This window comes from Cryptomeria japonica, chromosome 6 (genome assembly GCF_030272615.1).
Source record: "Cryptomeria japonica chromosome 6, Sugi_1.0, whole genome shotgun sequence".
Lineage (NCBI taxonomy): Eukaryota > Viridiplantae > Streptophyta > Pinopsida > Cupressales > Cupressaceae > Cryptomeria > Cryptomeria japonica.
Window position 1 is genome coordinate 8,303,933 of NC_081410.1, and position 128,686 is coordinate 8,432,618.

Sequence of the window (128,686 nt, forward strand, 5' to 3'; positions counted from 1 at the left end):
AGGGTAAAGTAGGTTTTGAAGGGACCATAAACCCTTTTACAAAATGTTGCTAACTAGATACACACAACCAACCAACAACCAACATACTGCCAAAAAATACCAGCCAAGAGACAAACACCAATAGAAAAGAGATAACAATACCAATGACATACACAACTATTGCAAGTTTTTGAGAGTCTTTGCAACCTCGTCCTCTAGCTAATTGATGTTAACATGGAGATTAGCTAAATTGTGCAAATCAATTTGGCCTCCTCAACTAATTTCTTCATGTTGCCCCACGTATGTGTGCAAGGTCCCTTCTCAACAATCACCTATTTACCCTTAAATTATCCACATCAACAATAGCAACACTAGAACTGTTAATAGTCTGAAGTTTCTGCCACTTCTCAAATATAACTTTGATGCTATCAACATTGTTATGGCTAGTAGTGTCGGTAGTTTTAACCAATTTTACTAGGTTATAGATGTTGGCATGAAGATGTTAATAATGTAATGGAATCTATGTGTGTGTGCATGTATATATGTATGTGCATATGTATGCATGCATGCATGTATATTATTGATAAAGTTATGCAAAATGACATGGGTTTTTAATAGTGTGGTGAAGAAGGCGGTGAATGAATATATCGATAAAGTGTGAGAAAATAAACAATATCCTGTCCACATTATAAATGTATCGTGAAGTAGATCAGATTTGTTAGATGACATCGCTTGAGTTGGAAAGGTTTGCATGCTAGTTTCTCTTGTTATCTCTATATCTTAATTATAATTGAGCTTGGAGCCTCTTGATCCAAGTTGGTGCTTAGTGTCTGTGTTGTAGCTTAGTCTGAGGGGATTAATGTTATCTATAGGTTAATGGATTTAAAATAAATTGTTAAGGGATTGGCATTTCCTTAATGGCTTCTTAGATCAACTGCACAAAACAATCTATACTTTTTTTTGTGAGGTTGGTTTTGTGCAGTAGATCCCAGAAACTATTCTCACTATGGTTTTTCGCTATTGGGTTTCCACATTAATCTGGTGTTCTCTTGTGTGAATGTGTTCATTACTTGCATTATCATTGGTAAAGTTTTTTTATTGTATTTTCAATTCAATAATATAAAGCAAAAAGTATTAAATATTGATTCACCCCCTCTTTGTGTTTATGTTTGACAATTGGTATCAGAGCTAAATTCCTTAGTGAAGAAATTAACAACTTGAGGTAGATCTATAATGTCACACATGGAAGCACAAGAAGGTATTTCTTCAAATAAGGCACCCTTGCTTGATGGATCCAACTATTCTTTTTGGACTGTAAGGATGCAATTTTATATGATGGCATCATGCTTTGATATTTGACAGTTTGTTTAGAACTATAATATGTTTAATAAGGGGAATACATACCCATTATAACACATAAGAGAATTTGAATACTAAATATGAAATCAATAAAGATGCAATTCCTAATAAATGTGTAGGAGATTTTAGTTAGTCATTCTTTTGAGAGGGAAAAGGGGTGTTTCTATTATTAGCCCTCAATAAGAGAGTTCAAAAAATATTTACAAATAGAATCCAAAAAATAGTTTTTTAGACTAAATTTGAAGGAACATGACCTCAAATAAGTAATAGATGAAAGCATCTACAACCTAGAGAGGAATAAAAACAACACTGCCCAAACATGTAACTAGGGCTAAATACAAACATGCAACGCCAAACATGCTAAACATTACTCAACATTTTATAGAATGAAATTATCCATCTCCTCTTTGAAAAAAATACCAACACCATCCAATGAGATCTTCTATATGCCACAAGCAGGATGCAAAATTATTGCAATAAAGGACATACACATAGTAGTTCACACAAATCTCACACTTCTTAAGATCATGAGCCATTATAATTGAATCATCATTCTATGCACATTCTTACAATCAATAGTTGTAAGATTTGTGTAAATTTAGCAATGATTTATTTATGAGAGAAACCTTCCAAGCTTTTCTAATCCTTGCTAAGAGCCAAAGTAGTGAAATTGGTCCTTAATGTAGCTTAAAAAATGCTAAAACTCTTGACTCTTCAAATTTTTGCACAGCTTAAAACACACCAAAAGAACATTACCAATAGAAGTTCTATTATCTTGATATCCATCTAATAGTTTACTTGAATCTTCATGAAGAAAGAACATTATTTATGTACACAAAAGAACAAATAGGTAATTGAGATTCTAAAAACATGAATAATAGAGTTAATGAAAATGAGTGCTCGACATGCTTCCAATGAAATAGAGAAGAAATAAATTAGGCAAAAAAAAAATAGACCTCTCCAAGACGAAATTTTACGTAGATACCTTCTTCAAGTTCAAGCAAAAAACAAGCAAGGTATATACAACTATTGTCACACTAATTGGGGAAGAGGTTGATACCCAAATTTTTGCTTGACAATTTCTATAATGTGGGCTTCTTTGTTTTTTATAAGGAAGACACCAAGACAATAGACATTAGAAAATTCAAAGTTAATTTGTTGTCTTCACACCATCAATGATATTATAAAGGGACAATGAAAATTCAATACTTAAATAGAAAGCAATTTATTTTGTTGGAGCATCTACCTATATAAAAGAAAGAGGTGTATCTTTATTTCTTTAGATTTTAAATAGAAATCTTAGTACACCTATAATCCCTACCTAATTTAAACTTTAATTATATTACATTGACGCATTACTATCTCATAGATTATGAATTCACATTAAAATTTTAAGTTTTAAAATTGACAAGAATTTCTCAAAATTAAAATAATATTTAAAAAACTAAAAATCATCATTTAAGTTTAAATCTTCTAATAAAACTATGAGTTATAGTAGTTTTCCAAATTTTTGCATTATCGTGATATGTACTCAATGGGAGGAGACTAAGTTTTATTGAAGTCAAGAAAAGTATTGAATATAAGATTTTTTCTTGGAAGGAGATGAGACCATTGTCATTACCATTTATCAACATCACTCACTTTTATAAATATATTCATAAAAATCAAATTAGTCATAAATTTGCACATTTGTTAAAATAAAGATTACAATGAAAAATAGATTCAACCAACCTATCTTTTTCTTCCTACATTATAAACTATATTAATATACAAAATTCAAAAGAAATAATTAATTAATATTTACCAAATTAATTAAAAAAGCTTACATTGCATAATCTATGATAACAATAAGATAAATTAGATCTTCCTTTATAATGTACTCCTAAAGTCTAAAATAATAATAATAATAATATGATAACAATAGCATGGATTGAGTATGCCATGGGATTGTACTACTAAAGTCTAAAATAGCAATAATATGATAGCCTAGCATGGATTAGATCATCAATTAAAGTTAAGGTCTAGAATAATCTAAAGGTCCACATCTTAGAAATGGTATTACCTCTATAAATCTCTAAATGATTTTTATTGGATGAATGAGACCCATTATATATTATTAAATATACATATGCTAGTTGAAAGATTAAAAAAAATAAAAAAAATGAAATGGATCAAAATAATTTGATAGAAAAAAAGTATTTTTATTAATATTATATTTAAATTAGTTCTTATTATAGATTGATTTTTTTTATTTAAAACTTTCCTTTTAGTATGAAAATATTTCTAGTTATTAGTTTTGTTTATTTTCAAGTGCCATTCTATCACCTTGTAGGTTACTTTATTATGTGAACAAGTGCTTTTTGTTAATTTATTATTATTTTAATAATATTGATGTGATTTTGTATATCTTTATAGAAAATATAAATAGGAAATAGATATTTAGGTTTAATATATATATAATGTTAATGATTAATTAGAATTGAGATTGATATGTATATAAAAGAAAGGTGAGAAAGTGTTGGTCTTAATGAAAATAAATTAGATAATATTGAAGATTTTTTTATTTAATTAAGAGGAGAAAAAGAGTTAAAAAATTTAATAATTTTAAAAAGATTTACATAAACATGTAATACACTTAACATTGAAAGAGACACATAACGCAATACGTAATTTAAGAACATTATTTTGGGAGAAAATCTAATAACAAAGGATCATCTAATGTATTCATGGAGGCTTCACTTAGTGAATCTGGGTTATATCGCCTACATTCATGGCATACTAAAGAATCCCCCTATTTTCAAAAAATATTGGGCCCTAAACTCCGTTTTTTCCATCCCTCCCAATACACAACCTGAAGTAAAAGCCCCCCTATTTGCACAAAATATTGCATTTTTTCATAGACTGAATTAAATGCCCCCCTATTTTCACCGATGGGCAATATATTGTACCCTCATTTTTGGGATATTAAACCCCCCAATATGAACACACGTAATATGATATTGCCTATTTAGTGAAGCCCCTATAAATGTATTATCATAATTTGAAAAATGATGTATGTTTGGAAATCCATTTCTTTAGTCAACCTTCTACCATATGTGGATAAATTTTGGTAGCACAACTTCTTAGAAAATATAAGTGCATGTTATCTCTATCACAAGCATCTTTTATGTAGACCAAGCCTAGAATTAGAAAACATTAATTGTTTCCCAAACCATGAGCACATACAATGCACAAATTTGGCAACCAAGTCCATGGATTGAATTTCAATGCCCTTGATTATCATGTGTCAACATAATGCAAATAAAATGTAACCCTAACGACATTACTTCATCTACTAAATGGGGCGCTCCATTTTGGACTCACTTATCATTTGAAAAAATGCCCTTACCCATCATTCTTACACCTCATAAAACTAGTCAAAAGTCTTCATGAAATTTCTAGGCCACTTTATGACTTTTCTTACATGCTCTTAAGTATCATGGAATCTCTTATGCATCTACAATGACATAGATGTTCTTGCACATCTTACATGACATAGATGCTTCTTATAACACAATATATTATATTTTATATTTAATAATTAACAAATAGTACTACCTCAAGTGAGACACCCTTTTTCATGTGGAGAAGATAATATAAAGTAAATAATAAATATGCATACTATAAATTGCAAGGTTTAAGTTGCCTAATCCTAACATTCTCCTACTTTTGGTATACCTTGCAAGAGAAAAAGGGAAACCAACACAGGTGAACTACTTGTTAAGGATTAAAATGTCATAGCATTTGAACTTCTGTATGCCTAAGGTTCATTAAAGCATCTATAACATTCACCAAGGTACCCACCTTCTTAAGCTTAAACTCACCATCCTTCACCATGTCATAAACAAAAAGATATGACAATCTAGTATGCATTTTTTCAACATAAAATGTAGGGTTCTTTGCTTAGTAGATGAAATTTTGACTATCATAGTTAATTTGTATTGGTCCTGGACTAAACCAGTATTTGAACACAACCTTTGAAGCCATATTGTCTCCTTATAAACATAAGTAGTTATCATATACAATATCTCTATATTTGAAAGAACAACTAAAACTTGTCACTTACTCATTGAACTAATTGCATTGGACTAAAGAAACAGAACATATAGCCACTAGTAGATCTATAGTTCACATCTATTTCCCAATTAACATCTATAAATTCTTAAAGGCTATTGCTTATGTTACCCCATTGTTACGAGAATGCTACATAAGACATTTACTATTGGTATAAGGGTGAGTGCATGAAATTAGGTGTAAAAAATTAGCTAAATTATAAAAATTAACAATAATTCTACCACATTACACCAAATGCACATGAATTATAGGGGAAGAAGGTTCAAAATCCAAGGAAATCTTATGCCCATAACTGTGGAAATTATATTAGCTATGCAATTAAAGAAGGAAAGGAGAAGAAGGGCTCAAGTATACAAGGTCAAGTATTAGATGAAAAGGAAGAAGAAAATACTCCTGAAAAAATCCCTCCTTCAAAACCATAAGGATGTATTTCTTGAAGAATTACCAGCATTGCCTCCAAAAAGGAAATTTGATTTTTCTATTGAAATAGTACTTAGAGTAGAAGTTGTGTCTAGAGCATCTTATTGAATAAATACAATTTGGATTATTGGAGCTCAAGATGTAATTAGAGGAGCTCCTAGGGAAGGGATTGATAAGACCAAGTGTATCTACTTTGGGAGGGCCGATATTATTTGTTAAAAAGGAGGGTGGAACCCTTTGATTGTGCATCAACTATAGAATGTTGAATAAGGTCACAATAAATAATAGGTACCCCTTGCCATGCATTGAAGACCTCTTTGATCAAATAAAGGGAACAACAATGTTTTCCAAAATAGACCTTCATTCAAGATACAATCAACTTAGAATTAAAAAAGAGGATATCCCCAAAAAAAAAATTCAGAACAAGGTATGGAAAATATGAGTTTATAATTGTACCCTTTGGTATGACTAACACTCTTGCTACATTCATGAACCTCATGAATAGTGTCTTCCATGACTATTTGGACAAGTTTTTTCTCGGTATTTTTGGATGACATTCTAAAAAATTCCAAAAATGAAGAGGAACATTTAGCTATCTCTAGCTAGTGTTGCAAAGGCTAAGGGAACATAAACTATATGGACAATTATTAAAATGTGCCTTCTTTGAAACGAAAATCCATTATCTTGGGCATATTATATTACAGGAAGAAATTTTTGTTTACCTAGATAACATAAAAGAAATAGTATAATGACCAATTCTTAAGAATGTTTCAAAGGTAATGAGCTTTGTGCATCTAGCAAGGTATTATAGAAGATTTCTATAATGACTCTAAAAAATTACAAATCCCATCACTTCATTGCAAAGAAAGGGTAAGAATTTCTTGTGGACTCAAGAATGTAATAAGGCATTTTAGATCCTAAAGGAAAAGGGTTCCTAATCTAGATGGGTGTTTTGTAGTTGTAATAGATGCCTTCGTACAAAGTCTATGGGGGGTACCTATACAAGGTGAAGGTGTGGTAGCTTATGAACATAGGAAATTAAAAAATCATGAAGTGAACCATGTACCAAATGATTTGGAACTAGTAGCCATTGTTCATGCTCTATAAAAGTGGAGACGTTTCTTTTTGGGAAAGCCATTTGAGTTAAAGATGGGCCATCAAGGGCTTAAATATATCTTTACATAACCTCGATTAAATGCTAGGCAAAGAAGATGGTTGGAAATTTTAAGTATGATTTTGAAATGGAATAGATCAAGGAAAAGGAAAATAGAGTGGTAGATGCCTTAAGTAGAAGAAGACACTTGATGGCCACAACAGTTTTCAAAATCACTAAATAAAAGAGGAAGTGTTTGAAAATTAAATAAATGATCCCTAGTATAAACAACTCACATCAATCTTGAAGTTAATCTAGCTTAACCTAAGGTGGAAGGGTACACTCTCGACAATGATAAATTTATTAGGTATTATATAATAAAATAAATGTTCCCAACTCTGGTCATTTGAGGAAGTTGGTTTTGACAGAAGTACACAACACCCCTTATTCAGGACATATGGAGGTAAAGCTATACTCAGACTTCAAAAATTTATATTTTTGACAAGGGATGAAAAAGATAGTGCACTTTGTGGCTAAGTGTATGGTATGTGAAAGGGTAAAAGCATGGCATAATCATCCATCAAGGCTATTGTACCACCATGACATACCACATCACAAGTGGCAAGTCATTAGCATAGAATTTATACAATGGTTACCTATGACACTATATCGGCAATAATGCCACAATGGTGGTAATTGATAAACCTACCGAGGTGCCAAAATTTATACTAGGGATCCTTGCTGATGATGCTCCATATTGGAAAAATGTTTTGTGAAGGGAAATTTTCAGATGACGTGGGATTCCTGAGAAGATCATTTTAGATAGGGATGTTAGGTTTACTTCAAGGTTTTAAACAAGCCTTCAATTAGCTTTGGGAACACAAATTAATTTTAGTACAACTTTCCATCCTAAAACAAATGAGAAAATAGAAAGAACAAATCAAATAGTGGAGGAACTTCTTCATATTTATTGTATGGACCAACAATCAAAATGGGAAAAATATCTTCCATTAGTGGAGTTTGCATATAACAACACGCTTCAGTCTTCCTTGGGCATGACATCGTTTAAGGCATTATATAGTAGAACATGTCAAACACCTTTGAGTTGGGACAATCTTGAAGATAGAATAATAATTGGCCCCAATATGTTAAAGGAAATGGAAAATCAGACCAAGGAAATAAGATAGAGATTGAAGAAGGCTATAGATAGGCAAAAGAGCTATGTAGATAAGAACAAAACACAAAGAGAATTTGCATTAGGAGAAAAGGTCTTCTTGAGAGTTAGACCCTATAAGAATTCAACGAGATTTGGGAATAAGGCATAATTAGCACCACAATATGTAGGGCATTTTGAAATCCTAGAAATGATAAATTCAATTGCTTACAGATTGGCCCTTCCCCCACAACTGAGGCATATACGTGATGTTTTCCATATATATCTCCTCAAGAGATATGCATTTGATGAAAAATATATGTTGAATTGCAATGCACTATAGGCCTGAGAGTAAAAGGGGGTAATCATAAAGTCATACAAAATTCTAGAGAGGCATCAAAATCAATTGCACAATAAGGTGCTTGATGAGGTAAGGTGCAGTGGGATCAATATGATGCAGAGAATGCTACATAAGAAGATATAAATGAATTACAATTATTGGTCCCCTTCTTGATTTGAAACTCTATCAATACATGATAATTACTAATTTATTTGAGAATATTGAATAAAATTGATCAAGACAATGCACAAAATAAAGAGGGAGAGATAAAAATTAATTCATAAATATTTTTCACTAAACTAAACATGATAATGAAGTGTGGGACGCTAAACTGAGCATGTCTCTTTTACAAATTGTGGGGTTTACGTAGACCATATATTATTTGGATACTTGAAACCTCAAACAACTTTAATCTCATTTTAAAATAGTCCCTTATATCTTGTTTAACTCAACTTGGGCAACTGAAACTAGTAAGTTGAATAGATCTATGGGCTAGGAATGTGAGTGCCTGTGAGGCTTATGAGAAATTGAGGATTATCTATCTAAATTTTCATTGAAATTAAGTTCAGGCTACATGAAATTTTGAAATGGGGAGACTATTGAGTATACTTTTGAATCTCTCCACATTCTTCCTTTTCAGCATGTATCTTTTTCTTTCCTATAGCTCAGTTCTCCCTTAGATCTACAAACTAAATCTTCTACTCCCAATGTATGGCCTATGATAATCCCTCACTTCCTTGATACTCTTATATAGATATGGATATCATATATAGATACGAAACACTGTTGTACTGAGAAGGAATTAATCTATATATGTGAATGAGTTTTTGTATCTATATATGAGCTTTTAATAGTAAATCACATCTCTTAACAAATGATGAGTTATACTTCATTGCTCCTTACTACTACTTTTGCTAAGAAATGTATAGTTTTATTTCTATAATTTAATAATATTCTATATTGTTCAATACAAGAAAAAAAAACATATAGTGATGTTTTTTCTTAAATCTAAGGACGTGTTTAGTCATTCCTCTAGTGGATACAAATAGATAGGAAGTTAAAATTATATTTGGAATATTCAATTATTCAATCACTCATTAAAAATTGGTATTGGCATGAGAATAAACTAGCAGATTTAGGTTGTGTCTCATGTTCGTAATTTGACTACCTCTATAATAAGTATGGAAGCACCTACATGAATCTAAAAATTGAAGGACATGATATAGAATATTGTTTAGAGAAAAGACAAAATTTTGACTAGTATTGCTTCTAGAATTAAACAACAGGCCTCTGAATATTTATTAGACAACAAAATATTTACTAAAATACCATAATGTAGAGTAGAAATATGTTTTTATTCTAAATCAAATAATTTCACTCACTATTATAGGATACATGTAAATAAAATATAGTATGTGATAAGACAATCATAGAGATTAATCCCTAATTTTTCAAAAAATATTAAATAACTCTAGGACCTTGTGTGACTTATAGTAATGATGTTCTACGAATGTAATCTTAACATCAAAATCCCAAGTTAAAAATATTGCATGACACAGTCAATGCACACATCTCTTCTTACCTAGTAAATATAGTCAAAGCACTACATGTTAGATTTATATCTTTATGATCATAAATATAGAAATAAAGACATGTTTTAACCATAAAATATTTTACTAATAGAAATAGTCACATTAAAAATTATGATAACTATTCATATTATTGGGTCACAACTTAAGTAATCACAATTTGTCTCATAATCAACATATAAGTGATTCTCTAATCAATTTTAGGAAAAGACTCAAGATGATATCATAATAGCCAAATATGGATGTCAACCATAGCTATCATAGGTGGATATAATTAGGAACATCAAATCAATACAAGGTACCATAAATATTCCACATCTTATCTTCCATCATCTATAACTACATAAGCTCGCCATTTTTCTTTAACAAATAGGGTATTTCTATCAAGGATAGAACCTATAGATAGAGGTTGAATAATATAAATCCAAGATTCATGAAGATAGAAAATTGTATTGAATGTCATCAATCAACATTACAAAAGAAAGACTATACAAGATTATCCTTAAAAAACCTACCCATTATGTTTGTTTTTCATAATTATTGTTATATCTTCTACACTAAGATAAGTAATATTATTTTATTTTCACATTGATGTCACTAGACTATATAAATAAATTTCCTTAAAAAGAAAACAAATTAAGTAATTAGAGACTTTGTTTAAATGATTCATGTTTCTTGTTGTATCAAATAATTGTTATGACTCTTCAATGCTTCTAATTCATTGCAAAGTTACACGTAGGATTATGTTATGTAATGCAATTTAAAGGTTAGTTTTATGTTGACATGATGGGTTAGTAATGGGCTCTTTCTTAGAAACATTAGTCTAAATGATACTTTTAGCAAGATGGTTAAGTAATCAATACATTAGGTGGAACATACACAATCAAGTCTAAGAAATGTTTTAATTATTATGAGTTCATTCATCCTTAAAGCTATTTTTTCCCCTTGAAGAGTAATTTTACTAGTGTATGTCAAGCATTTTGGAAAATTGTTTCATTTGTTCAATTATTTCTTTTTTAATATGTATTTCTTTACTTAAAAAGTAATTTGAATTGTGTATATTATACATTTAGTGATAAAATTAAATAATAGGTGAACAAAATCATCAATGTTTAGTATCAACAGTGTCTTTGGCTCATGTTTACGAGTAAAGTTGTTGTGTTTTGGGCTACTAGATTTATAGCCTAAAATAATTGCAACAATGACATCTATGGCATCATTCCTATAAACCATTGAGGAGTAAAAAGAGACATAATGAGGAAAAAATCTAAGGGGCAAAAAATTTCCCTTGAATCACTAATTTAAGAGATAAATCTAATGAACCAAAATACACTAGCACAAAAATAGAAAACCCCCAATATGATTTTGAGATGCATGTGACTAATTGGACTTATATTTATTTTTTAAGTAAATATTTTACTCACGGATCAAAGGTGACATAGTCCTAGGATTAGGGGTTAGATGATTTTAGGAAGACAAGAAATGATCATGATGATCAGTTGTTCTTTCTTCTTCCCTTTGTGGGTAGCAACCATAGAGGAACTATCTAGGACAAGGACCCTAAAAAGGTTGTGTACCCACTATACAATTTACATCAAACCTAGATAGAAAACATAAATACATATTTTACACCTTGATCCCATTTGGAAGAAGGGTATCTAGGGGGTCTAAGAAATGAAGGAAGTTCTCAGTACTCGAGCATTTAGGGATGGACTTAGGTAAGCCCATAAAAGGGATGTATTTACGTTAAAATACACGATTAAAAATTTAAGATAAAATGAATTCCTTGTATACTTGAAAGGATCCAAAAAATATCACTTGTTTCCCTAGGGGACTTAGGTGAAATTTTGAGGTGGAATTCAAGTTACCATTGTGTTTTATTTTGTACTCCTAAAGACAAACCTTGGTGCACTTCCATAAGGAAGTGCACTTTTTACAGAGTGTGACTTAGGGCAATGGACTATCCCTAAAGTGACTTAGCACTATGGATCATCCCTAAGTCTAAGACTCTGGTTAAAGCACATACACATCTTTGTGATAGATGCCTACCCTATTTGGGTGGATACCTATCCTTTATGGATAGATCCATATCCTTTTTGGTTAGATGCCTATCTCAAATGAATAGATGGATAACTGTCCTTTATGGAAGAATGTTTGTCCTGCATGAATGGATGCCTATCTCGTACAGATACAAATATTCAATTATGAAAGTGAATGAACATTATATAAATTAAAAGAATAATAATACAATTTTTTTAATTTTTATTTTGTATTAATAGGTCTATGTTATTACAAGCAAACAACACTTCTTTGAGATAGAGTTAAGTTGGTAGGGAAGAAAAACATTTTTGATATGGGAGTAACTGTAAGTTTGTGAACTTTGCAATTGCATGACATTTTAAATAAAGAAATCCTAGAAGTCAATGTGTTATAATATTTTGTGTTATCATTTTCTTGTGTGAGTGATGACTATTTTAAAATGTTAATATATTCCTATATAGTATATTTTGTCACGTTCATTTATTTCTTCAATTCATTTTAATATAGTAGATTAGTTTGTGTGCCAATTTATTGTTTTGAAACTAAATACCTACCTGTTTTACATGTGTTATTGTTATTCTGGAAGGTAATTGCCCATGTATTGTTAAAAAATCCATATTTGTCCCGTGTTATTTTATTTCAATATTTTGTTGCATTCCCTTCTTTCTGGTTAAAAGTGTGCCCCTTTTAAAAAATTAAAGTTTGATTATATGAGGGAGTTGTGCCTAAAAAATTCAGAAGAAAGTTATACTAAAATTGAGGTAGCATGTCAAAATGCTGACATGTTTGTCATTTTGAATGGGTATTGCAAAGTTAAAATTTAAAGTATTAGAAGTGACAAATTTGTTTTTGATTAAGAAAGCAACAATTAACAAGGGTGTTGACCCTTAATAGAACAACCCAAAGGCGGTTAGAGATACAACAAAACAAGGGAGCAGGCCCCAAAAGAATCAAGGTTGGACAAGCGAAAAAGGAAAAAAACCTACATGTATTTTTTTAACATCTTGAATACATTGATGTTTTAATTATCAATTTCTTTTGCTATTATCTTCTTTTCTTTTTTGGTCTATATCTTATGTATAGAATTTTTTGTTTTATTTTTTATTAGTTCATTCAAATTTCAAACAAATTATATTTTTACATTCTAGACTCTATTTCATACACATTCAAAAATAACTTTGAGAAATAGTCAAAGATCATATATTTGTTGAAGAATCTAGTAGAAAAATTAGATATGTGATTTTAGCTAGCTTTTCAGCTAAGTGATTTGTGAAATACTTAAAAAAAGTCAACATTTTTTAGAGAGTATATCAGACTTTATATTTTTTTTGTTTTAAATCAAAAGCACTTCATATGCTCCCCCTATATTAACTTATTAATTCTCAACCATTCTTTTTTTCAATTAGTAGGTTAGAAACTAGATTCCTAGTACAAACCATGGCTTGTCACATCTTCAAATTTTGAGCATGGCTATAATCAATTTCTCATCCTTGAAATCAATTTTTACTAATTCTAGAAGAAAAAAGTGGCCACTTTTGACCCTCTTTTGATCCTCCCATTTCCATGCACATACTTATAAGTAATAGATGGTCACAATTTTAAAAAAAATTAATATGATAAAAAAAGGTTAGACAATGAGAATAGTGAAAGGTCATACTATAAGTATTTGTCCTATGATAGAGATAGGAAAACTAGGCCATGCAAAAGAAATTGATGATTGTATGATATAAATTAATATAAAAAAAAGAGTGTCATAAAGTGGATGTGGTTGGCAACAATTTGAAGACTACATACCATATAGTAGTGATTAAATTAGTTGAATGTTATACAAAGTGTTAAATAGAAATTAAAGACGTGGGCTATCAATAGGTCATATGATGTATTCTTTCTAATTATTATTTTTCTCCTTAAGACATCATACTATTAGTCAACACATTTGCTCCTTTAGTATTTGATTAAATTTGTCCTTTTTTAGAATGGTTAAAATAACTTTATTATCATTTTTCTTGTCTTTTTCTATGGGTATGTTCATGGATCACTAAGTAGATTCATTTAATAGTATGTAACTATCGATTGTTTTTCTAAATGTAAGTGTAGAGCCTATCTTACTTGTGCATTTTGAAAGGCATGGTCTTCTCTAATATCTTGATTAAGGTATCACCTTGATGTTAATTATTACATGTTTGATTAAATTCAAAGGTTATTCCTCAACAAGATAAAAGGGACTGATCTATTACATGATTTCTCTCCCCATCATCCTCAACACATTCATAATACATGAATTTAAACATCTTTTAGTTTAGTTTTAGTGTGTTCCAATTGTTATGTCTAAATGTATAATAATATAAAGGGATATCATAAAAATATTCTCAGACACCCATATAACAATTTATATATTTTAGTAAGGTGTTTAACCTTGAGTTCCCCAAACCAACATATGAACATGAAGTGACAACCAAAATAGGGGCGCACTATGCAATGGAAACGGTTTGTGTTGGGGTGAGCATTGTGCTTCTATGATAATATATATATGTGTATATATATATATATATATATATATATATATATATATATATATATATATATATATATATATGTATATATGTATATATATATATATGTATGTATATATATACATATATATATATGTATGTATATATATACATATATATGTATATATATATATATATGTATATATATGTATATGTATATATGTATATATATATATCTATATATATACATATATATACATATATATACATATATACATATACATATATATACATATATATATATATACATATATATGTATATATATACATATACATATATATATATATATATATGTATATGTATATATATACATATATCTATATGTATACATATATATATATATGTATACATATATATATATGTATACATATATATATATGTATACATATATATATATATATATATATATATATATATATATGTATTCTAACACCTTAGGGAAAGCCCCAATGGTCTTGCAAAGCCAAAAGTGAAAGAGATCTTATCCACCTCAATGATTGCTCCCAAGCTACCTAACCTGGACATAGGTTCATAATAATCTTCCCAATTTTGATACCCCTGACACTTAAAAGATTACCAAACCTTAGGGATTTGGGGTCTATAGTTTAGATCATCAACAAGTCCTACATTCATCATTGTTTTCTCTTCTCTTGGAGGTTTCTCTTACCTACTTCCACACTAGCATCCTTTGGACTACACCAAACACTGATTTGCGATACCTTCCAATGATGCAAGTTTCTTCACATTGCTTCCACCATATGCTACTAGGCCCAATTACTCTAGTGTGGGCCAAACTATAATCTACACCCTGTTATCTTCAAGGACTTTTCAAACTCACCACACTGCACCTCTCTAATTGCACCAACCATTAATATGGAGATGTGATCTTATGTTTGGAGCTTTTCAAACTCTCCTTTGCAAAATGAAGCCACACCTCCTTAAAGATCATGTGGAAAGTACCTCTCCTTAGAGTGGCATTAACATTATTTTTGTTTTTCCTAAGTTTGTTGACCCCCTCGGGCAAACACCATCAATCCAATGTTGCACCTCTTAACTCATGTTTGACACATACGTCCACCACTCCAATGAACATGATAACAATCTATCACAAAATGTTCATAGTAGTCGGTTGATATTTTTCCTTGACAGATTCCATCAACACTTTACACTAAAACACAACCATCACAACATACATTTAGTGGAGGCCATCATGGCTTCAATTGGTTATTGCCAAAGTTTCTGAGCACTTGTGCATACAAGATCAATGAACACAATTCACGTTTTCATTATATCGAGGGAATAGTGATCGTGGCCTCAAGGTTTATACACCCAAGAAACTTGATGTTTGTGCCCATATATGAGTGTAAAGATCCCTACTCATCTCTCTGTGAGAACATTTGCCCCAATGTCTACAATTGAAAATCTATCACCAACAAAGACATGGTAGAGTTGAGCAAAATGGCAGCACCCACTCTAAACAAAATATTGTGCCAAATATCATTTGTAAAAGCAAAACTCTTGTACCCAATTTACAACATTGATCGTTAAAAACAATATGCACACCATAACCATTTATCTTAGCTACTAAAATCAACAAGAAAATAAGAAGAGAGATGACATATGATACCTAAGAAAATCCTTTTGGAAAAAACCCCACATAAAAATGAGATCATCCATTTTATTACTCTAATAGCCATTTGTTAAATACAAGGATCTGACGGAAACTTCTAATGTAATAGCAATCACCTCCTCCTTGAAATATGTAGGCAACCCAACAACACTTTTTCAACTTTTGATAGCCAAACCACTCAGCCAAGTCTTCAATTTATAGAATTTGGACTTGAGTAAAACTACCATATGATATTTAAAATATTGAAAAATCCCAAGAGACTAATGCCCCAAAATATGTGTGAAAAAGTTACATACACAAGGGATCCACCTCTCCAAGGATACCATGCACTAAAATATTCTTTATGAAAAATTGTGGCCTTCTTGTTGTGTTGCACACACACACACACACACCCCGTCTCCGACAAGGAGCCCCCTTTGTTTTTGCTTGCTTTGCTGATATTGTAGCAACTTTTGTCTCGTAGGGTGAGAGAAGTAGCAAAGCCTAGAGACACGTGGAATGCAGAGGTGAGGATTCAAAGGTGCAAGTGTAAGAGTTTAAATCTGAGCCAAATCAAGCCTCCAACAGGAGCTTGAAGAAGAAAGTACATAGGGGCATGAGGAGGGACTATGGACGTGTTGACGTGTTTTTTATGACAGAGTCTAACATAGAATAAAGTTGCCCAATGGTCCCTTTACTCTCTCTTGATCAAAGTTCAATTGTATGCTAAGATTGCAATAACTTCAAACAAACTCCAGGGTTCCGATTATGCAATGGATGTGACTCAGTTGGCTTGATGTGATATGTTGGTAATCCAAGGGGACTTACGTTTGGATCATTCTTTCACTTCTTTGTTGTGGCTGGAACTTCATCATTGGATATAGCAATTATGTGATGCTTCTTCTTCAAATGAACTGAAATTAAAGGGGAAAGGGTTAGAAGGATCTAGATCTACTCCTAAGGGCAGTGATATCAATAGATAGTGCTCTAGTGGATGAATTCCAAATAAACCAAGTTTTGCTTTGCCAAGATCAACTACAACTCTACAAGAACCAGTGCAATCTTTTGAGGATGTTGAAGGATTTTCACATTAAGAAAGTGCATTTGAATACCCAACATGATGCAATCCAAACGACTATTCACAACTGAACTTAGTACAAATTTAGTGGCTTAGGCTAACTTTACACTACAACTTATAATCAACAAGATGCAAAAAGTATGAACCATGGAAATTCATCAAAAACCATTACATTCTCCATTGAAATCAAAGCACTACTCTACTTCTACTCTAAGTGAGGAAGGTAAAACCATGCAAGTTTTGAAAAATAACTTAAGTGGACACCATCATAGAACAATGTTTCATTGTTATTATCTCAAAAACTTATCGCAAGAATTTCATACAAATCTTCCTCCTTTACAAATGAAGGGGTCACCCCCTTATATAGGCCTCCAACCTTGATTACATGCAAACCCTAATTAGGGTTTATCCCAAAAGATTCCACACACATGATGCAACAAGATGAGAATAAACATTAATAACCCATCATGCCCATTATCCATTAATTACATTCTACCAAAAATGGCATCCACTATGCATTAAATGCACCACTTCTTTCAAATTTGCCCTATGCGTAATAAATGCATTGTCGCCTCCAAAACTAGTTACATGCAAAAGATGCTCTACCACTGCATTAAGTACGACCGCTGTCATGCAATGAATTAGCCGCCACCTTGGTCAAATATTCCAGCAATGAATGGACCACTATGCCTTCATGTACTCAATAAATTCTTGTCATGCAAATGGACTCTGTCATCATTTATAATTTTCCTGGTTGTGTTTCATTAATACGAATATTCTCTTTGCATGTTGGCAACCCATCCTTTACAAGAATCTTTCCATTTTGGGCCTACAAAAGACATTTTGGAAGATTTTCCAACCTTGGAAGAATTTTAACAAATTTATTCGCTCATGTAGGAATCCTGCACATCTGGAATTGTTGGAGAGAGAATTTTGTTCTTAAGGAAAAAATTTGTGCACACTTCGTCCTGAAGGAAGATTTTCCTAACCACTGACCATTTTCCATGCCTTAGGAATTTTGTCTTGTTCTGAGCTTTGGAGAGAGAAAATCTTCTTACTTAGCCAATTTTCCTTGTGCCTTAAAATTCTTCACCTTGGGCACATTTCTTCCCTAAGGAAGGAATTTCTTCAATCTTCATAATTATGTCCTGAAGGAAGGAAATTTAATGCTTAGTCAATTTTTTTTCTTGGAATTTTGTCTTGAAGGAAGGAATTTCCAACAAGTCAATTTTTCACTTTTCTTGGAATTTTGTCCCAAAGGAAGGAATTTCCAACACTTAGTCAATTTTTCACTTTTCCTACTTAATAGGAATGTTTAAAATTTTGAGTTCCAAGATCAAAGAGAGAGAAAATTCTCTCCCTTGGTCAATTTTGTTATCGCCTTGAAATTTGGACGGATTTTCATGCTTGAAAGAGATTTTTTTGAAATTTCTCCTGAGGGGATATTCCTTTCTCATTCTTATCCTTAACTTCAAATTTCCATGCCTTGGAATTCAACCTTCAATCTTGGGTGCTGGAATAACCCTATGGAGGAATTTTCTTTGGAAGGAAAATTCCTTGACTTCAAATTTCCATGCCTTGGAATTCAACCTTCAATCTTGGGCATTGGAATGACCCTCTAGAGGAATTTTCCTTTGGAAGGAAAAATTCTTCCCTTCCTCACTTTGGCGCCTTGATGCACACTTGGGCGGAATTTCTATGCTATGGAGGATTATTGACTGCGTTGACTTTTCCATGACACCCTGGTTTTGGCACCCAAGCACCTAATTGGGTGGACACCCCATTTTGGCGCCCAACTACCAGCTTAGTTGGAATTTTGACAAGGTGAATGAAAAGTCGCCATGGAGGAAAATTCCTCCATGGCCTCATTTTGGCGCACAACTGCCAACTTAGGCAGAATTTTGGCAGGGTGAAGGAAAATATGGTGTGGAGAAAAATTCCTCCACACCCTCAATTTGTCGCCCACCTCCTTGAAAGCCATTCTGCCTTTGGCAAGGATTTGTCATTGATTGCTCATCAAACTTAGCCAATTTTACTCATTTTCGGATTGGGATGCCATTTAAATTTTTTGGATTGAAGTGATTTTTCTCTGCCTTGGAAAGTTTTTAATGCCTTTCCATTTTTGGAATGATTTCCACACTCAACCATTTTTTGCTTAGAAGCCTGCTATTTTAAACTTTCCAGATTTAGACAAGTATTTAGGAATGTTCAGTCTTCAGTGCCAACACCCTTGTCTGTGAAGAACCTGCCAAAAATAGACTTACCCAAAATAGTAAGTACTTCTGAATGTTAAGATTAGGGCAAAATAGGGCGAGACCACACTTAATAAAAATAGAATTTGCTAAAAATAGTAAGTTTGATTTTTGGGAAAATAAAGGCAATCTAAGAGGCAGTGAAATCCCTAAAAAATAGGAACTTTCTAAAAATAGAAAGTTGCTCAAAATTCACCCAAATTTCACTGGTAGGTTCCTTGGAGGGCTTTGATTCCAATGCAACCTTCAGTTTTTCCAAAACCCTAAAGGTAAGGCCTCAAATCTAGTCTGAAGGGCAAAACCCTAAAATTGACAAAACAAGTTCCAGACTTAGCCAAATTTATTCAAACAACTTGCAGACTTGATCAAATCTTATTCCAATCACTTGCAGACCAGGGAGACCAAAGGGATTGCTGCAAAAAGATCCATAGAAACACAACCAAAAGACAAAGAGGACCTAAAAAGTAAGGGGTCCCCATTTGCAATGGGGTGATGTGTGAAAACGTCATGACATGACGCAAGTTCAAGCCTAGGTCAAAACCCGAACCTCTTGTGGGAAGAATCATGGACCCAACACCATGCCTCCTGGAATTCAAAGATCTTTCAGCAACATTGGAATTTAGCAATAAGGCATGGGGATTGGCATAAATATGTGAGAAAAATATGAAGTGTGGGCTTACCATAATTTAGGAGGAGAGCAATGAAGACAAAAAAATGATTCAAAAAATGAGACGGGCATTCAAAGACCAAAACTTGATTCAAGCAAATGGACAAGGAACAAAGCCATACTTCCCCAATGTAGTGACCAACTTGGATTTGGTAAATAATTTTGGAATAAGGAAATAATGTAAGGATAATCCCAAACTCAGACTTTGCATAGCAAGTGGGGATAGCCTTATTCCCAAAAAAAATCTTACCCCCAAGTTTTCAACCTTACCATAGCCCCTTTGTCCCAAACTTGATAGTAGCACTATAAAAGGGAACAAGTCTTAATCCAAAAACATATCTTGCCCTTGAGTTTAGCAAAACTCATCCATCATCCCAAATTTAGACTTAGGATTAAGAATAAAAAAATTCTAAATGTCTTCCTAAGTCCGGGTTTCTAAGAATACTCTAGGTGCCAAGTTTTGGTTTGAAAAGGTATGTGTGTTTCAAAGTTCAAACTTAAGAAGCAAATTGGGATTAGTTCCAAAACTCTTCCAAATACTAAGTTTGTGTCTAATCCTGAGGGGTTTCCTGATACCGAGTTTGACAGGCAATGATCTTGATTTCATTCCATTGAGTTTTCTGATTGAGGTATCTTAAAATCAGTCTAAACTTTGAGTTTCCAATAGTAAAAATTGTACTTCCTCTCTAGGGTCTGAGTTTGGGAATGAGCTATCAAAATGCTTTTGAGGTCAACGATCCAAAGGATAGTCCATGAGCCAAGTTTAACACAAATCTGAGTCTTAAGTCCACATTTTGCCAATATCATTGTATCATTTGTAGAATCCCAAATCCCATTCTTGAGTCTAAGGTTTCCAATATGATTTTTAGGTCTAAGTTTCTCCTAGGGACTAAATTCTCAAAATGCACACTAAGATACAATCCTATTTCCAAATGCTAAGGTGTGTAAAGACTTTCCTAAGTCCAAATTCCCTCAAAGTGAGACAAGATAGGTTGTACGAGTTGATGAATCCTTCGATGGATGAGAAGAATGAGGGATAAAATTTCATGATGTACAAGATAAATCTGATTGTTGATCAAGTGAAAGATATTTTAAGAATTTGATAACAATACTAGCCCTAAGAAACTTTTGAAGCTCTTAAGTGATAAGAACTAATTGTGAATGGCAGATGAATGACACCAAAAGGAGTTAGAGAGATGAAAAGGTTGAAGATATGATCTCAATGAAGCAATTTCTGAGAGGAACCACAGAGAAAGGAACATTCAGAGGAGCCAATGATTCAAGCATTTCCAAATAATGTTTCCAAATCTATCATAAGATTACCAAGGCAATGGGAAACACAAGATCAAAATACTGAAGATGATATCTTTTTGAAGAAGATTGAGAGTAACATGCTCGTAGAAATGAAGAATTCTATAAAATCTAGAGATGTCAACAAACATAAAGTGTATTGTAGAGTTGGAGATAAAGCATAGAGATTTGATGATTGCCATCATAGCACAAAAATTCAAAATTCTATAAAATAGTGACATCCATCAAGAATGCTACAAGAAATATACAAAAACAAAGAGATGACAGTTGGATAAAACCTTGAACATGATTTATTGTAAAAAGAATTAACTCATTGTAAAAATAACAACCTTTTGGCTAAATTTAATATAATACAATAAAAGCCAAAAGTTAGTTATTTATCCAATTGGCAATTTTGTCCTTTTGTGACAAAAAAATGTTATCTTGTTCCGGGAAACATGTAAATTTCGTCATGTAGTGGAAGCATGTAATGCCCCGTCAGGAACCCTAAAGGAAAACATCATAATCTATGCAACTAAGGGTGAAATAATTTTTTATTTTTTTTAAAATGCATGAATTAAACCTTAGTACATCTAATAACATAGCGGAAGTTTAACACCTGAATTTCCTAAGGGTTGCCAATGAATATTACTTCATAAATTAGATATTTAAGATAAAATTTCCGCAACGAAAGAATCTAAATTTCTTCAAGCAATCATATATTATATACATCAGAAATCAGTAATTGAAGTAGCATATCTTACAATATTTCTTTGCTTTCAATATTCAAAAATACATGTTTTCAAAAAGAAATTACATCATGAGCTAAAATGATACAAAATGAAAGTTACATATAGTTTCTTTTCAAAACCTCTAGTATTTAACTGAATGATGGATAGGAAGAAGAGTCGGTACATGAATCACGATCCACGAATATCAGCGAAGTCCTTCCTCGCCCGAAGATACGTACCAGAACATCCGATGGGAAGTGACACTACCACCCGACCATGTGATTCCGAAAAGGAACCACCCCACCGTGCTGGAGATAGTAGATAACCCTCAAGCAAGCAAAATGAAACAAGGACGAAAGGACTACAAGACTCCACTTACATTTATGTGACCCAACTCACAAAACACTAGTGACTCTAAGGAGAAAGTGTCATCGCATGTCTTACGGTGGATACCATGGTACAGCCTCCATAGGTCCCAGCCCCCATCCTGGGTTATCCTGGTAACCTCTCTCGAACCTCCGATTCCAACTAAGACTCATGCGGACCTTACCAATCCTCTCATGAAGACAAGGTGGTAAGTTTGCCATTCCAGGCCTTCTCGCTACATTATGAGCCCTATACTAGCACTCACCTATGTGCGAGGCACATTATTTTATTTATCTTTTATTCTACCCTTCCCTAGTCATTTATTAAGTTTTCACTTTCTTAACCAACTTCTAACGGGTTATCCTGTCACCACTTCGGCACAGCCCCCGCTTGAAAGCCACTCGCTCTCTTAGGACACTACAGGTTAGCTCTATCTGCAGAACTCTATGGCGACACAGACAGCCATTCCCAATCTTGACCTACCTCAAATGAAAGATACAAAATTACTAATCTAAGGTTGGCCATTACGAACAACTCATAGTGGCTCACTCCCTTAAGGTTATACATCTAAATAACTGGCCAAGACACAACACAAGACAAATTGACAACAATCTTTCTTAAAACAACCAAATGTATAAATAGCTTGCAATTTAAGATTTCCAGAAAATAATAAGAATTTCAACTATATTAAACCAAATAAATCAAAGTCATCATTTGTTGAGAAAAGAAGTAAATAAATAAGGGTACATGGACGTCTAGAGAGATTAGGCGATATAAACTTATAATTTTAATTCATAAGAAATGTCGATACTTTCTTAAAGAAACATATTTGCTATATTACATCTTCCATAACATCTATCATGCTCCCTATCCACTAACCCTATAATATAACTACAAGCTTAAATAACCCTATTCACTACTATAGAAATTAAAGTAGTTAACATTTATTTCACTATGATTTCCATTCAGCTATTTTAAATGACTAATAATTATATTTTTAATTAACAATGATATAAGCATAATCATATAAATCACCATAACCTATGTCCAAAAAAAATACAAATTCCAACCTTCGTTATATATATTAAATAAAATCAAATGAAACCCTGACCTCTTTTCAAGCTTGAATCTGATTTGTGAAACTTCTGACGATCTTCCACCAATTAGCTCTATGCCTTGCTTGTCAATCTCAAACTTGCTATTCTTCAACTCACTATTCTCCAACTTACTATTCTCCTATTTCATTCTCTATTCCTTCGTTGCATCTCCATCCTCTTCTTCTCTTCCAACTCAATGGTCTATATATAAGGTTGCCATCTACCCTCTTTCCTACTTTCAGGCTACCTCTACTAGAGGTGGATTGACTCTAAGTGACACCACTCAAGATTTAATTACATCATTACAGTCCTAATCATATATGAACACCTATGTGTTCACCATGTAAAGTTATGCATTAAGCATTTCATGACACCACACCACTAAAGTGGTTAAGTCCATATTAATAATTTATCCATGAGGCTTTTAACCCAAGACTAAGTCGACTTTACTAAAAATAACTTCCTAAAAATGAGCAAATCAAACAACTATCTAATACACGTTGGTAATGGTGGATATGGGTGCGTTTACGTAGGCTAGTAAACCATGTTATTCTCCAAACTAATACTAACATTAATTAATTCCACCACTACATACCTTAATGGCAAAGTTTGCATATAAATCGGTGCCTCCACTGTTTTTTTTGCAAGTTAACGTGGTGCATGGAACAGCAATACCCATCGTGGTTTATGCTTGCTTGCAACGTGGCTTCCACGTGGAGTATGAAACATTACAAAGGGAGGAAACATTTCATCGCTGACTGCAGTGTTTATGGCGGAAGAGGGAGACGTGGTATGCAAAGGAGGAGGGTAGTCGGTGGTAATACCGACCCCTCCCTATATTAAGGGGGGTGGTCGATATTATCATCGACCACCATTTACCTTATTCTAAACGTAACCCCCGCCACCTTTTATGAGGTCGAAACTACTTTATTTGTTTTCTTTAATATAATTTTTTTTTGTTATTATGTTTTAATATCATTTCTTTGTTATATTTTAATAATGAATTAATAACTTTAATTAATATAATTATTTAAATATTAATCCTTCTTAGCAAATTATATTTGTTAAAGTGCATTTTGGTTTTCCAATATTTATAACGAGTGGTGTTTCATATATATATATTCAAATAATTGAATTATGTATATATTACACGTTCGAAAAGTCTATAAAACATGATATATTTATAATTCTAATTATATACATGCATAATCCAAAATCACAGTAAACCGATGGCGATATAAACTACTGATACTATGATCACCTTATCTCAACTCAAATAACTACTTATCAGTGACTATTGCCTTCTGAGTATATTATGTCCTTACATTTATTCAAACGATCGAATTGCAACCATCGAGCTAACAAGTTGATAAAATTCATATCAACTCATACTAAGATATTAACTCGTCCTTTATAAACAATATTAAGTCACTAGATCACTTGATTCTTTTTCCTCCAATTACTAAAACTACTCTTATGGACGTAATAAACGTAACATTTACCAATGACATACGAAAATTGGGACACTGGATACGCAGACTGAGCAAGCATCAAGCGACTTTTATAACGATCAAACAATAAAATATGAAGACCAAACCAATTGACAGAATGACTTACTGAAGGCACTCACCCGAGTGTAATTGACTAAAATTAGGGTCAACTACTATCTCCTTCACTTCCATCGGAAAATATAAGGCACGCTCAGACCTGTGTAGCCAGGTGGAGACGATGCCCCGTACCTACCCGGTACTTGTACCTGCAACATCCTGCATCACCGACCACACATGCATATATACATATATAGAAATTTCAACATACACACCGATGAAGGAGAATCACGACGTTCCCTGTCTCACCGAGATGAGAAGGAAAATCGTCCCCATGCATCCCATACACTCACAGATACACAACACACAGTGCATAGATGAAGTAAAGCGTCAGTGCATAGCAATGAACCATACAATGCCATAAAACATAAGTACATAAATACTGCAAATAAATCATATGTCTCATAATCAAATAAAACATGGAACAATGTTATACAATTCTAAATAACCAATGATAATGTATCCACTGAGAATAATAAGAACAAAATATCAGTTCAAACGAGTAAGGGTACTACATTCTCCCCCCCAAGACTAGGCTTACTCCTGGAAGCCTAAAACAAATATGAATATAACTCTCTCATCTTCACTACATCTTCCCAAGTTGCCAAGGTCTCATCATTTGGGTCCCATAGGACCCTTACCTGGTCGATGGTGCGACCCCTGAGGATCAAATCCCGATGCTGAAGAATGCGCACGGGTTCCATGGAAAGCTGCCCGTCCTCGACCTGCAAAGAGTTCCAATCAAGAACATGTGTCACATCAGGGTGATAAGGTCGAAGAACTGAAACATGAAAGACATCATGGATGCGGGATAGATTCGGTGGCAAGGCAAGGCGGTAAGCAACAGGACCTATCCTCTCAAGAATCTCGAAAGGGCCTACAAACCGAGGCGCCAACTTAGAACCCTTCCCATAACGGATCGGACTCTTCCGTGGACGCACTCTCAGAAACACACGGTCGCCAACAGAAAATTGACGATCTATCCTATGAGCATCTGCATACTTCTTCTGCCTATCCTGTGCAGCTACCAAATGCTCTCGAATTCGCCCCACTTGTTGCTCCATCTCTCGAAGAATATCCGGACCTATAAGCACCCTATCCTCTAACTGATCCCAACTCAAAGGAGTACGGCAAGGACGACCATATAATGCCTGAAAGGGGGACATACCTATGGAGCTATGATATTCATTGTTATATGCAAACTCTACAAGGTAGATATAATCCTCCCAATGCGACTGCTGGTCCATAACATACATGCGAAGCATGTCCTCCAAAACCTGATTCACTCTCTCTGTCTGACCATCCGTCTCTGGGTGATAGGCTGAACTAAAGTTCAATTGAGTTCCCAAAGCATGCTGAAGTGAGGTCCACAAAGCTGAGGTAAAGACAGGATCTCTATCAGAGATGATCCGCCTCGGGACCCCATGCAGTCTCACTACTTCTTCCAAGAAGACTCGTGCCACCACTGCTGCTGTATAGGAAGCTCGAATAGGAACAAAATGAGCAATCTTAGTCAACCTATCAACTATGACCATAATGGCATCATGCCGACGCGAAGAGACAGGCAACCCAACAATGAAATCCATGGAAATGATATCCCATTTCCAATCTGGTATCAAATTAGGTTGAAGAAGCCCTGCCGGGTGCTGATGCTCTACCTTCACCCGCTGACATTCTAAACACTTTGACACGAAATCAGCAATGTCACGTTTCATACCTTCCCAATGATAAATTTGTCTGAGATCTGCGTGCATCTTCTTGACACCTGGATGTGCCGAATAAGGTGCACGATGGGCCTCAGTCATGATCAAGACGCGAAGACCCTCTAAAGAAGGTACATAGATCTGCCCATGGTGACGAAGAAGTCCATCTGCCTCAAGATTATATCCAGAATATCTTCCCTCTAAAGACCTTCCGGACTGTATCATGGTTCTAACATCTTGATACCAAGTATCCTGAGGGAGAACTCTGAGAATCCTCTCTCTCAAGTCAACTCCAAGGGACAATACCGAAACTTCATGCTGCCTACGACTCAAAGCATCTGCCACCACGTTCTCTTTTCCCTGAATGTATCGAACATCAAAATCATATTCGCAGAGAAATTCCATCCATCTCCGTTGTCGAGCATTCAAATTTGGTTGTGTAAAAATATACTGTAGACTACGGTGATCACTATGCAGTTCAAAACGACGCCCTAACAGAAAATGTCGCCATCTAACCAAGGCATGAACTACAGCTGCCAACTCCAAATCGTGAACTGGGTAGTTCAACTCGTGGTTCTTGAGTTTGCGAGACTCATAAGCAACCACTCGTCCATCTTGCATAAGCACTGCACCTATACCTTCCAAAGAGGCATCTGTGCATACTACAAAATCTCTAGATGGATCTGGAACTGCCAAAATCGGAGCACTGACAAGGAGTTCCTTCAAGGTACGAAAAGCTGACTCACATTGTTCTGACCAAACAAACTTCTTCCCTTTTCGCTGTAGAGAAGTAATCGGGTGACCTATCCGGGAAAAGCCTTGAACAAATCGACGATAGTATCCGGCCAAACCCATAAAACTTCGAACTTCAGAAACGTTGGTTGGCACTGGCCAATCAACAATGGCTTAGATTTTTGAAGGATCCACGGATACACCTTCCCCTGAAACTATATGACCAAGATAGTTTACCTCTGATTGAAAAAAATCACACTTTGCCAAATTAGCATAAAGTTGGTTTTCCCTCAAGCACTGCATTACCTGTCGTAAGTGACCTTCATGTTCTTCCATAGTTCTAGAATAAATTAATATGTCATCTAAGAACACAAGGACAAAATGATCAAGGTAGGTGCGAAAAACCCCATTCATGAGGCTCATGAAAACTGAAGGCGCATTCGTCAACCCAAATGGTACTACTGTGAACTCATAGTGACCATAACAAGTGCGAAACGCTGTCTTATGAATATCTGCATCCTGGATACGCAACTGGTGATATCTAGATTTCAGGTCAATCTTAGAGAATATCTTGGCTCCCTTTACTTGATCAAAAAGATCATCAATACGAGGCAAAGGATATCGATTCCGGATGGTTACCTTATTCAGCTGTCGGTAATCAATGCATAACCGAAGAGAACCATCCTTTTTCTTAACAAAGATAACAGGCGCACCCCAAGGAGAAACACTAGGACGAATAAATCCTTTGGCTAACAACTCTTCCAGTTGTAACTTCAATTCACTTAACTCCTGAGTGGTCATCCGATATGGAGCTCTCGAAATAGGTTCTGCACCAGGAACCAAATCAATGTGAAAATCTATGTCTCTTTTTGGAGGCATACCAGGAATATCTAATGGAAATACATCAGCATACTCTTGAAGAATAGGGTGACTATCAAGAGCGATTTCTCGACTCTTTAACTCATCCATGTCCTCAAGGGTAACTGCAAAAAGCTGACACCCTCTACGCATGCACCGCTTAAGTTGCATAGCAGAGATCATACGTAAGGATATTGGTCTCTGAACTCCAACAATTTTCACTTCCTTGCCAAGGTCATCTAAACAATCCACTGTCTTCTTGCGACAATCTACGTGAGCATTATGAGAAGATAGCCAATCCATTCCCAACACAACTCCATAAGAACCCAAAGGAATGACTCGTAGGTCAACTGAAGTAACTATGGTTCCTAAATTCAACTCACAACTGGGGATAAAGGCATCTACAAAAACACGGACACCCGTTGCCAACTCTACTTGCCACCTATTCATCTCTTTAGCAGACGTGAGTCCACACCGCTCCACAATAGACGAAGAAATGAAAGAATCTGAAGCTCCGGAATCAAAAAGTACAGAGATAGGGATTCCACGCAACATACCTGCTGCTTCTATAACTGTACCTTGATGATCAGCTTGGCGGTTATCCACCGCTACGAACACTCTGTGAGATCTGCCCGCATCTCCCACTGTAGGCTCTGACGCTGCCAGCCGTTGACTCCCTGTGTTGTGGAAACGCTGAGGACACTGCGCAACTCTGTGACCATACTGCCCACAAGAGAAGCAAGCTCCTCTATTACTTGTCGGACCATTGGATTGCTGATAATTTCCCTGGCTAGGAGCATGAGATGCACTTTGCGAGGATTCCCCTGTAGGGCCCTGTCTGCCCCTCTGCCAATTTCTATTTTTCCTAAATTGAGCATTGCCACCCTTCTAGCTCTAGAACTGTTTCGATTTTGATGGTTGCTGCTGCTGTGGTCCACCCTTAGCAGGTGCCTGCGGAGCCTTAAATGGTGCAGCTGACTGAAACTGATTACCACGAGCTCTATTCCCACTGGAAGGAGCACTCCCTATCTGCACACCTGTTTGCCCACCAAGAGCACGGCTAAGGTTTAGCTCTACCAATCGGGCCTTTGCCACAGCTGTCTCCACTGAAGTTGGCTCGAACACCCTAACACCTCCACTAATGCGATCATTCAAGCCCCTCAAGAAATGTTGTACGAGCATAGCCTCATTATTACCAATTCTAGCATATTGCTTGAGCTCATAGAATCTGTGCTCATACTGGTCTACCGTCATACCATACTATCGCAGTGCATGGAACTCATCTGCCCGAGTCTGTTTCCACTGGGGCGAGAGAAACCGTGCCCTAAATCTTTCTAGAAACAGCTCCCATGTCACAGTGTTAATGCACACACCGATCATTTCCTCCTCCAGTCTCCACCAGATTGATGCGAAGTTTTCGAGATGCATAATAGCACATCTTGCCTTGGTGTTGCTACTATATGGAAACATAGCAAAACACCTATCCAGACCGATAAGCCAAGTCTCCGCCTCTAGACCAGTGCCCATACCATTAAAGAAAGGAGGATTGGACCTCATCAAGTCCTTTATGTGACCCAAAGAAACTGGATCTTCATTGTTTGCAATCCCTATCCTTCTAGGTGATCTTTCCCTCTCTCTCTCTTCTGGCATTGGCTGAACAACCTCAGGCCTAGGGCCTAACCTAGCAAGAACCTCCTGAAACATTTGTCTCAGCTCTTCCCTTTCGGGAACCTGTTCTTCTGCATGAGGTAAGTCCTGATGAACAGACTGTTCTAGCTCTGCACTAACATGAGTAGGTGGTGGTGAAGGACTATGATGATCAGAACCACGGCCTCGTCCTCCACCTCTTCCTCTACCTCTGCCTCTATTGCGACCACCCATACGGCCACCTCCCCTAGCTCTCCTAGCCATGACCGAGTACTACAAAAGAGAAAAAATGCAGATTTATGACAAGGATAAACAAGGAAAACACAAATGTTAGGACCTAAATAAAAAATCAAGTTGAATAGGCACACTACAAACCCAGAGTACCCAATGTTGAAACTTGGCTCTGATACCAAATGTAATGCCCCGTCAGGAACCCTAAAGGAAAACATCATAATCTATGCAACTAAGGGTGAAATAATTTATTTTTTTTTTAAAATGCATGAATTAAACCTTAGTACATCTAATAACATAGCGGAAGTTTAACACCTGAATTTCCTAAGGGTTGCCAACGAATATTACTTCATAAATTAGATATTTAAGATAAAATTTCCGCAATGAAAGAATCTAAATTTCTTCAAGCAATCATATATTATATACATCAGAAATCAGTAATTGAAGTAGCATATCTTACAATATTTCTTTGCTTTCAATATTCAAAAATACATGTTTTCAAAAAGAAATTACATCATGAGCTAAAATGATACAAAATGAAAGTTACATATAGTTTCTTTTCAAAACCTCTAGTATTTAACTGAATGATGGATAGGAAGAAGAGTCGGTACATGAATCACGATCCACGAATATCAGTGAAGTCCTTCCTCGCCCGAAGATACGTACCAGAACATCCGATGGGAAGTGACACTACCACCCGACCATGTGATTCCGAAAAGGAACCACCCCACCGTGATGGAGATAGTAGATAACCCTCAAGCAAGCAAAATGAAACAAGGACGAAAGGACTACAAGACTCCACTTACATTTATGTGACCCAACTCACAAAACACTAGTGACTCTAAGGAGAAAGTGTCATCGCATGTCTTACGGTGGATACCATGGTACAGCCTCCATAGGTCCCGGCCCCCATCCTGGGTTATCCTAGTAACCTCTCCCGAACCTCCGATTCCAACTAAGACTCATGCGGACCTTACCAATCCTCTCATGAAGACAAGGTGGTAAGTTTGCCATTCTAGGCCTTCTCGCTACATTATGAGCCCTATACTAGCACTCACCTATGTGCGAGGCACATTATTTTATTTATCTTTTATTCTACCCTTCCCTAGTCATTTATTAGGTTTTCACTTTCTTAACCAACTTCTAACGGGTTATCCTGTCACCACTTCGGCACAGCCCCCGCTTGAAAGCCACTCTCTCTCTTAGGACACTACAGGTTAGTTCTATCTGCAGAACTCTATGGCGACACAGACAGCCATTCCCAATCTTGACCTACCTCAAATGAAAGATACAAAATTACTAATCTAAGGTTGGCCATTATGAACAACTCATAGTGGCTCACTCCCTTAAGGTTATACATCTAAATAACTGGCCAAGACACAACACAAGACAAATTGACAACAATCTTTCTTAAAACAACCAAATGTATAAATAGCTTGCAATTTAAGATTTCCAGAAAATAATAAGAATTTCGACTATATTAAACCAAATAAATCAAAGTCATCATTTGTTGAGAAAAGAAGTAAATAAATAAGGGTACATGGACATCTAGAGAGATTAGGCGATATAAACTTATAATTTTAATTCATAAGAAATGTCGATACTTTCTTAAAGAAACATATTTGCTATATTACATCTTCCATAACATCTATCATGCTCCCTATCCACTAACCCTATAATATAACTACAAGCTTAAATAACCCTATTCACTACTATAGAAATTAAAGTAGTTAACATTTATTTCACTATGATTTCCATTCAGCTATTTTAAATGACTAATAATTATATTTTTAATTAACAATGATATAAGCATAATCATATAAATCACCATAACCTATGTCCAAAAAAAATACAAATTCCAACCTTCGTTATATATATTAAATAAAATCAAATGAAACCCTGACCTCTTTGCAAGCTTGAATTTGATTTGTGAAACTTCTGACGATCTTCCACCAATTAGCTCTATGCCTTGCTTGTCAATCTCAAACTTGCTATTCTTCAACTCACTATTCTCCAACTTACTATTCTCCTATTTCATTCTCTATTCCTTCGTTGCATCTCCATCCTCTTCTTCTCTTCCAACTCAATGGTCTATATATAAGGTTGTCATCTACCCTCTTTCCTACTTTCAGGCTACCTCTACTAGAGGTGGATTGACTCTAAGTGACACCACTCAAGATTTAATTACATCATTACAGTCCTAATCATATATGAACACCTATGTGTTCACCATGTAAAGTTATGCATTAAGCATTTCATGACACCACACCACTAAAGTGGTTAAGTCCATATTAATAATTTATCCATGAGGCTTTTAACCCAAGACTAAGTCGACTTTACTAAAAATAACTTCCTAAAAATGAGCAAATCAAACAACTATCTAATACACGTTGGTAATGGTGGATATGGGTGGGTTTACGTAGGCTAGTAAACCACGTTATTCTCCAAACTAATACTAACATTAATTAATTCCACCACTACATACCTTAATGGCAAAGTTTGCATATAAATCGGTGCCTCCACTGTTTTTTTGGCAAGTTAACGTGGTGCATGGAACAACAATACCCATCGTGGTTTATGCTTGCTTGTAACGTGGCTTCCACGTGGAGTATGAAACATTACAAAGGGAGGAAACATTTCATCGCTGACTGCAGTGTTTATGGCGGAAGAGGGAGACGTGGTATGCGAAGGAGGAGGGTAGTCGGTGGTAATACCGACCCCTCCCTATATTAAGGGGGGTGGTCGATATTATCATCGACCACCATTTACCTTATTCTAAACGTAACCCCCGCCACCTTTTATGAGGTCGAAACTACTTTGTTTGTTTTCTTTAATATAATTTTTTTTTGTTATTATGTTTTAATATCGTTTCTTTGTTATATTTTAATAATGAATTAATAACTTTAATTAATATAATTATTTAAATATTAATCCTTCTTAGCAAATTATATTTGTTAAAGTGCATTTTGGTTTTCCAATATTTATAACGAGTGGTGTTTCATATATATATATTCAAATAATTGAATTATGTATATATTACACGTTCGAAAAGTCTATAAAACATGATATATTTATAATTCTAATTATATACATGCATAATCCAAAATCACAGTAAACCGATGGCGATATAAACTACTGATACTATGATCACCTTATCTCAACTCAAATAACTACTTATCAGTGACTATTGCCTTCTGAGTATATTATGTCCTTACATTTATTCAAACGATCGAATTGCAACCATCGAGCTAACAAGTTGATAAAATTCATATCAACTCATACTAAGATATTAACTCGTCCTTTATAAACAATATTAAGTCACTAGATCACTTGATTCTTTTTCCTCCAATTACTAAAACTACTCTTATGGACGTAATAAACGTAACATTTACCAATGACATACAAAAATTGGGACACTGGATACGCAGACTGAGCAAGCATCAAGCGACTTTTATAACGATCAAACAATAAAATATGAAGACCAAACCAATTGACAGAATGACTTACTGAAGGCACTCACCCGAGTGTAACTGACTAAAATTAGGGTCAACTACTATCTCCTTCACTTCCATCGGAAAATATAAGGCACACTCAGACCTGTGTAGCCAGGTGGAGACGATACCCCGTACCTACCCGGCACTTGTACCTGCAACATCCTGCATCACCGACCACACATGCATATATACATATATAGAAATTTCAACATACACACCGATGAAGGAGAATCGCGACGTTCCCTGTCTCACCGAGATGAGTGAAGGAAAATCGTCCCCATGCATCCCATACACTCACAGATACACAACACACAGTGCATAGATGAAGTAAAGCGTCAGTGCATAGCAATGAACCATACAATGCCATAAAACATAAGTACATAAATACTGCAAATAAATCATATGTCTCATAATCAAATAAAACATGGAACAATGTTATACAATTCTAAATAACCAATGATAATGTATCCACTGAGAATAATAAGAACAAAATATCAGTTCAAACGAGTAAGGGTACTACAAAGCAGTTAGAAAGTTGTTGGAATCATTAAATAAAGTTGTTAGGATTTCTAGAGGGTAGATCTAGGCCATTTATAGGATTTAATCTTGTCTGTTGATGTAAAATGTAATATCTATAAAAGGGGACCTTCTCTCCATTTGTAAAAGTGAGTAGCAATAGCCAACAAGTAGAATTAAAAGTACAATGGAGTAAGAGTTGTTGAACGAGAATTGTTGTACTAGTAGTTGAAGCAAATGAATAAAGCATTGAAGTATGGTGTTTTACTAGTTGCCTTCTCTTGTTTGCATGGTTTGTTTTATCAAATTAGTTAGAGTTCAATGATTTTAATGGTGAAGTGTAAGGATATTTGATGGATTTCTGATTCATACCATTGGGGATTTCCTGGTTGTAAGTTTTAGTGCATGGTTAGTTTGAGCCTATTATTGTTGTTAGTTCAATTGTAGATGCTTATTTGAGTTGCACCGGAATTGGGTATTTAGATGTATGTTCATGATTTGAAAATCTTTCATTTTCCTTTGAAGATTGCACTATTTTTGTGGCATTGTGAGTCGTCTTTGGTTAAACACGAATTAATTTATGTGAGGAATTTGTCTATCTGTGGCATTAGTAATTATCGTCATTGTCCATATATTTAAGTTAGATTCTCCAAACCCTGTCCTTTTACTCTTTAGTTCAACAACTTTAAGAAGTGAAACATCAATCAGATTGTCATATCAGATGCAAACTAGCTTGTCAGTTGTGTAAGTCCCTTTGTAATTACCAACAAATAACATCATCGCTGAGTCTATCCACGAACAATCAAGACTTGACATTGGAAACCTTGGGGTCATCTTGTTTGGACAATTCGAAGGCATACAAGATCAATGTATTCAATATACGATAGGTTATAATACGTATATTTTATTTTGTGTTGACAGAAGAGCAAACTTCCCCATCAACACTTCCACCTGTTGAAAATAAAGTATCATTTTCCAAGTGGACTAGTCAACTCATAAGTAATCCTTTTAATGCCCTTACACCTCATGTTATCACTTTGTTGATAGCAGATCCACCATGCACATTCATGCTACCAAGCACTAACAATTACTACATGAAGCCACATATTTAGTAATAGCTAGAAGATAAACTATTATGTCTTCTCAATAATGTCATTTGATTCCTTTCACATAGTTTGTATGTAAATGTGTTGTGAAATTGGGATAGAGCTTTCAATAGCAAGTCTCTTTTAGATATCTACTTTGCACATACCTTTTATATAAATAGAATTTTGTTTTAGTTCTTGTACAATTTAATGAGCTGTCCCTAGTAGTGCTAGAAAAATCCAAATCATCCATTATTTAAAATATGTCAAAGTCAAGAGAATATCAAGTGGACCTACTAAGAATTTCATTATGTTATTGTTAATCGTTTTAGATATGAGATTTGTCAAGTTCCAAAGTTTAGAATTAGTAATCACTTTTCATTATGTTATTGTGGACCTACTAAGAATTTTTAGACTTAGCAATCACTTTTCCAAGCAAGATTCCTAATAGTGCTCTAGTTCTCGATTAAGGATTGATTCACAATGGTCTAAAGCTGAGATGAATTTACTTTCTTGAGCATGATGTCTATAGTGAGAGTCACATTATGAATAAGTAAATATGACCTACTCATAAAAATGGGCAGGAGAAAAAGAAGGGTGCAATTAATGAACTTACTAGGGGAAGAACACTAGTAGTCATCATAGCTAACTTCGTGCACCCACAGATCCTAAACGGTACATCGGATTTTGATTTATTTTTTTTAGTTGTCTTCGTATGCGACTTAACTGCTTATAGCTATTGATCTGGCTTTTGGGTAGTAACGATGCACGTTGTAGAAACAGTTATGCGCACAAAGGTCAAAAAGTACACATTTCAAAGTGTGGCCTAATACCTAACTAAAGATGTTCCAGTAACTGTCAACTCAAAATCGCTAGTACTTGTTGACAAATGTCCCAATAGTGGTGCACAAATGTTCCAATAGTGGTACACAAATGGGACAAATGTTCCATTAGTTGTGCACAAATGGGCCAATTAATTACGAAAAATGATCGGCTATTGGTACAAAACAAATTTATCAATTGTGTTTTCACTATGACGGCTATTGGGGGGTCAACATGACAATAAGGTGACGGTTATTGGAACTATGTTATCTATTGGTGTTCTTCCCCTAGCTAAGGTCATTTGTAACTTGGTCAAAGAACTAATCTCTTGGATGTAGATGGGTGGAAAGGACCAAACAAAAGTAGGTAAACCACCAACATGCATGCCAAAACAACTATGCTAGATGAAGAGGAGCCATGTGTTATTAAAACAACCACATGCCCCTCATGGAAGGTAAGCCTGTGCATCCCAATGACTGCATCCAACCATGTGTCCTTTTATAAATCAGACTGGTTCTCAAGAAAGACTAACATAAGGATCCAAATGGATGAAGAATGCAAATTAATATTTGAAAGAGAAAGAATTCTAGAAATATGAGTGAAAAATCTCTGGAATAACAAAATCCAATGTTCCAAATGCGAGGGGAAGATCTTTCAAATGACTAATCCACTAGAAATCAAAAGAATTCAATCAACTATACCTCAAATTTGTCATGCTTTCCAAGAAAAAGTTGCTCAACTTAAGTCCAGTTTACGTCAGTTCATCTTCTCATACATGTATGCTTCCCATATTATTCTAGACTATAAAGATGCTTTCTATCTTTACTTTTATAAATGGACAACCATAGAATCCATAAATTAGACAAAAGAAGTTTCGAACGAGTGTTATTTTTTCCTTAAATAACCTACATTAGCACTAATTTCCACCATCACATTTCTTTGCTATACAATCAAATACAAGAAAGCATTGTTTTCATTAGCAGGGTTCAAATAACCATCTCAAGATTAGATGCAACTACTAATGTCATTCATACATTTGACATTCACATTCGGAATAATAAGATAGCATTATAGTTTCAACAAAAAAAGCTATCTAAGTAGCATTTTAGTTTCAACAAAAAAAAATTCTATTTTAGAGTTTTAGTAGGTAGGAAGCTCTCCATATTTGCTGACAAGCTTATATCTGCTTCTATATGATTTTTTTTCTCCAAAGGAAGTAACTTGACAAATATAAAAGTTATTTTAACTTCAAGGCTAAGTAAGTTTCTGACAGCCGGCACATTTAAAATTCATGACTGCCATGAACAGAGTCAAACTACTGACACCGAAGAAAGAAATGACTACTGGCAGTATCATACTATATTGAATAAATTTTCAAATGCTTATTCCAAATAGTTATGAATACATAAATTTTGGATTCCATATAGCAGTTAAAGATACCATCTACTGTTTTTGACTTGTTGAACCTTGTATTGTGTTCCCTTGATTCTGGAGGAGAGAAATGACCTATTTTTGTACAGGCATGTCACATATCATAAAGTAAAACAAGAAAATCTGGAAACACAAAAACAGAAACAAAAAAGTGACTTACATTGTTTGAACCACTCTCATGTTGAAAATTTTTGTGAACCTAGCAATGAAGTACGTGAAGAGAGTGGTAATGTTGATGTTGACCCAGGTGCTTGACGATGAGGTGAAATGGGAGACTTCAATATAGGAGTTGGCTGAAGAGAAGAGGATACAGATGTACTTCCTGATGCAAGCATATTAACTTTTATCCTGAATCATCATAAAAATACCCATCAACTCATGCTGAAAGCATTCACGCAATACAACTAAGAAAAGAAAAAGTACTTGTTATCCATTATTACATTTGTCAACTTACTTATTATGAACATCAATGTATTCATCTGTTTCATCTAATATCTCTTCCTGGAATCACATGAAAATCCATGAAAGAATTAGAGGGTTAAACATAAATGAGTGTCCAAAATTTGATGTCTAAGAAAAGACCTGATGAGTTTATGCTCAAAATGTAAGTTGATGGAATATAACCAAAGTATCAAATTATATAGAACTTCCAAAGCAGTGGTTGTGCATTTCTCCTTCACAATAAATTACCACCTAGGATAAAAGGGAGATAGGGGGTCATTTTACAATAAAGCACATAACAAAGCTGCACTACATAGAATTCCGGTCATTTTTCTTGTAAAAGTAAATCAATCATAGACACAAGAAATGCAAAACAAAGCAGGATTATTTCTTTTAAGCCACCTAATACTTCACATATTTTAAAATAATTAAGTACAATAACCTAGGTACTAGATATAGAACATTAGACATTAATGTGATAAAAAAATTCAAATGACTCATAGACATACAAAGATAACTAAAAGCATAAAGGTGCTCATATTTCTGTTTATATCCCTGCTTCACGGAAATGTTTCTAAGGATAATTACAAGACCAAATTGTTTTCAGATTTTAAAAATGATTTAATTACAACCCTCTCTTTGAACTTGCCATTTACACCTCATGTTGGCCCCTTACAAGCTTCAAATGAGATAAAAGTAAAACAATATCTTTGCAAAAGACAAATAAGTGAACAAGGAAAACGCAAGCAGCCTCCTGGAAACAATTTCATTGGCAAAAAACAACACAAACCTTGTCTACCTTGGCATAAACTATACTACGAAACCCGGAGATGCATCCCAAGTCTTGAAAACCTCGTCCCCATACCAGGGATGTGGGGACAGCCAAGGGACATCCCCTTTTTTGCCTGAAATCAGAAACAGCATCCCCTTTTTCAGAAATTCCATCCACTGATGCTGAGGGTGTCTGGCCGTCCCAGGGATGACTGAGAACGTCTGGAATGTCCCTCAACTATCTTGGGGATGGCCAAACATCCCCAATGTCGGGGAGAATTTAAAAAAGAAACACTTTCAAGATACAAAAAAAGGCATTTTTAAATTGTTTTGTGGGCCCCTACCTCCTAGGTTGCCCTGAAAGTCATCAGGCAAAAGATTTTGACACATTTGATCATTTGGATGAAAGGAAAATAAGTGGAGCAGCAAGAAGGTTTGAAGCAACCAGCCATTGACAGAGAAGCAGCAGCAGGATAGAAGAAAAAGAAGTTGAATCTACGGTTGGATGTTGATCCCAAAGATGTGGCCTAGGTTGATGAGGAGACACGAAGGGGATTGGTTTGGATTCCGTTGGATGAGGTGGACATGGACCATGCAAGTGGTAGAGACTCAGAGGACTTTGACTTTGATGCAGTGTTAGGAGATGCAGATTAGGGGCAGCAGTGTACTTTTCTTTTTTGTATTTTCATATCGTAATTGAAAATGAAACTATATGGCAGCAATGTAACCTTTGGGCATTTTGTATGTTATTTTTTTTATATCACGTGTATATTGACAATGAATTCTGAATTCTGAATTCTGAATGCATATTGAGTATTGACAATGAATTTTGAACACAAACGTCGTATGTTAAAACTTAAGGTTTTATAATGTTTTCATATGCATGATATATCCAAGTTTTCGTATACATATAATGTATATATGCATTCTTTATCCATGTTTTCATATGAACATTTAAAATTTCCCTATATATTTTAAATTTTCCTTATATTTTATATAGCCGTCCCCAAAATTGGCAAAAAAATTATCATCCCGGAAACCCGTCCTCAACTCGGAAACTCAGGGTAATGTAGCACAAACATATTTACCAAGACAATTAGTGATGCTCAAGAGTGCTAGTACTCACTTTTACATCCCTTCAAAAGTTGGATGTAACATCGTTTTGTAGTCCTTTGGACCCAAATGGGTCTCCACAAGCAGAGCAACCTTTAAAAGTGATAATATGCATAAATACATTTGACATACATGAAGATTCTGGCAAGCTTGGTCTATCATTGTATACCTTATCCATGCCACGTATACAAAATAACACTTAAGGAATGTAATTATCAAACATAATCCATAGTTAAATAATCCCATGCAATATTTTGTGATGTCCCAAACTAGAATATTTGATAATTTTGACCAAAAACCAGTATTCATGCACCAATTCTAGCACTTTTTGGTCACCAAGATCCAGGAATGGGCAAGGTGAGAGCATATGGTGACTAAAATGCAAACAAAATTTAAATTTATTATACTACCTGGCGGTAGGCCAAATAAATTGTGCCACATTGTTTACAATGTATGCAATGAGAAAATAATAATATGAATGATAGATAGGCTGACTTGAAAGCTTAACCATATAACACCCTATATAGAGATCAATATCAAATATATGAATTGTCAGAGAACCGCACAGCTAATTACATAACAATATGAGACTATGAAAGCTGGAAAATTAGCACTATCTCCTTAAATGCATTGTAAACAGAAATATAATGAGCAACAATGCAAAAGAGAACTCACGAAATAGTGAATGGTTAGGAAATGGTAAAGCCGGGTACATAAGCTGAGTTGTAGCTAATAATGAGATAGCATGACCAAGTAATAAGTAGTTACAGCAGTAAAAATTTGCAGCAGACTGTTATATTCCAGCAACAATATTGACATGTGCTACACCCAAAATAAAGGCTTGACAGCCCAAAATGCAGATTGAAGCACAATAATTAGATTCAGTGAGATACAACCTGCGCATATAGTCACCAGCCATGATAATATCCCATACAACACCCAGAAATAACCCCAAAACAGAAAGCTGCAATCCCTTAATGCCTCTACTCTAACTCTAGTAGGGGTGCTTGATCTGAACAAGAGTTTTGTGGGTCATAACAACCAACCCAGCAATGGAACAGCCAGGACACTACAGCCTCTAATATTGCCCTGCAATAATAATAATTGCACAAAGTCCTCCACAATGGTACAGCAGGCTCCCAAAAAACATTATGATAATAATTGCTGGTTGCAGATGAAAGGATAATGTATTGAAACATTTCAACAAACAAATCTGGAGATTAATAACAAACACTCATTCAATATGCAGTAAGCAATATTGATGTGTTATTGAACCTTTTCGTGCTATCCAACTCTTTTAGGACTTGCACCTCTTTCTTTTTTGTTACAACCAGTTGTTTCTTTAATTCATGCAACTCTTCTAGCCTCTGCTTAAACTCTACAAAGTGAGCTTTCTTTACTTGTTCATGACTGCAAATATTGACATCTTCGCACAAAAATGTCTTTAAAGTATTTCCATAGATAGGAAGAATATTACTTAAGTACAACATGATTGTCAAGACTCGGTGAGATATTTTTCCCTTTGCGAGAATAATCTGCATATCTAGACTGATGAAACTCTACTACTACAGATTTCTCATCAGCTATTGTTTCATAGGTGACAATGTCATATGCTCCATTAAAATTGGCTATCGCCGGGAGACCCTAAATCACTAAACTTTTCTTCTATGGAAGACTGCACTACATGTGAATCCACTACTTCACAAACATCATATACTTGGCCAACAACTCCATCCTTCAAAATATCCTCTTTGTGAAATATCCAGCCCTGTTCTATACTTTTGAATTCAGTTTTTGGAATATTTTCTGTCTTACTTTTTTCTGATTTTTCTGAGTTTTCTGATTTTTTTGTTTTGATGTATAAACACTGAAATTAAACGCTTGGAAATAATGCTATGAAATAAATAACAATTCTAGACAATTTAACAACAATTTCTTCAATCCCTTGGCTCCAGATTCCATTTAAATGATTAATAGTACATACCATTATCAGCTATAGATAATATTATCGATGCTGAAAATACAAATCAGATGCATAAGTTCCAACACCTATATTTGCTGATTATTGAAGTCCACAGAAAATCTGGAAACTCACTTCAAAAAGCCCACACAGCCTTGGAACATGTATGGCCAGCCCTTGAGAAAGTATGACCCGATTTGGAAGATGGAACGGCTAGAATTATGAACCTTTATGAGTTTAAACTGTCTAAAATCTGCAAATGATTGATCTTCCATCTGCCCTTGAATTGAACCTCTGAATGCCCTTGGATGATATCTCACACCTGCAGGTACTGTCCCCTCTGAGAGTTTTCGTTCCCAAAAAGCTTGAAGCTTCAGCAAAACCCTTGCTCTTCAATCTCCATCGTTTTTCTCCAAAATGAATAAGTGAATGAATGAATAAAAAAGACTTCAATTATCCTTTCAGATGCCTCTTCAAAACCTACAACCCCTAGGCAATTAATAGCATTTGATAAAAAATTGCATTTAATTTCACTTAATGGCATTTACTAAAGTTGGCGTCCCAATTAGGCTTAATAATTGACTTTATATCATTAATACAAGTTATCCAACAAAGGCCCCTTATATCCACTTATAATAGTCATTAATTTCATTAATATTATTAAAGTGGAGAATTTAGTAATTTAATATTAATCAATAACTCCAATAAATGCCAATATCAGGACATTTAATTTATTCTACCAACTACCCATTAATAGCTAGGGTACCCTCCAACTGGCCAAATCACTTACTATAAATAGTATGGGACCAAAATGCTCAGGAGACTTACTAAAAATAGTGTGTTCAAATGGAGCCTAAAAGACCTCTAGAAAGCAAACAACCAAAAAACTGAATCTCTGAGATGAAGTGTACTAAAATAAACCACCCAAGGTCAGCTGGAAAACCCCGAAGCACACACAAAGGGTCCTGTTGACGTTTTTTTTATGACAGCGTCTAACACAGAATAAAGTTGCCTAACGGTCGCTTCACTCTCTCTTGATCAAAGTGCAATTTTATGCTAAGATTGCAAGAAGTTCAAACAATCGACTCCAAGGTTCCTTCAATGCGTGGATGTGACTCAGTTGGCTGATGTGTTTGTTGGTAATCCAAGGGGCCTTACGTTTGCATCATTCTTTCACTTCCTTGTTGTGGCTGGAACTCCACCATCGAATATGACAATTCTGCGATGATGCTGCTTCGAACGGACTAAAATGAATTGAAAGAAAAGGGAAAGGGTTTCGAAGGATCTAAATCTACTCCTAAGGGCAGTGATACCAATGAATAGTGCTCTGGTGGACAAATTCCAAATAAACCAAGCTCTGCTTCGCCAAGATCAACTACAACTCCGCAAGAACCGGTGCAATCTTCTAAGGATGTTAAAGAATTTTCATATTGAGAAAGTGCATTTGAATACCCAAAACGGCACAATCCAAACGACTGTCCACAACCGAACTTAGCACAAGTTTAGTGGGCTCAGACTAACTTTACACTGCAACTTACAATCAGCAAGATGCAAAAAGTATGAACCATGGAATTCATCAAACACCATTACATTCTCCATTGAAATCAAAGCACCATACTACTTCTACTCTAAGCGAGGAAGGTGAAACCATGCAAGCTTTGAAAAAATAATTTAAGTGGACACCATCAGAGAACAATGTTTCACTGTTATTATCTCAAAACTTATCGCAACAATTTCAGACAAAGCTCCCTCCTTTACAAATGAGGGGGGTCACCCCTTATATAGGCTTCAAGCCCTGGCTACATGCAAAACCCTAATTAGGGTTTTCCCTAAAAGATTCTCCACTCAAGATGCAACAAGGTGGGAATCTCCAATTAATAACCCATCATGCCCATATACAATTAATTCAAAAGTACCCAAAATAGCATCCATTGCGCATTAAATGCACCACCTCCTTCAAATTCGCCCAACATGCATTGAATATTCATCCATGCAAAAATCACCCCATTATGTGATAAATGCTCCATCATTTCCACATGCGGCGGCTGCATGCAAAAGGAATCTACCATAAATTCAACATGCAATGACCAGGTTGCCATTTGGTCAAATATTCCGGCAATGAATGCGCCACCATACTGCCATGCGTTCAATAGATCCTCGCCATGCAAATGGATCCTGCCATCGTATATCCGCTCCTGCACATCTGGAATTGTTGGAGAGGGAAAATTCGATTCAGTAAGAATTTTCTTGAAGTCTCTTCAACTTTCCTTGCTCAGAGAAGGTTTTTCATCAATTCTGCACATTTCCTATTTTTTAGGAAAATTTCCAAATTAGGGTTCTGCGGTCCAAGAGAGAGAAAATTCTCCTACGAATCCAAATCTGTAAAACTTTTGAAATTTGGATGTGATTTGATGCCCGAGAATGGATTTTTCAATTTTTTCCCTGGAGGGGAAATTTCTTGTTCAGTTCATCCCTGATTCCTTCCTTGCCTTAGAAATTTTATGTATTCATCCTTGGGTGTATTTCTTCCTTGCTTGGAATTTTGTCTTGAAGGAAGGAATTTCCAACACTTAGCCAAATTTTCACATTTCCAAGAATTCCGTCGTGAAGGAATTTCCAACACTTAGCCAAATTTTCACCTTTTTCAGGAACTCTGTCATGAAGGAAGGAATTTCCAACACTTAGCCAAATTTTCACCTTTTTCAGGAACTCTATCATGAAGGAAGGAATTTCCAACACTTAGCCAAATATTCACCTTTTTTAGGAACTCTGTCATGAAGGAAGGAATTTCCAACACTTAGTCAATTTTTCACCTTTCTTGGAATTATGTCTTGAAGGAAGGAATTTCCATTACTTTGTGAATTGTCCATGTCTCCTTTTCAACATCCCTATTTTTTAGGGATCCTCCTAAAATTTAGGAGCCAGGTTCATTGGATGAAGAATTTCACCCCGATTCCGAATCTATAAAATTTTCCACACTTGGTTGAGATTTGGTGTCTAAAAATAGCATATTCGAAAATTCGCTCGAGAGGAATTATGTGTTTTATTCTTCCTTGACTCCTTGGATTCCATGACTTAGGCAGAATTTCAATTTTTTAGCTTGGGTGAAATTTTCACCATGCCAAGGATTCATGAATTTTCTTTCTGTGAATGGCTTCATGAATTCAGCGCCCCAGCCCAGACCTGGGCGCATTTTGGCTCTTTCCATGGAGAGGTGGATTTTTGCACTTGTGAATGACTTCATGAATTCAGCGCCCCAGCCCAGACCTGGGCGCATTTTGGCTCTGTCCATGGAGAGGTGGATTATTGCACTTGTGAATGGCATCTTCAATTCAGCGCCCCAGCCCAGACCTGGGCGCATTTTGGCTCTGTCCATGGAGAGGTGGATTATTGCACTTGTGAATGGCATCTTCAATTCAGCACCCCAACCCAGTCTTGGGCACATTTTCACCACGTTCATGGATTCATGGATTTTTCCATCATTTCAAGCTCTTCGTCAGGATATATATATATGAAATATAACATTTAAGTATAAGACGCATTTTCCTTTCTTATACTTTAAGTTATATTTCATATATATTGTCAGGATGTTTGAGAGTGGTTTCAGGTCCATAGGAATCATAATGCAAATTCTGGATTTTGGAAGATCTTCCAAATTTCCAGACTTAGTCAAATTTCAGGCCATTTTCGGATCAGGATGACATTGGTGGATTGATGTGAATTTCTAGACTTGGATGACCATGCTTGCTTTCCTCTTCTGGAATAGGAGATCCAAACTTAGCCAAATTTTGATCACTGTCTGTGCTGAGATGCCACTTTGGGAGTTTGAAGGTGGATTTTCCAGACTTAGAACAATTTTGTGCCTTCCACTTCAGGGATGATTCTCATACTTAGCCATTTTAGACCCCTACCTGTTTGCTTTCAACTTTCCAGATTTAGAAGTGATTGTGCATGTTGATTCTTCGCTGTCTGCTAGCCTGATCTTGCCACAAATAGACTTTCCCGAAATAGAAACTTTCCAAAATGTCAAAGTTAGAGCTTAAAACAGGATGCAAGAATGACTTACTATAAATAGAAACTTACTAAAAATAGAAATTACTAAAAATAGTAAGTTTTATTTTTGGCAAAATGGCAACATTCCAGGACTCGGAAAAATCCCTAAAAAAAAGGGACTTTCTAAAAATAGAAAGTTGCTCCGTTTGGGCTCAAATTTTACTGGGAGGTCCCCTGAAGGGTCCTGATTCTAGTCGTATGCTTAATTTTCTCGAAACCCTAATAGGAACCCCTAAAATCTAGGACAAAAGGCAAAACCCTAGAGAAAGGACAAAACAGGCCCTAGACTTAGCCAAATTTGCTCAAACGAAAGGCAGACTTGACCAATATGACCCCCAAACACTTGCAAAGAAGAGAGACTGATCAGCCTACTGCGAAAAGACCCCAAAAACGCAAGCCAAAAGACCGGGAGGGCCTAAAAAGTAGGGGGTCCCCATTTGCAATGGGGCGATGTGTGAAAACGTCACAACAGGTCCCCTAAAAACTCCATTAGCCTATGGGGATCAAAGTCATAGGCTAACCCCTAGGAACAACTGAAGCTTACGGAGGCGCAAAAATGGGGACATTACACTTTCAACTCTTGAGAGATGCCTTGCAAACTCCTCGAAAAGTTGGAATGAAAGCATCGTGAAAAAGGAGTGAATCAACACGATCCAGCATTACGTTAGAACTCACTGCCTTTTCCAATTCAAACCTTAGTATTGAGTGTGTCAAAGTATCACCCACATCCCATAGTCTAACGTATAAACAACTTACAACTTTGAACTTACACGGAAGGATCTATATGTCCTTTGCTACAAGTTTTGTCCATCACTTTTTCATTCTCCTTAAAGTGCTTTCCATGACAACAAATTTGCAATAATATAGCCTGAAACATCAAATCTTTGACATCATTACCTTCATGGAAATAGGCTATTTACCATTTGCTACTGAATTTGTGAATGCAACACCTCCATTGACTTCTATTAAGACATTCTTCTCATGTGAATGCCTTTCAACAAAGACAAACTCTACCTCATGGTTCTTGAATTAAACCATCATTTTCATTTTCTGATCTGAAATCATATAAATGGTCCAAGTATCCTCCTTTTGCTAATGTTCCTTCATATGGCATGTACTCAACCTTCGCAAGGTTGATGAGAGCATTCTGAACAAGGACATCTCTGACACTCGTGCATTCAGCAAATGGTGGTATCTCCTTGACTATATGACCACATTCAATTTATAAAGTCAACGAGATATCTGTTTTTTGAACTAAGATCCCTACCTTCCAACTATATGGTGGATTCCTCCAAGGTTTGCTTCTTGTTTTCTTGCAACTCTAAGTGTTCTTCCTTCTTCAGCTCGAGCTTTACAACAAGTTCTATTATTTCTGATGCTAGCTTCTCTTCTTCCTTTGGCTCATGTTCCACAACTTCTTCCTTAACCTCTTCTTGAATTTGTGGCTCAAGTGTATGCATCACTTTTTCAAGTTCCATCATCTTCTTTTATAGCTCTTTATCAAAATTCTCTAACTCTTTTTCTGACATCATCTCATCTTTGCTCCAATGTTTGTGGCTTGGCTCCCAAAGTTTTATGCATGAGAAGCAAAGATTCTCTCTTCTAAGTTTGTTTCTGCTATCATGTTTCTTTCTTGCAGCAAGAGAATTCTTCTTTAGTTGGCTTGGAGGAGGTGTCTTGGAATGGAACTTGGTCCAAGGTGCTCAAGACTCTAGCTCTGGCCTTTCTTCTTCCTTCAAGAATGTTTCTTTTGGTTTTTGCCCCTTGGCAGATTCTTGAGGCTTAGATTCTAATGTTTTCTATCTTCTTCATTTTTCTTCTATTTCTATTTTCTTAAAATATGCCCAAGTGTTCTTCAAAGGTGGTGACAAATTTGTAGATGTCAAAATTTTTATCATAAACATCAAAAGCCAGAAGTTTGCACTCATCTCTGTCACAGTCCTCTTTTAACTATCTTCTTTGAATACAATCTTTTTGTCATTTTTCTCTAAATGAATTTGAATCTTTGAAAGTGATAGGAAACTCATCAATAACTGATCTTTGAAATTTGGACTCTTCATTTATGCTTCTTTTTCTCTTTTGTCCCTTTCTTTTATTGGACAAGTAAATTGATCCAGCTTATTATTATTAATATGTTGCAAAGTTTGTAATATTTTTTATAAGGATTCTTGATATGTCTTCATTTTGGTCTTCCATTATTTTCTGTTACTAGAAAGCATGTGATGTAATCTACATTAAACTTTAGCTTTAACACCACAGGCTGGCAAGATCACAATTATGATACTATTGTAATGTCCCGAACTAGAATATTCAAAAATCTTGACCAAAACCTAGTATTAATGCACCAATACTAGCACTTTTTGATTGCTGAGATCCTAGAATGGGCAAGATGAGAGCATACAGTGACTAGAATGCAAAGAATATTCAAATTTATTATACTAACTAGTGGCAGGCCACACAACTTGCCTGTAATGAAAAAATACGAATGCTAGATAGCTTCACTTGGTAGCTAAGCCATCAACACTCCATAAAGAGATCAATATCAAATATTTGAACACGGGGTGAACCACACAGCAAATTATGTAACAATATGAGAATATGAGAGCTGGAAAATTAGCAATATCTCCACAAATGCAAAACTGATTACAAACAAAAATACCATGAACAGCAATGAAAAAAGAACTCACAAAATAGTGAATGGTTAGGAACTACTACAGCTGGGTACGTAAGCTGATTCGTAGCTAATATGAGATAGTGCGGCCAAGTAATAAGTATCTACGTTATTCCAGAAATTACAGCAAACTATATTATATTCCAGAATCATATTGACATGTGTTACACCCAGAATAAATGTTTGACAGCCCAAAGTTCAGATTGAAACACAATAATTAGATTCAATGAGGTACAGCCTGAATGTACAGCTTCTAACAATGATAATAACCCATAGAACACCCAGAAATAATCCCAAAACAGAAAGCAGCAGTCCCAAAATGCCTCTACTCCATCTCTAGAAGAAGCAGCTGATCTAAACAAGGGTTCTGCAGGTAATAACAGCTTTCATTAAATTCAAAAAGAGCAGCAATTCAACCTAGCAAGTGGTACGGCCAGGGCACTACAGCCTCTAAAATTGCCCTGTGATGATAATAATTGCTCAAAAGACCTCCACAATGTTACAACAGGCTCTCAAATATATTTATGATGATAATTGTTGGTTGCAAATGAAAGTATAAATATTGAAACACCTCAACAAACAAACAGATAAATTTGGAAACTAATCTCAATGCCAAAAGAGTTTTCATCCTTATATAGAAAGATGAACGTAGGATTCAATGTCAGAAATGGGGGTTTGATCACAATACTATAGATGATTTCTTTTTCTATCCAGCCCCTCCTTTGATAATCCCTTTTTACTAAATTTAGCCTTCTTCTGGAAGTGTCTAGAATTTCCTTTTCATTTTATCTTAATATTTCAATTGGCCCCTTGGTCCTAGCAACATCTTTTTGTCCCTCTTTTATAACAACTTTTTAATAATAAAATGTAGATTATTTTTTTAAGAATCTAGCATAGAGTTACTTTTTAGACAACTTACGTTAAGTTGTTAAATTATTTCCCTTGTAACATTCCAATAACCTATGGAAAATAAAATAATAGGCTAAGGGTCTTCCAATTAACTTTGCCTGAAATGAGGACACGACATATTTATAAGTATCACTTTTGTGAAGATGTATGCTCAAATAGCATAGAGATTGGCACACACTGAGGCATTATCTAACATATGCGCTGGTGAAGAATCTATCTGAGACAAGTAGATGTTATGTAATGAAGTGGTATGTCTGTGTCATAGGTCCTTGGAAAAAAAATATTAGGAGACTTTACTTCATAAGATATAGTAGCATAGATGATCCAAAAGTCAAATAAATGCATGAGTTAAATTGATAGGTCATCAATTATAAATTACAAATTAATTTACTATGTAAAGTGCAAAGATTAATCTGTGAAAGGCAGAGGACTCAAATGTATCAAAATGAGAAAAAGAGATGGTTGGTTGTTGTGATTTGTGACTAATTATGTAACTACCAATTTAAGGGAACTTTGTATAGATAGACAATAAATAAATAAAAAGGTCCCTTCCTTCAGCCCTATTTTGGTATTAAAATTATGTTTTTGAGTCAGCTACAATTAGTTTTTATATTTGGGAGTTTTGTGCTTGAATACATGCCAAACTGCACTGGGATTACATAGTACCCTCAAATGCTCTGCGTGCATGAACCGTTAGGTGAGGATACATCTATTTATGAATGGCACATTTCTGAAATTTTTCCATACAAATTGCTTGAACAATTGTCTTCCAATTTATATAACATATTATTGGCATGAGAATAGAATTTTCATTGAACATTGTGTCCAGAAAGTTCTATATGAATTGGGTGGCATTCATGTTAAGTATATGCTGCTTGTGAAAGACTTTTGGTCAAATCATTTTCATTAGAAAGAAGGGTTTCAACTCAATCACCTTTTCTGTGTCATGTCATTTTCTGACATTTTCCATTTTGCTTCTAGCCAGTAAGAAAAATACTTTTCTCTGTGCTTTTCCCAGCTTTCTATCAGAAATTTTCATCTAATCTTTAGGGTATACCAATATTTCTTTATATTTTTATCCAAAAAATTTCCTTCCTCCCTTTCTGAGTAAATTGAGCAAAAACCTAAAATACAGTAAATCAAAAAGGATGCCACTCCTCTCAGCTGCAGAAGGAAACCACCAATCCCAAATTCCTGAGTAAGCATGAACTCTTGCCATGTTCCATTTGACAAGAGTCATGCATTCACAAAGAGTTTGAATTGTTTAAATCCATATTAACAAATTGGCAATTAGTAAAACTTGAGTGCCCATCAAGCTTACAAAAAAGGACTCATCCAAGGGGGTGGGCATTTGAACAGAACAATCAATCCAAAAGTGCAGGTTAGGAGAAGAAAATGAAGTACAGAAGTGGATACTCTCATCTAGAGACTCTTGATATTGCAGAGTAAGACATCCCCTTCAGAAGAAGCAAGATGATCCCAAACCCTGACATTGCAATGTAAGACATTCCCTTTAAAGGAGCAGCATGATCCACATCACGTACCCAATCTAAAGCAATCCATCAAAAACAGATAAGAAAGCCAAAGCAGCAAACGCATAGGTCAGCTTTGAAGTTTGAACTTTGAACCTATACTCTAGAAATTAGTAAGTATGCATCCTTAAGAATGAAGAGATTAAGCTTTAACAAGACAAGAAAATGTGTAAAGGCAGTTTTCCCCAAAAAAATATGTTATTCCATGGGATAGAGACATTTGGGGACAGTCTATGAAACATCTCTCTTCCATCTACCAGAGTGCCAACCCCAAAGGGTGCCATCCCAGGATGGCCATTTAGTGCAAGGCATGTCCCTGAGGACGTTCCTCTGTAAGGCGTGTGTTCAGGCCCCAGGGGCATCCTGCCATTCATGGAACAGTCAGGGCATGTGCATACATCCCTCAACTGTCCCAAGGATGGAAAGGTGTCCTCACACCCAATTTTTGAATAATGTCTTTATAAAATAACACCAGAAATTCTTTCTAAAAGTGCAGAAATTAAAACTAGCAGGTTGAAAATGTAGGCTGTCTAGAGATTTTCTTTGCATAAGAATTATTATCTGTGGAAATGCATATACATACTCTAAGACTAGACTGACTTTAGTAGATGCATGTTCTCACTAAATTAATTGTCGTGTTGAAGCTCTCTACACATAGACCAAACAATTGTGATTTTTGGAAAAGACTCCTTAAATGCATCCTTATCACGAAAAGTAAAATCATAGAATGATTACTGAGATATTCAATATTAACTAGTAAGTTAAAGTCTCAAATAGGAATTACAATGATGTATCCGATAAGGATAAAATCAACAACTAAGAAAGCAAATGATAAGAACTTAACTAAAACAATAAAAGAATATTCCTAAAGTCTATCCTAGTGACTTAATTGACCATTAGAAACTAAATATTACAATATTACTTTAATAGCCTCCCTTAATGGTCAATCTACTAACTACATCAATTTTATCCCAAAATTTTACAAATTTGTCAAGACTTGAGGACTTGATAAGAATGTTTGCACCCTAGTCGTTAGTTGGACAATACTACAACATCATCGATCCATCTTCTACAAGTTGTCATACGAAATGACAATAAAGCTCCAAATATTTGGTATCCTTGTGGAAGATTTGATTCTTGGCAAGCTTTAGCACCCCTTGACTGTCACAAAACAAGGGTGAAGGCCTTGCTTGAGACATTTTCAAAGCTGAAAGCATTCTTCAAAGCCATATTGCCTCACATGTTGCTTTAATTGTTCCCCGATATTTTGCTTCTATCGAGGAAAGAGCTACTACCTGCTGCTCCTTGTAGATCCATGTGACTGCACCCATAACAAGGCTAACCTATATCCAAAAGTGGATTTCTTGTCATTAATGAAACCTGCCCAATCTGAATCTATGAACCCAACTAGCCTAGGATCTTTGCTTCTACAATACAAAATGGCGAAGTCAAGTGTCCCTTTCAGATATCTTAGTACCCACTTCATTGAAACCCAATGTTCTACCTTAGGTGTTGTCAAAAATCTGGAAGTGTAACTGACAACATAGCTCAAATCAAGTCTAATGGTTGTAAGTAGATAAGGCCACCCACTCGTTGCCTAAATGCTAACTCATTGATTACCTTTGAGTCTGATTTGGTTGAAATCTTTAGCTCTTTCTCCATAGGTGTAGACAAGATTTTGCAATCTATCATTTTGAACTTGTCAAGCAAACCCCTACATATTTAGATTTAGAAATAAAAATACGACCACCTGTTTGCCAAAATTCTACACCTAGTCAATCTTGTAAGGGACCTAAGTGTATCATGTCGAAAGCCCTACTCAAATGACACTTGATTTCTTAAACCAAATTTTCCTCACTATCTATAATGATGATATCATCTACGTAAATGACCAATAGAATGATCTCATTGCCAATTCTTTTGACGTATAAATTTGGATCTGAAAGATTTCTTTGGAATCCCTATTGATCCAAATAATTATCAATCTTAATGTACCATGCTCTAAGTGCTTGCTTCAAGCCATATAGAGCTTTCATTATTCAACATACTTGATGCATCTTTATTGCAACCTGGAAACCTTGAGGCTGAGCCACATACACTTCCTCCAAATCAGCACAGGGGAAGGCACTCTTTACGTCCATTTGATGGACTTCCCAACCAAACTATTCTACGGTCTACCACAGCCAAAACATGACAAATGGTGCTCATCTTCGCTCTAAGACAAAAGGTATCCTCATAGTCAATACATTCTCTCTACGAGAACTCTTTAGCCACCAACCATGCTTTACATTTGTCAAGAGAACCATCAACTTTGTACTTGAATTTGTAAACCCATTTGCAGCCAATGGGTTTCTTCCTTGATGGAAGACTTGAAAGAACCCAAGTCTTATTTTTCATTAGACTTTAATGTTCAATTTCCATGGCCTTTCCCATTCAAGTTTACCTTTTTCTTCCTCAAACACTTGAGGTCCGTAAACTTTTTGAATGTTAGCCATAAGAGAAAAGTTAACTGTGCTCTTGTGCCCATGGATGATCTACCCTCAATCATTTCATCATCTTGAACATCACCAACAAGTTTTTCTCACTACTTTGGTATCTTATGAGAAAAATCTCCTTCCAAATCAATGTTTCCATCATGACTTGGTTTTTTTGGTTCTATGTTGTCTAGATGTTGATCCAAGTTCTCTTGAAAATCCTCTAGTGCTAGTACCTACCTTCGAGATTCCACATGCTCAAAATGAGATTCATGATCAGAATAATTGCCCCCTTCTAATGAAGCTAGTGGAAGATGAACACCTAAATCTGTAATCTTGATCTCAAATGAGAGTTGAAAAGGCCCAACTTCTTCATCAATCACAACATCCTTATTGAATGTCAAGTGGTTAGTGTCAACATCAATCAGCCTATAGGCTTTATGATTGTGACAGTACCTTTTTAGCATCATCAACTTCTGACTCTTCAAATCTAACTTGGTTCTCTTTGCATCTAGAATCCAAACATATACAATAGAACCGAAAATCTTACAATGATTCGCCCTCAATTTCCTCCCAAACAATGCTTCCTTTGGGGTCTTCCCCTTCACTTCCTATATTGAAGACTTGTTGAGAAGATAAACGAAAATGTAAAATTGCCTCAGCCCAAAAATTATAAGGAACACTCCTATTCTCCAACATACACCAAGCAATTTCCATAATTGTATGTTTCCTTCTCTCAACTAATCCATTATGTTGTGGAGTATAGGGTGCTGCAAATTGACATTTAATTCCATGTTTAGCACAAAAGTCTAGTGAATTCGTTTGAATAGAATTCACCTTCGTTATCAAACCTAAGAGTGATTATTGAACAACCTGACTCTTTTTCTACTAATGCTTTGAACTTTTGGAATTCCTTAAACACTTGTGATTTATTTTTTAGGAAAAACACCCACATTTTTCCATTGAAATCATCTACAAACAAAAGAAATACCTAGCATTAGTGATCGATGCCGTATTCTTGGTCCAAATACACCAATATGAATCAATTGTATGACTCTCAAGGCTCTCCAAGTTTGTCCATTTGAAAACGAGTTTTTTGTTGCTTCCTTGATTGATAAGCTCTACATACACCCTATATCTACTACTATATTTTAGGTAAACCTTCTACCATATTCTCTTGAGCCAACTGAGAGATAAGATAAGTTGAGATGCCCATAACATTGATGCCATAGTGTACTAATATCTAAAATTCTCCAATATCAACCAGCCAATACAACCAATGATCTTCTATGCCAACAAAGATGGTTTGCTTGGACTCCTTGTCAATTATATAACATTTGCGTGTGCTGAAAATGACGTCCAACTTGGGATAGTGGCACATAATCCGACTCACTAAGAGAAAATTGAGCTCAATGCCCGACACATTTATACATTGAGAAAAATAAGATTTTCCCTCCAAACGTTATCTGAACATTGCCTTTGCTGAGAACTATATCCTCCTAACCACCACTGAAGATCACTCAATTTAAGCAAGCTATGTACTCAATGAACCAATCCTTCATGTGAGCAAAATGTCAAGATGCTCTAGGATCAATGTACCATGCAAAAGACTTCACCCGATCTACTAGTTGTTTGGCCATGAAAGAATAAAAGGTTGACTCCTCAAAATTCTCTACAACATGAGCCTTTTGTGGAGGCCCTCTGTAGTTAGATTTCTTATCAATCAACCTCTTTCTGCAGTGCTTCTTCATATGACCAAGTTTACCACAATAGTGACGAGTGATATTTTTTAGATTCATCGAAGTATCATCAGAATTCCCCTAACCTTTCTTTTGAGTCCACTTGCCTTTGCCCTTCCTTGGTTGCAAAGGCCTATTCCACCCTTGGTGAATCACTGCAACTACCAAAATGCTCCTTCAATATATCCTACTACAAGAGTGTGTTGCATAAATTGTCAAACTTCAAGTAAACATTGGTAGATATGATATTTAGTGTTTCTGGAAATGCTCAAATGTTCATGGTAATCTCTTTAGCAAAATTACCACCATATCTTCTTCAATATCGCGAACAATAGCTGCCAATTGATCGCTTCATCAAATGTTTGTGCAAGGGCATTTTCTCATCCATCATGATGGAGAAAAGCATATTTTTCAGGAAGAAGGCCAAGATTTGACATCTTGTGCAAATCTTGTAGGTGCTTCCGAATCTCCACAGAGCTTTTGTCTGATGAAACCTCTAAAAGCATTTCATCTACTACTAATAACTTTATTAGCATGATGGCTTCTTGATTATGCTCATCAAACTTGTCCTGGTCTTAACTTGCAATTGTTGGCCAAGTTTCAATACCAAGGACGATCTTATCAAGACATCTATAATCAAAGATCATGAGCATGCGTTGTTTCCAAGTGATGTAATTTTTGCCAGTGAAGCATTGGCTGCCTTCCAACATGATGTTGGGTAATGATGCCATCCCCCCCACAATCCAAAATTACAAAAAAAAAGAAAAAGAAACCTTAGTTGTGAAATCCACTTAAATTTTTCGGAAAAAATCCTCTGTTACCCTGAGTTTCCAGGACGGGGACAGCGGGACGAGTTTCTAGGACGGTAATTTTTTTTGCCAATTTTTTGGACGGCGAAGGGACGGCAAAGAGGACGGCTATATAAAATATAGGGAAATTTTTTATGTTCATATGAAAAATAGATAAATGATGTATAATACATTATATTCATATGAAAACATGGATAAAGCAGGTATATGTACATTATAGAACCTTAACATACCACGTTTGTGTTCAAAATTCATTGTCAATACTCAATATACATTCATAATTAAAAATACATTGGCAATATGCCAACACTTGTTTGCATGTAGTTTATTGTTTGTTTCTGGTTGGAGGATATTTTGATAGTCTTCCATTTCTATTATGACCTACAACAGCTTCTTTATGCACTACAAAGTTCTGGGTGTTTGTGAAATTCTGTACCAACCTGTTATTCATGTTTGTGAAATTCTATACCAAGCTGTTAGTCATATTTCTGAGTGCTTTTGGCTATGATTCAGATCTGTTGACCTTTCATAATTGTGAAAAGTCCAATATTGCAGACCTGCAACCACTTTTTTATGCACTACCGAGTTCTAAGTGTTTGTGAAATTTATTACTAGGTTGCTGCTCATTATTTCTAAGTGCTTTTGGAAGTGATTCAGACATGTTTACCCATCATATTAGTGAAAATCCAGTTTTACAGACCTATAATAAAATTAAAAAATGTTTTTTTTGAGCATTTGAGTCTTTTTTTATGTGCTGGGAAAATGGGGACACCTGGCCGTCCCCAAGACGGTTAGGGGACGAGGGGATGTCCCCTTTGAGAATCACTGCCATCCCCAAGTTTCCGGGATGTTTCGCACAAATTTTGCAATTTTGGGGATGACGGGGGGACATCCCCTAGTCCCCGAAACATCCCCGATATGGGGACAGGGGATTTTAGCTTGGGGACACATCCCCAAGTTACGTAGAAAAAATATTGAAAACCCTAGGTAGCAAACAACACTCGATTTTAGCCTAAGTTGTAGGTTCGGGTTCGAGCACCAGTTTGGGTTTGAGAACTTAGTTCGTCGGTTCAGCAAAATTTTGAAAAGGGGTTCGACAGCCTAGAAGCATGAATTAAGATTAGAATGTCACATGGCATTATATAAACAACAAAACCACCATAAACTTGTTAGATCTTGTCTATGACTTACAACTGAAGAAGTATTGAATGTATACAAATCATATCAAACTACTGATGATCATGAAAGTGGTGTGGGAATAAGAAGCTAATTGCAATTTAGCTTATGTTTATTTTAGGAGAAGATTGGGACTCTAAATCTGTGTGGAGATCAGCTATTCTATTAAAAGTACTGTCTATATCTTAGATTGTAAGGTCTGATATAAGTTCAGGGATTTTTGTATTCAATGAGTCCAATTGCTTAAGTGTGTAAATCATAAGTGAGCCCTTGAAACTGACTATTTTTGTTGCTGATCATAACCCGAAGATTGTAAATCAGAATGAGCTAATGCATGGGTATTCTACTGTTGTGATTGAGCATTGCTCCAATACATTGTATAAGGTTAACAGGTAAGAGGTCAGAACTCAATTGTTTGCTGCTCTATTTTATCTTGCTTCAAACATAAACAAAATTTGAATAAATCTATCAATTGTTTGTTGCTATTCTTAATAATTTTAAGTTTTAAACCTGCATGATAACTTGCAAAACAATCACACAAATCTGCAAATCTGAAACACATATCTCTTCAAAAAAGAAACCCTCATTGCTATAAATTTTATAAAATTTTACAGAATAAAACATAAATTTGGGCTCCCAGACGTCCAGGTTCACCCTGGGTTTGCCCTGGATGAACCAACTTGTCAGGGCATGAACCTTGGCCAAACCCAAAGGCGAACTGGACCAGGAACCAAACCCGAACTGGACTGAACCAGCACCAGGCCCTGAACCCGGCAAACCCTGCAACTTAAATTTTAGCAAAAAATTGCCAAAAAGCTGCAATAAAAATTGTATAATTTTTTGCTAAAACCCTAGCCGTCCTACTATACCAAAACTTTTGTCAAAAAATCATCAAAAAGTAGCCACCTAAGGATAGCCACTAAGAAATAACCATGATTTTGTTGGAAAAAATCACCAAATATGTAAAAAATAATGCCACGATTTTATTAAAATCATCAAAAAATATCTGTAAAAAATGTCATGCACCTTGAAAGAGTAGAGAAGCCCATATATTTTTTTAAAACTCACCAAAAATAGGTACAAACCTTTTGCGATGTAGTTTTAGACACCCAACTGACACAATTTGTAAATAAAACCCTCAATTTTTATAGAAAAAATCATCAAAACTGTACAAGAAATGAGGTGTGATTCTTCAAACAAACAATGCATGCAGTTTCACAAAATTGGGCACAAATTTTTGCTTAAAAAAATCCATGATTTGCATTGAAAAAATTCACAAATTTTTAATTGAAAAAATCACAAATACTTTTTTTTAAAATCTCCCTAAAACTATTGCACAAATCCTTTCAAATACCTACGTCGTCGTTTTGATAGATTTTGCTTCACAAGCATGAGTTGTCACTACTGGTAGCAAACTATAGATTTCACACATTCAGCAATCCTGAAGTGTCACCTGGGCTTTGATACCATATTACGAAAATTAAAAACACATAATGATTACCAAGATATTCAATATTTACTAAGGAGCAAAAGTCTCATTAAATAACAGTTACAAAGATCTATTCAATAAGGATAAGATCGAGAATTAAGAAAACAAAGGATAAGCACTTAACTAAAAAAATAAAAAAATATTCCTAAAGTCTATCCTAATGACTTAATTAACATTTATAAACTAAATATTACAATATTATTTTAATAATGCTAAGATTCAAATATTTTCTTGAAATATTGCGAAACTCAATTTTTGCCTTGTTTGATACTTTAATTGTGAATTTGAGTTTGGCTCTCTTTGGTTGTTGAACTTGTAAATTTAATATTTTTGCAATAAATCTAATTACCAAAGTCCTATCTTTACATATATCTTGCATTCTACTTTCTACTTCTCGTCTTTTATTACCGTTTCAGTGCTCTCTAGACTGACGAAGATTATTAGCAAAAGCACATTTGAATGGCATTCACAAATAATTTTCCTATATCAATGAAGATTATGGTTCTATTTATTAATTTTAAAGTTTTTTTTTATAAATTTATATAAATATAAATAATATTATTAATATCGTATTCCTATATTGTGATAATGGTATTGTTCTGTTTATTAATTTTTATTTTCTATATATATATATATATACGCATACCCATAGCCAAGGAAAAAAAATTGTCGTACTTGTATGTGCATCCATACCCATAACTGAATCATATATCTATATATAATTCTGTATGACTTATATCAGTAACAAAATTATGTATTGTAGATGAAATAATCCAAAGTGACAATCAAAACGGACGTAAAAATTATAATATACCCAAAGTGGAAAGGTTATTTTTCCTTTGAGAGTTTTAGAACTAAGAAAACATGCACTTTTAAAGGCCTGTGCACTGCAAGACATGTTTGAATTTGTTGAATACAACTTTTAAGTTTTAAGCTTTGAAACCAACATGTATTAGTCAGACTCAAATAGCTTAATTGACATTAGTTTTTGTCAATTTGTTTGGTAACCCTATGATTCTTTAAATAATTTCCAAAACATCCATCAAGATGCAACCATCTTCAGTCCATAGGTATATTAGAGTGTATTATTTCTTGACCAGTTGTCACTAGACTAGGGAAGAGGAAGATGTAAAATGTTGTACTTTTTAATATGTAATCTGTGAATTATGACGATAATTTTCAAAAGCAAACATAATAAATTCATAATAGTTGTCATCTATCTATTGTATCAGCCATCAAGATTCTGCATCATGATGTGATTTTGTATTCAAATTAATCAAATTTAATAGAAAACACTTTTTTACTCGTTTATAGACTCATTGGATTCATTTTATCATTGATTTTTTGCAAAAAAAATGTGTTCCTAAAGAAATTTAAGCAATTTTTAAAGTTGCAGAGTATTTTTCCAAGTCAGAGTCTACTGTAATGGCCCTTGTAGAGCCACTTAAATTTTGCCTTCTATCTTAAAGATTAAATGCCCAATATTGCAAGGAACTAATCTTTCCTAAAGAATTGTATATATTTGTTATGTCAATTCTACTTTAGATTTATTAACAAGAGGCTTACTTAACAAACAACTTGTATACTAATAAGAGGATGTGGAATTAATCAATAATGATGCCAAATATCCTTATAGCTGAAAGTACCAAGTCTATTATGAATTCTGAAATTCTGTTCCAAATAAAGAAATCTGATATGATCACTGATTCGAGGATGAAAGTCTGTCAAAAATATCTAATCTGATGTATCTTCAATTGTCCACAAACCGGTCCTCTCTTAATGCAAATATCATGGAGTAGATGGGACAGGTTGCAGAAATAAATATTTGTGTATGAACAAGTGGGTTTGCTATATATGTAATCGCTGTTTCAGAGTTATATCTTTATGATCATGCGCTCATATATGTAAAAGACAACTGCCTCCGTCTGATCGCCTTCCCTGAATAATAACCTTATACTCATGCAACGTCTCCTTGACACTCTACCTGAATAATGTCTTTATGCTTGTGCATCTTAGCCTTGCAAATGGGGTGGATAAATACCACCTCTTTCTCGGCTGCTTAATGGCTCTTCTTGTGCCCTCCAAATCTGGAATGAATATATAAAAAACCAAACTACCTGCCTCCCTATGAATCCACGATCCCCTTTTTATATCCATCAATGGACCTGATGTGAGGAGTTGTATCTCTCACAGCCACATCTGTTTGCAAAAAACCTGAATTGTTCATATCCTTTCACTTAATCGGTCTCCTCCTTGATGATTAATAATGTCCTTAATTAATTAATTAACCTTAGATTGAACTAGTTCCTTTCTCCTCGGGCAGCGACAATATTATTCTTGACTATTTTAATATTACACTTGGATTGATTAGTTTATGGATCGAATGGGGTTCTTTCATCTGCCAACTATGATTCAGACAATGTTTTCTTCTGCAAGACCTAAAAAAATTGAGCTCAAAGGAAGTCATTTGCCCACTAGATTGAGTATCTATTGCAATTCTAAACAAGTAAGGTGAGATAAAAAAATGTGATGCAAGAGACTATAAATAAGCTAATTGGAGAATATGAATGTTATAATGATTACTGACATCCAATTTGTACTGAATTCTTGATTCCCTCTATCCTCCAAATATAGAAAATAACAAATCAAAATCAAATAGTCTAAGGTAACCTGTAGAAGTTCTTCAATCACATCTTCCATTGTTATAATACCCACAACTTCCTCATCATCACGGAAGCTTGGAAGTGAATCTGAACTAATATCTAGAATATCTTCAGAGCCAATTCTGTCCCGCTTCTTGGATCTAGGGGTAATGGGAATCTGCTCCCCTCCTTGTGCATCTCCTTCCATTCTTAATCCTTGAGCATTGCTTATCAACACCTCCTGTCTAACACCATCAGAAATATCTATAATAGTGGTCTTTGAATCATGGTGACCTGCAAAATCAATCAAGCTCATTAAATGAAAGAAATTCCTTTGCAACGAGGGGAAAAGATTTAACACCAAGACTAACTATTCTTTTTGGGACTTCACTGTACGACACTAGAAAGTTGTTATGAAAACATTCATGGCTTCCTCTGAATAAACAACACTACTTTTACCCAAATTCATAAAATATTGAAGCATGGAAAATTTTGAAACGTAAGGAAGTAAAATGAAACTATTAAGACAAAAACATCTGTTTCCAACTGAGATATTCCATAACTACAATGAACCATTTCACATCTACTTCAATATACCAGCAATTACAGTGAGATTTGTTTTAGGAAATATGGATAAGGAAAGAGATTCAAAAATCAAATAACATACTCATAAAACTGCCTCAATTCCAAAGTGACTGACAGGCATTAAATATTGCAAATTTGCAATAAGAGCCAGTAAAAGTATTAATATGTATGGTATAAAAAACAAAATTGAAGTTGCACAGCATTGTTCACATTGGAGATGACCTAATGATGGAAGAACAATATATGTGGCCTATCAATTCAATATCATGGAAAGATTATATACATTATGGAAGAAAAGGCAATATTGGCATGGTAGACTCAATAGGAAGTGCTTCGTAAGTTCCTCACACAGTATTGTTGAAAATGATGATTAAGTTGCACCTTAAATTTTGAAAACAGCAATTTCTCATGTAACGTTTTTAAATAAAAAAGGATTCACTAGAGCAATAGTGATTTTTGTGACCGAAGTTGCGGATAAAAAATGTTTCTACAAGAATAACTTTGACTCGAGGTATAACAAACACAATTAATCTATCAAATTTATGAGATAATAATGAACAGGCTATTGTTGCAAAACAATGTGAGTCCTAAGATGTAAGGATACATATATATACATAAATATTCAGAACTTAAGTACATAAGCATGTGTACATGTATGTCTACTTATTTCTGTATTCATATATCTAACAATACACACACTCTATAACTTAGCTTTTCATATAGACTATGATTCAGTTTTAGATGATACGTTCATTCTTGGATGCAATATGATGTTTGCATCTCTGTATGAGTGGTTTGAAGTTATATTTTCCTACTGTTGCTGTTTTTCAATGGATTACTACTAGCTGCAGGTTGAGAAAAACTCAACACAAATGTCCGTCATTCTCTCCAAACAAACTGAAGAATAGCCCAGACCAACAGATCATATGCAGTAAATCGGTCATATAAAGTCAAAATGACTTGAAATTTCACCATAACATGGTGACATATTCTCAGATGCTGACAAGAATTCTGATCAAAATGCATTCATTTCAACCCTCGAAAGGGAAAAAGATCTTCTATTGTATTGTCATGTCCACCATAGAGAAGATAAGACTTCACAATTTTCTGTAGGAAGCCAAAGATTATCATTAAAATAAGACAGTTTATTGGATGTTTTAAGAAGAAAAGCATTGCATTTAATAATCTAAAGAAAAAACAAATTACTCCTGTCATGGCCTGTTGAAATTAGCCTTTCAGATTAATATAAGAACCCAGAAATCAGAATTAGCTCCTAATTAGATTGTTTGCTGATAAATAGAGATAAGCAAAAATGAACACAAAGACACAAATACCCTGGGAAAACCTGCCTCTAGGAGGAAAAACCCAGCAACAACAGATCCTCAGATCTGATTATGTTATATTGAATTGTAAGTATAATAACAATCCAGCTAGGGCACAATTATCAGCTGAAACCAAACTTATCTCATAACCGCCGATTTGTGTGTGATTCAAGGGCTTCAGCTTGTTCGCTATTCTTTGCAGCAGACTGTAGTATTTCGCATCACCAACAGAAGTGTTTCGCAGCACATTCCTTGCTGACCTTTGGAGGAAGAATTCGCACTATAAGGAGCAGAGATATTTCGCACCTCTCAAATCCGCATGAATGTGAATATGTCTTTAAGCCTTGCAAGTGGCTGGTATATATATGGGGTTCATCTTTTTACTTATCTCTAAGTCGGCCCATTTAACCTTGGGCGCTAAAACCATTTTGCATATAACAATGATGTGGATAGGTCCACACGTTTGGAGTGTAGGCTTAACTTCGTACATTTCAATATAGGGTCAGCCCTATAATGGAAGCATGAGTTTCTTTTATGTTTGGCGTGTAGGAGATAAAGGGGCCAGCCTTATGCACATAGAGATAGGACCCAGCCCTAGAAGGATTCGGATGATGCCTTTAAGGCAATCTGAATCCTATTTAGTTTCCTGACCTAGTTACAAAATCAACATGGCCAACCCCCTTTCTTACTATGCAAGATAACTAATGAAGATTAATGTTGATACAAATAGATATTAATTGCCCACAATAATAGTGTGCAAGTCTTATGAATACACAATAACTATTATTGATGAGTCTAATGTAGGCAGCAATCACGTTTAAAGAAACAGCGATAGAGATAATTATAGGCAGCAACTGTAATGCAACATTTGACTTCATTGGAAAGAGTGCTATGCAGTGACTGTAATCGAGTCTTTGACTATTAAGAGGAGGTGTAGTCTTACTGGGAGCAATTTTATTATTGTCACCAAATGATGCAATTTTAGTGTATTTTTCAATAGCTGCAATTTAATTATAATTAGTAATGCTTCTTTATAAGGTGCAGTTTAATTTAAGTAAAGGAATGCAATAAGAAGATATGTCACATCAATGCTCAAAGGGTATGACTCTTTGATGTAAAGATTTGTATATATAAAAATTACAAATGAAGGAATCCAAAAACAGAGGGGAGAAACATCAAGCATTGATAAAAATACATCATCAGGGAAGCATCAATAAATAATAATTCATAGCAGCAGCATTATAAAATCAGACAATAGCACCAGATCGAACAAGAGGAAGATTGCAAAACAGCAGATTGGTACACAGCCCTGGGAAGGGACTTCAGACTGAACTAGATAGCAACAGTCCTCTAACTCCATCAGATTATCGTTATCTCCCTATATTCTTGGGTATAAATAATGTTTATATACATTTGTCAATTTATTACATATATACATCTGCTATACGTGATGCTTTGCTTAATCAGTAGCATTTAAGTATATATTCCTATGAAAGAATATAGGATGGATAATTTCTGAAATCCCTCTTGTGGGAGAAGGCCTGAGGAAAAAGAGATGGGTGGCAAGCGGGATGGTTAGGAGGTCGTCCTAGTAGGACAATTGCGGCCTAGGACAAAGAGGGCACTTACAGAGTCAAGCAACCCCCTTACAACCTTCCCCCAATCCTGCAAGAGGTCATGTGTCTTCAGGAAGATGAGACATGAATGGGGAAAGCAGGTACAAGCCGCCAAGCAAGCAAGAGGGTTGTGGTTGACATCCCCTTAGGCTTGGTGTAGAAATGGCTTCGAGCGGACCCATCATGTCTCTTCCTCCAAACTCTAATGTGCTTAGAAATCTATGATTATGATTTGATTTGCCTAACCCTTACCATTAAGTATATATATATGTATATTTGCATGTTGTGATTGCAGGATTCAAATTCAGGATTGCATTATTTAAGAAATATTTATTTGATATGATGTAAGCCTAACCCTAATTTGTTGCAAGTGTGGTTTTAGGGCAAATTCTATGGCAAATTAGGAAGGGGACATTACACATATTTTCATGATAACTAAGACAAATGAGGTCCAAATGACTTGAAATTCAAAGCAGAGCATGTGGCACTTGCTTCCGTACACCCATAAAAAATAAGGGCATAATTTGTCCATTTGACACCCAAAAGATCCAAAAGGCATGCAGGCCAGTGGATGAATTTATTTTTTCTTTAATTAACTTTCAAAGTTCATGTATAGTCATTATCCTCCATGCTACACGCAGAGCTATCCATAATCCTTTAAGTTCCTCGACTTTACAACAGATAAATTTATTTTCTTTATTTCACATTTATGATATTTAATGGTATGTGAACCATTTGTTTAATATTTTACTCAAATGTTTTCTTGGTTTGATCATAAAAGAGTTTTACGATAGTAAAATGTAGCATGGTAAATAGCAGCTATTTACAGGAAGAAAATCTCATGATATCACAACCGGATATGAATGATTTAGAAATAAAATATGAGTAATGTAGAACCCATTTAATCAGCAACTGAGTATGAACCAAGAATACAATACAACCTTATGCCTTTACATGGCACCACATGGAAACTTGCTGTCCAAATCAGGCAGTATTAAATATTGCAAGTCAAAAAGTCAAGTTAAATTCCTTTACAATTCAAAAAATAAGGGCATAATTTGTCCATTTGACACCCAAAAGATCCAAAAAGCATGCAGGCCAGTGGATGAATTTATTTTTTCTTTAATTAACTTTCAAAGTTCATGTATAGTCATTCTCCTCCATGCTACACGCAGAGCTAACCATAATCCTTTAAGTTCCTCGACTTTACAACAGATAAATTTATTTTCTTTATTTCACATTTATGATGTTTAATGGTATGTGAACCATTTGTTTAATATTTTACTCAAATGTTTTCTTGGTTTGATCATAAAAGAGTTTTGCAATAGTAAAATGTAGCATGGTAATTAGCAGCTATTTACAGGAAGAAAATCTCATGATATCACAAACGGATATGAATGATTTAGAAATAAAATATGAGTAATGTAGAACCCATTTGATCAGCAACTGAGTATGAACCAAGAATACAATACAACCTTATGCCTTTACATGGCACCGCATGTAAACTTGCTGTCCAAATCAGGCAGTATTAAATATTACAATTCAAAAAGTCAAGTTAAATTCCTTTACCAGTAACAGATCGTCTATTATGCCTCTTGTTTCTCAGTCTCCTATCTGCCAAACCCTTCATAATTTTATTTCTGTTAAGAGTCTCCTTTCTTTCCTTGCTGTATTTCACAACAACAGCTATGTGGCTATGACCTTTCTGAAACTCATTGAGAATATCGTAAAGAGGCATATGATCTCGAACTCTGAAACAGTATTCAATAGAAATTAATCAAATACCATTATTCCAAATCACCTATAACATTCATGAAAACTTAACCAAAACATAAACACAAATAGTTCTATGGAATGTCATTCACAAATATTGGATTCAGAACCAACTGAAAACCTTCAACCATCAGGAGAAGAAAATGCATTAAACAGTACCAACTAGAAGCATACCTCAAAATTACGGCACTTCTAAGCTGACTAATGCTTTTATGATTCATTGATTTGTTACATAAAGGGTCTTAATTTTTCTTTTTCTCCTCTAGCTTATTCATGCTACAATAAGGTGTACATAAAATTTTAATCAGGATTGAAACAGTAGGCTGATATACAAATGGCAAATTTCCTTTAAGCACGACCTCCTTTTAAAACTAAATATAGCTGGATGGAATTTAGAAGCCAGCATAACACATAAACAATTCAAGCTTTAGCATAGCCAGTGGGACTTCAGCAACACTAGCCAAGAGGAGAGGATTTCAGCATCACCACAACGTCGAATACATAACTTGGTTAGGGCCCCCAAAACAGATGTGATGATCTGGCCATGTAGATATAGACTCCATGTTCCACTGTTTGCAGGACAGGGATGGCAGGAACGCAGGGACACATTTTGGGGATAGGAGGCCCTTTTTTGGGAGGACAGCAAAGGATGGAAATTTAAAACATGGGGAAAGTTTAAAATATAGTAAATTTGAATTATCCATGTGATAAGACATTCACATATTCATTATATACTTATAAGTTATAACCAAATAAAATAACATGAGAACTGAATTGAGAATTCATATGAGAGTTTAACATACAATTTTTTAAAAGTTCAATGTTTTCATTTGAGTTTTCACTGTCAATGTGCATACACAACAAAAGGCCGAAAGGATACAACAGAAAAATGTAGGAAATATTGAAAACAATATAGTAACTAGATCTATTGCTACTATGCCCCATCTTTTGCCTGCACCAAAATCAGAATCTTGAAATTAGCTCCCACAACATTATTTCCATCATCTTTATTTTCATGTGTCAAAATTAATCCTCCTGCACATAAAATGTATTAGGATGTGCAGGCTTCTGCACAAATGGGAGCCAATTATTAGATCTACTTGATTCATGTCGAGTTTTTGTTTGTTTGGGATAGAATCCAGTTATGTGAGACCTTGAATCTCCTAAATCTTTAAAGTTTTGTTGTTCTGCCTTTCAAAACATTTATTTTCATTATGGGCTTTTGCAATGTTCCCTATTGCAGATTTGTATCTTCCTTGATTAGCATCATTGCAAATTTGCAGGCTTGGTCCTTTTTCGTATTCCAATATTATTTATCTTTGAATATACAGTGGGTCTTCCTTCCAACTGATGAATTCATCGAAGAAAACACAAATGTTTTCCAATGAACATTTGCTTCCATTTAAAATGGTTTTTAAATTCTGATTTTTTTTAAACTGTGACTGGTGTCCAGGGATGGTTAAAGGAAATCATTGATGTCCCCAGACAGCTGAGTGCTGTTTCCATAAAGTTTCTGGACAGGTAGGGTATATCAGGGACAGCTCAGGGACATTTCTGACATGTCTTGGCATCCCTGAAACATGACATGCTCAGGACAGAGAGAAAATCTGTGGGGACACATCACTGTGTGCCCCTGCATAAACTCCACTAAAATATTTAACACTGCTAAATCATTTGAGCAACGGGCAGCTTTTAGAGGTAAAATTAGTATCTAGAGTGAAATAAGAAGACCAGTTGTTTGGAATTAGACTACTCAGTGCAAGATGACTAAAAGTTGCATCAATCTATGGTTAATAACTTAATAGCGTCATTTACATGTCAGAAGTCTGGCATATGGACTGCAAAACCATTCCAGATGATCTACACTCGAATACTGGTAAACACAAAGTTATCACAGAACATATTCAAATCTGACAAAGACAAATCATTGATGCGGAGAAATTCAAAATTTCCAGACAAGTAGAGCTCAACAAGAACCATTTAACAACAATTCACCTGGGAATTTTCCGAATGGTCACATCTTTTATGTATGTATCATCTTCAGGGCGAATAGTGAGCAAGTTTTTCACCTGTAAGGATTTGATGACAAGAAAAATGAGATTATTTAAATGAATCATCAATTCATACTTCTTAGTTAAGTTATCATCAACTCATACTTCTTTGTTAGTTAAAATGGAGCAGGGTCCTTAAAAGCACTGGCAACAGAGATCATGTCACTATAACAGGTCACATCACTTATAGCTAATTTAAGGAAAGGAAAAAATCCAATATCATTTTATAGAAGTAAATGGTGGTTTACATTGCCTAGCTAATGAGAATGCTGATATATTTCATTGTGTCTTATGTTGGTGGTTGTGATGAATCTACACACTCCCCATAGTTCACAGACAAGGTTTCAAGATGTCTTTGCTTCAATCATGAGATATGTAGTTAAAAGGTTAACCTTCAATGTAAGATATTTGGGATGGCCTATGATGATATATAATGGAAAGACCAAAGGAAAATACAAATGTATTCACTATATTAAAAATGCACTCAATTGAGAAAAAAGTTTTAAATATATCTTATTTTTTATGATTTTGTAAAATTCCTTAACTAGGATCTGATTGCAGATAATTAGATAACCAGGATATAACAGAAACTGATTTTTTTCAACACAACCAATGGTGGATTATCGGAATGCAAATGAACATCATCATACAGTATTTTATTTGGAGACTTCCCTTAATTGTTTAATGCACAGTGTCTCAACTCTATTTTCATATTTACTGATAAACATAGCATTTGCCAAAAGGAGAACTGAACATTCTTTATTCAAGGAAGTTGATATCAGTTTATTATGTACTCCATCAAGGAACGGGTAAGAGAAATTCTTGGTGCACCTAACTAGGATCTGATTGCAGATAATTATATAACCAGGATATAACAGAAACTGATTTTTTTCAACACAACCAATGGTGGATTATCGGAATGCAAATGAACATCATTATACAGTATTTTATTTGGAGACTTCCCTTAATTGTTTAATGCACAGTGTCTCAACTCTATTTTCATATTTACTGATAAACATAGCATTTGCCAAAAGGAAAACTGAACATTCTTTATTCAAGGAAGTTGATATCAGTTTATTATGTACTCCATCAAGGAACGGGTAAGAGAAATTCTTGGTGCACCTAACTAGGATCTGATTGCAGATAATTATATAACCAGGATATAACAGAAACTGATTTTTTTCAACACAACCAATGGTGGATTATCGGAATGCAAATGAACATCATTATACAGTATTTTATTTGGACACTTCCCTTAATTGTTTAATGCACAGTGTCTCAACTCTATTTTCGTATTTACTGATAAACATAGCATTTGCCAAAAGGAAAACTGAACATTCTTTATTCAAGGAAGTTGATATCAGTTTATTATATACTCCATCAAGGAACGGGTAAGAGAAATTCTTGGTGCACCTGATAGGTAGCTGTGACTACGGGTTATAAACTTCACGTAGTTGACCAACTTGTCGCAGAACGCTGCCCCAGGGTCTTCATATACTCTTCATTGGTTAGGACAGAAGAAGGCACCCACGGTTGCAAACATTATACCCAGAGCTTGTAACATTGGAAACACCGTTGTATACGTCACGCCTGAAACACAGAATTTTCGTTGGAAGTGCTTCACAACTCCTCCACGCATGACTACCACCACACCACACCACGGCAATAACAATCCTCTTCTCTACGCGATGACTGCAAGCTCCACACCACACCGCGGCAATGTCACTCCTCACGCTACCAACCCGATATCGGGTTACAGAGGCTCAGAAAGATGGTTTACGCTGAACACCGTGTGTCTCATCCACCAAACCTTCGACGGTCGTATTCACAGATTTGCATGTATGAACACACACACACCTGCATCATACACAAGGAATCTTCCCATTAAGATATTCACGCTGCTTCAACCAATACGATTCTGTCCAGAACCACGCGACCAATAGGCCAGTCAAACAACTAATGAAAGGCAAGTTAATTCTAAGTGTGTATCCTCACACGCACGTATCACAATCTTTTCTTCTCCCCTATTTCCAAATCTCTTCCTCCTTAAATCAATTCCGGAAGCAATTCTCGAACCGAATCGAACCAATTCCCATTATTATAAACTATCCAATAGTTTAGGCTTTAATTAATTAATTTATATTAACAAATGGGTGATTAAAATAAAATAATTAATATTACAAAAATCAATTATTAATTAATTAACTTATATTAGTGAATTGGAAACTAATATAAAAGAATTAATGTGACTTAGACTTAGAATTTATTAGGGGATATTATAGACTCCCCTGCCTCTTGTTGCTTGCCCACAAGCAACTAAGTTAGAATGCTGGAGGATATGCTCATTTTCCCATGTAGCATCATCTAAGGGCAAATTCTTCCATTTAATTAGATATTCTTGGATAGACTTGTTCCGCAATTGCCTGTCTCGGGACTCTAAAATCACTTCAGGAATAATTTCCAATTTCCCTTCATCATTCATGGGGGGTAATTCCTCTGACACGGTCATTTGCTGTCCCAAAGCCTTTTTGAGACAAGATACATGGAACACATTGTGTATCTTACTAGCTGCTGGTAAATCAAGTTCATAAGCTACTATGCCAACTTTCCGAACAACCGGATACGGTCCATAAAACCGAGGCTTTAATTTTTCAGCACCACTACGCTTAAGAGATGATTGCCGGTAGGGCTGTAACCTTAGAAATACCAAGTCACCCACTTCAAAATGTCGCTCGACTCGCTTTTTATCAACATAAATTTTCTATTGATTCTGTGCACATTGCAAATTCTCCTTAAGTGCTTTCAAAATATCCTGGCAATCCTAAAGCAAATCACGAGATTTTGGGACATTACTCTGATCAAAAGCAAGATTAAGGAAGGAGAGTGCATCATATCCATATAATGCCCTGAAAGGAGTCATACCAATTGACATATGAAATGTGGTATTATAGCAATATTCACCCAAATACAACCAACGAACCCAAGCTTTCTGATGTCCTGCTACATAGTTACGAAGGTAACCTTCTATCCACTTGTTTACTATTTCCGTTTGGCCGTCAGTTTGTGGATGATAACTAGTACTGTGATTCAGTTTGGTACCTGTCAATCTGAAAAGTTCTTCCCAAAATATACTCAAAAATCTGCTGTCTCTATCACTGATTATATTCTTCGGTAATCCATGTAAACGGAATATGTCTCTAAAAAATAGGTCTGCGATCTGAACAGCTGTAAATCCGGTAGTGATAGAAAAGAAGTGTGCAAATTTAGTTAATCTATCAACCACAACAAAAAATACAATCCTTACCTTGGGACCTTGGTAAACCTGTAATGAAATCCATAGATATACTTTCCCATTTCTGTTCAGGTATTGGCAGTGGCTGTAATAAACCTGCAGGGTAGGTGTGCTCTGCTTTATTTTGCTGGCAAGTGGTGCATTCCTTGACATAACGAAGAATATCATTTTTTAATCCTTTCCATGTAAATCTTTCTCTTATCTGTCGGTAAGTTTTAAAGTATCCGGGATGCCCTGCTAAAGGAACATCATGCACTGATTGGAGGATTTTCTCTTTCAGCTTTGAATCGGGAACCAAGTAAATTATGTCCTTGTAATAGATAACATCATTTACAACTTTATATTTGTCATCCTACACATTTCCATCTAGCAAATCACATGCAAAAGAATCCTTAGAGTATTCAATCAGCAATAGATATTTCCAATCCGCTGTTACTACAAATAATGCATTTATTTCAGGCTTCCTAGACAAGGCATCTGCAACAACATTGTTTTTACCTTTCACATATTCAATTTCAAAATCATAAGCTTGGATCTTACTAACCCATTTCTGCTATCTGTTATTTAAATCTTTTTGTCCCAAGAAATATCTCAAATCGTTATGGTCAGGTCTTAATACAAATTTGCCACCAACCAAATATTGTCTAAATTTTGTTACTGCATGCATGATTGCCAACATTTCCTTATCATAAATGGAATATAATCTCTCAAGGTTACTAAGTTTCCTGCTTTCATAAGCTATAGGATGTTTATTTTGCATTAAAACTGCTCCTATTCCCTCCCCGGAAGCATCACATTCCAAAACAAAAGGTTGATTAAAATCAGGGAGTGCATGTATTGGGCAAGAACTCATTACCTCTTTAAGTTTCTCAAAAACCAATTGTGCCTCTTCAATCCATCGGAATGCCCCCTTTTTGGTAAGATCTGTCAACGGTGCCCCAAGCTGTGAAAAGCCTCTGACAAATCCCCTGTAATAACTGCATAAACCAAAGAATCCTCTTAACTCGGTAAGATTTCATGGCGGTGGCCAATCCAAAATGGCTCTTATCTTTTCTTGATGAACCTGTACACCTGTAGCACTGATCATATGCCCTAAATACAAAAATTTTGTCATTCCAAATTCACATTTAGAAGCCTTTGCATAAAATGATTGAGATTCCATAATACCAATAACTATATCAATGTATTTTAAGTTATCTTCCCAAGTTTTACTGTAAATCAATATATCATCAAAGAGAACTAGCAAAAATTTCCTCAACTGTTTGCTAAAGATATGATTCATACAAGACTGAAATGTTGCCGGAGCATTTGTTAAACCAAACGGCATAACCAAGAATTCATAATGACCATAATGACAACGAAAAGTCGTTTTATGAATATCTTGACCTCTTAACTTAATCTGATGAAATCCTGACCTCAAATCGATTTTAGAAAAATAAACAGCACCATGTAATTCATCTAACAACTCATCAATACGAGGAATTGGATACCTGTTTTTGATTGTCTTCTTATTAAGAGCCCGGTAATCAATACACATACGAAGAGTTCCATCCTTCTTTTTGACCAATACTACTGATGATGCAAAAGGGCTAGAACTAGGCCTGATATGCCCCATATCCAACAATTCTTTAATTGCCTTTTCTATTTCATCCTTGAATGTTTTAGGATGTCTATAAGGAGTTGTGATAACTAGTTTGGCACCTTCTTCTAACTCAATGGTGTGTTCAAATCCTCTATCCAGTGGGACCCCTAGAGGAATATCACTGAAAACCACATGATGTGAATCTAATACTTTTAACAAATCTTCTTGATAAGATTTAGATTCAAATCCTGGTACCTTGTTAGAGATTAAACATTGTGCTGACCATGCCACATCTCCATGTCTGAAAATACCCTCCATTCTTTTAGCACTAACGATCCTGGGACCACCGTTAGATATTCCACAAAGAACTACTTTCTTATCATCAATTTTGAAAGAAAATTCCAATCTTTTGAAACTCTGAGTGTACTCATCTAAGGTTTCCATCCATTGTATACCCAAAACAACATTAGTATCAACCAAATCAATCACATAGAATTCATCAGTAACAGTATAATTACCTAGGGTAATACTTAATTTGGGCACTTTATGAGTACTAGATAAATTAGTTCCACCTGCCACTCTAACGTCAAAGCCTTCATGTTTTTCAGTTGGCAAACCACGCTTTACTACAAGAGCTGCATCTATAAAATTATGAGTAGAACCACTATCAAGCATAACAACCACACACTGCCCATTCAAAACTCCTCTAACTCTGAAAATATTATAATGTGGTGTTCCTGTCATAGATGCTATTACCCCTTCACCATGTTTTACTATCTCTGATTTTGTGTTTTTTGATGCAAGTTCTATGTTAGGATCAACATTTTCTTCATCATCACTATCTGACATAACCTCAATGTAGTGAATTTTTCCCTTACCCAGACATCTATGTCCTAGCTGCCATGATTCTCTACAGCTGAAACATAGTTTTTTCCTTCTGAGTTTTTCCCTTTCTTCTTTATCTAGCCTGTTATTAGGGAAATTTTCCTTGTTAAAGGGTTGTTTGTCTTTATCTTGCTTAAGTGGTGGTCCTTTATTAAATTTTTTCCCTTTTGAAGAAGGTTCTAATTCCCTTGCCCTTTTAATAGTTGTCTGTAAAGTGGGAGGATTTAAGGATTTAACCCATCCTTTGAGTGAATCAGACAATCCATCTATGAATATAACAATTTTGTGTCTTTCTGAAATTTCAGTTACTAAAACTGCCAATTTTTCAAATTCAGAAATGTATTGCTCAACAGTTCCACATTGCTTAAGCTGGGTCAAATCTTTTAGATGAAGTTCAGGATATTTAGAATCAAATCTGTCAATAAGTTTCTCAGTGAATTCAACATATGTAATAATCTGATTATGACCCAAAGTTACTTGCCCATGGTGCCACCATTCATGTGCTACACCATCAAGATGTAATGCTGCATATTTGATTGCTTCATCTTCCAACATAGGATTTAATTGAAAGTAGGTGTCAAGTTTTTGCACCCAAGCCCTAGCTGGAGTTTTCCCTGACCCATCAAAGTAAGGAATAGACATCTTACCGATTTTCCTCTGTAATTCACTGTTATTCCCTTGCTGTCCACTTGGCCTATGTTTCATTCTGACATCCAAGTACTCTCTAAATGTCATTGTTGATCTAAAATCATCCCCTGATAATAACCAATCATGGTGTATCTCATCCTGTAATTCTCTAATTGTCGGTTTGTTTTTTGGTTGCACATTCCTAACAGTGAAAGATGGCATAAAGGGTTTGGCTGTTCCTATTCTTTCCGGCTGATTATTATTGACAGAATGCTCATCTCTACCCCCATTATTTACCCCAGCATTATGATGTTGATTATTTCCATTATTTTGATGCTGATTAATAAATTGGGTCATTAAATTAGTCATCCTGTTTACATTGTCCTGCATATCTTGTTGACTTCTAATTAGAGCTGCTATGAGATCCCTATTGTTTTCAGGTTCTCCCATACTGTTTGTTTCAAAAATAATCTCTTCGTCAGTTTCAGTATGGCTGTCCTCAATTTCAAACTGAATAGAAGAACTACTTTGTGCTAAAGGAGAGTTTTGATATCTGTTTTGTCAGGCCCTAGTATTCCGAAAATTATAATTTCCCTGGTGCATATTCAGCTGTGCATAGATTTTTCATGAATTTCAACTCAAAAACACCCTACAAGCTGGCAGGATTCAAAAGCTCTGATACCACTGTAAAATTCCTTAACTAGGATCTGATTGCAGATAATTATATAACCAAGATATAACAGAAACTTATTTTTTTCAACACAACCAATGGTGGATTATCGGAATGCAAATGAACATCATTATACAGTATTTTATTTGGAGACTTCCCTTAATTGTTTAATACACAATGCCTCAACTCTATTTTCATATTTACTGATAAACATAGCATTTGTCAAAAGGAAAACTGAACATTCTTTATTCAAGGAAGTTGATATCAGTTTATTATATACTCCATCAAGGAACGGGTAAGAGAAATTTTTGGTGCACCTGATAGGTAGATGTGACTACCGGTTATAAACTTCACGTGGTTGTCCAACTTGTTGCAGAACGCTGCCCCAGGGTCTTCATATACTCTTCATTGGTTAGGACAGAAGAAGGCACCCACGGTTGCAAACATTATACCCAGAGCTTGTAACACTGGAAACACCGTTGTATATGTCACACCTAAAACACAGAATTTTCGTTGGAAGTGCTTCCCAACTCCTCCACGCATGACTACCACCTCCACACCACACCACGGCAATAACAATCCTCTTCTCTACGCGATGACTGCAAGCTCCACACCACACCGCGGCAATGTCATTCCTCACGCTACCAACCCGATATCGGGTTACAAAGGCTCGGAAAGATGGTTTACGCTGAACACTGTGTGTCTCGTCCACCAAACCTTCGATGGTCGTATTCACAAATTTGCGTGTATGAACACACACACACCCGCATCATACACAAGGAATCTTCCCGTTAAGATATTCACGCTGCTTCAACCAATACGATTCTGTCCAAAACCACGCGACCAATAGGCCAGTCAAACAACTGACGAAAGGCAAGTTAATTCTAAGTGTGTATCCTCACACACAGGTATCACAATCTTTTCTTCTCCCCTATTTCCAAATCTCTTCCTCCTTAAATCAATTCCGGAAGCAGTTCCCGAACTGAATCGAACCAATTCCCATTATTATAAACTATCCAATAGTTTAGGCTTTAATTAATTAATTTATATTAACAAATGGGTGATTAATATAAAATAATTAATATTACAAAAATCAATTATTAATTAATTAATTTATATTAGTGAATTGGAAACTAATATAAAAGAATTAATGTGACTTAGACTTAGAATTTATTAGGGGATATTACAGATTTCACAAGCAACTCAACCTTAAAACTTTACTTTAAAAAAATTTGTTTCAAGTTTTGATTTCATTTTAGTTCTTACACTTTGGATTCTACTTAAACATTGAATTTAGAACTCTCTCTGATTTCTTCCAAGTTGCCTTTGTCTATCTTGTTGGACAAAGTTTTTCTATAAATCGTCCTCTAGATGAACGAGATATGTATTTGCTATGGGATCATAAGATCTTCAAAGGACATTTGCTCTTGTAACACTTACATGGGCTTAAAAAACATCAAATTAAAATGGATCCATTTCATTAACCATAAGCCATCTATCATCAATACAAATGAATGAGAAAGAAGGCTATGTCACATTTTTTAAATTCAAAACACTATACTGTATCATATTAGCTAAACATCACATATTTGTTTATAAGTTATAAGTTCAATCCTCCAATTCGTACTGCCAAAACATCTGTGCTTGTGAGAGTAGAAAATGGAGCTAAACTCTAATAAACATCACTGTGCCAACAAGCCCCAGATCAGACACGGGTGATAGGACTGTCATTGATAATTTTTAAATGTCCTGTCACAAAACCTGATTATGCTTGTGCAGATGTTCCTTCCCATTTTTCCATATCTCAAGAGGCATATTGAGACTAAACCTTCAGATCCTCCTGGTTTAATCATTAAGGTTAGAATTTATCAGAATATAATAATAACATAATAAAGTGTATTTACGCTTGTATAAAATTGACACACATCATGACAGGGAGGTATAATCACACTGCCCAGTCATCCAGCCATACAACAACAAGCTCACAAAACAATTCATTTAACTCATTCAAATATCCAAAATCACAACAAGCTATACACGTAGGCCTGCTTATATGGCCTTTCCATTCTCTCCCTCTCTTAAACTCACACATGCTCACCACTCCTCTGGCTGTATTCTTTCTTCTATCAGCTTCCCAAAACCATTCAGCTTCTGCCCTCTCTCTCATGCTTATCAGACTCTCCTTTCATCCACCTCTAACTGCCAAGCTTTCTCCTCGGCCAGCAAATGCCTCTATTGGTTTTACCGATTCCTTTTATAGACAGGTCTGAGGAAGTTAAAAAGTTGACAGTTATCCCAAAATTGAATCCCCAATAGTCACTTGAATAGTTACGAAGCTGAATCATCATCCTTCATTTCATCCCTTCCCTCCATGTGTCATTTGTAAAGGATCTTCAAGATCACTTGGAAGTGTATTCACAAATTTGTTATCACTCTTTTGCCATATTTGGACTTTGCCAGATCCTACATCAAAATCCCTTCATCTATCATGGGGTTTTCAACTCTCTACATACTTAATTTGTTGAGCTGTTTGGGGGCTGGATTTTATTGGGCCACTCAAGGCCAGTCATGCCAGGAGGTGCCGCTACATTGTGGTAGCCACAGAGTATTTAACCAAATGGGTAGAAGCGCAAACCCTGCCTGACAACTCGACCTTGAGTACTGCAAAGTTTATTTATGAACAGATAATTACACGGTATGGTATCCCCATACAGTTGACCAGTGACCAGGGTGGATATTTTGTAAACCATGTCATCAAGCTCCTCACTACTGAATTCAAAAATTTTCATTCCTTGTCTAGCCCTTACTACCCACAAGCGAATGGGTAGGCGGAGGCCACCAACAAGATTCTCATTACAGTGATTTACAAGCGTGCAGAGTCGAGGGGGAAGACTGGGAGGAAAAATTACCCTCGGTTTTGTGGGTCTATCGCACCACCTACAAGGTGACCACAGGCCAAACTCCATTCCAACTGATGTACAGGCAGGAAGTTGTTGTGCCAACCGAGTTTATGGTGCCCAGCCTATGTATTGCAATCGAAAACAGACTAGGGGATATGGAGAGCTTGAGAGAGAGGCTGTATGTGTTAAACAAGTTGGATGAGAAAAGAATGATGGCCCAGTGGGCTACGGAGGCAGTCCAACAATGGAGGAAGTTGTGGCATGACAAGCACTTAAAGAGAATGAGGTTCGCCTCGGGCCAACTGGTACTGAAATATAATGGACACAATGAGATTAAACCGGGCAAATTCAAAGTAAGATGGTTAGGGCCATATAAAGTTCGAGAGGTGGCCGAGAACGGGTTAGTCAAGTGTGGACACTGGATGGACGGGAGGTTCTAGACAACATTAATGGGTCGAAATTAAAACCATATCATGAGCAGAGGCGGTTGATTGACCCCGAATCCTCCCGTAGAGGTACTTAGAATTTTTTTGCACATTTAAAAAAAATAAAAAATAATAATGACGAAAAGGAATTACCGTACAGCAAAAAATAAAAAAAGAAAGGCGACCGCCATATGGTGGAAGTTTACCCTCGTACGGTGGTAATTACAGCACGGCGGAGCCGTCTCACCTCATACGATGGGGCCGCTTTCGTGCGGTGACCTCCACCATACGGTGGAGCCCGCTTCCATGCGGTATCCTTCACAGCCGGAGGACGCCTTTAAAAGGCAGGCAGAGGAGGCATATCAAGGAAGGCAACGGCGAAGAGAGGCATGATACTTCGTGATCATTCATACCATTCATCTAGCACGCGGATCAGCAATTGTGGCAGCCAAAGTCGAGTTTAACGTAGAATCTCGTGCAAAGGAGAAGGAACGACCGCCAAGTGGGAGTCGCCTAGCGACGTGACGGTCTGGTCCCGAGTTCGAAACCTTCCCCTATGGGCATTCGGTGCACTGTCCGTACTAAAAACAAAGCCCAGTCAGTGATAGGATGACGGAGTGTTAAGGGGTCCACGATTGGTAGAAAGCTAAGGGTGCGGATGAAACGGAGGGATAAGGCGGTCCCAGTAGAAGGAAAGTATCCATTCCCACTTCCGCAGTGATATCAACTGTGACAATAACAACTGGACTCACCGTCACTGCAAGCAAAAAACTTGACAGTATATAATCACCGTACGGCAACAAAGATAGCGAACACTATACCATATAACGGAAAAGACAGCACCGATTTTTGTTCAGCATGGCGGAAATCAGAAAAAAACCATACGTCCTTGCTTGTATGGCGATGAAGCACACAGGGAGGCGGTAACCATACAGCGACAACAGTTTGGAAAAAAGGGTCGTACAAAAGTGTTGAATTGGAAGCGTCATGGCAGTTGGAGGAGAGTAAACACGTGAAAATTGTTCCCTAACCCTATTTTTTAATATATTTAAGGGCACAAGAGACAAAAGCAAAATCAGACCCCAGCGGTGGAAAGAATTGGAAATAAAATCATAAATCATAAATTGTAAATACAATTGCTCAAATTCTAATCCATAATCCTTTTTGTGTACATTCATGTTTGGTCATTCATAATTTATCAGTACTGATTACTGATTACTATTTACTAATTACTAATTGCTAATTACTAATTACTGGTTGTGTACTAATTACTAATTCATGATTATATTTACTGATTACTAATCGGTAATTGATTCCATCATACACTAATTTAAAAATAAAAAATAAACATTTATATGGTTCTCCTATGATAGAAGAATATTAACCAAAACAAAATGAATGATAATCAAAGGACAATCTGAAGTCATGATAACAAAAAGGGATAAGCAGCAGTTAAGGAGGGGAGGACGTGACTGCCGCAAACCGGGGGGGGGAAGAAGGAGAACACACGGGAATTAAAAAAGAGAATTGGCCAGAAAGATAAAGAGATATACAACGATTACACTCAACGAATTCTTAAGGCTGCCAGCAGGGACTAATAGGAGCAGCAGTGACAGGTATGCACAAGACCGTTTGCTGATTTAATATTAAAATATAACCATCAGCAATTTATTAAAATCTATTTGTATTGTGTGTGATCTGAATCAAATGAATGACATCAATATGATATTAATTACTTAAACAGCATTAAGGTTATAAAACTTTCAGACATAACATAGATATATCTGCACATCAATTCAGGGATATATATATAATCAAATCCAGTTTGCATAAACCAATCAATTCATATAATAATATATTATATGAGAAATAATAAATTGATTAATAGAACACTGGCAATAAATAATACTGATACGAAAGTAATATTCAGAAAACGTTGATGGTAATCTAACACAAGGCACTAACGTAATATATCGTAATATGGTAGTTATGTCAGATATGATTGATTATCATCATGAGATGAATTGAATAAATACAATAAATGATTCATTGCATATGAGGGACCTTCTCTTAAGTACGCCACTCCATGGTGGATGCCTAACCCCTGCCACATGGAGCCAAGAGGGATGAAGCATCTGCTCTTGGGCTTAAGAGAGGAGCTGGTTGTGATGAGGGGGAACGGTGATAGAACACCTTGCTGGGTACACCACTCCATGATAGATGCCTAACACCTGCCACATGGAGCCAAGTGGGATATGGTATTCTGCCCTTGGGCCTAGGAGGGATGGTTTCTTGGACACCCTATCCAACTAATGGACTGAAAGAACTGATTACTAAATGACTTACAAACTGACTTTACATAATAATCTGATCTCATCTAGGAAATATAATAATATGATTATATCCAACAATTATAATTCTAACAATCTTTAATATAGCAGATTTGATATCATTTTCATATTTTAGTTTTAAGTATTATTTCATGTATGTTCTCTAATCTTGTGACAGGAAAACAGTATACAAAGGTACGCCCATAAAACCCAATTACCTATTTATAGATTTGGCCAAATTTAGGTTAATTTAAAGTATAAATAATTCAGGGACATTACAGATAGACACCCAGTGTTGTATGGGATACATCGAACCTTGTTCCCACTTGCTTGTTGGTGCAAAAGACCGGATAGAAGAATGTGACCCACAGTGCAGTGCGCAGTGCACCGACATTTCTTTTATCTGGGATGCGCTATGGGCAAGCGGTAGCTAGTTGTTATGGATATGATGGTTCCTCACTGGGTAAATGTTAGTCACTAGGTATGTGATACCTAGTAAAGCTAGTCACTATCTATGAGTGATGTATATTGAAGGTAGTCCCTATGGATACGAGACATATGCTAGAGCTAATCGCCTTGTATATGTGACGTAGGCCAGAGCTAGTCATAATGTGTGTGATATGTACAAGCTAGTCCCATGTGTTTAAGGGAAGTGTGCTCAAATCACTCTTTATGGAATTGGAAGTTATGAAAGGATATGACCCTTAAGTAATTGTGTATCCTTATATGTTACTTGATGGCAATTGGTTATTGCTATATTATGATTGGACAAATTTAATAAATAGTCTTTTTCTAAAGAGAGATTAAAAATCTTATACAAGAGGCGAGAATGAACTCCCTCTAACACTCTAGATGAACTACGAAGCCTTTGACTTCCCTCGAAGGGATATGTAGGCAGGGTCATTGGGGATGAACCTTCGAGGCTTAAGTCTAGGTCAAAAAAACGGGTCCATGACCTCAAGAGCTTTCCACCTTTGAGTGCAAGCATAAGTGGTGGTGAAGAACTTTCGCCACTAGGGCAATTGAAGAAATTAAGAAGTTGACATCTCTAAGCTAGATTGAGAAGTTTGTTTAATTAAGGTGGTACTTGTGAATGTAAAAAAAAAAAAATTGGTAGCAACCAAGGGGTGGTTGTTACAGATTCTAATGATGGTTTGGATTTGAAGTTGAAATTTAGCATATACTGATTCAACCGCCCCCCTCAGTATATCTGTGTGCTTAACTCAATTTCCTTGTGTTGAAGTCAATCCTCAAATGCTGACTTGGATTATTCATTGTCTTTTTTCTGATTTGTCTTGATGTTGGCATCAAACTTTTAAAACTGCTGCCTTTTTTTTTATGTTGAAGTCAACCTTTAAGCTAGCCACTAATCTAGAAAGTGGACAAAGCTTTTCCAAAAGTGGCAATTGATTTTTTTATTTTTCTTCTTTTACTATTCCATTCCTTTGAAACATCTATGTCCCACGTCCCAATTGCCATCTTTCAAGAATTTACCACCACAGACAATCTACAAGCATTTGTTTATTCGAAAAACTGGACTTTGACATGACAATTTGTGATCTGACTGGAAATGACTATTTTTTACTTTGACTTGACATATAAATGATTAATTTTAGACAGAAAACAAATCTCACATAACACAATCATCAAGATTTCGACTGGGTACAACACAAGCCATGTGATCAAGCACCCAAAAATCAAGATAGTTGGTCCAATTACTGAATCATCAACAATCTCTCATAGTGATCGACATAGAAAAGCCATCTTCGCATGTAGAGGTTAAAGAGGCAAGGTCTGAGGTAGAAAAGAACAATTATACCAAATGTCCTCATGTGAGTTCAAACATTTCAACTCATGATTTTCCTCATTTTTTAGTAATAACTTAAATTTGTCACATGATACTATAGTTATCACATATCTTTTCAAAATTTAGTTTCCTTTCATGAACTTATTAAATATCATTGACAAGAAAATCAGTCATTACTTTCAAGTGATTCTAAATTTCTAAGAACCATTCTATTATTCGTTTGCTGACACTTCTCTTCACTTACCTTATTGTTTTATTATTTTTTGTTGAGTTACTATTTGGTCTGCATCTGTGTATCACAACTACATCAAAACTATATTATAATCATATCAAGTCCTGCATCATAATTAGCTCAGTTTTGAAATGCTTTGCACCTTTCGAATGAAATCTTTCATTCCTCATATTTTATAAAAATGTTGTCGATTTAAATTAGTTCATTATTCCAATTTCTAAGGCTGATTAAATAAAAATGCCAGCCATACTCACATGTACGGCAGTAATTATACTTTTAAGGAATCTAATGCCTGGCCCAAATATCAAAAAGTAACTGCCACTTTTTGGTCTTTACTGTTACATTTATGGCCAGTAACAAATAGCTGAGGTTTTCAGAGAAAGATGCATAATTATTTAACTTATAGGGTCTTTCAATGAGTATAAAAATAATCAGAAACCTAGTTTCCCAAACAAATCTGTAAGATAAATGCAGCACAATACTAGTGCTAACAATATTTTGAGAACTGAAAAAGAAATTAAACTGTCTGTCAAGAAGTACTATTACTTAGAGAAAAAATCTTATCACCTCTCCATGAATTTGCAGAAACATATTGAAGCCATACTAAAAATAGAAACTTACCAAAATGAGGCCAATAATGTTAGTTGGAGCACCAGAGTATATGGGAACTCGACTATGCCCTTTCGACATTATTAAATTCATTGTATGCCTGAAGCAGAATGTTTTATTTAGTGAAGAAAAGGGAGAAGCATAGCATTCCATAAACAAATGCCATTATTTCAACTGCAAGAACAAACTGATAGAGTTGCAACATACATATCAAGTTGTGCATTCACATCAAGAGAAAAAGCTTTAGAAATCGGAGTCATAGCATGCAATGCAGTTTTTTGCGTCAATTCCAAAGCCCCTCCAATTATCATTGTCTCATCACGTGTTAACTCTCCTCCTTTCCCAGCCTGTATGTATAATGTACAATAGTCAATAATAATTTCAAATGTCTTAGAAAAAATGTTCAGGCAATATCTTAATAAAGTCTCATAGATACAACATGTTTCAACACCAAAAAGAATGGATCATAAATTAATTACAGAAAGATGCTTAACCTATTATGCATAAGTACATTATTGAAAAGAATTTGGGGACACACTGTGCAACTCCCAGAAAACAATAACAAAAGGTAAAGAAAAATAGATTACTAAAGAAAAGGAGAAAGCTGAGAGAGCTCCAAAACATATGAAAATCCTAAAGATGGAAATAAGTACGAGGGAAGTCAATCAATGTCAATACTGCATGCTCCAGGCATTCACGGCTAAGAACATTTTTAGCTGTGACATCTATCAAGGTTGTTGTGATCATGTCCTTTTGTTACCACTGTTGTAGCAATTGACATGGGCGGGACTGATCAGGAGGCTAAGTAGAACTAGAGTAAATTGGTTTAGAAAAAGAAGTAATAAAATGTATGACTAATGAATAATCTCATCAAAATGTGCTTGTAGAAATTTGGAATCGATGAAATAATGGACTTGACAATACTAGAAAATGTCCATGGGAATACATTGGCAAACCAAAAGATAGTTTTTTCCAGTTAATCAGGAAAAAATTGGTTTCAGATTAGAAAAAATCTGATTAGAGTTGGGAATGGGGTAAAAAATAAAGAAAATCACATTTTTTTAGCAATTATGTGGGTGGATGTGGTGATGGAGGGGTTTGAATAACAAAAAATAAGTCGATGATTTGGTCCAACCTGAGAAAAAAAAAAGTGCAGCACAAAGGCTAAGCACCAATAAATCATGATTTTTATTATCATTGATGACAAAGGCTGTTGACGACAATGTTTGGGAGATTGTTATATTGCCTTTAATCAGAGGCCGACTCATAAAGTTTTATTGTTTTTTGGTGGAGGTATAATTGAAGCCAACAATGGAATTTTATTGTTTTGAAAGAAGTGTAATTTGGGGCCCACTCATAGAATTTTATTATTATGATTTAATTTTATAGGGCTGACTTATGTGTTTTAAGTAACTAATTTCAGTGCCCAAAGGGGTATAAAAAGATTAAGTGTGTTTGTAAGTAAGATGTGTGAAAAAATGTTTTATCGTTAAAAATTAAAAGTACGGTTCCTTATGATATCATGTTAAGTGAAACTGGAGCTGATCCCATTGAAGCAATTGCTTTGGTGTGTCTCATAAATTATTTAAAAAGAACCGAGCAAATGGAAGAAGGTAGATGGCCTAAGGGTGTTTTCAATGACACATTGTGTAAAAGAAAGAAGTCTTGGATGTAGCAAAACATCAAATGAATGAGTAAATGGAACATCTACTTGAATATATGCCTCACAAATAGCAAAGAGATAAAGGCTTTCGTTATAGATAAGTTCTGCAAGCGTAATTGGGGTATAGGGCTAGGGAGAGAGAAAAAATATTATATCAATGGGTTCAGTCCCATGTGCTATCAACTTCAGAAACCATACATAGGGGCCAATATCTCATGGAGAGCTAAAATTCTTATTGCTCAACTCAGAACTAACTCTCATCAACTCTATTGTGAAACTGGGTATTAGAAAAAGCCAAAAGAAGCTTGGGAAGAAAGAGTGTGTATCTTTTGCACTTCCAGGAAAGTGTAAACATAAAAGAGTTTTATTTTAGAATGTGATGCCTTCAAGGACAGCAGGGACAAGTATAATATCTTAATAGCTAGCTCTTGGTATAGTTTATTCAGCGAGGAGAACATTGAAAAGTTGGGGACGCTCATCATCAACTCGCATAGGAAGAGGACCAATCTGTAGAAGTCGGTTTGATTGGCACATTGTTCCATAGGCTACATTTAGCCTTAGGGACGTTAAAATTATCTTCTTCTTCTTCTTCTTCTTCTACATAGCAAAGCAGATTTAATGCAAGCAAATTTAATACAAAGCAGATTTTGTGAAGTGTGAAAGTGCAGAGAAATATGTTCATCATCCATTGAAAAAGTAACATCCAAAAAGTGAAATTTTGCAAAAGAGGTTGGTGCCTGCAAATTTTGTAAACGGGGATTGGTGTCTCCAGTGTGTTGGTGCTTGCAAATATTTTGAGATCATTTTATTTTTGTTGTGGTTGGATTTGTACACTAGATCCAAGCAATGCTTATCCGTGGTTTTTCCTCGAAAGGGTTTCCACGTAAATCATGGGTTCTTAATTGTGTGGATCTTGTGTGTTTGCTATTATTGTTGTTGTTAAATTTTAAATAAGTAAAAGTTTGTCTTATACTGATTCACCACCCGTCCCCCCCCCCAACTTCGTAGTATAAGTGTGTGCTTATCAATTGTACAAGCAAACGAGCTCATTTGTGAGTCTTTGAGTAGATCTTGGGGAGTTAGACATTTTGTTGGAGCTTTGTAGAAGGTGAAGAGGCTGTGGAATCAGTGTTGTAAGCTATTTTTTAGCACTACATAAGTGTATACTCATATTTAGCTTAATTTTTACCCACAAGGGATTTCTCTAGGGTATATTAATCTCATACTTATGGTGTTGAATTATCTTATTGTCTAATGTCTTAAATTTCATTTGCTTAAATCATTCAGTCATTTTGCCCTCACAATCTAAGACTAACAAATCCATAGTTGGAGAATTAGTTACGGAATATCCTTATAATTTACAAATCAATAATATATAATTTACATTACCATGTACGGAGGCATTTAATGCTTATGACAATTATATGACAGCATGCATTAATTATCCCTAATAAGGTAGCTAACACAATGTAAGTTACAAACACCAAAGTAACTTCCCCATACATTAATATATACAACATACACACAATGGAGTGTGTGACACATAATTATGTCAATCTCTATGTATTCACTCTTCTAACTTTGATGACAACAATGCATGGTTTGATTTGTTGTTCTCAAGTATAGGCTGTCAAGGGCAATGATGAAAATGGTTATAGACACATTAGCAATAGCTAAAAGTTTAATGGAAACAACAATTTGATTTGTAATTTTTAACAATCTAGCATATGAAATCAAGATGATGAGAACTGTTAGAAGATATAGATGCATCACCCACAGGTATAATGGTAATGGAAACATCAGAACTGCAATGATAGCTGCTTCAATTATAGTGTCAATGAATGAGAGAGTTGATGTTACTAATCCTCGAGTTCGAAATCAACTGCAAGAGGGGGAGAACTTGACACTGATATATACTTTAACATGTATTCTCTTTGATTAATTTCCATATTTTATATAAATGTGGCAAAGACAGAATTGATTACCGTGCAATGGACAAGCCTCTCAGATACATTAAGTGGTCAGCATGTGAAATAACTTACAAAAATGCAATCTTGATAACATGTGCCAGTTATTTTTACAAACTGCCATCATGTTCTATGCAAACCTATATTGTCTCGGTCAATAAATGCAGTGTGTGTTAACTGACTTCATTACTATTGGTATCCTGAGCAATGTGTTATTTATTTTGTATGATCTCCTGCACCTTCTCTAGTTTGATATTCAAAACACAAAAAAGCATACCAAAGAGAATGGATAAACTGCATACCATAAAGCCATAAATATGGTGTAGGCATATATTTCGCTTTGTCAGGAAATTTTAAGCCCATGTCAAAACTGAGTCAAAAGAACTAATCTTCTTAATACAACATACCTCATTTCCATGCATATCCACAAGTGTCTTCAACTCTGCCCTGCGTAAAAGAACAATACGATCTTTCCCGAGCGCCAAGTCCAAAAGCTGCACAAGAATCCAAAGAAGTACATACATGACTCTGAGTTGTTAATGAATTACAACAATTCCAAAATCTGAGGCAAAAAAAATTATTGGGAAAATTTCAAATCTAACATGCCTTATCTAGATAACTACACAACAAGAAAATCAGCATACTCCCCTGCAATGTAAGAGACAGATATTTTATAAATATTATCTCTGTCATAAATACATAAAGTTGGGTTCCCATCATTCTCATTTCTCTAGTCAAGAGTCATTAGAATGACCAACACAATAGAAGCTGGCATTCATCTGATAACTACAACTTTTCATAATCCTAAAGATCAAACAAGTGGTTCAAGATTCAAGCAATGGATTACAATAAAATAATCACAAGTGACTCATACCACCAACAGGAGTATCACACAACTACAAATAAAGAAAGAAATTACATTAATTTCCATAAATGACCAAAGGAGATGAATGGGACTCGAAACTGTAACCAGTTATAATTGATAAGAACTAGGGTAAGAAAACCTTAGGCTGTAAAAGTAACTAACACAAAATTATAAAGGCAAAAGGAAAGAAATAAAGCAAACAAGGGTAAACCCAAAATCATTATTAAAATTCCCAAACCAAAACATCCAAGTTAACTTAAAATTTTGTTCTGCACAAAGATAACAGAGAGAGATCCCTCAAATAAGGATCACACTTCAATTTAACTTGTAAAAAATTCGGAAAAGTGCAATATTTGTGTAAATGGGTATCCAACTCATCTATAAACCCTGGCATAGGACTGCTAAATTTTTTACAACTATAAGAATAACAAATGCCAAAGATATAAAACTAGAACAAAATTGTGAAATTCCCATTGATTCTTCTTCACAATCCCTCCAAAGCTATTTCCCCAATTAGATGATGAGGGTCAGGAGCGAAAATCACTTTTTAGGAGAAATTCTACCATTCAACTCACCTCCAAGGTCAAGGAAACTTTGCTTCATCCTTCCCTAAGCCATAAAAACCAAAAGCTTGACTTGATTTGAAAGGAAGATAAGTGATTTTAGGAATTTCGCTCTGGACCCTTTGGAAGGGTCAGGAGCGAAATTCACCTTCTTGGCTAAAAATCCTTCATTTTTTCAATTCCACTCTTCCCTACAAGATACATTTCATCATTTTTCATCCAAGGAACAAGGATTGAAGCCTAAGCAAGGTCAAAAAACTAGATTTACAAGGAATTTCGCTCTGGACCCTTTGGAAGGGTCAGGAGCGAAATTCACTTTTTAGCTCAATTCCTTCAAATTTGATAATCATTGATAAGTCAAAGTCATTCCTAAGGACCTCTCCCATCAAAACTCGCCTTAGTCAGCACTAGGCTAGGCACAAAATTGGGAAAAAAGGTGGTTTAGAGAAAATTCGCTCTGGACCATTTGGAAGGGTCAGGAGCGAATTTCTTAATTTAGGCTAAAAACCATCATTCTTTCAACTTGAAACTTCATTGCAAGGTAAAATCTCATCTCTCTTCGCCCTAGGAACAAGGTTTTAAGCCTAAGAAAGGTCAAAAAAGTAGGCTTGTAAGGAATTTCGCCCTGGACCCTTTGGAAGGGTCAGGAGCGAAATTTCCTTCCTTGGCTAAAACACTCATTCCTCAACTCTTTCAAATGTCCTTAAGGGTTTCAATATGCCCATTCTCTCTTTCAACATGCCTTGGACATCAAAATTTGGCCAAATAAGGAAAGAAATGAGGTCTAGGAGGATTTTCGCTCTGGACCCTTTCGAAGGGTCAGGAGCGAAATCCCTATTCTTGGCCACGATCCTGACTTCATTTTCACATTTCTTCATTCAAACAAGCGTTTTTACCTTCATTCAAGCCTGGGAATGCATTAGTTCTAGGTTTTGGTCAAAGTAGAATGTCTTATGGAGAATTTCGCTCTGGACCCTTTGGAAGGGTCAGGAGCGAAATTCGCTTTGGACCCTTTGGAAGGGTTAGGAGCGAAATTTGACATTTTGGACTCTCCGTCAGGATCATTTTATGGAATATAACATTTAAGTATAAGTGACACTTCCTTATATCTTTCCTACTTTAAGTTATATTCCATATATACTTCCAGGATGTTTGAGAGTGGTTTCGGACCTCCAGGAGTTATATTGCAAAATCTAGTTTTTGGAGGATTCTTCAGTTTTCCAGACTTAGTCAAATTTCAGGATCAAGACATTCCAGACTTAGCCAAATTTCAAGATCAGGACATTCCAGACTTAGCCAAATTTCAGGGCATTTGAAGATCAGGATGACATTCCAGACTTCATCACTCACGAACTTGACCTAACTCGGAGCTTCAAGAATGATACTCATTCACCAAGCAAGACACAATTAGCAACAAGATCAAAACCAGGCCCTAAGGAAGACTTTCAAAGAAACCCTAATTCTGGGGCCCCAAAGACTCACCTCGGCTCAAGCAGAGCCCGCCATCATAGTGATCCCCCTGGCGACACTCGAAAAGCAGCTAACAGACAAAACCCTAAAAGACCTAGAAAACACACCCCAGAAGGCAAAAAGCAGGGGTCCCCATTTGCAATGGGGCGATGTGTGAATATGTCACAACAGGTAGTTACAAGTTATAAATCCCTTCTAAAACTACATTTGAAACACTTGAGACCCTAAAACTAGGTCACTTTGAAAGCATAAAGTAAGGTCCCCTTGACTCGAATGGTGACTCAAAGTCATTTTACAAATAGAATATTGTGTCCAGGTTCATTGGTTGCTTTCCACTCCATCGATCAACTTGACTTGGCCCCTATAATCATCGCCACAACCTTGGAAAGCTTGGGTTTGATCTCTAAAATCGCGTATGTCTTAGAAAGATAGCACCTATTGCTCTCTCATCAAATTTGAAATGTGATCATACTTGAATACCAAAAATGTGTAATTAAATGGCATACAATAATGAAGTCTTAAGCATCTTATTTCACCAACTCCTTTGACCTACTGAAAACAATATCACAACCTCTTCAACTTCACCATACTGATATGATTTTAGATCCACTTACCCTTCATTATGATGATAGTCGACAATACTTGTGAGGCAAAAACTGATAGAAACTTGATTTTTTGATCCAAAATAAATCTATCTTGTGAAAAAAACCATCTATGGTTAGTTGGTGCCCCAGACCAACTATCACTTCGTCTTTCGAAGGCATTTTCAACTAGCAACACTTCTATTTTAAATATATATTATATCTCCAATTGGCTGAATTGTAGAGAAAATTTGTTCATTTTGCTACCTTTAACAATGTCCAATCATTGCTTGTAGACTATGTGAGCTCCATCATCACAACCTAGATTAACAATCATAATATTTCATGAAAGAAAACACCCGCTTAGTGACACTTCTATACTTGAAATTTTCTAAAGAGTAACTAATGCTTTGTTGACAACGAGTAAGCACAAATTCTTCTCTTGCAAAATTGTTCATATAATTGTTTGGAACTCTAAAATCACTAGGATGAGCTTGTCTTCACCTATATTATCATTTGGAACACTAAAATCACTGGGATGAACCTGCCTTCCACTTTCTATGAACTTTCAAAAAATACTGGCAAGACTGCACAAGACTCCATCTACAATCTTACGATTTTTGGAGTGGCAGGACATAAGAATGTTTCATAACAATTTGAATCTTCTACCTCAACAAACTTGGAGCTTGCCTTATCATGCTCAATACACCATCTAGAGGATTCAAATCAAGATCCATCTGCTACAATATTCATTGTCCTTCCAAGTTGGTAACCTAGGCTCACTATGACAATGAAGACAACAAGCTTACTTACCAAAATTGGTTTTATGACACTATGCCTTTATTCTAACTTTCTCATTCTTAAAATTGAGTTTGATGCTGCTTGTTGGGCACAGCTATGACACTATCTCTCCTTTGGGCAAGCATCATGGATTAAAGCTTAGGCTTTATTGAAGAATACCCAATGCAGCTGAGCTCTTGTTTACTTTCCTTTTCTCTCGCAAACTGCCTTGCATTTCTCACCAATGCTGCTCAATCTCTACAATCTTCAAGCATTAGGAGGATCCAGTCTTCATTACAAACTTTCCCAAATGCTTACTTTCATATAGTGCAGCCTGCAAGTCAAAGAAGTTGATGTATGCAACAATCTTGGGTTGCCTCTTCAACAATTTGAAAATACTCTCAATCACATATTCAATGGCATACACCATTAGCTTCTTTATGAACCAAGTGCCATTATCCTTATCCCAGTCATTGTCAATTAGAAAGCTCGTCCTTGGGCTTCAAATGAACCTTGCAATACCTCTTATGCTAATGTTGTTCGACACTTTCCGTTAACACTAAGTCATGGTTCTGCAAATATATCATGTGCATATGGCAAACCATAATAATGCATGTCTTCTCCATACTCGTGAAGAATGTAATTGTCTGATAACCATTTGTGCCATGCTCCAGCAAACCTTCTCTATCTAGCAGAATTGTGGGATTTATCATAAGGATGATGATAAAGTGGTGAGCAGCCACATCATTCTCTCATACTTTCAAGATGCAATCAACATTACTCTCTGATTGGGAAGCAGAGTCAAAAAATGCCATGTCAACATCCTTTTGTCAACTCCAGTTGTCAGCCATGCACGAAGACTCTCAACTAAAACTAAAACAAAAAAATAAATCATTATCAAAGGCCTTTGAACCTTAATTTCATTTTTGTTCAACAAAGATGACACTGTGTAGATCAGGAGTAAAATGTCGGTTTATAAGGGATCAGCCACAATCCCTTTTATGGTGAAAGTTGAGTCAAAACCTTTTTTTATGTTACCAAGTCTTATAATGCTTAGAACCAGGACAATATTTATATTGTATTCAGTCCTTTTTGACAAAATGAATGAACACAAAGGCGGACACTTATAACAAAAAAATCAATGCATAGAGCCTCTATAGCGACATGATCTCCAAGACACTTAATGTTTTCCACCAATATCAAATTGCATCACTAGAAACAATAAAACAAACCTTTCACATAATCAATTGCAAAATACTTTGGCCAGCAGAGAAATTTGAACCAGTCAAAGAATGGAAAAATGGAGCTGGGCATGATGTTGTATCTTTAAATTTTGTTTCTTCAACACAATGAGAATCAAAATGAGGCACATGATAATAAGCAGGATGATAACAAAGTTGACAACTGACAATAATGAAGTGACTAAGGAACTTGAAATGACATTCAGATATGATGGTACTGCAAATTGTCCCAATTTTTTATGCAATAAAATCGACAAATTGTATGCAAAAATGGTGGTCAATGGTTCACAAGGTTGAGAAACTTCTCCTATTCAATAAAGAGCAATTTGAAACACACGATATCAATAATATACCTTACTGATTGGGTATGCAACTGGAAAGAATGCCAATAGCAACACACGAACAACTGGTGCCACTGCTGCTCCAACTGCCAGGCCATAGCGAGAACAAACAGCTTGAGGAAGGATCTGAAGTTCAAACAAATAAATTTGCAAGCATAGCAGTTAATTGCATACAAAGAAGACAAGCAAGATATATCTATATATAGTTAAGTGTAAAAGTATGTCCAGGCTCACCTCTCCAAACATTAGAATCAGTGTAACAGATATCAAAACTGCCCCCCATGCAGGGACCAGTGAATCAAGAAAAATTGGCAGAGCCTAAACAGAACAAACAGGAACAACCAAGTTACAAACATCATGTAAAAATGAATAAGCTACATATGAAGTAATTTGGATAAATATATGTCTTGACTCGATTGATAAAATAATTATATAAACCTCCATGGCCATAGAATTTCCAATCAATAGGGTGCAAAGTAGCAAATGCTGATTCTTGACCACAGGTAATATCTTTGCTGTCAATCAAGCATATAATAAACTACAGTTAGCTCTATCAGAACATCTCAATTTCTAGAAGATCATACTTACATACAAAAAGAATAACTGAATGATAACACATGATCACAGTCTTCATATTATTGAAAAGGAAAGAGATTTATGATATATATGAACGACCCAACCTGATACACACATTTTTAAGCCCTGCTTGCAGAATGTATAAAAAATGTCCAATCATAGCCAATATGACTGGAGCAACCTTTCTGCATTCAGGACTTAACAACCATTAAATACTAATATAACCATAATCAATTCCTAAAATGATTTTCTTATCATGCCACTGAACGAAGACAACATTTGTAACAGCAATAGAGCAGAAAACATACAGATATATACTCCAGCATAACATTATATTGTTCTATTAATAATGGTTAAGACAATATGACTAAAAATGATCAAGATGGGCTTCATTCTTCCATATAGTTACTACATGTAAGCTACCTAACTAGAATAAACAATTAATTTATAAGCAACAATTGCAGTAAAATAAGAAAAGTTACAAAAGATACAGAAGGAAGAACACATATTTGGAACAGCGCTTAATATGTAAAAGCAATATGCAATGATGAATGATGACAGTTAGAACCAGGGAAAATGCACATAAGAGCTCCCCATTTCTATCAAATGCTCAACGATAACTATATGCCAGCCTGACAGATGCGATAGTTGGACAGACCATCGTAGACTACCCAACCAACCAAGACTAACTAAAAATTAGACAATGATCCATACAGTGCTTAACATATATAAAAACTAACTTGGACAACTTTATTTACCTAACATAATACACATGCATGGACATTTTTTGTCAAATCCTACTTGAAGAGTACATTATGATTAGACAATGTCTAATCATAGACAATATGATGTAAACCACTTTTCTGTTTCCAGAATTCAAAAACCATTTAGTCCTAAAATAACCAAAATCAAGTCACAAAATTTTTACCCTCTTATCATTACACTGAAATAAGAAAACATTTGCAAAAATAATAAAAAAGAAATCATAGTGCTCTATTAAGATTAGCTAAGACAAAATAACCCTAAATAATCAATATGGACTTCATTCTTTATATAGTCAATAAGTGTAAGTTGTTTACCTCACTGGGTAAACAGGAAGAATACAGAAACTGAACAGCAATGCACAATGCAAATACCCAAGAAGTACCAGAATAAGCCTTCCATTAATGTCAAGAGATGTTCATATTATAATCTGTCGTCAACATTACATGTCCTCCAACACCCGGAGGTGGTACAATATATGACAGCCGAAGGGGTGCGACACAACCGTCGCGACTCCAACTACCTACCCGTCGGCTAACTAACTATCAACAATTAACATTACTAAACTATACATATTTTCCGATAACATCATCCCCCCCAAAAAAGAAGTCGTCTCCGACGACTAACAACAAAATGGAGACAATGCATATATACACCCAAAACAAAGTCAAGGAGGGGGCTGAGGAAGCGTCCCTGAAGTCGAAGGCTGGGATGCCGGTGTCTGGGCCGCTAGGCGGGCGCGGAGGTCATAAACCTGCTGAGTGCGTGCTGCCACATCCCGCTCCGCCACCAACACCTTCTCTAAAGCCGTCTTCACCATATGCGCAGCTTCCAGCAACTCCTTCTCCTTGGTATCTGCGGACTCTGTCATACCAACCAACTGAGTCTGCAACAAACCCCGCTCTGCAGTAACAGCATCCAACTCCTGCTGCATAAGGCTCTGTGCACTCTGCTCCTCCGACAGGCGGATGTCAACCGCAACCTTTTCTGCACGAGCTGTCTCAAGCTGTGCTAACAACTGCATCCTCTCGGCTGCCCACGAAGCCTGCTGTCTGGCGAGATCTCTCTCTATCTCTACACGAGCAGCCTCGCGGACCACGGACTCATGCTGCGTCTGCCGCAGTGCATAGTAGGCATCCCTGTAAACCTGCTCAATCTGTCGGACGAGAGTAGTCACCCTACCCTCCACGACGGGCTGAGGCACACTCCAAGCCTCAAGCATTGCATCTATCTGAATAGCTGGCCACGCCTGTGACTCAAAGCATGTGGCAAAAGCTGTCGAACAGCCTACCCGCATAAACTGGAGGACCTGCTCTAATTCCTCCACAACCTGCTGCAAAGCTCGCATCTGAGCCATTGCCACCACTCGCTGACCCCTCGTCACCATATCTGCTAAGTAAGCCTCAATGTCCTCCCCATCCTGCCCCGAAGGCTGGGACCCCGATATAGGTGCAGGGGGCTCGAGTGGGATCAAAACTGCTACATCCTGCTGGCACCAAGGTGTCTCCTCTACCCCCGCCTGCTCCTGGATAGCAGGGATGACTTCTCCTATCTCCTGCCCTACTGCTGGTACCGGTGTCTCACCCGATGAATCCTCCAAGTCTACCACCTCCGTCAAAGGCTCTCGCCGAGGTGAGAGTACAGCAGCTCCTACTGGTGGCATCACCATCATCTGAAATCGCCGGGTCAGCCAACTCCCCATAGCCACCACCGATGGATCCGTACTCAACACCTCCGGGCCTCTCTCCACCTCGAAAGTGTGTCTCTCCAGGGGCTCCTCCAACAAAGAGGCAGACACTACTGCCTCGGATCCCACAACGTCCAGCCGCACCTGAGGCTCTGCGTCGACCACCTCCCTGTGCTCCTCTTCTGCCACTACTTGTTACGGTGATCCACACGACTCCGCTTGTGCTCCTCTTCTGACACAGTCACTACTACCTCGGATCCCACAATGTCCAGCCGCACCTGAGGCTCTGCGTCGACCACCTCCCTGTGCTCCTCTTCTGCCACTAGTTGCTGCGGTGATCCACACGACTCCGTCGTGCCTTCTGTGCGTGCCTCTATGGCCGGAGGCGGTCCCGCGGGTGGCGCACTAGCCTGTGGAGGTGGTACGATGGAAGGTGATGCCACCTGCTGCATGGGCCCAAGTGCAACGGGCGTGCAGCCCTCCCCAAATGCTAGAATCGACGTGCCTCCCACTCCCGCGGATGACCTCACAAGTGTGCCAAGTGGTAGTGAGGGTGGCGCAAACAAGACTCGCTCCCCCGCGGGCTCCATCCTCCCCTCTTCTGTCGCCCTACTGCTACTATCCTCCGCCGAATCCTCCTCCTCCGAAACCTCTTCGCTGCTGGAAGTCTCTCTTCCACTATCAGGTTCTACCGAGGGGGTCTCTACTATCCTTTTCCATTTCGCGGAAGAATGGCCAATGTCAAGGTGTCTCCAATGCATGATAGGAGGCTCACCTACAGCCAATGGTCTCTGCGGCTGTATCTCCAATTCTGCCCCCGGTACTACTTCTCGCATGGCCTCTAGAAACAATCCGATGGCATAGTGGGGCATGTAAAACGTGCGTTGCTCCATCATCAAGAACTCACACATCCGTGTTGATAACAGTGTAGCCCAATCATAAATAACGCCATTCAGAAGTCCATTCATCAATATGATCTGCGGGAGAGCGATGTCGGATGCCCTACCAGACCCCGTCAACCTGCTCTTGATGACATCCATTATACACCGCCAGTGACCCTCTGCAACAAAGGTCCTACGTATCCCACGGTTTTTCGTGGCATCCACAATGCTATCCAATTCTACCTTGGTCAAGTCGCGGGACACTAGTTTAATCCAATATTCTTTTTCGTCCCGCGTCATCTTCTTAGCTTTCAATTCAACTTTCTTGCCATGTATGCCTAGGATGCCAAACACTCTAGTGAAATCTGCAGGTTTGAAGGATATTGTGATATCCTTCCCAAGGTACTCAAAAGTACTTGTCCGTGAATGGCTATCAAAGGTATCAACCATGAACCGTAATGCTCCCTCGTACTCACGGATAGCAAACACAGGCATTCGGATGGCCCACTCCACTCCTGCTTTCCGTAGGCTCTTCTTCACCAAATCATCATCTGGTGTATCCTGCCACCACTTCCTGCATTCGGACCCATTCAATCCCTCAAAGGTGATATTCTGCGGAGTCCATGTGTTCTTCCCTCTTGCGGCATGCTACTGTGGTGTCTTTCTCTTCTGTGTGGCGTCCATTGTGCTACCTGCTATGCGTACACCCGAAGGGAGAACTCGCTTATCCTTATTCATGTGGCTGCCCTCCTGCAACCGTTTTTTCCAATTTCTTTTTCCTGCAGACTCCATTATCTCCCTGTAACTGATTTGTTTTAGAAAAAATCTACCCTTCGTAACCGCCCTCTCTTTTTGGCTGTCGCTGTGCGGCTGGTCTACCTGTGGCTCTGTAGTTTACGTTTGGCTTGGCTACGTGGGATTGTGCGGCTTAGTCTCCCAGTGCCAAAATCTGCGAAGGCTTTCAGACCAAACTACGATAAAACCAAAAACAATGTTAACTCGTCCACGTGATGCCACTGCAGTAAAAATTTCCCATTATTTCCAGTGCCCCCCTTTTTTCAAATCCCTGAACGAAGGACCATTTCAGAGATTGCGTGGGGTTTTATCTTCGTGCGGCATGGTCTTCTTCGTACGGCGTTTTGTGCTTTTCCGTGGCCTTCGGTGGTGTGCGGCGTGGGCTTCTTCTATCCTCGGCGCTCCTTTTTCCCTTTGCGCGGCGTGGCGTGGTGTGCCTTCGGCGATGTTCCTTTCCTTGGCGTCGCGTGGTGTTTCCTTCGTTCCCTGGTTTTCGTGGCGTATTGGTGAATAGCCCTCGCTTTATTAGAAAGGGTACGTGTTCGAACTTGGTTGCGTGCAATGAAACTCTTCCAAATTGGCGGTGTTTATAGCTTGCGCGGCGTTTTTATTTCCACGGGCCTTCGGTGGCTTCCACCGCACGGTGGCTCCACCGTCGGTGGTCCCACCGCACGATGGTGCCATCGTCGGTGGTTCCACCGCACGGTGGCACCACCGTCGGTGGTTCCATCGTGCGGCAATGCCGCCTTCGGTGGGCCCACCGTACGGTGGCCACTTTCTTTTTCTTCTTTTTTTTTTTTTTTCTTTTTTTTTTTTTTTTCAAATTTTCTTTTATATATATATTTTTCCAAATTTTCTTTTATATATATATTTTTTTCCCAATTTTCTAATTTTTAGCCGCGGCTGTCTGACTGGGGGTTGCCGGTTCCCTCCGTTCGTGATAGACCTTCAGTTTCGACCCGTTGACTGCGTCTGGTATCTCCTTCCCGTCCAGCGTCCATAACTTTATCGCCCCGTTCGTGTTGACCTCACGTATCCGGAAGGGCCCTAACCATCGGACTTTGAATTTCCCCGGTTTAATTTTGTTTCGTCCATTATATTTCAAGACTAACTGCCCTGGGGTGAACCTCGCTCGCCGAATGTGTTGGTCGTGCCAATGTTTCCTTCTTTGCTGGGCCACGTCTGTCACCCATTGTGCCATCAGCCTTCGTTCATCGAGTTTGTTTAGGGCATATAGGCGCTCCCTCAGGCTCTCCATATCGCCAAGTTTATTCTCAATAGCAATTCGGAGACTTGGCACCATGAACTCCATCGGTACTACCGCTTCCTGTCCGTACATTAATTGAAACGGTGTCTGGCCCGTCGTTACTTTGTAGGTGGTGCTGTATGCCCATAACAAACTCGATGAACGAAGGCTGATGGCACAATGGGTGACAGACGTGGCCCAGCAACGAAGGAAACATTGGCACGACCAACACATTCGGCGGGCGAGGTTCACCCCGGGGCAGTTAGTCTTGAAATATAATGGACGAAACGAAATTAAACCGGGGAAATTCAAAGTCCGATGGTTAGGGCCCTTCCAGATACGTGAGGTCAACACGAACGGGGCGATAAAGTTATGGACGTTGGACGGGAAGGAGATACCAGACGCAGTCAACGGGTCGAAACTGAAGGTCTATCACGAACGGAGGGAACCGGCAACCCCCAGTCAGACAGCGATTCACCGCCGGGCTTACACCAAGCGCGCTCCACACAGCATCCTCTGGAACAGCCTCAATGGTGGCTTCCCTCCGTACGTGTGTTTCGATGGCCGCTTGAAGGATGCAAGAGAAATCTTTTGTGAGTGCTCGTTCTCCTTCGAACAGTTCTTGGTGATCCTCGTCAGGGTTACTGCTCGTCCCCTCGAGCAATGGTTGTCCCATTATCCCTGTGCCATGTAGTATATTCCCATCCCTCCCGAAATAATTTCGGCAGCGGCGCCAAATGTTTACCTCACTGGGTAAACAGGAAGAATACAGAAACTGAACAGCAATGCACAATGCAAATACCCAAGAAGTACCAGAATAAGCCTTCCATTAATGTCAAGAGATGTTCATATTATAATCTGTCGTCAACATTACATGTCCTCCAACACCCGGAGGTGGTACAATATATGACAGCCGAAGGGGTGCGACACAACCGTTGCGACTCCAACTACCTACCCGTCGGCTAACTAACTATCAACAATTAACATTACTAAACTATACATATTTTCCGATAACATAAGTTGCCTAGCTAGAATAAACAATAGGTTTCCAAGCAACAGTTGTAGAACAAGAAGCAAGAAATAAAGAACACTACAAATAACTGGAACAGTACTTGTATTAATATAAGTTCGGAATATTACATCATTCTTGTAGGTTTGTACCTATGTCATGTTGTGACCTTTTCAAACATCGCCCAATTGCAAATGGGGACACCCTACATTTTTGTCCACTTGGTCGTTTGCTTCTGAGTTCCTGGTGGTCTAGCAATGATTTCCCAAAGTTTCTAGTGTTTGGATGGATATTGGTGATTTGTGCCAAGTCTGGAATCAAGCGTCATCTGCTTTTAGGGTTTTTGTTCTATAAACTTCAAGAGAGGAAGTTCATGATCAAAAGGTTAGTGAAATTTGACTATGGAAAAGAAAAAATCTTACAAAGGGCCTATCAATGAAATTTTTTGAGTGCTTTTCACAAACTTACTATTTTTCATAATTTCTATTTTTAGTAAATTTCACTGTCTCCATTTGGCCTAATTTTGAGTTTGGACCAGCTTACTATTTTTAGCAGTTTCTATTTTTGTAAGTCTATTTTTAGCAAATTTCACTATGTCTCCGTTTGGCCTAATTTTGAGTTTGGATGACCTTACTATTTTTAGTAGGTCCATTTTTGGCAACAGGTGAACGTTAACTGCAAGTAAAACAAGAACATCTAGATCCAAGTCCGGTGGAATGAATGAAGGGTCCAAGGCAGTGAAATTTTGGCTAAGACATGGAAAAATCCTCCTCCACCCCCAAAGTGTGCCAAGGAAGTCTCCTAGAGCGAAAATCACTAGGAGAGAAGGATTCTTCCTCAATTCAAGAAAATTCCTCCTCCACTACTAAAATGAGTCCAACTTCACAAAGTGACTCAAGTCACCAAAATTTGACTAAGGCAAAGAAAACTCCTTGACCCCCTCCAAAATGCACCCACCTCTCAAATGGCATGAAATGATCAAAATTTGGTGGAGTATGGAGAAATTCCTTCTCCCAAGCTCAAGTGCACTCATGAGTGCAATTCCACCATATGCAAGAATTTTGTCACAAGGACAAATCCTCCTCCAATTCCCAAGTGCACTCTCTAGCGCATTCTCCCCTCTGCCAAGGATAAATTTCAAAAAGGAAGAATCGCTACCCATGTCTAGAATGCGCCCAAGGTAAAAGGTGGCATGAAAGATAAAATTTGAATGCCCAAATAATATTTTCAATTAAAAGGGGGGCGTGGCACATATAATTCAAAGCATAAGTAATATTTTGGATAAGATATAACATGAGGGATCCACTTAATAGACAACTCAGATTTTCTCCCAAGAATGGAAAGCCGAAAGATGTTTTCGAAAGTATTAAATGAGTTGCTTAAACTACTCTAGCACCAACTAGACAATAGAGAGGGTGAATTCTCTATTTAAGGGGGCATGAAGTTTCATTTCTCACATTGCAAGTTGAAGGATACAAGCAAGAGCAAGTGTGATTTGATGGAGAAGCAAACTTGGAGTGAGTTCGAAAGTCGGGGAGTTCTTTTTCTCTAGAGGTTCAAGATAACTCCAAGTTTGGGATGCAAAATATGGAGTTGTTTTCATGATAGATTTAAAATTCCTTGACACAATTCTAATGGTGGTTATCTTGTTTTGCAGGAAGTTAGATAGTGAAATCAAAGGTGGCAAGCAAGTCAAAGGCAGGCTCAAATCAAGAGTGAGCTCAAAGGATTTCTCCCAAAATTGGGGAACATGTCAAAGTGGAAAAAAGTCAGTGACACCAACCTGGGAACTTTCAATTTGGACAAATTCAAAAGGATGTTTGGCCATGAAGGACATCCTCCGTCAGTTTTAGCTAAGAAGATGACTCGAAGTGGAATTGTGGCAGCAGCTTGTTTCCCTCCTGTTATCCAGTGCCCAAAATTGATCGTTGAATGTGCAAAATATTACAATTCCGAGCAAAGGACAATTTTGGTCCCTGATCGCAAGTTGTTAACAAATCTCACCATAAAAGCAATTGTTGAGGCATTCGAGATTCTGACTTATAATTCCATGGTATATAAACAAAGGAGAGGGCATTGAGGCTCTATGATTCCGGAGCAAATGGATGTGCAGAAGTCATCAACCCTAAGTGGATGCAAAAGTCGAAGTCTCATCATTCCAAGATGCCTAGGCAACTTGTCAGGATGGACTTCAAGCAAGAATATAGTGACCTCGTGATGTTGTTGAGCCGAATCATGGAATGCCCACAATCATTCGTCTTCGAGCCATGGATGTTCTACTTTATCGAAGAAGTGATGGATGAGGTGAAAGCCATGGATTGGTCAAGGTTAATCAGTGACAACTTGGATGAACAATTAAGAAATTTGAGAAATTCCCAGTCCTTTTATATGAGCTCTTGCATTGTCTACATGTTAGCGAGGATGTCCAAATTTAGAGGTTTGATGTATAAGGAACCCATAGGATGTGGTCCAAGAAAATTCAAGGTGTACGAATGTTATCCTCAATTGTACCTATACAATACAGTTAATTTCAAGAGAGCCAATGATGCCTTCACCATGCATATTGTTCAATCTCTTCAAGGTGGCATTCACATGAGGCTATCACAAGAAGCAATGAAATTGGTAGAAAAGTACGACTCATGGTTCATCCAATTCCCAAGGTTCAGTTACATTCGACTCCAAGGATTCTCTTATTATCCCTACACACTTCCAAGGTACTCGACTGATAAGATGGTGCTACTCGAGGTAACAAAGCAATTGACAGCCTATGATCAAATCCAAAAGAAGAAGACTAAGGGTGGAATTAAATTCCCAATCATCATGGGAAATTCTGATTAAGTGTGCCCATCATTGTCAACCGCAGAAAAGTCAGCAGAAGAATTACAATTTTGCCATCTCTCATTTCACATAGCAAGGTCAAATTTTGACCCCTATGATAGAATAAAAAAGGTGGTTGGTAGAAAGCATAGGCATGGGGTGCAACTTGAGGGTTATTGGGCTAATGCTAAAGATGATTATGAAATCAGAAGGAGGATGTATTCCAGAATACCACTCAAGATGATTAGAATATGTGGAATCCATACAATACCAGATCAAGTAGAAGAGGATTCGAACGTGGTTCATCTTGATTTCGAGAAGGAGAAAAATAAGCCCATTCAGCCGCCTAATTGGTTTGAACCTGAAATAGCGGATCTTGATACACTATCCAAGCCATTCACAAAGTTCGTAAAATGGTAGATTGAACATCACATCAGCAAATTGAAAGAAAAAATTGTTTGCCTGACTTATGACCTGATGGGAGATCTAGAGTCACATGATGATATAACAGAGGAATCATTAGAAATTGGAGCCAAAGAAGGAAGGGATTCACAAGAAAAAGTAAAATATGGAAAAGAGAAGAGTATTGCCCAGGGTACGCAATCAAAGAAAAGGCAAGATATTCCAAGTAAAGGGCCAACACAAAAGGACAAAAGCCAGAGGTAACATGACCATCACCTAGCAGTTCCTCAAGTGTGCAAGAAGTTGATCTCTTTACAAGAGGAAAGATTGGATCCAACACAAGAAGGGAGTCATGGGAAGAAGGCCAAATGACTCCAAAAGCACTAGATATACAAAGTGTCAATGCTTCCAGAGACTTTACTTGGCAAAGGAATGAAGAACAAGAACTTCCTCCAAATAGGGATCTTCATATCCAGGAATGTCTCAAAACAATAGCAATTGAAGATTTGGGAATTCCTGATGAAGAATTCCATGAGGAAATAAGGGGTAGGAACAATTACAAGTGCATGATCAACAATCAGCTGCTCTAGAATGATTAAGGGAAAGAATGAAGAGGGATCTTGTGGAAGAAATTGATCCCACGCTTGAGTTAGAAGAGTTTCTATGTTGAATAAACAAGCCAATAGAGAAAAGGAAGGCGAAGAAATATTCCAAAATCACCAAGGATGGGTCAGGATCCAAAGTTTTACATGTAGCGGTACCAAGGACTGACAAGGCCAAGGATGAAATTACTCTAGAAGAAAATGATGTAACAGCAATTGATCTAGGACATGCAACCAAGGCGCAAGTGATGGACGATTTTGATGATTCCACCCTAGCATTGAAAGAACAAATGAAGATGGAAGAAAAATACCAAAGATTGAAAAGAGAGAACAAAGCTTTGTGTAGATATGTGCAGCGCCTAATGCATCTAGTTAGGCAGGAAGATCAGGCCTTTGTCCCCCCTATGTTACCAAAGCGCTTAGAGACCAAATACAGTAGGTTCCCTCAAAGTTTATAGATCCAAGCCCTTACCTATCTTGGGTCTATACCCTCGAGGCTTATGAGTTGCTGATCCCCACCCTATCTCAGGACTTAACCTATTGCTTGGATTTAGACTGCCCCTCTTTGGAACATCTCATCCCCATCATCTTAAACACTGACAGTAATTAAAACATTTAGACTATAAGTATACTAACTTCTCACGTGTTATGAATATATATAAAATTAAGTATGACTGTCATACATATTGCAGTCTATATAAATATTACTATTAAATTCTGCATAAGAACATTATCATGCATTGTATATTAAGCATACATATTAAGCACATCCTCATGCATATCACCAAGAGCAAGGATGTTACTGCCTGTAACTTAATAACAGTTCTGATCGATGGTGATCTCACTGGATCCTTTTAATTCCTTTTCTTTATATCTCTCAATGTGAGGAAGAGGTCAAACCTCTTCATCATGTATGCCCTTTGGCAAGAGATGCACCCTTTCACCATTAGCACCCTTTGAAAGCGTGCAACTCTTCATTATTTCTGCCTTTTGAAAGGGATACAACCTTTCACAATCGGATCTGCACTTCTTATTTTAAATCAGATTTGTACTTCTGATTTTCAAATTGTCCCCCTCTCAAATGAGGTTCTCTTCTCCCTTTTATATCTCATTGTTGAGGGAATCGCAACTTTTCCTTCCATGTCTTTTGGCCATTCATTAACTTAATTAAATTTAATTAATTATATTCTTTTATATTTTAATTTTATTTTTTTTCTTTTGTATTTTAATTTTACTACTACTACTACTATTATTATTATTTTTTAATTATATTTCAAAGTAGGGACATTACAAACAATCATCCTATAATATAGGATATGAAAATCATATAAATATGTAATATCTTATTGAATGAAAATGATAAATAGAAGCATATTATTCTGTGTAAAATTTACAACTTGAATTCCAATATGGTATTAGAGCTTCGTGATAAGGGAAGAGTTAGCATTGACTTTTAATTGTTTCTCTTGGTTTATATTTGAAGAGAGGTGGTGAGCCCAAATCAAAGGAGAGGGCACAGATGCTTGTAGCAAAGCAAATCCACAACCTCTATGACCACGTATCTCTAACTATGTATCTTCTCGCCCATAGTATTACCACAGGGTTTTGAGTCTTGCATATAGGAGAAAGTCTTTGTTTATGTTAGAAATGAATGTGAACAATTATAAAATAGAAATCTCATTTCAACTTTTAAAGTGATTTAAACAGTAGTAAACCAAATAGATATTATAAGAAAAAAAAACATGACATATCTAGTAGATCCTATACACATGTATGAACCTAGTAAAGAGCATCATCAAAAGCATTCAAATAAGTAGTTGTCCCTATAAAAACAAGAGGAGGAAGAACCTCTGTAGCTGTCTCAAATACATCTAAGGGTGCAAGATTATCCAAGGAAACATAACAAATGAATGGAAGTTTAAGTGGATCTCCAAACAACTACCAAGTCATGATCCAAGCAATATAATGCAATTTACGTGTTCCATTTAATGTACTATTTAGGCACAGAAAAATAGCTGAGTAAAAAAAATTGACTTGGTCTCCAAATGAGGGAGAGTGGACCTTCCAAAGTTGAGGTGTCAAATCAAAAATGCAAGGCTAGGACAAGTGTTGAAATAATAGCTAGCTCAGATAAAGGCAATTTCCAATTGTACGATTTATTATTGGGGCTGGGCCCAAATCAATGTAAAACAAATAAAGGCAATAACTTCATTATGAGGCAGGACCTATTGAGCGGTCTAATGTATAACTAAATAAAGGCAATAACTTCATTATGAGGCAAGACCTATTGAGCGGTCTAATTGTAAAATGTAAAACATATAAGCAAGCCGACTTGCTAACTTGACACCTCAAGTCAAGTATATAATCGAGTAAATTTCATGGCATTAGATATAACACATTATATCAGCGAATTATCTCTGCAATACTAGCGAATTCATTCAGTGAACTCATTCAGCGAATTGTGTTCATTGAGCAAATATCTTCTATCTGTCATCAAGAAGACAGCGAACATATCCAGTAATCAGCAGAACATATCTAGAAGACAACAAATACTAATCGGAAGTCATCAAGCATCATTAGATCACAGCGAACTTGGTTGAAGGCTCAACGAACCTTATTAGTAGCAGAGCGAACTTGATTAAGAGCACAGTGATCACCTTTGGAGATCTGCAATCATCATTCAAGGGCAGAAAACTTCAGCAGATAAGTTCATCATTTCAGCGTGCCCTAGGTTAGAAATATTACTGTGATTAGATTGCTGAAGCTCATTGTAAATTAAATTGGTATTGCCTAATAAAGATCTGAGATTAGTGGTTGGGTTTTTCACCTCCAAGAGGGAGGTTCTCCGAGGGTATCTGTGTGTTTTGTGTTTGTTCTTCATTGCATTCTGATTTCTGTTATTTATTGTTTAATCTGATTGCTAAAATTAACATGGTATCAGAGCTTTAGGTTCATTATAAAGTAATCAGATTCTCAGTTATCCTTCACTTTCAGTTTGTTGTTTTAGTTTTGCAAGATGGTTACAGGACTAAAGGTAGAGGACAGACTTGATGGTGCTCTCAACTTTACTTCTTGGAAAGTTCGTGTTCTTCTTGCCCTTGAAGAGATTGAGCTGTTACAGTTTGTGGAAGACAAGGATCTGCTAGAACCCTCAGATCCAGATGAGTTAAAGCAGTTCAAGAAGAATGCTCTTAAGGCAAAGAAGTTTCTAATTGATTCAGTGAAGGATCATCTTGTTCCAGTCATCTCCAAGTTACCTTCAGCCAAGGAGATGTTCAAACACCTAGAAGGAATGTATGAAATCAATAACATCAGCCGGGCACTTACTCTAAGGCAGCAACTTCTTCAAATCAAGATGAGCAAGGGAGATTCAGTCATGTCCTTCTTCATGAAAATTTCAGAATTGAAGGACCAACTCAGCTCCATTGGAAGTGAAATAGTGGACAAGGATATTCTCATGATTGCATTAAATGGTCTCCCTGATTCTTGGGATTCATTCATTCAAAGCATAAGCAGAAGAGCTGAATTTCCTTCATTTGATCGCCTCCGGTCTGATTGCATTCAAGAGGAATCTCGCCTAGCCGCAAGAGGAATGCTCAAGGGCACTCATGGAGGTGACCATCATGTGCTTGCATCTCAACATGTCAAAAGAAAGGGTGATCATTGGAAGAAGAACAGCTTCAAAAGAGATAGAGACTTCAGACCTCCTATTGCTTACGATTCAAGGAAGAAGCCAAGGGATCTTTCACGTATCTATTGCTTCAAATGTGATAAGTTTGGACACTATGCTAAAGAATGTCAGAATCTGCCCAAGCAAGGAGAAGAGAACCTGAATGAAGTTGCAGATCCGAAGGATAACGAAGACTTCCTCTTCATTTCTACCTTATCCAGCAATGTGCCAACTAACAACAACACTTGGTTGATAGACAGTGGTGCATCCAGGGATATCATGGGCTACCGGGAGCACCTCTCAAACTTAATGGAGAAAGAGTCCAATCTTCATGTGGTAATTGGTGATGATGCTCAATATTCGGTAAGAGGTTTTGGCAATACTTCTTTAAATTTAAAATCTGGTATCTCCTTGCATCTTAGTGATATTTTATTTGTTCTTGGAATTAAAAGAAATTTAATCTCCATTTCTGCCCTAGAAGATGAAGGTTATCAAGTAGCATTTTCTAAGGGTAGAGTACTTGCATGGCCTAAGAAATCTAGTTTTAAATCTGCTCGTGTTATTGGAAATAGATATGATAGTCTGTATAAGCTTTCAGTTCATCCCGTTCGAGCACTCATTCATGAAGCTCCCGAATCTAGCGAGCTATGGCATAGAAGGCTTGGCCACCTTCACTTTCAGGCACTTCCCTCACTAGAAAAGATGGTTAAAGGTATTCTCATGATGATACTTGCAAAGGTTGTGCATTAGGTAAGAACACTAAAAGTCCATTTCATAAAAGTGAAAGTAGAGCTAAGGAAAAATTAGCACTTGTTCATTCTGATTTATGTGGACCCATGTATTTTCCTTCACCTAGCGGATTTCTATACTATGTTACATTTATAGATGTTTTTCTAGAAAGACCTGGATTTACTTTCTAAAATCTAAAGAATCTGATGAAGTGCTAAGTAGGTTTAAAGAATTTAAAGCCCTAGCTGAAAACATGTCTGGTGAAAGGATTAAAGTGTTAAGATCTGACAATGGAGGTGAATACACCTCAAGTAGTTTCAATGACTTTTGTATAGAGATGGTACTTAAGAGGGAGTTTTGCGCTCCCTACAGTCCTCAGCAAAATGGTGTGGCTGAACAAAAGAATAGAGCCATTGTTGAAGCAGCTAAAGCAATGATTCATGATCAGGATTTGCAGACTTTCTCGTGGGCCAAAGCATCCAAGACTGCAATATACATTCAAAATAGATGCCCTCACTGTGTTCTGAAGAACATGACTCCTGAAGAAGCCTACACTGGAGTCAAACCGGATATCAGCTACCTAAGGATTTTTGGAAGTCATGTCTATGTTCATGTGCCAAAGGAAAAGAGAACTAAGCTAGAGCCATCTGGGAAGAAAGGTATCCTTGTTGGATACAGTGAATCCTCCAAAGCATTTTGTATCTACATTCCAGAACAAAGGTACATTGAGGTAAGTATGGATGTTCCATTTGAAGAAAATATTGTTTTTAAGAAATCTAAAGGTTGCCTTGTCAATGATGATAGAGAAGTTAATGATAATCAAAACATGGATATTGATACTAACCCTGAGATTTAGAGGGAGTCTATTGATCCTCTCGAACCTATGGAGCATGTGATCCTCTTGAGCCTCCGGATCCAACTGATGGACCTAGAGATATCACAGTTAGCAAGAAAAGGCCACTTTGGGTTAGGAGCACAATTCAAGAAGCAGAAAAGTTTGCAGCTCCTAGTGGCACTTTCAAAGAAAGTAGGAAACCTCAGAAGTTCTCCAACTATGTTGCAATGATGTGCAACATCATTGAAACAGAACCATCCAGCATAGAAGAAGCTATGAACCAACAAGCATGGAAACTAGCTATGGACGAAGAGTACCAATCCATCATCAAGAATGATGTCTGGGATATTGTGCCTAGACCTAAAGGTAAGTTTGTTGTTTCTTCTAAATGGTTGTTTAAAATTAAACATGTTGTTGATGGTAGTATAGAGAAATATAAAGCTAGATTTGTAACTCGTGGTTTTTCTCAAAAGGAAGGCATAGATTATGAAGAAACATTTGCTCTTGTTGCTAGATATACTTCTATTAGAACTATTATAGCCATTGTTGCAGCTAAGGGTTGGAAGTTATATCAGATGGATGTAAAGACTGCCTTCCTTAATGGTGTCATTGAGGAAGAAGTCTATATTGAGCAACCAGAAGGATATGAGACTCATAATAGAGAATCTCATGTATGCAGATTAAAGAAAGCTTTTTACGGCCTCAAACAAGATCCTCGACCTTGGTATGAAAGAATTGATAAGTACTTGGTTAGTTTAAGGTTCTGTAAGAATGATGTTGATCCTAACCTTTACTTTAAAGTATTTAATGGTGAAATGCTAATTCTGGTTTTATATGTGGATGATTTATTTCTAACTGGCGAAGATAGTCCCATCATTAGGTGTAAGAAAGAATTAGCTACTGAATTTGAAATGAAGGATCTAAATCTAATGCATTACTTTCTAGGGTTAGAAGTGTGGCAAAGACCTAATGAAATCATTCTAAGTCAAGGAAAATATATTGTTGATATTTTGAAGAGATTTGGAATGTTGGATTGCAAACCTATGTCTACTCCTATGGAAACTAACTTGAAGAAATTAAGTTTATCTGCAGCTAACTCTGATTTTGCAGATCCTTCTGAGTACAGGCAATTGATTGGATCATTGATGTATCTGATTAACACTAGACCAGACATTTGTTATGCAGTGAGTGCACTCAGCCAGTTTATGAACAAGCCAAAGCATGTTCACCTTGTTGCAGCCAAACATATTCTAAGATACTTGCATGGAACTGTTGGTTATGGGCTAAAGTATCCAATCAACACTACCGTTACCTTGGAAGGTTACTTAGATTCTGATTGGGTAGGAAGTCTTACAGATAGGAAGAGCATTTCAGGTATCTGTTTCAGTTTGGGTTCTGCTGTGATTTCCTGGGCCAGCGGGAAACAGTCCTCAGTAGCCTTGAGTACTGCAGAAGCTAAGTATATTGCATCGAGTGTTGCATTGAGAGAAGCAATGTGGCTTCGAAAGCTTCTTGCTGGGTTGTTTGGACAACCTTGGGAACCCACAGTTATTCATTGTAATAATCAAAGTTGTATTAAAATGTCTGCTAATCCTATGTTTCGTGACAAATCAAAACATGTGGAAACTCACTATTACTATGTTCGTGATATGGTACAAAGAGGTGCCTTACAGTTGAAATATGTCAGCACTGATGAGCAGGTTGCAGACATTCTCACCAAGCCCCTTGCTCATGTGAAGTTTGAATACTTCGGAGATAGGCTAGGAATTGTGGAGAATCCAGCTATGACTGAGAGGGAGTCTCAGTCTCAGTGATGCATTAAGTTGCATCTTCCACCCTTTGCGGGCAATGCATGGTGGAGTCACCCTTTGCGAGCAATGCAAGGTGACAGTATATCCTTCTCTGGGAGAAGGTTGAGGTGAAAGACCTCTTCCACCCTCAGCAAGCAATGCAAGGTGGATCCATCCTCTGCGGGCAATGTAAGATGATGCATGATTACACTATAGCTGACTGAATCCTCTCTAGCTAAGAGGGAGTGTTAAAAAAATAGCTAGCTCGAATAAAGGCAATTTCCAATTGTACGATTTATTATTGGGGTTGGGCCCAAATCAATGTAAAACAAATAAAGGCAATAACTTCATTATGAGGCAGGACCTATTGAGTGGTCTAATGTATAACTAAATAAAGGCAATAACTTCATTATGAGGCAGGACCTATTGAGCGATCTAATTGTAAAATGTGAAACATATAAGCAAGCCGACTTGCTAACTTGACACCTCAAGTCAAGTATATAATCAAGTAAATTGCATGGCATTAGATATAACACATTATATCAGCGAATTATCTCTGCAAGACTAGCGAATTCATTCAGTGAACTCATTAAGCGAATTGTCTTCATTGAGCGAATATCTTCTATCTGTCATCAAGAAAACAACGAACATATCCAGTAATCAGCAGAACATATCTAGAAGACAGCGAATCCTAATCGGAAGTCAACAAGCATCATTAGATCACAGCGAACTTGGTTGAAGGCTCAACGAACCTTATTAGTAGCAGAGCGAATCACCTTTGGAGATCTGCAATCATCATTCAAGGGCAGCAAACTTCAGCAGATAAGTTCATCATTTCAGCATGCCCTAGGTTAGAAATATTACTATGATTAGATTCTTGAAGCTCATTGTAAATTAAATTGGTATTGCCTAATAAAGATCTGAGAATAGTGGCTGGGTTTTTCACCTCCAAGAGGGAGGTTTTCCCAGGGTATCTGTGTGCTTTGTGTTTGTTCTTCATTGCATTCTGATTTCTGTTATTTATTGTTTAATCTGATTGCTAAAATTAACAACAAGCACCCCCAAGAGGCAATGACAATAGCATAATCTAGTGCTAATATCAGCATTTGTCCAACATTGATTGAGTGGCTACGCAACAAATAACTAGAATCCATGTGGCAAGAAACTAGGAATCTATATGTTATCTCTCTAGGACCCATGTGGTAGTTGATTAGATTCTACATGTCAACTGGCTGAGTACAAATGCCATACAAAGTAATGACAATATGTAGTGGTTGTATATTGCTACGCAAGCATTGTATAGAGCACTAAATTCAAGGAGGAAGGAGGTCACATGTCCTTTCAGACAGATTCAAAAAGAAAGCACTTACTAATGGGAGTGCTTTTCAAAGGAGGCACTTCTTCCAAAAGGGCATCTTTTTTTTCTCCTACTTCCTAGAATATGCTACTGCAGTTCTTTATAACCCAATAGACTTCATCTCATTTATCGTACTAGCCAAGAATGAAGAAAAAATTGGGGCTTCAAGCAAAATATTTAGATTTTGATAATTTGGTAATCAATCTTAACTTTCTTAGCTGCTCTGAAAGCAATGGCAAGCTTAGAGATTTGCCAACTTAACCAAAATGAAGTCACCTACGAGATGAGCACAAACAACAAGCAACCTAAAACCCTCATTAACTAGCCTTTGGGTATCCAATTCAAATGAAACACAATCTCCAACTATCTTAGACCCTCCACACAAAATGGTGAGCTTGAAATTGCTCTACCATTCACACAAAACAAACTACAATAAATTGCTTCAAACACCAATGGTTTGCAAACCAAATAGAAAAGGACTAGCTTAAGAGCATCGAACTTTGATACCATCAAAGATCTGTCTAAGAAATCTAATCAAGACCATAAATAACTTATGACTATTTACATAACCTAATTGCTCAAAGCAATAAGAGATTCAAATGAAAAACAATGGCTATTCCATTCATTAGTGATTCAAAGGAAAAGCATGTTACAGTTTGTTGTCATTGATGTCACAAATACACACAAAACCAGATTAGTAAGTATATTCTGATATACTGTCATAATTCTGAAACAGTATGAAGATTGAAATACAGGTATTCGTAATAATTGTCTTCTTTTTGGATATGCATAGCATACACTTTTATACCTGGGCATTATATCATGATTGGATCTACTCAGCATGTGTAGTAACCCCGGAAATTTTATTTTTGATTTTTTCAATAAGTTTACAATGCAAACACAATAACCCGTTAAGGTTAGAGAAACAAGCCAAAACAACTGAAAGGGAACCCTTCCACCTTCTGTTCACCAAGAGCCCAATCTAGGAGGGTGAGAGCATACAGTGTTCCGAGGATCATTAGCACCTTAAACTGAACTGAAATTACAATGCACTGGTGGCAAACCAGCCCCTTCCACATTTCAGCGAGACAAATAGCCAGAAGACTTGGCGGTAAACCAGCCAAGAAGAAACACTAACACACAAACAAATCAACTCTACCGCAATATTTCAACGGGAGGACTTATTACGAACAAAATCAACTCAACCGCAATATTTCAGCGAGAGGACGTAATACAACAAAATCAACTCTACCACAATATTTCAGTGGAAGGACTTATTACAACATATCAACTCTACCACAGTAGTTCAACAGGAGGACATACATTATTTCCTGATTACAAACATAGAAGGCGGCTAAACCATCCTCTTCCACTTGCACTGTGGGAATTACAAATAAGAAGCAACAAGAATGATTGATCATTACTACTAAAACAATCTTACAAAATAGAGATATGAGGTAAGATAAGAGTTTAATGTTGATCTCAAGCAATCCACTATCAAAATCACACCACACTTAAACACTACTGCTGTTCTAATTCTGCAACCTAGAAAACATACTGTCCAGCACTGTCAGAAACAACAAAACACTCACAACTCACTCAAAACTAACTGGAATCACAAATGCAAATGAGATATAGAACATATGTGACCAATCTCAAATCTCAAACCTCAAACCAGCAACTTTGAAGCTTCAAACATGATGCACGCAAACCAAGGCACCTCCCAAATGGTACGACTCTACTGTAAATTTCGATTTGCAGCTACAAAACAAAATCACCACATCCCAAGCTGTAAATTGGTGAGTTTTATCACCTAGGGAACATGGGTGGATTGATCCAATACCCAGAATGATTCGATCAACAAGCAGGGAGATATGAACAAAAGATTGCTTCAGCCGCCACGTCCAGCAACACCAGAAATCACAGCAGAAAACAAGACACTCCAAAACCACACTGAAACTGAATCAAACTCTTCAAAAACGTCACCCAAAATCAACAATCCAACTAGGTACTGTATCTCAAGTACGAAACTGTAGCAACTAGGAAGCTATTTCAACTTTGAAGCTCAATCACTAACCATTTCAGTAGCATAACAGTATAAATTCTCCAGATAACCAAATGAAAGGCCAAGCACCTGTATTTATAGACTTTTCCCTCTGAAATTCAAATGCAAATGGCACCCAAATTCATTTGAAACTCACTTCATTTCATTTTAATGTCCCCTCAAGTCATGGCGCCCACTTTACCCAGTCTTCCTAGGCAAAAGTTCAAACTTTTCCTAGGTGAACACTTGCAACATAAAAAATAATGCAAACATGAAGTGTTATATTATTCTCAACACCATCTGACTTAGGAAATAATAATATTAACAGCAGGTATATCTTTTCCCTAAGTCGACCATAATAAAATTAATTAGTAATAAAATAATTAAATATCTTATAACTCCAATACTGATTACCATCAAAATCAAGGATGAAACTAAGCAATGAGAACCACTGAACTGAACTGGATCAAAGCCCTGCCCAAGACTGCCAAAAATAGCAATGCTCAAACTACCACTTACTAAAAATAGTAAGTCATTAAATACTACTCCGAAGAACATGATCTTCGCACCCAGAGAAAGAGCTTGGAAAGCTCGGTAAAACTGTACCATCCAGTCAACCAAACCCTAACTTATTAAAAAATAGTAAGTTCACACTTCACCGTAAAATCAAATGCATGTTATGCCACCCTGAAGTTCATGAAAAACTCAGAAGGAAACCATAAACAGAACTGAAGAATTCCCTCCTGACAAACCCTAAAAAGCTCGTGCAGAACTCCACAAAGTAGGAAACCCTAATTCTCCTTTCCAAATAGCCTATGGGCCTCCGGAATAGGCCATTGGATCACTGAATGAACATCACTGAGAAAGGGACATTACAGCATGTTCGATCTGCTATTTGGTTTTGATGTTCCCAGTTATATTTCCAGTTTGCAGTGATATTATTTTTATGTTAAAATTCTCTCAAGCCGTCATTGACAGAGATTATAAATAGAGGCCTTATAACCATATTGTTCCTATCAGGTTTTTGTTTAAGGTTGATTAACCCGATTATGTTTGTGAACAAACACTTTAATGGTGGTTATCACAGTAACTTAATTGTTTTATTATAAGCCTTCTCTTTTGTTCGATAGAAGTTAAAAAGGAAATTGTTTTGGAAAAAATCAATTCTTAATTGTCAGTTGAAAGTTGTCAACTAATCACAAATTAGTTATAACTATACCAGTTAGTTGACAGTTGTCAACTAATTACAAATCAGTTATAACTATACCAGAACAGATAACAGCTTGAACAGATGCTTATATGTGTTGTGTGGAAACATAAAGAAGTGATTTTTGGGTTCGATGAAGGGTCTTTTTTTGTGTGAGCCAATTTTTATAAGAAAAAGCAAAGACATTCTGATCACAAGATAGATACAGTTTGACACTTCTATGACAAGAAAAATACAGTGAAAAACACTCTGATAACAGCAATGAGTATTGGAACTTGGCACTCAGATTAAAGAGCAAAACTTGACGGCAGATTGAGGAGAGTTCTGTTAAAACCAATGGTATAACTGGTTCATTTTTTTAGGCATCTGAAATTATTGTATCATTTTGATATTTCTCAATGTGTATCCGATATAGTTGTTTGGTTTAACAAAGTGTTGGTGGGTTGAAGATTTTCTTTTACAGCTTTCAGATTTGTGACAGATTGAACACAGAATATCATTCAGTACAGATTATATCCAGAGTCAATATACTCTTTGTGCAGATTTATTTAAAATACACAGAGATATTCTTGATCAACATTCATTTTCTGTGTAGTTCAATGCAGAGAGGTTATAATGCTTAATGTTCAGATTGAAACAATAACACTCAGAATATTTTGAATGCAGCATAAGAACTTTAGTTATTGTTCAATTTGTAATTGACCTGAGATCATATTTGAGCTGTCATTCAGATTGTAGAGTTGGTGCTCAGATAAGAACTGAGAGTTGGTGCTCTTAGTTGGATTGAGTTGGTGCTCAAAGAAAGACAGGGGTTTGGTGACTCGTTAGGGTTGGAGCCCTTGAATATTGTAAAGCATTTAAATTGGGAGGCCAGATTAGGACGGTAGATCCTAGCGGCATTTCTCACCATGGTTTTCCCACACTGGGTTTCCACATAAAATCCTTGTGTCAAGTGTTTCTATGATTGCATCTCTTTCAGTTTCAGTTTGCTATATCTTTCGGTTTAAAATTTATACAAGTTTTGAATTAAAGGTAGTAAAACTCTAAGTCTACTACTGATTCACACCCCCCCCCTTTCAGTAGTAACTAAGTGTTCTACAAAGCATACATATATACGTTAAGCATCGAAAAGGATATCAATTAACTTCAATCAAGAGAGGAGCTAATTCATCAAGTAGAGACAGCGGTGCCACCTGAAGAAGCAAAGGTAGCATCTAATTGCTGTCAATCAAGGAATGATGAGACAGAAGTGAAACTTGATTTCCTTCAATCAAAAAAGGCATGTCTCTATTAGCTACCTAGGAATGAAACATATTGCCTATGTAAACTTCCTAAAAGCATGTGGAATAAAACATTACATCAGCATGCCAAAAATTGCATTAGAGGCGAAGACTTGTGCTCTTGATTATGATGTGAATGATCTTCTGTAGGATGATCTTCTTGCCTTCTAAGCTTGATCTCCGTTTTGTATATTGGGATCTTTTGTGCCAAATTTTATTCTTGTACTTGTTAATGATCCAATTTGAGATTGTGAGTCTGAGGATGCAAAATGCCACACTTGATGCTATTGTGATCAAATTTTAGTGTAGACAACAACCCACAAAGGTGGTTTAACTGAAACTTTACATTTACACGAAAAACCCAAAAGGGCACTCAGTGGTTACTCCTGATGAAAATATGCAAGAGGGCCATTGACTTTTGTGCACTTGTGATAACTACTCTTTCAACATTCTGTGTTTTGGTACTTCTCGGTCAGAGAGGCATATGCTCTCTACTCTTTCCTCCACCAATGTAGATGGTATTGGTTTCTCCTCTCTCATCTTCCAAGGTGAAATTTGTGTGTATGCAGGATTCAAGTGAAGATTTCAGACAATAGTTAATATGGTGGAAAATTGATGTTTCAAAGAAGACTTAACTTGTTTGTTCTTTTGAGAGATGTGTTGTGTTTCAGATCGACTCCAGATGTTGCTTGTGTGCATTATGACGTGGAGATTGTGTTACAGATCACACTACAAATTATGTGTGCCTAAGTTGCATACAGAAGATGCAGTTGTGAGTTCCTTTGATGACGTTGAACTAGCTAGTGTATGCCTTGCGACACCTTGTGATGGTGCACAGATCTTTTGATTGATTGTGGGGCAACTGATGATGTACATGATCCCCTTCAGATCAGTGAAGTTGTGGTACTGATCTTACACTTGTGTCTTTTCAGTGCACCTAACGATGATTCATGTTGGTTGTTGGCCAGTAGATATGTACCTATTTCTCTCAATTGTACACCCATTTGAGTTAGTTTCACCTATGTTTGCACATGATGAGTGTCCATGCCTTCTTTGAGCAATATTGATGTTTTTTGCTTTAGAGTTTTGATGATTTGGATGCCAACATGATGACAACCCTGTTGATCTTTTTCAAAGATAATGATGCAGATATATCCCAAAGATAATTAGCTGGAGACTACTCTTTTTAGCCACTCTGTTGATTGGCCACATTTTGATAGAGCATACAATTGAATTGGACCATTTTTTACAAATTTTGATGACGAAATTGTGTTGCAATTGTCCCAGAGATGATGAGAGCTGCGGACTACTAGTTGTGAGTGACCACCATGTATCGCTCACATCAATTGCCACTTATGCTACGTAATAGCCACTGAGTTTTTTAATTCCAGATTCCAGTAATGCTGGACTAAGACTCCAAATTTTTGAGTTGAGATGGTCTGAGATTTTAGGATACCTGAACCATCATATTTTCAATGAGCACAAGAGATGAAAGTGATTCACCAATCGTATGCATTTGAATCGATCATCTCTACTTGGACAGTGACTATACTAATGATTAGGAGTGAAGATTCACCATTCTGGGAGATGGCCTAGATAGCAGTAGGAAGGTCGTCACAATGGAAACTGTAAAAATCTGAGAATGCATCCCTATATTTATGATTGCATTGTACTGAGAAATGCATTCATTTGAGTGGTTGACTAATGGCCATGCTAGGAGTTGAATTATCAATTTTTTCTTGACAATCAGAACTTTTTCTGCCACATTAGTTATCTACCAGTGCTGATATGTGCTTTCATTGGTTTGAGAGCTTTTGGTGATATGAGATTATTCAGTCCACAAATGTATTAGTGTGTAAGTGCGCAACATCTATTTCTTGATTATGAGATTACTCAATTGGATATGTTCCAGAATTATCACATTTTTTTACTCTCTTTGGCACATGATGGTGAGATGGATCCAATAGAGAGATTCATCCTTTGTGGTTTGATTTGAGACTGTGAATTACAGGGAGGATCATTGGCATGTTCATATCTAATCCTAAATCTACCTTAACTTTGAATTATAAGGAGGTTTGTTACAATATGCTCACAAATAACATAAATTCATGTTTAACATCCCTATGCTTGTTCTTAATCCTAGTTAACCACACCCCCCTAATGATATTGGCTAGTGGGTGATTATTATGTGGTCGAGAGGGTGGTTAAACCACCTATGTACTATATATGTAGATTGATTGTCGATTTAATTAGACGAATGAAGATGTAGTGCCGCATCTGTTCTTCTGTGTTTATGATTTATCTTTATTCTTCTTCTTCCTCAACGGATACTATAGGCATAATAGGGAGTATCAGCTCAAGTGGAAAAACAGACTTACAGAAGACTCAACATCCACAAGAAAAAAATATTTATTCTTCTTTGAAAATATTCACATAAAAGATCAAAAGGATGCAAAGAGGTGAAGGGAAAAAACTCAATTTAGATTTTGTACAGAGAGATCAAACGAACGAATACAAGTTTTTAAAAGCCTTCCCTAAATTTTCAAATCTATGTTCTTTGTCATGATTCCTTTGAGTTTTTTATATCTGAATCAAAAACGTAGAATTTTGTGTCTTCGTAAAGTAACAGAAAATTGTATAGAATCTTGATTTTGGCTGCAAGGACAAGGCCACCATTTATTTATATCTGTATCCTCAACTGCGTCGAGCTAGCTAAACTTTCACGGTTCCATCCACCTATGGGATCATTTCAAAACAATTAGGCAACAATTCTCCACTCTAAGCAAACTGTACTGTTACAGTCCAACTAACCAATTCAATCAAATATGTACATTAATATAGTATCATTCCGAGCCCTGTTTTCATTAAATAAAAGAAATAACTGAATGTAAGGCTAAATATATTTTACCAGCATGTTTTCGATCTTTTTCCGTCCCGGATTTGATCAGCACTTCCAAGTCAACCAATCCGAGCGACATTAAGCCGAGCGTTAGACCAGACATCAAACCCGCAAACAAAACGAGCCCTACAATTATCAAAATATATATCCAGAAAGTAACCCCGCAACATTGGTGCTCTGCCCCTGCCATTCACGCATAAAAAATTCGCCTAATATTGGACCTGCTAGTTATTTCGCCCCTAATTTTAGCGAATAAACTTATAACAGAGCGTTCTGGTGAAACTGCGTTCGGTATATATGCCAAAAGAACCAAACACGCAAGATTCTTCAGTATATGCAATCTTTCAAAAGCATCTTTGACATCTATGATACAGAATTCTACAAATTTCGCTGCAAAACTATACTCAAATAATATATGCTAAGCAAATTGCTTTGTTCACTCGATTGCATTGGCCAAAATTTATACTGGCTTGAATTCTGCCTTTTTTGCGGCGGGTCATGGCAGCAATGCCAATAGGCGCACTTGTTAATGTGGTTGTAGCCACTATTTCGTATCTGGTGCGCAACTTCCTGATTCGGTGACTGGCATTCTGTCCCTGTCAAATTATGGTGCTAATCTTGAGAGAAACCAGATAAAACCTTTAATACTCGAGATTAATCTTTTTGTAAGAAAAATTAATAATAATGCCATCACTCGATCCAGAGTGACGGCCCATCACACAGTAAATTCCAATGAGGACATTCAATCGTACACGTTTACAGTGTCATACAGCCGCAGTTTTTACCATATTTTCTTTTCTTTTCTTTTTTTTTAATTTTTTATTAAAGTAGGTTTCACTATCACCTCCCTGTAGACCAATTTCTTTAGAAGTCAATTTAAAAATTATTGATTTTTAATTCAAGACGGTGAGCAATATGTTTTTATTGCAAATAAAAAATTTACAGGCGGAGAGTTTTTGAATTCAAGCCTTTCAATACGGTGATTTTTTTAATGCTTAGTGAGTAAGTTGTAGCTAAACGATTTTTTAATCAAAAATAATCAGATTAGATAAATGTTGGTTTATATATATATAATTAGTTAGTATACTTTTAGAATTAAAAAAATTATATTTGAAGACATTTTTAACTTTTTATTAAAAAAATTGTCAGCAAGATAACTATTTTTTATTTATTAAAAATAATTGAGTTACATCGATATTTGTTCTTATATTGTTTAAACAAGTAGATTATATTTCTTTTGTTTGTAATGAGTTATTTATAGGAAGTTGTGCTTGAATCGTGCTTATCATACTTTTTAAATTGTTAAGGAATCGTTTGTCAACTTGTCAATATATATACAAACACAACTGTTCTATATACATTTTGTCATTTTTTCTTATTTTTTATTTATTTTTTGTTTATTCATGTTGTTTTTGTTTTGTTTTGTATTTTTACTTTTCTTTTTTTTTTTTTCTTCTTTTTTTTATTGTTCTTGGTTTGTTAATTTTTTTTTCTTTTTATTTGTTGTCTTTTAATTATTTTTGTTTATTTATTTTTACTCTTTTGGTCTTGCTTTTTTTGTCTTCTCCTTTGAACCTTTGATCATCTTGGTCTTGGATTTTTGTACCTCATCTCTCTCTTCCCTTTCTTTATATTGTGCTTGGTCTGCAACTGAACATTATTATTTATTCCTTTGGCTCTCATTATTGAGTAACTACTTTGCTCTATATTATGGACTGTGGAAATCTCTAGGCATTGAACAAAACAACTCTTTTTTATCTCTCTCTTCCCTTTCTTTATATTGTGCTTGGTCTGCAATTGGAAATCTTTTAGCATTGAACAAAACAACACTTTTTTTCAATTTAAATAATTGATTACATAAATATGGAATAGGGTAAACATGTATTGTACTGCAAGCCTTCTACAATTAAAAAATTTTAATATCACATTATTCTTGAATATTAATATCACATTTTTAAAACAAGTGTCACATAGTAGCGAGTACTTGTCTTTATAGTATTGAAATAAAAATATGTGTTGTAATTCTTAATTATTATTATTGATTTAAAATTATATTATATAATTATATTTTTGTAATATTAACTATAACTCTCACTTCAATAAAGTAATATTAATAATTATAATATAAACATTATAGTAAAATATACATTATTCTTAAGAACATGATTTTAATTTAATTCTAAAATCTATATAATTTTAATTAGTTGTTATTTGTTTAAGATTATATATTATTTTAATTATATTTATGTAATATTAATTATAATTAATCTTAATAAAATAACTATTAATAATTTTCAAAAAAAATCAGTTTTTAATATTTTTCAACAATATCATTTTCTTAATGCTTTGCAAGCGAAATTGTGAAATATGTGAATTGCCAAATATCTATGCATAAAACTGCTCCTTCGCGAAGTGACGAAGAGGGAGAATGGAGAGTCGTTCTAGGCAAAAAATCTAGAAGGCAGGCTAGAAGTCGAGCTCTTTATCATTCGCCCTTACTAGAGGTTTCTGGACTGAATCACAATGCCCCCTTCCGTCACTCAAAAGGGTTTGTGTGCCCTAGTTCCAACAGGGCTCAACCTATGGCAGAGGGCCTTCACCATGTCAAACATCCTCCCCATCTCCCTCAAACATCTGGCTTCGCTAAATTTTTGAAAGAACGGGGTTTGGAACACATGAGCATTCTCAATCATAGATGGCTAGAAGCCAATCCTGGAAAATCCGCAGAGGTCATGGTTAAAGCGAGGAAATTTCAAACAGGTTCTCATGCTCCCCATAAAAGGAATTATCAAGCTAGGGCTAAACAAAACTTTGTTTATCCTTCTAACCCTAGATATGGGGCTAGGCCCTTAAAGGCAAGCAGCGCTCCAATGGACTCGAAGGATTTAGCAGGATAGGAAACTTGCCCTAAATCTGGAAATGAGCCACATTGCTTATTGGTAAGTTTGAACCCTGATTTGATGCAAAAATTTTGGGATTACCATGCGAGTTATGGGGTTTTAGCAAAATGGTGCGGCCAGAATCAATCTCTCCACAAAATGGCGGACTGGGGGAAGTCTAAATTGTAAAACTAGGTAAGTATCCCCTTCCTAGAAAATGATTTCCTACTCATATCATGCCTAAATAAAGATGTTAAGCGAGTAATTTTACATGGGGATATCAAATTCTTTAAGGGTTATACCTTTTATTGCATAGATTGGGTTCCGAATTTTAACCCTAATACATTCAAACCCAGTAAAGAAATTAAATGGATTAATATTGGGCCGATGTCGGTCGAATATCATTTCCGTGAAGTTATAAATACTATTGGAAGTAAGTTAGGTATTTTTCTAGGGGTAGAAGGTATCCAGGGTAAAGATTTATCCAAAGATGTTAAAATTTTAATCGAATTGAATTCAACAAACCTAGCCTTGGAGCAAATAGTTATCACCTCAAAGTATGGTAACTAGACTGTTAAATCGTCCTTTTACTTAGGGGAGATTGATGATTCAAACATTTATGTCAAATTTAGGTATAGTTCTAATGAGCCTAGTCAGAATGTATCATCTCCCCTAATTGCTTCTGCTAGCTACACCAAGAGTAGAGATGGAGCCTTTGAGCATGTCATCTTTGTCTCTAAGGAGTCAACCAAGAACAAGAAGCCTAGGTTAGATAGGGTTAGAGAATCTTGGAGTAGTAGCAAGAGGAACGATTATGTAGTTAAGGACAAAGCCGATATCCCAGCTAGTAAGGAGGTCCTACATCAATTGCTCAAAGAGGCTAACGAGTTCAAGACTGATGTCTTGGATCAAATAGAGTTATTGAATCAACATGTTGACATCACGCAAGAAGTGGTCGGGGGAGAAGAGGATCTGTCTCTGGCACTAAAGGTTGTTGAAGAAATGTCAAATCAAGATTTTGATATTGAAGATGTGGTCGAGGAAGGTGAAGGGTCCCAAGGTAGGTTGGATCAGGGTGAGGAGGTAGTGGAGGAGGCAGGTGTGGAGGACAGAGGGAGGGGCCTCCCTAATTCGGATATAGACTTGAATATAGGAAATGGTATGTTGGGCATTAGGAGCGCGAGTTTAGGTAAGTCTAAACCAGATTGCAAGAGCTCCCTTAAGAAGAGAGGTAGGAAATCGCTCTCAGAGTTGAGGATTATTGCAGAGGTTGTTGATCAAGCCAAAATCACCGCTATTCTAAATGCAAGGAAGAGGATGTTCCTTCCCACCTCACCATGAAAATCATTACGTGGAATGTTAGGGGCATCAATTCCCCTAACAAGTAACGTTTATTAAAATGTTGCATTTTCTCAGTCAAAGCAGAGGTAGTATTGCTCCAAGAGATAAAACTGAGTAATTTAGATTTAGACAACTTTAAAAAAAGATAAGGGTTTCTGAGTTGGGAGGATGTGCCTGTTGATGGGGCTTCAGGAGGATTAGGAATTATTTGGGATCCAAGGAGGGTCTCTGTCGAAGTGGTCTCTAGGAAAAAAATTGGCTATGCTCTTTAGTGAAAAGTTTGAGTAGCAACCTATAGTTCACTCTATTCAACATTTATGGGCCAATTCCCACTTATAAGAAAATGTATGGGATGAGCTATCACTGCTCTTTGACTCCCATCCTGAGTGGAACTACATATTAGGAAGATATTTCAACGCAATCTTTGATCTTTCAAAAAAATACGATGGGGTTTACAAGGAGCCCCAATCTCTTATAGATTTCAAAAATTGGATTAATATCAATAACATTATGGATATAAAACTAGATAACAGAGTCTACACATGGACGAATAGGAGATCAGGTTTTAGCAAGATTGTAGAAAGACTAGACAGTTTCCTATTTAGAGGCAATATCATAGGCTTCCATTTTATCCTTAAAGCTTCCATTATGCCCTTTTCAAGCTTAGATCACTATCTGGTTCAGCTATCCATTTCTGAAGATATAAAACCAAATAGGTCTCCCTTCAAATTTGAAAAGATGTGGATGAAGAGTGAAAACTTTGTTGATATGGTTGAAAGCTGGTGGAAGGAGGGTAAGGTTTATGGCTCAAAGCTTTATTGTTTTGTCACCAAACTAAAAATTGTGAAGAATAATCTTCTTCATTGGAATAAGGAGAAGTTCGAAAACACCTTTGAGTCAAAAATTATTATTGAGGAAGAATTAAGGACCCTTCATGATCATGCAATTAAGGAGCCTTAAAAGCATGAATCAGGAGAGCTACCTAAAAGAAAAAGAGCTCCTTCGCAGATATGAGGATATTTTGACCAAAGAAGAGATCTTTTGGAGGCAAAAATTTAGGGAAACATGGCTGGCAGAGGGTGATAAAAACACTAAGTTCTTCCATGCTAGTGTTAAGGCTAGGAACAATATTAATAGGATCTCCAAAATTAAGGACGGTGCTGGTAAGTTTTTAGAGGATTCGAAGGATATTTTGAACGAAGCTATTTCTTTCTTTCAAAATCTACTTAACTTAGATGCTTCAGATCTAGAAGCCCAATCTAACCTGCTTCACTATATTCCCAAGCTTATTTTGGATGAGCAGAATAAGAAGTTGAATAGCAAGTTTACTTTAGTAGAGGTAGAAGCAGCCCTAAATCAACTTCATCTAGACAAGGCTCCTAGCCTGCATGGGTTCCCTGCATGCTTTTTCCAGGCTTGTTGGGATTTTTGGGGGGAGGAGCTTCTGAGGCCTTGGAATGTGCTAGAGCCTCTAGGCAATTCCTTAAAGAGATCAATAGTACATTCATTTCCTTAATTCCTAAAAAAGAAAAAAGTTGACTGCATAAATGAATTCAGACCTATCTCGCTTTGCTACACTATTTATAAAGTATTGGCAAAAATTCTAGCAAACAGATTGAAAGTGCTACTTCCTAACATTATTTTGAAGGAGCAGACTGGGTTCATCCCAGGTAGGTCCATTTACAATGGGGTCATAATTGCACATGAAGCGATACATTCCATTCAGACCAATTGATTGTCTTCCATGCTTGCCAAGCTAGATATTAAGAAGGCTTATGATAGGGTGGATTGGAAATTCCTATGCAAATGCCTAGAAACTTTTGGATTTAGCAAACAATGGATTAATCTAATCTTTGAATGTATTTCAACTCCAAAATTCTCTATCCTTGTTAAGGGATCTCCGAAAGGTTATTTTCGTAGCTCCCGTGGGTTAAGACAGGGAGATCCAATCTCACCCTTTCTCTTTATAATCATGGTTGAAGCTTTAGGGAGAACTATCTTGATGTCATAGGAATTGGGCAACATAGTTGGCATCAAAGTCACTAGCAATATGGCCCCAATAACCCATCAGCAGTTTTTTTATGACACTTTGCTCTTCGGAGTAAGTAGCCTTCAGGAAGCTAGGAGTTTAAACGTTATTTTAGAATGGTACTCCAGAGCATCAGGGCAGATAGTGAATAGGGAGAAGTCTAATATTTTCTTCTTCAATACGGATGCCAAGATGGAAAAGGGTATTCTAAAAGTGTTAGGTTCAAAAAAGGGGAGTTTTCATGCAACTATTTAGGACTCCCTTTGGAGAAAGGTGTTAAATCATCTAATCTATGGGACAATGTCCTTTCCAAACTTTATCAAAGGCTTCAATCTTGGAAAGGGAACTGGTTGTTGGTGGCTGGTAGAATTAGTATGTTGAGATATGTACTCTCGACAATTCCCCAGTTCCAGATGTCATGCCTTCCGCTGGCGGCGGGAGTTAGGAACAAGCTCGACAAAAAACTTAGGACCTTTTATTGGCAAGGTCGGGCAAAGAAGAAAAAGTTTGCATTGATAGCTTGGGATAGTATATGTCGTCCTAAAGAGGTTAGATGTTTAGGTCTTAGAAACCAGGCGAGTCAAAATAAGGCTTTAGGGGCAAAGCTGGTCTGGAAAATGTATAAAGATCCCCACTTGTTGAAGTAGGTTAGGATCTTAAACCATAAATGCCTAGATGCATGCAACTTGATAAGTATTTTCAGAACTGATAATCCCCCAAAAGGATCTAGGATTTGGAACTTCCTAGTTAGTTGTAGGGACGTTATAACCAACCACTTGTCTTGGAATATTGGTCAAGGAGACCAAGCACTCTTTTGGGATGACTCATGGGGTGGGAATCTCCCCATTCATAGCCTTATCGACAATCAAGCAATGAAAGACACCCTGGAGGTCAGGATTGGTAGGCATGTGAGAGATTATGTAGTTTTTGCCAATAATGATCTTGCCTTATGTTGGAATTGGAAATCTGTGGAATCCTTGAACCTTCCTCGTGATGACATCGATCAACTTTCCTCAATTTTGAAAAGAAGGAAGGTTTCTTTTAGTTTGAAAAAGGACTCACTTATTTGGAATATGACCCCCATCAAGGGAGTATATGGTCAAGGCAGGTTATAATTACATTAATAACAATTTGAACCTTCAGAAAACAAACCATCCTATTACCCTGTGCTGGAGTAAATTGTGTCTTCCTAAAGCGAGAGTCTTTTTATGGGCTTTCTTACAAAATAGGATTCTTACTATGGACTAGTTTAGAAATTTCAGTTATGAAGGCTCCATTAGGTGCCCTCTCTGTGAAAAGGATGAGGAAAACCTGGATCATTTGTTGTTGAATTGTGAATATACCAATCAATGTTGGTCTTGGTTGATTAAAAAGCTAAATTGGAGTACTGCGATACCCAAGGATTTCCTTAGTCTACCACAAGGGTGGCCGACCTATTTAAGTCACAACCTTTATGGCTTGTTATGGATAATCACTCCCTCAATCCTATTATGGGAAGTTTCGAAAGAAAGGAATAGAAGGATTTTTAAAGGAAAACAACTGCCTCTGGATAATTTGCTTAATAAGATTGAAGCATCGATCATAGAAGCTACTAACAATAAACTGAATAATTTTCATTGCAAATATACAATGTTCACTATTAACGAGGAAAAGTTAAGGAAGAATTGGGTAGGTCTTATTGTTCCTCCCTTTTGTGGAAAAGGGGGCTTAGAGTCCAAGGTTATTAGGAAAGAGTGTAGATGGCTTTCTTCGTCTCTAGGTTGGTTCAGATTAAATTTTGATGGGGCTTCCAAAGGTAACCCCGGGATTGTTGGGATTAGATGTGTTATTCACCTTTGGGACGGATCTGAGGTTGCTAGATTATCCAGACCCTTAGGAGTTACTTGTGTGAATGCCTTGATAGAGGGTCTCTTATTCAGCAAAGATCTTGGTATTAAGAAGCTAGAAATTGAAGGGGATTCCATAGTGGTTATTAATGCATTGAGATCAGGTAAGACTCAGCACTAGAATCTTAACAACCTGATTGGTAGAGCTTCTA

At 36.4% G+C, this 128,686-nt stretch overlaps 1 protein-coding gene across 3 annotated transcripts; it reads right to left on the reverse strand.

Moving 5' to 3' along the window:
• Positions 1-37,379: 37,379 nt before the first annotated feature.
• On the reverse strand, positions 37,380-121,156 carry LOC131069410 (DUF21 domain-containing protein At2g14520). Of its 3 annotated transcripts, XM_058004834.1 has the most exons (14): positions 120,409-120,540; positions 94,503-94,572; positions 94,250-94,326; positions 94,046-94,129; positions 93,824-93,937; positions 88,378-88,464; positions 84,548-84,687; positions 84,353-84,440; positions 68,926-68,999; positions 66,727-66,908; positions 61,663-61,928; positions 38,310-38,356; positions 38,016-38,203; positions 37,380-37,930 (listed from the first exon to the last, which is right to left on the reverse strand). In XM_058004834.1, the coding sequence occupies exons 3-13, from the start codon at positions 94,259-94,261 to the stop codon at positions 38,032-38,034; spliced, it is 1,266 nt and encodes a 421-aa protein (XP_057860817.1). In that variant the 5' UTR covers positions 94,262-94,326; positions 94,503-94,572; positions 120,409-120,540; the 3' UTR covers positions 37,380-37,930; positions 38,016-38,031. The 3 variants fall into 3 exon arrangements, with proteins under 3 accessions (XP_057860817.1, XP_057860809.1, XP_057860825.1); XM_058004826.2 differs by lacking the exon at positions 94,503-94,572 and having other exon boundaries at positions 120,409-121,151; XM_058004842.2 differs by lacking the exons at positions 37,380-37,930; positions 38,016-38,203; positions 38,310-38,356; ... (1 more) ...; positions 66,727-66,908; positions 94,503-94,572 and having other exon boundaries at positions 68,922-68,999; positions 120,409-121,156.
• Positions 121,157-128,686: the final 7,530 nt, after the last annotated feature.

Excerpts from the sequence above, each read along its gene's own strand:
- LOC131069410 (XM_058004826.2), bottom strand. The coding sequence starts at position 120,589 with ATGGCAGGGGCAGAGCACCAATGTTGCGGGGTTACTTTCTGGATATAT. Across the intron at positions 93,938-94,045 it reads TGATTCTAATGTTTGGAGAG|ATCCTTCCTCAAGCTGTTTG; the intron begins GTGAGCCTGGAC and ends TTTGAACTTCAG. Across the intron at positions 84,441-84,547 it reads GTGAATGCACAACTTGATAT|GCATACAATGAATTTAATAA; the intron begins GTATGTTGCAAC and ends ATTCTGCTTCAG.